General features: G+C 32.2%; 2 protein-coding genes and 2 long non-coding RNA genes across 4 annotated transcripts in view; all 4 read right to left on the reverse strand.

Moving 5' to 3' along the window:
• Positions 1 to 4,002: 4,002 nt before the first annotated feature.
• LOC127736729 (uncharacterized) lies at positions 4,003 to 13,206 on the reverse strand. The gene is made up of 4 exons (XR_007999144.1): positions 13,041 to 13,206; positions 8,272 to 8,449; positions 7,357 to 7,484; positions 4,003 to 4,366 (listed from the first exon to the last, which is right to left on the reverse strand). It is a non-coding gene; the product is annotated as an uncharacterized LOC127736729 (long non-coding RNA).
• Positions 13,207 to 17,860: 4,654 nt separating this feature from the next.
• LOC127739143 (hemicentin-1-like) lies at positions 17,861 to 74,036 on the reverse strand. Its single transcript, XM_052250739.1, has 17 exons — positions 73,746 to 74,036; positions 69,017 to 69,322; positions 68,182 to 68,484; positions 63,323 to 63,625; positions 60,037 to 60,336; positions 59,603 to 59,902; positions 58,658 to 58,954; positions 54,050 to 54,349; positions 53,100 to 53,405; positions 52,030 to 52,329; positions 51,562 to 51,816; positions 42,767 to 43,054; positions 29,772 to 30,023; positions 29,336 to 29,599; positions 23,359 to 23,478; positions 22,621 to 22,771; positions 17,861 to 17,894 (listed from the first exon to the last, which is right to left on the reverse strand). Exons 4-17 carry the CDS (start codon positions 63,561 to 63,563, stop codon positions 17,861 to 17,863), a joined length of 3,408 nt encoding a protein of 1,135 aa, XP_052106699.1. The 5' UTR covers positions 63,564 to 63,625; positions 68,182 to 68,484; positions 69,017 to 69,322; positions 73,746 to 74,036.
• Positions 74,037 to 74,770: 734 nt separating this feature from the next.
• On the reverse strand, positions 74,771 to 81,387 carry LOC127736707 (hemicentin-1-like). Its single transcript, XM_052247297.1, has 4 exons — positions 81,099 to 81,387; positions 80,329 to 80,634; positions 75,469 to 75,765; positions 74,771 to 75,102 (listed from the first exon to the last, which is right to left on the reverse strand). The coding sequence occupies exons 1-4, from the start codon at positions 81,229 to 81,231 to the stop codon at positions 74,786 to 74,788; spliced, it is 1,053 nt and encodes a 350-aa protein (XP_052103257.1). The 5' UTR covers positions 81,232 to 81,387; the 3' UTR covers positions 74,771 to 74,785.
• Positions 81,388 to 143,208: 61,821 nt separating this feature from the next.
• LOC127737041 (uncharacterized) overlaps positions 143,209 to 144,179 on the reverse strand; it is an 8,433-nt gene continuing 7,462 nt past the window's right edge. The window contains exon 2 of the long non-coding RNA XR_007999279.1: positions 143,209 to 143,530. This is a non-coding gene — a long non-coding RNA (uncharacterized LOC127737041). The remainder of the gene's footprint in view (positions 143,531 to 144,179) is intronic.

Below are 144,179 nucleotides of genomic sequence, written 5' to 3' on the forward strand. Positions count from 1 at the left end.
TTTTTGTATTTTTATCCATCTGATGAGTTAAGCCTCTTTCAACTGATTTTTATATTTCGTTCTTATGTTGTACTGTTACACCACTGTCCCAGGTTAGGGGGAGGGTTGGGATCCCTCTAACATGTTTAACCCCGCCACATTCTGTATGTATGTGCCTGTCCCTAGTCAGGAGCCTGTAATTCAGTGGTTGTCGTTTGTTTATGTGTTACATATTTGTTTTTCGTTCATTTTTTGTACATAAATTAGGCCGTTAGTTCTCTAGTTTGAATTGTTTTACATTTTCATTTCGGGGCCTTTGATAGCTGACTGTGCGGTATGGGCTTTGCTCATTGTTGAAGGCCTTACGGTGACATAAAGTTGTTAATTTTTGTGTCATTTGGTCTCTTGTGGAGAGTTGTTTCATTGGCAATCATACCACATCTTCTTTTTTATATTCGTCTATATTTTTGCTGAAGAGGACTTTAAAACATACCAGAAATGACAAAGGCCACATTCATGGTTGATGTAAATCCAAATACTGGAGCAAAGTTCGTTAACAAATCAAAGGATGAGTAAGTAAAACACAAAAGATCCAATAAAAAGGAGAATTTTAGTGGTTTTATGACAGGAAAAAAAGATTCGCCCTGTGTCCTGTGAAATCGTTTGACAGCTTCTATCCAAACTGCATCCTGAAAAAAATCGTCTTTGGCAGCGTCCCAGAGATACGTTTTGTGACAATGACAGTGTGTGGTATACTAAGCAAGGGCTCGGTAAAGAAGGTACAAATTCGTTTATGACAAAACTGAGTAAAGCCTTCTGTTTATCGAGGATCTACACAATCACTCGACTCGAGTCACCAGTACGACAGCTTTATTTAAGAACAAATTTGCTGATTCACAAATCATGGCTGTGACGGGACATACATCTGTTAACTCTTTGGCTGTTTACCATCGTATGTCTGACCAAAAGAAGGAAAACATGGGCCAAGCCATTCAGAATTTAATTCAACATACAAATACATCTCAGCTGCTGTTACCTACTCCAAAAGCTCACGCAATAAGAACACTTCCTACCGTTCTCATTCAAACCGTTTCGAATGAACTAGTACCAGCCTCTAATTTGGATGTAATTAACAAGTTAAATAAGTTTGATATTGATCAACTCTTTTCTAAAGAATGTTTTACTACTATAATTGTAGATCGCCAAGTTGAGTGTACATCCAGTCACAATTTAACAAGTTGTAAACTTCTAACAAGCCATTGGAGGCAATAATTCAGTAACTTTAATATCGGAAAAAGCAATAAAAACACAACGTAATCACATGTGTTTAATGACAAATTCTGATCCTTTAAACTTATTATCTTTTTATTATGTTAATTGTTAAGTTAAAATAAAAATCAAATTGTTAAGTTTCAATATGTATCTTTATTCAAAAACAGTGTTGGATGCACACATATCTCAAAAAGTCTTGATTGCAAACTTTGCTTTCGTCGTCCGTAACCTAAAATGATCTAGCTGCATACTTTACATTGTCGTCTGTAACATAAAATGGTCTTGGCAACACATTTGGCATTCGTCGTCCCTAACCTAAAATGGTCTTGACTGCACACTTTACATTCGTCGTCTGTAATCTGAAATGGTCTTGGCTGCACACTTTGCATTTACCCTCCGTAACCTAAAATGTTCTTGACTGCACACTTTACATTCCTCGTCTATAACCTAAACTAGTCTTGGCAACACACTTTGCTTTCTTCGTCTGTAACATTAAATGGTCTTGGCCGCACATTTTGCTCTCGTCGTCTGTAACCTTAAATGGTCTTGGCTGCACACTTTGCTTTTTTCGTCTATTTATAACCTTAAATGATCTTGGCTTCGAGAGGTGAGCAAACATTATCATCACAATGTCTGGGGAGATGTTATCAGTGACGTCACAATGTATGAGGAGAAGTTTTCAGCGACGTCACAATGTGTGAGGAGACGTTATCAAGCTTACTTTCGTGACACTTTCTAAATGAGGGGAGAAGAACAGTAATAGAACGATAAACAGATTATCGGGTTCTATACGTCTAAATATCGACAAATTCCAGCCATTCGACACAATGTTGTGCTTTTTTGCCCGTTCGCTGCAACCACTTGTCAAAAACGTTCACATTTTGGCTCACGGCTGATATTTTTTTAACGATGTCAATGTGAAAAAACCCGATAAACTATACGTATTGAACTTTCTAGAGCAGCTTAAAGCTAAAATGTTAAATATGTATCTTTTTTTATGTATGGTAATTATCTACTTGATCATACTCGGGTATTAATTACACAAATACCACAGAAAAGTTAATGACGGCATTGACCTTCTTCCCGTACCACATGTATCTCTGTTAACAATATGACATCGAACATAGATAGCATCAGTAGAGGTGTAATACCACCAAATCATAGTACGTCTACGAAAATAGGTCGAAAAAAAATATTCCCTTGAATTTGACAGTTGCAGGTAATTGATCCTACATTTCATTGCAGTAAAACATTTCTGGGTCATAAACATATATCTTGGGTATTTCAAAGTACCATTATTTTTTTTATTTGGGATTTCTATAGAATATTTTGGAAACTTGAGGTTACATGGTTACAAAGCTTGTACACAGGTTAAAAAAGAGGAAAATTTGATTGGTTAACTTCCAGTGATGGTTACTTTCTTATATGCAATGAAATGTTATGTGAATTTTTTTCTATAGTACTGGACAGGATAAAACTTTACTCATGCCAAGTATTTCTTTATTTGAAACAAAGATAAATTCTGCACATTTTTTTGAAAAGTGCAAATTTAACAAAGACTACACAGGCAAATTTTGTTCACGTAAATTTCACGTGAAAATCACGTGAATTTCACATGAAATTTTTCACGTGAGATTCACCTCAAACGAGCTTATACATGAAACTCACGTGAAATTTTTCACGTGAAACTCACGTTAAATTTACGTGAATTTCACGTGAATCGAGCTTTCACGTGATATTCACGTGAAATTTTTCACATGAAATTAACGTGAATCGAGCTTTCACGTGAAATTCACGTTAAATTTTTCACGTGAAATTAATGTGAATCGAGCTTTCACATTATTTTTTTTAAAATGAAATTAAGGTGAATTGAGTCTCAATCACACAAATTTCACAGTATTTGAGCATATTTTAGATAAGTAAATGCTAATCTAGTACACATTCTATTTTGATATATATAAATATTCTTCTTGGTCTTGAGGATGAATTCATACTTCCATTCTATTTTACTTTCTCTTTGTATCTTAAATTTCTTGGTCCTAAACAATACAAATAATATTTATTCATCAACTCCAACTCACAATATCTTCAATGCAGCAGATAGATTCAATAAAACCAAGAAGGCAAGCAAATATCCAGGGCACAATAGTTCACTCCTAGAACATTTTTGGTTGTGTTCAAGTCTCAATATTTTTGTTAATTTGATGTATGGAAGGTGATTTATTTATAGAAGATGTATGCACTGATGTATATTTCATTTTTAATATGTATGTATAAGTCTTTTTGTGTTCATCAGTTTTGAGACATTCCAATCACATTATGGACAAGTTTTACTTGCAAAAGATGCCAATTCTTCTTATGAGAGTTTTGAAGAAAAAAGGTAGTTCACCCTCCCACATACTCATGTAATCTGGTCAATTAAAACAGATCATGACATATTGTTTAGACACCTGTCTATTGTTGAGGACTTTTCAGGTGTTTTTGTTGTTGTGTTACTGTCTGATTGATTTATACCTCAAACCTCATTGTATTAATAAACTAAGATAGAAAGTTCTGTGAAATATATTTGATATACCATATTGAAAGTCTTGCTGTTATTTACAACCATTTCTTTCTTATTTCATATCTGGTTTTCAGTTTTTCATTTTACCACTGATCTTAAGGTTAAGTCAAAAAGAAAATAAATGGTGACAAACAACAGGCATATACCATTAAAAGATCTCAAAGTTTGGCTTCACAATAAGCTAAAAATTCTTGTTATTTATATATTTATAAAAAATTCATTTTAAAACAAGCATTTTCCATTTTTAGACAGTAACTGTCGTGTTGACACAATAATTTGAATTAGAATTGTATGATATACTGAAAGTACTTGTAGTTGAAAAAAAATATATACAATATTTAATTCCTGGTGTTTAGATTTCTAGAATGCACCACGCCCATATCATGACTACATGTTAGTAATGTTTAAGTGTTCTCTCCTGCATATGTAATTGCTACATGTATTTATACACAAGGCTTCCTTCATACATTTGCACTTATCCTTCTAAGATGTTGCTTCCATGATAAAATCCTGTAGTTGCATAATCAGCCATAAACTCTTGGAATACATTTGCTGTAATAAAAAAAAAACCCAGCATATATTATTTTGTAAAATATACATCAAATTAAATATTGTCTTACTATTCAAGCAAAAAAGATAACATCAATTTAATATTTAAAATTACCGGGTACAAGCAAAAAAGATAACATCAATTTAATATTTAAACTTACCGGGTACATATATGTATATACTTTTATAAATTGAGACTTGGATGGAGAGTTGTCTCATTGGCACTCATACAACATCTTCTTATATCTATGTATATAATCATACATGTATATTGTGTGTCGGATTAACTGAAGTGGAATATTAATAGTTGTTGTTTGTTGCTGCACTACTTTTTGATTACCTCTGCTATGGAGCTTGTGGAGGTTTGTAATGGTTGAAATTTGCCATGAAATCTGGAATTTGTAAACATTACAGATGGAAATCAAAATGCTCTGATCATTCTGAAGATATAAACCTATTTAATATTAATTTCATAAAATTCTAGCAAGAATTGTACACAAGAGCCATATCAATGCAATTTTCCAAATAATTAATGTTTCCAAGGGGCATAACTCTTTTAAAAATGAATGATTGGCACTGATTTTAAAACTTGTCAGACATTGTTGATATAACCTATCAAAATAAGTTTCCTAAAAATTTGACAAGAATTGTACAAGACATGCAAGTGAGAGCGCTTATAAGGCCAAAGGGATAGACAGACTCCATGTATGTTTATGTCCCCTCTGTTTTATGGTGCTTGTCCTAAAGATACAAGAATAATTATAAGTTTACGATAAGGACCAAATATACTTAACATTACCAATGATTCATGAAAATATACTGTCAAGCAATTCATATTAAGGTCAAGTTCAGATAAACCAAGCCAGACAGACGTGTGCCCCTTACAACATGTACAATTATTGCATACACCAAACTAGAGGCTCCAAGGACCCTGTGTCGCTCACCTGATATTTTTATTTACAATTGATGCATGAAATAATGTAACTGTTATACTTTTGCTTTAGTTTCAGAGATACAAGTCAAAAACTGCATTTTCCCTTTATGTTCTATTTTTAGCCATGTCTGCCATGTTTTTAAAATCTAGATCCCCTAATGATGATTGTGGCCAAGTTTAGTTTATTTGTCTCTGTTGTTTCAGGAGAAGACTGTTGTGAATTAAAAAAAATTACGAAAAATTGTTAAATTTTACTTTAAAGGACAATAACTCCTTATCAGGTCAATTGACTATTTTGGTCATGATGACTTATTTGTAGATCTTGCTTTGCTGAACATTATTGCCATTTACAGTTTCTCTCTATCTATAATAATATTCAAGATAATAACCAAAAACTACAAAATTTCCTTAAAATTACTAATTCAAAGGCAGCAACCCAACAACAGACAGATATATTATATATCATAATCTGATGAACATATTTTACCCAATGTCAAATTGTCTCTAAATGCTTTACTTTCAGAGATATAATCCAAAAACTGCATTTTACCACTATGTTCCATTTTAAGCAATGTCTGGTAGGCGGGGTCATCAGACACACTTTTTACACTAGATACCCTAATGATGATTGTGGCAAAGTTTGGTTAAATTTGGCCAAGTAGTTCCAGAGGAGAAGATTTTTGAAAAAGTTAACAGACGACGACGCCAAGTGATGAGAAAAGCCCCCCCCCCCCCCCCTTTTTTTTTTACAAAAAACTCAATATCTCTAAAATAAAATTTTGAATCAAAACCAAAAGGTATACAGATCTTTAGATTAATATAACTAAGAAGTGTGTAAAATTTCAAGCAATAATCATAAATCGTTTTTGAGGTACGGAGCGACATGTGAAAACCCCCCTTTTTAAAAAAAAATCAATATCTCTAAAATAAAATTTTGAATCAAAACCAAAAAGTATACAGATCTTAAGATTAGTATAACTAAGAAGTGTGTAAAGTTTTAAGCAATAATAATCAATTGTTTTTGAGATACGGTGCGACATGTGAAAAAAAACCACACACCTGTTTTAGTTACTAAGTCCCGTAACTCAAAAAGCTTTAATCTTATTTTCACCAAAAAGTATACAGATTGTTTGACCATCATAAGAAACAACTATGTTATTTTTCATGAAATTTGGATAAGTCGTTCTCAAGTTACGGTGCGACATGTTTACGCCGGACAGACAGACGACATTTGTATACCACAATACAAAAAATGTACATCCCGTCAAAACTTTGACGGATGTATAAATAGCTGATCTTTTAATTGATTATACATGTAGCATGTATAGTATACACTAAACAGATTAAATTATTAAATCTTAATATTGACCAATGAACCATCCAAATCAGATCATGCATGATGAACTCTGTCCAGACAGACATCATGGACATGTACAACTTTCAATCATTCCATACATCATATATACTTGACATATTGCCTACAAGAAATAAAAGTTAACATTGACCAATGAACCATGGAAATGAGGTCATTGTTTATTCTAAACACCAAATACAGTTGATCTACTCAAGTTCTGCTTACTATATCTGAGAAAAGGACCGACATGTGTTAATCACGTAACTTTTACCTTGACAGCTCCATAAGTAAGGTCAGGTGATCCTGTTTCACAGACATGTACGTGTACATATAAACATTGCAAGGAACCAATATTCCAAATACAGATATCCTAATTTACTCATAATGTAAAAAAAAAAGAAATTCACAAAGCAAAAAAGCCTAAACTTTTTTTCAAGCAGTCGCTGAACCATTAAAATGTGATCCAACATGGCCAACCAACATATGATGGACAGAAACATTGTAAAAAAAGGCATCTGTATACAATTTATGAAACATCCAAGTCTACTACCCTATGAAATATACATTGTAAAGATTAATAATAAAAAATAGTAAAACCCAGCAGCCACTACCATATGCATGAACTTCCCTTTTTTGAAATTGCCTTCAGTATTTTTGTTATTGTTATACCATTTGGACTATTAATACTGTAACAAATATACATACCAGTTACATATACATGTATTGTAGATATAGGATCTCCTCTACGTCTTATCCCATCATTAATCATATTAATTTCATTGAAACATATGATGTGTATTACTTCCATTCCACTGACATCTGAGGAGTTAATTCTGAAAATTTAAATTCCTGTGATTATCACGTAAAACACCTGAAATTGATGCACTGCTACCGATAAAAAATAAATTGGCAATACAGTTCTCTCTTGGTCATGTTGGTGAATATTTCAAAAAAAAAATTTAACGAGAGAGAAAATAAGTGTCAGTTTTTTAAAATTTTATATTACCAATACTGGTAATTAGAATGTCACTAGTTTTCTGATTTGAATTGACATTTATTGTTATTCATTTTTTCAGGATCTTGTACAGCTGACACTACAGTATGGTTTTGTTCATTGTTGTAGGTCATACAGTGACCTAAAAATTCTTACATCCCCTTCATTTCGACTGGCAGAAAGTTTTCTCATTGGCAATCCTACCCATCTCCTTATTTTTAAAATACTAAACATTTTCTATCTGTGACAATAAAATTTTATTGATTTAATATAAAGGTATTCTGATCAACACTATGAGGCAATGTTCAAAACACTCTGTCATTGTCAGCGATCAAATTTATTTTAACTCCAATGGCAATGTATTTGTGCAAGACCCAAAAGTACTACACATGTACATGATATACCCACATACATGTACATATACAATGTACTTAATAAATCAGTGAGACATAAAATGTAGGTCAAAAAGATATCATGCTGCATCATAATTTATACAATGCAAGTCATAATCATGTACATGATATTTGAACTTTATAATAGTAAATGATAGATAGTCTGACCAGTAATAAAGCCACACAACACTGTGTGACAACAGTGAAATATAAGTCACCCATAGATGCACATACCATTATTGCAGGTCTTTTGTATATACAATGTATACGTTTAAGGTTACTTAGAATTGGCTGTCGACATACATGTACACATGCCAGTACTGTCATGCATTTTCAGAGTCATTGGACCCTAGGTTACTCCAGTCCATTATCAGTCAACTCCTCTGACCATTTGTTGTAATACAATGTACTGCTGAAAGGGAGAAAACAGTACTTTATTAACAGCATGTAGATGCAAGACTATAAAAAGTATTCAAAGAGTTTTGCAAACAATTATCTTATATATTTATTGTGTACTAATATTAAACACGTATTATCAAACATCAAAAAGCAATGGATTGAAGTTGCTATTAACATGATTAAGAACAACAAAGAAAAATTAAAGTTAAATTTTTTACCCTTTGGACCTTTATTATGGGCCAATATCAAAAATCTAAATACATGGTTAGATTCAGCATATCAAAGAATCCAAAGAATTCAGTTTTTGATGAAATCAATCAAAGTTTAATTTTGGACCCTTTTGACCTCAATGTGGACCAATTTGATAACGGGGCCCAAAAATCAAAAATCTAAATACATGGTTAGATTCAGCATATCAAAGAACCCCCATACATTCAATTTTTTTTTTTAATCAAACTAAGTTTAATTTTGGACCCCAATTTGGACCAACTTGAAAACTGGGCCCAAAATCAAAACTCTAAATACATGTTTAGATTCAGCATATCAATGAACCCCAAGAATTCAATTTTTGTTAAAATCAAACTAAGTTAAATTTTGGACCGAAAAAAAATCCCCCCCCCCCCAAAAAATTTTTGAACCCCCTTATGATTCATCACCCCCAAACTCAATCCCAGCCTTCCCTTTCTGGTATGGTACCTTGCAGTACAATTTCAGAGAGATCCATACACTTGAACACAAGTTATTATCTGGAAACTAGAAAATGCTTATTTTTGGCCCTTATTCCTAAACGTTTAGGGCAATTACCCCCAAACTCAATTCCAGCTTTCCCATAGTGATATGGAACCTTGTAATACAATTTCAGAAAGATCCATACACTTACACACAAGTTATTGTCATGAAATTAGAAAAATGCTTGTTTTTTTGCCCCTTTTTTGGCCCCTAATTCCTAAAATTTTGAGGCAATTACTCCCAAATTCAATCCCAGCATTCCCTTTGAGATATGGAACCTTGTGGTACAATGTCAAAAAAATGCTTATTTTTGGCCCCTAATTCCTTAACTTTTGGTACCATAACCCCCAAAATCAATCCCAACCTTCCTTTTGTGGTATTGAACGTTATGGTAAAATTTCATAGAGATCCATTCACTTAAACTAAAGTTATTGTGCGAAAAACAACGTGTCTTCGGACGACAACATCGCCAACGTCATACCAATATACGACTGCAAAAATTGTTTGCGGTTGTATAAAAATGTTGCAAATAAGAAATTTTGTCAATTTGTAGTTTTACCAACATTTTAAACATACAGTTTTAGTTTATATCTAATTATTAGTAAAATTGAAATAAATGAACCTTTTGCTTTATTTAAATAGCATGGTTTTTGCCTTTGAGGCAATAATTCAGCTATCAATTTGATTTTTGTTGAAAAAATGCTAAAATAAAGGCTCTAAATAATGAACTTTCCTTTCTTAACAGATAATAAAATTTTACTGTTCACCATCAAAATTTTACTGTTCATGGGTGTTGAAATTAGGGGGGGGGGATTAAAATAATAATACTTAAAGAAGTGATTTTTTAAAATAAATAGAGGTCATGGAGGTATGATAAAACAAGTGATTTTCATGTCAATATCCCAGATTCAGTACAAGGTTATCATTTGACATGACTGGACATGCTATAAACACAGATGTCGGTTCTGGTAATTTTAGCAAAATAATTAGTCCATGTATTATACATTTAAAGCTACAATAAAATTAAATCACTCAGTCTAGTGATTTATTTGTACATGTACTACTTAAATTGGTGATTATTGAAGAATGACAACTCTTACTTCCAACATTTGTGGACACAATGTCATTTGAATCAGTGATTTAGAAAATCACTCCTTTAAGTAAGTCCCCTGAAAGATTAAAAACAGATCCGAAAATACAAGATAAGTTTAATTCAGCATATTAAAGCACCCGAAAAATCCAAGACTTTGCATTAAACTTCATTGAAATTGGTCAAGAAATAGGTAACTTGTACAGTGTATTAGAAAAGTATTGTTTAGGCCCCTTAGGCCAGGGTTTTTTTATTTGTTGGTTAATGGATCCGCTGACCCTATTTTTCTGATTTGCAGAATAAAAATAAAATTGACCATTCATGCTTTTTTATTCCCGCTGACCCTTTGCAATTTTTCCATTTATAAAAGGGCATAACTCTAGAACGGTTAAAGTGACGCCACCAAAATTCAAACTTGATCTGTGTTTTGTGGTAATAAGCATTGTGTATAAGTTTCATAACATTTGGTTGAGACAAACTTAAAGTAAGAGAACGGAAACTAAAAATTTTGCTATAAAGGGGCATAACTCTAGAACGGGTAAAGTGACGCCACCAAATTTCAAACTTGATCTGTGTTTTGTGGTAATAAGCATTGTGTATAAGTTTCATAACATTTGGTTGAGGCAAACTTAAAGTAAGAGAACGGAAACTAAAAATTTTGCAATTTTTCCATTTATAAAGGGGCATAACTCAGTGTTCTAGCCAGGATTTGAAAAGGGCAGGGTGCTAGTCAGAAAAAGGGCAATTTTACACGTAAATGTCATTGAAAAAAGGGCAATTTAAGGTGTAATTTTCATTGAAAGAAGGGCAATTGATTAAGCCTCATAATTAATTAGCATATAACTTAGGCACTATGGTAAAATCAAGTTTCAGTTAAAATGGAGTAATATAATTCAAAACTTTTGGCAAAAATTTTTATGGTTTATTTCAAAGTTCATGATGTTGAGACACTCTTTAGCATCTTTAGTTTAGTATATAGGGAACTTAAACTTATATTTAACACAATATACATTTATTTCCAGTGACAGAGGGAGATATGAAGATTTGTTCACCCAAGAATATTCATATTTCATGAGGGCTCTGCTTTTCGTCCTGTTTCTAAAGCTTATACAAATAAATTATATATTTTCCGACAATGTACATATATTGTATATTTATGTTTATAACAGATGAGCAATAATAATTCATGGAACTAGAATTTAAGCGATGACAAGATAGCAAACCAAACATTTTGTTAGTAAGGTGAAATATATTTTTTCTCTCTTGAAAGATATTTTTTTTCTTTTTATTCTCGACCGACCGACTCGACTTTTTCATGTGTAAAAAAACCCTGGCCTTACCATGCTAACTCCTGAATGGTTAAGGCCATAACCCTCCAAAATCAATCCCAACCTTCCTTTTTTTGGTATGAACCTTGAGGTTCAATTTCATAGAGATCCTTAGAAATGTATGGGATTTGCTCATAATTGAAGGCCGTACCGTGACCTGTAGTTATTTACTTCTATGTCATTTGATCTCGGATGGAGAGTTGTCTAATTGGCAATTATACCACATCTTCTTATTTTTATATTATATTCAAATTAATGTATGGAAACCAGAAAATCCTTGTTTTTGGGCCCTAAATTCATTATTGTATATGCAACTTGTCATGGTAAAACTATACAACAATCATGATTCATGACAATTACCAAATCAATATCTCCAAGTATAACAAACAAAGAAAGTGAAAAACAGATTATTTGCCTGAATTTTCTAAGTCCAAGGACCATAGCTATGCAAAGAAAAACATCTCAACAGAATAAATATTGAACTTGATCTGTAAATTTGTCATGGTAAAACTATATACAATGTATAAATATCAAATCAATATTTTCAAGCATTACTTAAAGTCCCCTTGGCTTTGCTGGTAAGGGACTAATAAACATTTTAATATTTGTTATCATGGTTTTATCTATTTCAATCATGCATGTACATGATGTATGTTTTTCAATTTTCAGAAATAATTGTTTTTTTATAGTTGCATGTAAATTCTCAAAGTATAACCTGTGACGAAAAGTTGGTTATACAACTTCAACTAAAGTGTGTATCCTTGTGTTTGTGCTGTGTTGTTGAGTGTATTAGTTTCAGGTCGTGCCTTTCACTCGTACACAGTGTCACTGATTACAGTGTTACAGGATTACCCTAGAAAAGAACTGGTAGCGTGATTGATGGAATCCTGGTGTAGTCTGAACGAAGTCTTGCCAGTGAACATAAACACACAGTTGATTAAAAGTTCAATTCTCATTACTGAATTATTCAAAATCCAAAGTAACAGTAATATAAGTTTACAACATCTATTAAAACTGCAGGCTCAACAATACAGTGGCATAATCTTAAATCTCTGAAGTACATTTCTCTCGTACACAAAATCGTATCTCCTTCTCTACAGCTATTTCTCTTTTTTATACCTCTATTTGCCCTAGTAACCTGATTACAATATGGTTAGATGACCCTGAACAAAGAAATAATCAACCGGAGCTAGGGCTACAGTACAGGAGCCCGGAGCTGAGGTCAATTCATAGAATCATACATTATTTTTTCAAACCATGAGTTGGATGACGAAGATGGAATTTTTTCTTCGAGTTTTCTTGTTTTGTATCAACTTTTGAGTATACATGTGTGTGTGTCTAATGAGTGTTTATTTTAAACGGAGTTTTACAACTGTGAACTGATCAGGTCAAAAGTTGAAAAACATTCTCACTATTTCTGTTTATTTCTGCACTATTAAATCATTTATTTGAGTTACCTGTTTTATTTCCTCGAGTTTCTATGCGTTCATAACTCCTTGATTGTGTTTGTCTCGTTAAATAAACAGAAACAAGTACTTGTTCAAGTTGTTGTCAGTTGGCTACCGGCGTCTTCAATTTGCATCATTCATCTGAATCATTCAAGCGTTTTAAAAACCGACCTCCGGTCCCGGATATCGTCACGAAGAATAGTTATCCATGTCACATGTGCAAATAGTACATGCTGGTTTCCTCATTCAATAGTCTATTATAGACCAATATCCAGTGTTTCTTAGCATAATCAGCATCCCGACTTTACTGACTCAATTCATTTTTAAAATGATATTTACGGCTTAAAGTCCTGACTAAGTAAGACATATAAATGAACAAATAACAAATTCGTTTGTTTACAAGCATCATTTACATAGGAGCACCCCTTTAGTAGAGCATAAAGTTTAACCCTTAAAACTATTTGATATATTTTAATATAATATAAACTATATTGTTAGATAGAATTTCAATGAAGTTATTTCATTTAGTTGAAGAATATATATGTTTAATCCAATTAACAGCCTGTCTAATTGGCAATCATACCCTCACATTTATTACAGCTAAATAATATTAGAGACATTATTTAAATTAGTATATATGCCTCTGGTAATAATTTAATGTCAATCAATAATTTTCGATAACATACATAGCACATTAATGCATTTGCCTGGGACACTATATAGGACTTAAAATATGTTTATTATCTATAAATTTTAAAAGATAATTAAAAATATTTGAAAATTATACAGCATTTTAGGTGTAAAATTCCTGGTTTTTCATGTTTCAAGACTGTAGTTTTTTTTTTAATAAATAATATCAGATCTATCAAAGTTGTAAATTTAACCAACCATTCGCTATAAATTAACAAATTATTTCAGACAATCCTTAATTTTCTCCTTAAAATATACTTATTAATAAGCCAAATAAAAATATACATTGGCGGATTTAGAACTTTTCATAGGGTGGGAGCACTAACTGACCTAAAACATGGGGGGGGGGGGGGGCTCCAGTCATGCTTCAGTGATTCCCTATATAATCAACCAAAATTTTTCCCACAAAAGGGGGGGGGGCAGATGATATATAAGTCAGAATGTTACTCCCAGAGACTCATTGAATGTAAAAAAAAAACACAACATAAAATTTAAATAAATCCCTACCTAGTTACTACTGAAATTATAAAATTAATATTTAGTTTAAAATTTTTCCCATTGATTGACAAACCCTGACAACTCATTAACTCAAAAGGAAAAATTGAGAAATCTTGATCATTATAAAAAGGTTTATAAAATATTTTGAAGTGTACCAACACATAAATTGCAATCCAGTTGATACACATACAATCCCTGAAAGAAGATATTTTCTTTTTTCTTTCTTTTTTTTAGATGAGGGAGTAGTTAGAATTTACCGCTTTTGTATAATCATATTAAATCAAACATTTTTCATATTTCTGATAGCAAAGCAGTTTTAAAAATATACTGCACTTCCAATATGTATACTTTGACATGTTTGATAAACATTCAATTTAACATTTATTGACAACATTTGGCCCAATAAAATTCTTTTCAGCACACTTACTTATTTTTATTCATATGTCCTATTGTTAATCTTATGTGTGGTTCAAAGCTCAAAATTGCACTTGACTTATAAGTTTGAGGAAAAGTTTAATACACTGCAAAAAAGGGAGATAACTCAGGTTTTGAAGTGATATTCATTATCAATTTTTTTTCTTTGCAATTATGGAAAGTAAAGGATCTTAATTACAGTAACAGGAATCTATTTCATAAGCTGGAGTTACCTCCCATATTTTATAAGAGTACAAAAATAAAGGAAACTTTAAATGTGTGAAAGAAATTAAGTTTACTGATAAATGAAAATAGAAATATTACTGATAAATCAATATTAGCCCATCAATATATTCTAAGTATCTTAGGAATTTGAAATCAAAGATACAAATTCTACCATTATTGCTCTACTAGAGATAAATATAAACAGTGATAGAAAATACAACTCAAAACCAACACTGATCTTTTTGTAGTTGCATCTAATCCACTTTCAAGGGAGATAATTCATGTGAAATAAAAAGATAAATATTAATCATTTGATGGTTATATGTCCCCCTTTTATGTAAATTATATTAAAGTGCTAGTAAAAAATGTTCTCCTGATTATGTTTTTAAAATGTTTATTGTGAAATTTTGTTAGAATTTGTTAATTTTTGTATTTCAAACAAATAAAATATCTATATTCTTATTCTAATTCTTCTTCAATAATTATTTTTACATTTTGGCGATTATGTCAAAATGGCAATAATTAGTGCACACACTTAATTATTTTAAACAGTGATTTTATCTTGTGCAAAACCAACCACGTAAGCACATTATATAAAAAATTAGCCTTGGTCAGATCAAATGAATTTCACGTGAATTTCACGTTAGTCAGATCATGTGAAATTCACCTGAGTCAAATCATGTGAAATTCACGTGAGTCAAATCATGTGAATTTCATGTGAGTGAGATCACGTGAATTTCACGTGGAAAAAAGTTTATGTGAAATTCACATGAATTTCACATGAGTTTCACGTTAACAAGTTCACGTTAAATTCACGTAAGTCAGATCATGTGAGTTTCACATGAAAAATTCACGTGATATTCACGTGAGCAAAAATTCACGTGAAATTCATGTGAAACTCACGTGAATTTTACGTGAAATGAGACTCACGTGAAATTCACGTGAACAAAATTTGCCTGTGTAATAGGGAAAATCAATGGTGGTATTACACCTAATATGGGAAGCTGAACATGCACCTTTGACCTTGTGAGTACTCTCATGTGTTAAAATTTCTTGCTATTTAAAAAAGTGAAATATTACAAATAATGAAATATTCTGAGTGGATTGAGTCTCCAAAACACATTTTATGAGAAAATTTCCTTGAAATAGGACTTTACCATGAATATTAGTTGACAGAACAAGCCATACTTAGAGTTTTGGGGAGCTTTTTCTCCTTATTTCTTATATTCTGCTATACTAGAAAAATTTTCCTAAGAAATACTTTAATAAATAAATAGTTTTAAGTAAATGAAATGATTTTTAAAGCAGTAACAACAAATTATTCACCAAAAGGGAAGCTTTTTATGTCCCTCTCTGGAATGCGGCGTAAATTTAAGTTTTACGTAAGGACTTATTGAAACCTCCTTGGAGACAGTAAACTTTTATACGGATAGTTCATTCAGCTTGAATACTTCAATTAATCATTTATTATAACATTTCTATCATAAATGAGTGAAAGTTACCCCAAATTTTTTATTTATTGGCCTAAAAAGTAGAAATTTTGAGGAAATGAGAGGTATAAATGAACCAAAAGAGACCTTATAAGGAAGACAAAGAGGTCCATTAGTAGTATTTATCATCCTAAAGTCATCTTTTGTATCATATTCAACTGTTTGTAGGCAGATGAGATAAATATTTGATCATTTATTGGTCCACACTATATTCTATCATGATGCGGCTTGGTTTGGATTTTTGGAAGAAATTTTGCTCGAATCGCTGTAGATGTCGTCTTACATTATACTAGATTTTTCTCAAACTATTGAACTGATTATGACAAAACTTGACAAGAATGCTTGAAATACCAGTATTACAAAGGAAAAAAGTCACATTCAGTTTATTTAACAAAAAAGTCTTCTTTAGGTGTAATACCACCAAATCATAGTACGTCTACGAAAATAGGTCGAAAAAAATATTCCCTTGAATTTGACAGTTGCAGGTAATTGATCCTACATTTCATTGCAGTAAAACATTTCTGGGTCATAAACATATATCTTGGTTATTTCAAAGCACCATTATTTTTTTATTTGGGGTTTCTATAGAATATTTTGGAAACTTGAGGTTACATGGTTACTAAAGCTTGTACACAGGTTAAAAAAGAGGAAAATTTGATTGGTTAACTTCCAGTGATGGTTACTTTCTTATATGCAATGAAATGTTATGTGAAATTTTTTCTATAGTACTGGACAGGATAAAACTTTACTCATGCCAAGTATTTCTTTATTTGAAACAAAGATAAATTCTGCACATTTTTTTGAAAAGTGCAAATTTAACAAAGACTAATAGGGGAAAATCAATGGTGGTATTACACCTAGAGGTTACCAGAGATTATAAACACGTAAGAGTCAAACAAGACATGGTGAATAGAATTAAAAAGTAAATAACAACCATAATTCCAATACAATAAAATAAAATAAACAAATATAAATATATATTAATAGTCGAATATTTCTAAGGATTTGTGATTCGTTAAAACCTGATCACATGTACATTTGTACTTACTCAGTATGCACGCCAATACTGTTGTGTTTATGTTTTCGTAGGTCAAAAACAGCATATTGCACAGGGCATACAGCATGTTACTAAAAATACATCCTGGAAATCCCGAATTTTACTTTGTTCATGCAATAGTTGTTGATAAATAATATAACACTTGTAGACTTTGGTTGAGGTCAATACGAAGTTATATCGATTTAGAGAAGCATATCGACTCAGACTTCATACTCAGTCAATATGCTTCTCTTGGGTCAATACAATCTCGTATCGACCTCATACAAAGACTATAATTGAATATCTTAACATATAACAATACCAATAGAGATATATATAATGTAATGACGCACACTAACCACTTTTGTCCAGTTGTGATTTGCCTCATTATCTTTTTAATATTACATCAATTATTGGTACGCTTTAAATAATTACACAAGGAGAGATCACATACATACTATATTCTTGATTTCTACTTACTCTAAAATGTTCCTCTTTTTTTTTGGTGATCTGTTAAAAGAAGTTAATATTCTTTCTATTTGGTAAGTTTTTATAATCATATTAAGTACCGGTAAAAGCTGGCAATGAAGCATTTAAGCATAATGTATAAATGTTATACTTAACCAGAACAGTGAATACATTTAAAGAAACATCCCATAACTGTGACCATAGACGAATATTTAATTCTATAGTCCAATTATATAAAAAAAAGTACTGAAATTTCTATCTATAAATGTGTAACTATAGTACATTCCCAGAAAAGATGACTTATTGTTTCCCTAGTTTCGTAATGGAAACGACATAAATTAGTTTCTGTTAACCCACAGTTATACCATAAATCATTTGTAGCAATAATTCTATGTAAAACATTTGGCTTGAACATACTATTATTTGTTATTTTTGAGTACAACAAAAGGGAAACTATAAATGATATCACACTTTTTCATATGAATCTTCAGTTCTTAATATTTTTTTCTTGTTTCGTAGACCTAGACAAGACTTATATTGTAAAAGAATTAACATGGTTTTTATTGGTTTTTTTTAAATACAATTTTTTTTTATTAAATATGAATGTTATTTTCTTAAAAGTAGTAATAAGATCTTTCCAAGCTTTGGGTATCATATGAAGAACATTAATATTGAGGTTGTGTTGTCCTCAGAATTCATGCAACGTAAAACAATTCACTGCTGTCATTAAGGAAATCACCTATAAAGAAACCTCCTGATACCATCATGGGTCATCAACCACATTTTGCCTGCTCCATATTGTTCATACTTATCTATGAGTAGTGTTTTCAATGGAGATATACTCACGGGGTTTAAAGTTTATTTATCCATGTAATCTTCAAAGAAAAAACCAAAGACAACCCCTGCTTTTTTTCATACTAACCTATCATTACTTTTCTTTTTACCTTATCTCTTTTTCCAGAAAATATAAGAAAATATTTTGATTTTTTTTTTATCTTATTCACAGGATTGTTTGACACAATTGTCGATGACTATAATCGTAATCTCCTGTATAAGTTAGATCTCTATAAACCAATGATTAAGGGGACTGATTTAAAAAAGAAATATTAAATATTAACGTGTATTTCATTTTCACTGAACAGATCACATTTTCTCCTTTAAATTTTCCTCTGTAATTCCAATTCAAGTTTCATGTTGTTTTTTAGAGTAATCCTCGAGCGAATCTTTGAATCAATCCATATAGCTTCCTTTTTATCAAAGGTATCCCTTAGCACACTCCGAGAATTGTTCTAAAGAATATAGGTATTTTTCTATAATAAAAAAAATAGGTAGATGAGGTATGATTGCCAATGAGACAACATCACCAAAGTTCAAATAAAATGGATGTAAGCCACTATAGGCAACCGTACGGCCTTCAAAAATGAGACAAATCCACACCGTATAGTTGGCTATAAAAGGCCCCGACACGAAAAATATGAAACAATTCAATTGAGAAAACTTACGGCCTAATTTATAACAAAACAATTAACGAAAAACAAATATGACTTTTATGCTCATTTCTCATCTAATAAAATACATAAGTCATCTGTATACTGACTAAAAATTATTTCGAGTCATGTTTTTTCATACCATTTATCCTTTGTTATTTTTAGTGCAGCACTCATGATCATACGTTATAGAGATAATATAAAGAAATAAAGGTATAAAGGATCTCCTCGTCTGACACCACGACCAATATTAAAACATTGAGATCATTGTCTAGTGTTTATAATACAGCTCTGATATTCTGAATATATAGGATCACATATGTGACAACATCCTGTCTATACTTATATTTTACAGTAGGTCATGATTTGCGACGTATTCACACTAAATATTTTGCAAGGGTATTGATTGTTATTCTAAGAAAAAATACCAGAGGGATATTCAAACTCATAAGTTGAAAAAAAAACTGACAACGCCATGTCAAAAAGAAAAGGACTAAAAGACACACAGCAGTATACAAACTACAACATAGAAAACTTAAGACAGAACAACACGAACCCCATTGAAAACCGGGTCGATCTTTTTTTTTTTCTTTTCTTTTTGATGTATTCCATAAACATTTCTTTATTTCCATTAATTGCTTGTTACATTGTCTTCAACAAGTTCAAGCTCCTTGTGAAGAATAAATATAATTTACAATTCTATTATGTTAATAAATTATAAAACATCAATCTAATAAATGTTTTTTTACATTAACTAAGAATTTAACTTCTTCCAACTTTTTAGTATAACGCATTCGTTTTGTAAATTCTCTAATGAATATATAAAATACATCAAGTCCTTTCATTTTCTGATCAGATAAATAGTAGGATTTATAAATTGAATGTCATAGTTAAAGCCAAAGTAATATCTATCTGATATGTTATAGCCAACACAAGATCTTTTATTGTAATAGCTTGTTCTATTATAATATATATTATTATAAATTATGAATTTTTCTCCAAAAATTGTTTAAAAAGGAACATGATATAAAATAATGATAATAATCGTCTTCAGTAAAGCATTTGTTACTTAAATCATTGTTTGTTACCTTCCATGTAAACAACAACTTTTTTGTAGGTAATATACTTTGTAAAAGTTTCCTTGGATACATCTTCAATTTATTTTCTTCTAAATAGTAAAAAATAAAGCTGTACAATGATTTCAAATGAAATTCTGTTTGTAATGGTAATACATTCAATCATATATTTATAACAATCGGTTTTACAACTTTTGTCTTTTCTAATTTGTTATATAATAACTTATTTGACAAAAACAAAATGTCAATATAATTACCACTTATTGACAAAACATTGTCGTTTTACATTGACTCTACTTCTCGTGGAATTCTCTGATCTGAGACATTGTACCCAATCCTCTGGGATTGCGTTTTTTAAGGATGTTAACTCAGCTATCCAGTTGGTTTTATATTCTATTGTTTGTAAAATTACATCTTGTAAAATTTTCCAATTTTCATCTAAAAAATCTTTTATATAAATCAAATTTCCGTTTATCCAAATTTTTGAAACATAGACTTTTGTTATCAAATTTAATGTATTTATTTTCCCAAATAATTTGTTTTCTTATTTCGTGAAAGGTTTTTGGTTTATCTGTCTGTCGTTCTTCTGCTTTCATCCAGCTTTTTAATATATTTTTATAAAATTTTGGAATATTTGGTAAATATTGATCAACTTTATTATAATCCATATTCATATAAACTACTAGGCAATTTTGTCCTAAGCCTTTTAAATATTTTAAAGGTATAAGTTGCCATCTGGCAATATCTGTATTTAAGATTCTACTTATCCATGATACTTTTAGTGATTCAAACGTTATCTGGTTTGTCATTCCAGATTAATTTAAAACATTTTCTTTCTATTTCTTTTTCATATTTTTCTGGAAATACAAATGATCTACCTAAAAAGGTGAAGAGTGGTATAATCAAAGAATTGAAGATCAAAGTTTTTCATAACATAGTGAGATTTTGATTTGTCCAAAGAAATAACAATTTGTCAATTTTCTCTATTCTATTTTCAAAATTTAATTTCTCACATTTTTCTTTATCATGTCCAAAATAAATTCCTAAAGCTTTTACAGGTGTATCTGTCCATTTAATATTTGCTATCTTGTCTTTACTGTTTTTGAATTTTCCTATCCATATCCCTTCAGTTTTATTTTTATTTATAATTAATCCCGAATAAGATCCAAAGATTTCAATTGTAATCAATGCTAGTTCGATATCATTTTTGTCATTAAAAAATAAAGTTGTATCATCAGCTAATTGGCTTATTTTAATACAATGTGTTTTCCTATCAAATTGTATCTGAAATCCTTTTATATCTTTGTTATTTCGATGTCTCAGTGCCAATAATTCAACGGATATGGCAAAAAGTAGAGCAGATAAAGGCCACCCTTGCCTAATCCCTCTTGAATTTTTAGACATTTCTGAAATCCACCCATTATTAATAATACATGTTTGAACATCATTATACAAAGATTTAACCCTATGTATGAATGATTCATTGAATCAAAAGTGATATAAAGTATCTAACATAAATTTCCATTCAAGAGTGTCAAAGGATTTTTGAAAATCGACAAAAACAATAGCCCCTTCTATATTATATATGTCTGCATAATCTATAATATCTTGTATTTGCTTTAAATTGAATCCAATGAATCTATTTTTCATATATCCAGATTGATATGTGTTTATGAGTTTTGGTAGACTTATTTTCAGCCGTTGAGCTAGTACATGGGACAGAATTTTTAGATCTACGTTTAATAAGGAAATTGGTCTATAATTTTCTAGTTTTAATGGATCCCCCTTTTTGAATATCAACGACAAATCACTAGACCGTAGCGAGTAGGTAAAAAAAACTTTCTCCATGACCCTCATTATATATTTTAACAAGAATATATTTAAGCCTCTCCCAAAACATTTTGTAAAATTCTGCGGTTAGACCGTCAAGCCCAGGAGACTTATTCAATTTCATATTTTGTATTGCTTCAGAACATTCTTCAAGCGTAACTGAACCATCTTCTTATCTTGACGATCAAATAGCCCTTTCCAACTAATATTTACACTTTGTTTTTATATTGTGCTGATATCATCTGTCCAGTGTTAAGGGTGTATTGAATGCATACAAACATTTTAACAGGAAAATATTCCATTATTCAAAGTTGAAAAATGTTGAAATGTTGATATTAGCTATATTCTTTAATAAATGAAGTTATTTGTACTTACGTAACCTTCTTAAATTTTGGTATTTCTAATTTACGGAATGAAATAACCGATTCGTCTGGTTCTTCATAGTACACAGGTATCTCAACTCTCTTAGGTGCTGGTTGTGGACTGATTTGTTCTTTCTTTCCACCACACAAGGAGGAACATTTATCTGAAATTATTTATTGATGACGTGGCTATTCTTTAAATGTCTTAAATCTGATCAAAACATTACTGGAAACGATTGAAAGGGTCTTGAAATATTATATAGATAAGTATTGTCCACTTTTGACGAATTGTGACATTGATTTGTGTTGAGTCGTTTTGTGTTGTTGGGTTGCTTCTCATTTACGTGACACTCGCATCTTATGTTTATACATATATGTTACAAAGAGAAATTTGAGAAAGAACATAATATAAAAGTTTTAAGATTTAAAAATGATTGCCCCATATGCAATTAATTTTGAGAAAAGTAATTATCTATGATATCAGGTTAAATATCTCTGAATCGTCAAACTTGGTCTTCTGTTTCATGGAGTTATTAACTAATTGATCCTTAACGCACAGGGACGATTGTAACATACAATGTCAGGACGATAACATTAAGATATATAGGAATAATGAGATAGATTTTTGCCGGGGTAGCTCCAAATATTACATCGATATGCATAGCGAGTACACTAAAATGTCACGTCACAATCAAGTTGGATTCAGGCTTTCGTTTCAAGCAAGTGTGATTGACAATAAAGAAACACGTACCTTGACAACAACAGCATACAATGACTCCGATAATCAACAGTACAACAAAGACACAGGCTAAGATGATTGCAGCTATTTCACCAGCAGTTAGTGGATCTGGATCTGGTATAGGGTCAGGATCTACGAAGGTGATAATGCATAATAAACTTTTAATAATTGCTTTGATGGTATCCAATCTTGAAAATTGATGTCCACAAAAATAAATAAATCTACATATATATATATATATATATCACTGAAGAGACGTTAATTGTCGAAATCCGGATATGGCGTACAAATTTTTGCACCTCGTGTTTGCGCAATACCATCTTTTCCGCAAGTTTATTGTTTTCTGTTTGGTAATGAATTAATAAAAAGATCTATTTTGAAACATCTTGTGATCCGTTTATTTGGCAATCGCCAATGGCAATCAGCAGGGTTTAAGAACATCAATTGTTCGACCTGCTAGTCAAATGCGTTTTGTTAAAATATACTTTTTCACTCATTTGGTCTTTTGGAAAATGTTGTTTGTGCTGTATTTAGACCCCTCTACCAAGAAATTTGTTTTGCATGCACACGTATAAAAAATGCGGTTTTTATCCAACGCAATCATAGGTTTGAACGTTGTTTTCAATTTAGACTTGTATATATATATATATATATATAAAGTCTAAATTGAAAACAACGTTCAAACCTATGATTTCGTTGGATAAAAACCGCAATTTTTATACGTGTGCATGCAAAACAAATTTCTTGGTAGAGGGGTCTAAATACAGCACAAACAACAATTTCCAAAAGACCAAAAAAAAGTGAAAAAGTCTATTTTAACAAAACGCATTTGACTAACAGGTCGAACAACTGATGTTCTTAAACCCTGCTGACTGCCATTGGCGATTGCCAAATAAATTGATCACCAGATCTAACAAAATGGATCTTAATATTAATTAAATACCAAACAGAAAACAATAAACTTGTGGAAAAGATGGTATACCACAAACATGAGGTGCAAAAATTTGTACACCATATCCGGATTTCGACAATAAATGTCTCTTCAGTGATGTTAGGGATCGAAACGGTATTTGGAAGGCCATATGATTTACCTCAATTTAGGATAGACTCTTGAATTTTAAAGAGTCGAAATAGGATGAACGGATCATATAAACCCGAAGGAAAATATAATACAAGCCCAAACGAAAAAATATAAAAAGTCTAAATTGAAAACAACGTTCAAACCTATGATTGCGTTGGATAAAAACCGCAATTTTTATACGTGTGCATGCAAATATATATATATAGTGATAGTGATTAAGATTATAACAGAATGTTGACTGCTGTACCCCAATTTTTGACATTTTTACCTATTGTGTCTATTTGTTTTGTTCACACATCGTTGTCAATATATTGGAATTTTAAGTGAGAAAATTAGCTAGCTATAAAACCAGGTTTAATCCACCATTTCTACATAAGAAAATGCCAGTACCAAGTCAGGAATATGACAGTTGTTATCCATTCGTTTGATGTGTTTGGGCATTTGATTTTGCCATCTGATTAGGGACTTTCCTTTTTGATTTTTCCTCGGAGTTCAGTATTTTTGTGATTTTACTTTCTACTTTATATTGACATGATTATTCAAACGTCACCCATGAATACTAAAATTGATGTACAATCCAAGATACACAAGAGAGAATTATATTTGTGTTTCTCAATATAGGATAAATGCGTTTATATTGTTTTTATTGGTACTAACATTGATTTTGTTTCTGAAAAATTATAACATAACTAAATACATATTGCTGTATATAAAAAGAAGATGTGGTATGATTGTCAATGAGACAACTCTCCACAAAAGACCAAATGACACAGAAATTAACAACTATAGGTCACCATACGACCTTCAACAATGAGCAAAGCCCATACCGCATAGTCAGCTATAAAAAGCCCCAAAATGAAAATTGTAAAACAATTCATACGAGAAAATTAACGGCTTATTTATGTACAAAACAATGACCGAAAAACAAATATGCTACACAGCAACAAACGATGCTCGTATTTCGATGATGTGTGTCTATTGTTTTTATATCTTTTGTGTTCGTTCCTCGTACCGATCTTTGTGTTTAGCCAATTGCAACTGATTATTACTGTTTGTTCATATGCTGTGCTGAAACACTTCTATCACAGATTAGGGGATGGTTGAATACTCACAGATACTTTTAACCCCCTCCTCACATTCTTTATGTGCCTGTCCCAAGCCAGGAGCCTGTAGTTCAGTTGTTGTCATTGGTTTATGACTGTCATATTTTTTTTTTTGTAGATTGTTTTGTTATAAATTAGGCCGTAGGTTTTTTCTTTGATTTGTTTCGCCTTTTCCCCATGTCTTCTATGTCCACATCTTATATAGCCGACTATACGGTAGGGGTTTTTCTCATTTTCGAAGGCCGTACGGTTGCCTTCAGATATCATACTATGAAATAGCATTATGATAATTATTCCAGAAGAGCCAAACTATGAAATGACTTAATTCAAAAGTACAAGATATAAGCAGGAAACATAAGAATAAAGAGCACGCCTTGAGCGCATGATACGCCCGTCCCCTTTTGATCTCGTCTTTATGCTTTAAATGAATTTATATGATCAACTAAAATTACTGTCAGCACTACTCAAATAGACCCCCCCCCCCCCTTTCCCCCTTAAAATATAAAACAAAAGACATGCAGTGGAACCCATTGACACAAAACATGATTAATTTGGCACTATTAACGCTACCTCAAGTTTAACTAAGTTTGTGGCCTCGATTTGTGAAGGAATAAAGTTCTATAACCGTCCAAAGTGTTGAAAATGGACAGTTTTCGACGATTTTTTAACAAATAAAGTTCTAAAACTGCGCAATGTCATATCAGAAATTTATAAAAAAAAAAAAAAAAAAAGGAGTTTAATTCCACAGATATATACCAGTCACCTTAGTTTCATGAAGTTTTTTTTAATTACTGTGTTGACGACGGACGGACGGATAGACGAACAACGGTATACCATAATACGTCCCGTAAACGTCCCATAATGGCGTTTAAAAAATAACTATCTTTGGAATGCTACAGGTCCAGGCACTACAAAGATTGATATGCATAGAAAACCTATATCCCGGAAATAAAAAAAAGAGTATGAATTGAGTTAATAGTACCTCAGCGGTGAAAATATACTTACCCTTTAATTGCGCTTGTCCTGTCGGAAGTTCACACTTTCGACATGTATGTTAATTTTCCGACAACATATTATACAATTTTTGTGACATCACCGAATAAGGCTGAATGCCGGAATTTTTACTTAAAAGAGAAACACGACGAGTACAACACCTGTCAAGCAAGATCTCCTTTGCGGATATCCTGAGATCACTGCTGATTTTTATGGGATGTACGTTGCTCAGTTTTTTGTTTCCGTTGTTTATCTTGTGATCGGTTTGCTTTTGATCATTTGATTCTGTATTTAAAAGTTAATTAGTAGCATTAAGTGTTTGAAAATTATACACATTTCTACTTTATAACACATAACCAAGAACAGTTTGATTTATCGGATATATTGGTGAAGAAAAGAGATTAACGACCAATATCTGCTTTTGAATTAATCCCATCGTAAAGACTTAACTTGTGGATCTTTGAACGAATAACTTTTAAAAAATATTTTTGTGTGTGTGTAATACTTACAGAAATTAGTCTGCCTGCAACATTTGAAAATATTTAGTCCTCGAATTATTTAGATTGATTTGTTTGTGTATTTTCAACTTTCGAATATTTCCACTGACAACAAACCAGATAATAGCTTTATTTTGACAACAGTCCTAAAAGTACATTAAATGATGTTTTTTTTTCATATTTATACAACTTTCACGTTAGGATCATAATGCTGCCATGTGGATAAATTTATCGGTTTTCAAGAGCTACATTTACAGCGCGTCATCCCAACAATTTCACAATTAAAAAGAGGGCGTAATGGGGAGACACTTTTGACGAAGTAAAATCCTGACTGAATAGAGGAATTGAATGTTTTCATGTATCTTAATATTTTTCATACTTTTACTCCAAACATGTTGGTGACGGTGATTCTAAAAAGATCATTGTACATTATTATTTCGGTGTGAACCGCTCAATTAAAAAATAAATAAAGGGTGTTATTTCACTATTTTTCCCCTATTCATTTGTGTATATTTAACCTTAGTCGTCTTACAATTTGGCGCCTGTAAAATGTTTATACCAATAATTGTCATAATATAACAACTTCATTCTTAATACTATTATTACATTTCTTTACAGGAGACCCGACAGGTAAGCAGTAAATGATTTCTTCTTGTCTCACTTAGCCATTAACAACCTTTATGGTTTTAATTCGGGCCACACTAGAATCATAGTTGAGCTGCTTCGGATAGAAATCGATCGTAACTTAATGAATATCAATACATCTGTTATCCTATTTCGAATTGAAAAAATCACTTTGCAAAGCCTGTAACTGTTTTTAGATTGATTTTTTATTAGAACCCTACAAAACGGACTAAAGTTTATCTATTACTTCGTATTTGAATGTTCCAAAATTAATCAGAGTGTTATACATGTACATGTTGCAGACCAATTGGTGACCTTGGGCTGTTTTCTGCTCTTTTGTCGGGTTGTTGTCTCTTTCACACATTCCCCATTGCCATTCTCAATTTTACATGTATATGTGCACATACATACTTCTATACGATGCAGTTCATATGTTAAAATGTGTTGTACAGATCCGTTAGTAGTGGTTTGCATGGGGATATATTAAAGGGGTCTAAAAATTGATTTATCAATGTCATCGTCAATTAGAAAAAAACAAAAAACTCTACAGATCCGTTATTTAAGTCGGTCGTCAATGATTTTAGTAACAAAATTTAAGGGGACGCAAGTGAACGGTATGTCCGACTTTTCATTTATTCAATACATTTCGTGAATAAAATGATTAAAATGCCTAAATTTTCATTCGAAAAAGATTGAAAAAAAAAAAATACAAGTAATAAATAACTTAAAGTATCAAAATTTGTAGTATCATGAAGCTTTTATTGTTTGATATTCAAACACATATACTCTGTTGGTATGAATCATTAGAAAGGTATTTCACTTTACCCAACTACTTCATTTTTGGAACTATGAATGTGTAGTGTAATTATATCAACATGTAGCCAAAATGATGATGTATCAAACTTTGTTTTTATTTATACATCATCAAGAAAAAACAAACATATCAAACACACCTGCACGTACAAAAGTGTAGCCGACTTTCTATTTTCGATTAGATACTTTCCATTTTTTAACATGTCCCCAAACAAAATGTTACAACGGCAGAGATGCAAATAAATGCTTTTTAAAGATCGAATCTGTTATCTTTTTTTTGAATTTTTTTCGGTAGAATGTATGGTTATGCATAATAATCCGAATGTATTTGCAACTACCATAATCGAATGTTTTGTAAAAAAAATGTCTTTAATTTAAAAGTTAACACATATCTCGAAGCTGTATGCTATATTTTGAGAATAAAAACGTATATACGATGCATAGAAACATATGTTAACAATTCAAATATACCAGCTTGGTCATATTTACCTTCTCTAATAATGAGTTCAGTTTCAAATATTAGCATGTATAAAAAAAAAAAATCACGGAGTCGGTTTCACGAAAAACTTTACGACTAAGATGACTTAAGATCAATCTTAGTCGTATTTTTTTTTTGTGAAACCGACTCATGATGTCAACGATCAGTACATTTGTTCAAACATTCTATATTTGAAAACATTAATTTCTGCTCAGGAGTTGGTCTCCTTTGGACATATAGCTCCTTGAAAAAATTGTTACGCCTGGTCTTCATCTTTTGGTTTTAGTGTTCCTGATGAAGGTAGATATAAAAAGTGCACTGGACGCACCCCAGTTATTAAGTGTGATGTTCATTAATCAGTATATAAAACAATCTCTTGTATATAGAAAAATAAGCTTACCAGTTGTCGTAACTATACGAATATTGAAAGTAATTTCAGGTGATTTTCCTATAACGTTTGTAGCTTTACAGGTATATGCTCTAGCTGCACTAGCAGCATCCATATCAACATATAGCACCTTGCTGGTATCCGGCATAGGGGCACCATTATTAAACCATTCCCAAACAGTAGCCGATGGATTAGCTCGTGTGTCACAGCTAAGACGGACAGGATTACCAACAGTTTGTGATATGCTTGTCTGTGTAACATTACTCACTGGTACATCTGTCAATTATAAAAATGTTATGTTTATTAACATGTTCGAAGGGTAGTGTTTATACACTGAATTTGCTCAACATAGGTAAAAAAAGGTATTGACTATTTCATCATAAATAGATTATACTGATGACACAATTTTCAATGATTTCATTTTCTATAGGAAAAAAAAATAACTCACGCTGAACATCAACATCTTCCCATGTCTGTCTGCTCCCCATAGTGTTGGTAGCCCTACACAAAATTAAACCATCATGTTCAATCCAATTGGCATTAGGAATGGCATAGACAGCACCTGTTCGTATAATCATGTCATTTTGATACCAGTTGTATGTTGGGGCAGGATCACCATCAGCCTCACAAGTCAGGCTGAAACTGTGACCTTCTTGAACTACAACACCTGCTGGTACTATTCTTATGATTGATGGTGCAGCTGTAAAAAATAACGTGGATATTATATTTAAATATATTATTAATCATGGTTGAAATCGCAGGGCAGTGATTGCATTGCAATAACATCGTATTTTGTAACTATGTACATTGTTTATATCTCCTGCGCCTCTATATCATAACGTTATTCATAGTGACCAATTAGGATGCAGCATAGGTACCGTTGATAAAACAGCCATCCATGTTCCAGGGAAAGAAAAAATAATGGCAGACTTCATATCTAGGTTACATGAGCCTAATGCGTTTTACCAATTTATGAAATTTTATCTTCCCCAACCACTGTTGGTAAGGCATTTGGAATCCCATATGTCTAACCAAGCCATATCCTATCTTTTATGTAGGCATTCCAAGTGCAGGAGATGTTGTAATTTAGAAGTTATGAATCCTTTTGCAGAAGTTTGCTCATTCCTATGGTCCAAATTAGCAAAGACAATTTGGCTAGATATATTGATATACACAGAGGCTTTGTTATAACTCAGTGGTCAATTATTTAAATATTGTGCGCCTCCTGCATGAAGAGGCTGAGTTGCCTTACCCTATTGATACACATTTTGTCAAAGGTGTTTTAAAAGGGTTCAAAAGAGTTCTAGGGGCTGAAAAAACGCCCAAAATTACCCATAACTCCTAAAATACTGTCTGGCATTTTTACCACTATAGACTTAAATGAAAGTTTGGATATAACTTTTTGGGCAGCTTGCTTAGTAGCCTTTTTTTCCTTTTTCAGGAAATCAAACCTTTTTACACCATCTTTAATGGTATTTAATCCTGATCGGTATTTGAATAGGGCATCGGTTAAGTTTTCGAAGGTGGGGGCAACTTTAACACTCAGGAAAACAAAGACCGTACAAAATAGGGAAAGAGCTCTAGAAGTATCTTTACCTATAATTCCAGGTTCCCCTTCTGTCCCTGTCAAGCTTTAAAACTCTCGTTTGATATATGCCCCTCCTCTCATAATTTGGTGTCAGCCTTTATGTTTTCCTTTAAGTCCAAGTTGGTGCCCCTTACGTATAATGGATTTCTAACCAGATTAAAACAGTCTTTAAAATCTCTTGGATATGACAGTTCTAAGTACTCCGGGCACAGTTTTCGTAGAGGCGGGGCAACATTTGCATTAGAATGTGGCACCCCGTCTGAAATTATTCAGACACAGGGGGATTGGAAGAGTGATGCATACAAAAATTATTCAGATCCTTCTTTCACTCACCGACAGACTGTTATGAATGTCTTTGCAAAAGCACTTCCCAAAATGGTATAAAATGGTCTTCTACTCGTGTAATTTTTCAATACATGTATCATTGTAATCTTATTTTTTATTTTTCTATGTACAAATATATATATATATATACATACTATTCCTCTACCACTACATACAGGTTTGGACTTCTATTTTGGAGAACCACAGTTTTTATTACACATCATTTATCTTTTTTATTCATGCATTACTTACATTTTGTATTTGCTTTAATTCATTTAACATTATGTTCAATTATTGTATAATTGAAAAAATTACATGCATACTTAATAAACTGTGGTAAGTTTTCCCAAACCTGTCTTTGTTTGAAATATAACCAACACTGCCTTATATTCTATTTGGCCGCTGAATCCTTCGGGTGTATCCAAACTTGATTTGGGACGTTATAAGTCATACCATATCAAGCGTTGGCAGGGAGGCTGAAAAGAGGCAGTGTTAAGCACATTGGCAAAGGGGGGAAGGGTGGGTCCCTAATTTCATAACATAAGATTAATGTATTTAAAATTCTTTTTCCAAAGTAATTATAGAAACAAGTTTTTTCTCTGAAAAAGCAAATTTGAAGAAATTGGATAAAGCATGTAATAGTTATTTAAGAAGTGTAACAGGTTTTTACACTTTTTGTTAAGGATATTTATTTTTCATTTAAACATTTCCAAGAAGAAAGTGACAGAAAACCGTTCCTACATCGATACATTTTTCACAATGCAATTAAAACGTCACAAATTATGTATATCCGAATTGCTTTGCCAGATATATTAGGATCGCTCAAAATTAAACATAAATTGAAAGCTGGGAATGCATAATATTTGGATGATTTATATGACCAAAATGACATCAAAAAAAAATAGCCAAAACCATATAAGGCCAACTTTGCCCAAGGAATTCCATAGTGAACTTTAGAAATTATCGACGGAAAGTTATGTTATAAATCATTTTAGTACACACAATAAACAAATTAATTCGTTAAAGCACACACATGACACGAGGAGCAGATACTATTAAGCACACACAATGCTTAACGTACAACAATAAAGCACACATGATTCATAACTTAAACATCACAACACATTATATAATTGCAACAAACTTAGTCAAAATGTAACAAATAAGTCAGAGGCAATGTTAGCATACTGAAACACAATTACTTCGCTATTCTGAAGATGGTCTGAGTTCCTGTAGGCGTTGATTGACTTTTCTGTATTTTGTTCTATCTGTTGGACCTACTCCATAATCCTGGTACTGAATGATAGTCATTTCGTTTGCTGCCTGCTCTTCTTTAAGATAGTCCAGTAGCTTGTATACTATGTTTGGGTGTGGTACTTATATCATCTTCTTCTGTGCCGTCCATCGAGGTAGTTTGTCGTCCTTGGTCCTTCGGTTTGGTAATGGTTCCATAGCTGCCTGTTGCTTTGAAACCAGTATGTTGTGACGTTATCCGTAAACGAAGTGGTATTTGATGTTGAGTTCGAATTTTCAAGGTCTTCAAGTGCATGGAACCAGACGTTGTCTATTTCTGCAGGTGGTACCAGAGGAAGAACTGCTGCCGAGCGTATACGTTGATGAATGTCTGGTTCTCCTTTAGACTATTAGACTATTTACCCCTATTTGTGACATTTTTACCTATTGTTTTTGTTTGTTTTTTTCACACATCGTTGTCAATATAATGAAATTTGATGCGACTGTCATACAAGTGAGAGGTTTAGCTAGCTTTAAAACCAGGTTCAATCCACCATTTTCTACATAAGAAAGTCAGGAATATGACAGTTGTTATCCATTCGTTTGATGTGTTTGTTTTTTTTATTTTGCCATTTGATTGGGGACTTTCCTTTTTGAATTTTCCTCGGAGTTCAGTATTTTTGTGATTTTACTTTATAGTTACGAGACGAATCTTGTTTGCTGCACTTTTCACCAAATACACTGAGTATAAATAAAAAATATATCCTTCAATAGTGATTCCTGGAAAGGATGCTCTGGGAATTCTGAGCAGCAGCTCCGTAGTCAATGACGAAAGTAGTTGGGTTCAGGTTAATCTGACGTTGGGTGCAAGTGTCGTACTTAACTTTCAGCCAATGTCGTCTTGACTTTAGCTGGCCTGGTAAAAACGAAGAATTCAAAATAACTTTATTTTATTACGACTGAAATATCATGGCAACTGACGAATAGCCAAAACACTAGCTTTAAACAGGTCTTTGCTCACATTCTAAGAGATCCCAGGTTTTCTTCGTTTTATCAATGAAAAATCCCGTTACTTAATTTCGTAACTGACCACAACATTTTAATTGGTCACTTATAATTTTGTCTTGTCAACCAAGCTGACACTTTAATCTAAATTATTGATTTTCGTATAGCTATGTTCCGACAATCTATATAATTTTGACAATATGCCTGATTGCCTACACTCTTTCTTTAATCCAAAATATAGCATGTATTATTTATGACTGAATAATTATCAAATATTTGTCAAACATATGTCAAACATGTTTTTTTCTAAATTGTCCACCTTTAAAAATTCATTTTGAGAATAAGAAATAAAATACTTAATAAAAGAAAGTTTGCAAAGAGGAAATATAACACAAGCAGTCTATAGGTTGCAATTCTGTAAATATAGACAATGCAATTTCCCATAGGAACTCCCTTTGCGGCTGAAACTGTGACACTTTTACTATGAAGTTTCGTGAAAAATAATATCCCAGAACGGAAAGTTTATATGCACTACTATTTTATTCAAAGGTTAAAATATAGGGCTGTGCGGCATATTTTCAACATTTATATGCCCTGAACTTCTAAGAGTTTAAACTTGTACTAAAATTCTATACTACCCTTAACTCCATATTTGGACCTCCTAAGAATTAAAATTTAGGCGCTACCATGTTTTTCTATACTGGTTACATTCACAAGTGATGTCTCTATGAGATGAAACACAGAGATCATAAATGGGAACCAGTACGTTAACAAATTAACATATCTATGAATATTATATATCTCCCCAAAAGAGGCGTGGTTTGAGAAACAGCTGTATTTACAAAGTGCAACCTTTAGTAGTGTACAGAATCTTAATATGTAAAGAATTTTTTTAATTGCATGTATCATTTTAAAATTTATTTAAAAACTTTACAAAAAAATGTGTAATTAAAAATTATAATACTGATATTTGTTTTACAATTATATTTTATAAATCAGAAATTTTATATTATGAAGGGCTTTAATCTGATGATTTAAAAAAATCATAGTTTATACAGTATTTCAGATTTCAAATGTTTGGCTTTGAGCGTTCCTGATGAATGTAAATCCAGAAGTGCACTTCGGACGCATGAAATTATTAAACGTGTTGTTTTCAATTTTTTATAAGATCGATATCAAATAATTAGTTTGAACATGCAATAATTAATTCTTGTTTATTAAATAAAACAAACAACAACTACCTTGTTTATTTAAGAACATTTAACATAATAAAATAATGTGGGACAATCAGAACTTTTCATGTGGGACAATCAGAACTCTACAATTTTAAAAAGTGGGACAATCGGGAATAAACCGATGATACCCTCTACTTATAACAATCCAACGACAGCAATATCTACCCACTGCTAGAAAAAAAATAACACTTTATGAATTTGGTGTGTCTTAAGAGTTTTCCTCGATAAATATAAACTGAAGAAAAGTGACGTTAGTAACTTTTACAATAATTCAAAAAAGTGCTTTATATGAACATTAATGAGTGTCGTTTTAAATTGAACATTTCTTGTTTTAAATGTTTCTTTATTCATAAATATAATGTTTCTTTATTTCAAATACCTAAAACGATTATAAATTTCAATAATCTACAACTTAATCCGATGGCAGTTAAAAGTGGGAACGATAATACATGCATCTTACACTCTACTACAAAAGAAGCAATTATCGCTATTTTACTAAGTTTAGCCGGAGGACAATAATCCAATTATTTGGTAGTAGAGAATTGATAAGAAGTAGTGGATTCGTAAACGATAATCAACGAGCGACTTTAGTCGCAAGTTGATTACCGTTTCCGAATCCACTATTTCTTATCAATTCTCTAGCTTTACCCATTTCTAGTAAAACGACTGTCTGTTTTACGTTTTGACAATGAATCAACGATATTTCATAAAAATAGTTTCGTATTTTGTCTTTTTTATTCTATAACAGCTGGAAATGTATATATCCACACGGTTCGCATCTATATTTAGACATTTGACAAGTTAACATAAGTTTAATATAACTTAAATGGGGTGTTAGCTCCCCTTTCAACACCAGATTTAATTTTTGTATATACATATTTCATTTAATGTTTAATCATTACAAATTATTTAAATTGAATAGATTTTGGTATATTTAATTTATTCAAAAACACATATATTAATATACAGAATTTATTTATCTTGTTTTGAAAAGTTAAAAAATTTTAATTATTAAAATTTAGAAATCTCAAAATTTATATATATAATATTTAGCAACATGATTTGGTTTATTGAAGACTAAACACTGTCAAGCCGTTCTTCGTTAAATAAATATTAATAGCATAGATGCCATAAATCTGCCATTTTATAATGCTCAAATTAATGTTGCTTTCCTAAAGTATTCAAATTATGAGCTTACGATTTAGATTGAACAATTATATTGAAATTTTGTTTAAACTGTTTCCGTTTCATTAAGTTAAGATTATTTTAACGTTTTTACATTTGGCATATATCGTTCACCGGTCAATAAACTAGTTTTATCTGTGGTAGAACAACCAGGGATTGACAGAACCTACAACAACATTAGATTGAAGTATTATTGGAAGAGAATATACTTTGACATTGAAGAGTATGTCAGGACCTGTATTGACTAATCCGCATTCTATGAGAGCACCCTTAAAGCCTCTACCGGCAACTGGATTTTTTGAAAGAATACACATGGACATTCTTTGCAATATATCATAGTCAGCAGGTGGTTTCAACCAAATTTTACTAGTAGTATGTCCGTTCTCCAAATGGTGTGAAGCTTTTCCATTGAAAACTGGAGGAGCCATAGAAACTTCCAGAGTTCTTTTTAACGAAATAATATGCTAATTTTGGTCCATGTAGAGAAATTCTTACAGATTTAGGAAAAAAACTTCACCCTGTTATGGTATTGTAACTATCATAAAAAATAAGATTGAGAATAGAAATGGGGAATATGTCAAAGAGAGTAAATGCAGACCAGAAATTTGTGATATTAGAGCATTTGAAGTTATCAATGAAATTATTGAAAACTATAAGTATAAAAATATGATCTTATTTTACAGAAGGTATAGAGATGATGTGTTTATAATAGCTCATTCATCACGAGAAGAGGTTGAGGAGTTTTTTAAAATAGCAAATGATCATCACCCTTTATTAAAGTTTACTTAGTAAAATGAAATTTCAAACGAAGAAATTATTTTTCTCGATACAGTCGTACATAAAGGGATGAGGTTCAGGAACACCGGTATCCTTGATATAAAGAGCTACATAAAACCTACTAATACATTTCAATATTTAGATAGGACGTCTATGCATAACCCAACAGTCTTCTCTGGATTTATAAAAGGGGAAGCTATTCGCCGGCACCGAAACAACAGCAACACGCAGAATTTAAAAAATACAATTTGTAAATTCAAAGGCCATCTTAAGCAAAGGGGATATAAGGAGCATGAAATACATCGTAACTGTGAATCGGCTCTCAATATCGAACGATCAGAGTTACTCCGCTTTAAACAAGAATCTGACAAGCAGATACCACTAGTATTTGTAACTAAATATCACTTTTTGTTAGGAAATATAAATAAAGCTTTGCGAAAACATTATAAAAAACTACTTCGCAATGCGAAATGTAAGGAGCTATTTCCAGAACCACCAATGGTGGCGTATAGTAGACATCGGAACTTAAAAGAAATACTGACTAGCTCGGTAGTCAAAGCTTAGTACAACATGAAGGATTGGGTCAGGACCTCTGATGAAGCACCCATCCTTCATATGAGCCACGGAATATTGTAGAGTTTGTCCTATTCTGTACTGCAGAAACACGATGTGTTGGGTCCTGGAGAATAGGCAAACGTGACTGTTAGGTACTTTCAGACATTCAACTTATGTTAACTTTCCAACCACTGACATAAAAGGTCAGCTGAGGTCAACATCATGATTTATTATTAAGTAGATGTACGATAAAATTTGTGCATTCAGTTTCCATTTGTCTGTGATTGCAGACAGCTGGTTTTTCCAATGTGGTTTGTTTTAGGCGTAAAGGTTATACCTGTGATCGCAATTATAACTATCAGAATTGCAATCGTCAATGTTAAGAATGACTCGCAGATTTAAAAAGAAAGTAAAAACTGTTAAACAAAAAATATAAAAACTCGATCGGGTTTCTAGAAAGAAAAGACAAAAAAAAGCACAGGTATATAAAGCTAAGCAATATGTATATAACTTAGCCAACTGTCAATTGACAGACGAACAATACATAGTTCTAGGTAAAAGTTTAAAATTTATACCTATGCCTAAGAAAAGTAATATAGGCAGAACTGTAATGACAGACTTCAATGAATTTGCCAGAAAACTTAGATGTCGTTTTCATTTTGGCAATACAGAAAGTCGGGGAATGCATCCGTTCCGACAGAAATCATTTTATGACCCAACACCTGCTTGCTTTGAACTTGAAAATTATCTAGATCTAACAAAGTTTGAATTATCTTATCTTGATTTACGAACTAACTACTACAATTTCACTAAAAAACAACAGCTAGGATTACGATCTTTGAGAAACATGCATGATATTATTTTCTCTAAGAGCGCCAAAGGAGGCGCAATTGTAATATCTAAAAAGACACACTACATTGAAGAAGGGTTAAGGCAGTTAAACTCTATCCATTACACGGAGATACAAGAACCTAATCTATTACTGATTAAAAATAATATACAAACACAAATCAGCAGGATGTTTGACAATGGTGAGATTGATGGGATAACTCTTGATTTTCTCCGTGGGTCATCGAAAGAGGGACCTAGATTGGGTCGTCTTTTTCTCCTTCCTAAACGTCACAAATCAAGTGAACGTGTTATTCAAAGGAAAAAAAATAAACGATGGCAAGTAAATGAATTGCCCCTATGCAGACCAATTATTTCTCAATGTAACTCTGTCACCGAAAGGGTAAGCAAATTTATTGATTACTTTTTGATACATATAGTTAAAAGACAGACCAGTTACATTAGAGATAGTGGAGATTTCATAAATAAAATAGAAAATTTAAAGCCTGATCGGGATTGCCTGTTAATCTCTTTTGACTGCATCAGCATTTATACCAACACGGAGTTCAATGAACTCATTCAATCTGTTGGACGGGCTTACAGCAATGCAGTAAAAGAAGATTATCCGATAAAATTACCTAGCTGTGAAACAATTAAATCATTAGTAGCCACAGTGTTGAAAACAATTATTTTGAATTTAATGATCGATACTTTGTACAGAAAATAGGTGCTAGTATGGTAAGTAAATGCAGCCCAGAAATTTGTGATATTAGAGCATTTGAAGTTATCAATGAAATTATTGAAATATATAAGTATAAAAATATGATCTTATTTTACGGAAGGTATAGAGATGATGCGTATATAATAGCTCATTCATCACGAGAAGAGGTTGAGGAGTTTTTTAAAATAGCAAATGATCATCACCCTTTATTAAAGTTTACTTATGAAATTTCAAACGAAGAAATTATTTTTCTCGATACAGTCGTACATAAAGGGATGAGGTTCAGGAACACCGGTATCCTTGATATAAAGAGCTACATAAAACCTACTAATACATTTCAATATTTAGATAGGACGTCTATGCATAACCCAACAGTCATCTCTGGATTTATAAAAGGGGAAAATATTCGCCACCACCGAAACAACAGCAACACGCAGAATTTAAAAGATACAATTTGTAAATTCAAAGGCCATCTTAAGCAAAGGGATATAAGGAGCATGAAATACATCGTAACTGTGAATCGGCTCTCAATATCCGCTTTAAACAAGAATCTAAAAAGCAGATACCACTAGTAATTGTAACTAAATATCACTTTTCGTTAGGAAATATAAATAAAGCTTTGCGAAAACATAATAAAAAAACTACTTCGCAATGCGAAATGTAGGGAGCTATTTCCAAAACCACCAATGGTGGCGTATAGTAGACATCGGAACTTAAAAGAAATACTGACTAGCTCGGTAGTCAAAGTATAATAGTAAAAAATAGTGAAGCGCCCACCCTTCATATGAGCCACGGAATATTGTAGAGTTTGTCCTATTCTGTACTGCAGAAACACGTTGTGTTGGGTCCTGGAGAATAGGCAAACGTGGCTGTTAGGTACTTTCAGACATTCAACAAACAGAAAAACAGCTAAGACAAATATTGAAGCTGCACAACAGAAGTATAAAACGCAACACGATAAAAACGTAGACGAACTAATGTTTAATATATTAGATAAAGAATGGCTTTACTGTACACGGACTCCAGTTTGATCGTCGCCCAAACTTCAACAAAAATGAACTGGACCGTATTATATTGCAGAATATGTGAATGAATATACTTACCGTTTGCGCAAATCTTCTGACGATAAACATTGAAGGCTCAAGTTCATGCAAATCGATTGAAGAAGTATCTTGACCCCAAAAATCGCCCCGCGAACCCACCCGATGAAGTTAATGAAGACCACGACCTAAACCCAGAGGAACTGCCTGAAATCCTTGCCACAGTCAACGACACAATTATTAAACATACACAAAATCAAGTGGGGAAAATAATCAAAAGGATCAAGCACACTTACACAAAGATAAGCAACCGTCACAAAATACAAACAATCAACAGGACATATGTGATGTCGAAAGAATAATAAATTGTAGAAAACGAGGCAACATTAAACAATACCTCATTAAATGGCGAGGGTACAGAAGTTCACAAAATACATGGGAACCATCTCACCACATACCGAATCATTTGATTCAACATTTTCATGCTCAGAGTCAAAGTAAAAATAAGCGAAGACGACAATGACAACATTGAAAATAAACAAGGCCAAGCATATTTTCAGTACATGGATTAATCGAGTCTAGCTAGTCAACTCAATGAGAAAAGTTTATTTTCGTTTTTCTATTTCACATTAAGAATTTATTTATTAAGAAAACTTCATTATTCTAAGGTGAATAATAACTTTATTCTGAATATGTCTGAGATATATGCCACTGACATTAAGAAAACAAAGAATAAATCGAGCTAAAGTCTGTGTATTCTTTTGTATCATAGAACCTAGTGTTTTACACAAGGGAAGGTTGTAACTTTGAACAAAGTTGTCGTTATTTTATCATGTCACACAACATGCTGTAAGTAGGTGAATTTACACGTGTAGCTTTCATATACATCGATTATCAGTGGTATTAGAAAATCATTTTATAATATAATTTTGGGCCGAAACAAGAGTACAAGATGGACTCGTCACCTGTCTTGTGGTCTTGTTTCCATTGTACAGGAGTGACGACCTTTGTACTGCATGTCAGAAATAAGCATATGTTTGATCAAAACCTGTTTACAAGGTACAAGTATAGCCACTGATAATCTGATAATCGGTTCATATTCTTGATAGTGTTTTCGAAAACCTTTCAGTAAAGTGTAATCTTTGTTAGAATCATAAACGGATCAATGATCATTACCCCCCCCCCCCCCCCATCCTTCAATACTTAGTCTTAGCTTTATGATTGTGATAAAAGTAGCCCCCGTTGTTGTTTTATATAACTTTACATATAATGGAGTCATGTTATTTTGAATTGTTAAGTGGGAATGAATATTTTTAGTATAATTATATTTGTCCCCTCCTCATACCCCCCTCGCCACCTTTGTATATTTATTTAAAGGTCCAAAATGTGCATTTTCGATGTTCGTGATGTCTTCAGTATGTTTCACGCTTTCAGCAACCAGAAAGAATTACCCATAGAAGGATGATATAGTACTGTTTATGCTCGGGACGAGCACGTCGGGGGAGTAGTGGAGAATATAACCGAAAGAAAAGTGACGTTAAGAACTTTTACAATAATTCAAAAAGTGCTTTATATGAACATTATTGAGTGTCGTTTTAAATTGAACATTTCTTGTTTCAAATGTTTCTTTATTCTTAAATACAATGTTTCTTTATTTCAAATACCTAAATAGATTAAAGATTATAGATTTCAATAATTTACAACTTAATCCGATGGCAGTTAAAAGTGCGAAAGATAATACATGTAACTTACACTCAACTACAAAAGAAACAATTATCGCTATTTTATCAAGTTTAGCCGGAGGACAGTAATCCGATTATTATTGCAGAAGATTTGAGAATAAAAGATATATTTTATCAACCTTTTGTAATGTTTTAAGATCCTTAACTTTGAATGAATGTATAATTGTTTTGTAAAATGTTGCTTGGACAGTCTTCCCCTACCTTTCAAGCTGTAAACTTGTGTGAATAAATGTGTATATATTGTATACGGTCTTGCGTTCAAAGCAGCCACAGTGTCGATGATAGACCAACAAACTGTAATGTAACCCGTAGGGATTTACGGGGTTATATATACCTTAACCTAGACGCTCAAAACAAACAAAAATTGAAAACCAGGAATCCAATTCTTTAAAATGTATTCAATGTTCCCTATCCTAATGAATAGACCAGAATAACTTTCCTTAATTAGTATTCCCTATCCTAATGAATAGACCAGAATAACTATCCCTATCCTAATTAATAGACCAGAATAACTATCCCTATCCTAATGAATAGACCAGAATAACTATCTCTAAATAGTGTTCACTATCCTAATGAATAGACCAGAATAACTATCCCTATCCTAATGAATAGACCAGAATAACTATCTCTAAATAGTGTTCACTATCCTAATGAATAGACCAGAATAACTTTCCCTATCCTAATGAATAGACCAGAATAACTATCTCTATCCTAATGAATAGACCAGAATAACTATCTCTAATTAGTGTTCCCTATCCTAATGAATAGACCAGAATAACTATCCCTGTCCTAATGAATAGACCAGAATAACTATCCCTATCTTAATGAATAGACCAGAAGAAATATCTCTATCCTAATGAATAGACCAGAATAACTATCCCTATCCTAATGAATAGACCAATACAACTATCCCTATCCTAATGAATAGACCAGAACAACTATCCCTAATTAGTGTTCCATATACGACGATTCTTAATGTTTCAATCAAATGTTTGCATCTACAATCAGTCGAAATGACGCATCTGATAAATTGATATTATCCAAGTAAAAAATCAACTTTTTATTTAATACTCTATCCAATATTAATTACTCGATGGCTCCAAATCTGAATAAGAAATGTATCCTCCTATTTAGGATGATAATATACAATCATTCAGAATATACCAAGATTGTTCTATAAATAGTTTTTATCATGACGGATGTCACTTACCTGATAAATCAACCGAAAGAGTGACAGATGATGAATCACCTTGTCCCAGGGCGTTCACTACTGAACATTTGTATGACGCTCGGTCAGAAGCACCCAGATTAGTGATTGTAAGATCAGGATTGGACAAGCTACCGCCTTCGTATTTGTTACCATCAACAGTAATGCCTTGGTTTCCTTTACTCCATATAACATTAGTAGCTGCAGGGTTAGAAACGTAGGAGCATCTTATTGTAATAGCCTGTCCGCGAAAGCCTTGAGACGGCTGTGTGATATTTACATCTGGTACATCTGTGAACATAAAAATAAACTTTCAATTGCATTGTAAGAGTCTTTTTAGAATAATTTCTAAAAAAAAAAAGGGGGGGGGGGTATTTCTTAATGCTTTACTGGTTTGTAATGCTTTGCGCCTATTTGTTTTTAATTTTTGTTCTACTGAATTTTGATTTGAATGTTGATGCATATGTCGTGTGACCTACTGTTTCAACTGTAACGAAAAAGAAAAAAAGGAAAACAACAACTCATTTTTGACGCAAATTATCATAGTTTTCTGAAAAAAAAAATCGAATGAAGAATTTGAAGCCGTCAGACACGAAGATTCTTTAAAAAAATCATATGTTGTTTAAAATGATTGTGGGACATTACAAAATAAGGTGTTCATTGGTAGCTACTTGTTAGTTTTTTGTAACTCCCAACAATCAGCAATTTTTTGATAAAATAATTGCTTTCGGAAATAAGCTGATTTATATAATGCTTACAAATTGTCTCAATTAAAGGAAATTGCAAAGTAAACATTTTAATGGTTGTACACGTGTAATCAGAAGTGATGATTCTTATCTGCTAATCGTCAGAAGATCGAATGTTCAACAAATTAACGATCATCAAAAATGTTAATTGGGCTACAAACATGTCACTTAAAGAAAACAAGTACATAATAAATGCTACAAATGTACTTTGATTCGGTGAATAAAAAAGCAATCCCAATACGAAATGTTTTTTTTTTGTCGTATGAGAGTTATGAGGAGATGAACTGAACACTTCGCCATCGTATATCATCACCGGAAGTCTGATTTTCATCGATCAAAACTAATTTCTCATGAGAATTAAAAGGTTTAAGTCGTACAGTTTAGGTTTTTTAAAGATTAAAAGGGTAAAATCCTGTATGATGTTGTAAATATAGTTCATAGTGCGATTCCTGGTATTCGGTGTTTTCTCTAGATTATATACCCGTATCCATGTAGTCAAACCTGCACTGGGATATATCCATGTCTTGATTTGGAAAACAGTTATAATATTTCGTCGGACCCTTGAATTAGTGTGTAAGCCATCCACGAAAACCATGAAAATTGGTATCCAACGAATAAAAGTACTTTCCAAGTATATTTAAGAGAATGATAATGCTCTTTCTCATTCATAAAAGAGGGAGAATTTCACTCTCTTACAAACTTACAATAAGGTAAAGTTCTCAAGGTTCAAGTGACCCTTTTACTTTTAACCAAGACTTGTTTTGATGGTCAGTGCGATGTTTGAAATCAATGAATGACTTCCTTTTAGGCATTTCATATTTCATATATGAATTAGTCTGAGTGATGTAAGACATTTCTTCTTATAGTGAAATTTGAAGGACGGGAATTGAAACATCATTACTCTGAATTTGGAGAAACTGTATAAGTTTTCTTATTCTGAGAATGAATGTGAATCTTATAATGTTTTACTGAGGAAGTATCTCTGTTTTTATTAACAGTTCAAATAATTTAATTTCTAGATTACAAGATTTGATTCCACAACAATGACATTCTTGGCATCAACTTTTACTTCAGTATGCAAGGTAATTAACTAAAATGGGATTTATATTAGTTGAAATGCTAATCTTACCAACTTCTAGTTATCTGAGTTTAGTGTTCGCGTATTTATTTGGCTGAATATAATGATTTACCTGATTGTTTTTTGTTTTTTGTTTTTTGTTTTTTTGCTTTTTGTGTTTTGACTTCAAACTTTTTAAATTGTGTGCAACTGATGTCTTTTGTAAACGAATGTACGTCTCACCTACCAAATCAAAAGAAAAGTATGTTTGATAAGTATTTACAGTCACAGGGTAATAAAATACAATGCTGTGTTCATTTTCTGTAAATTAATCGTTCATGAAATATTAAATAGTTCTAGGCACTGGGGTTTTTTCCCTAGGCATAAATTGATTGCCCGTATTCTGCACATCTCGGAATCTTTTGGTTTATTTTATGCCCTTCAAATTCGTATTTTATTCGTACCTCCAACTGTTTTGATTCGAGTGCAACACGAGAGTCACAAGCTTTCGTAGCCAAAATGTGTGTCTGGCGTAGCAACTAATAAGTCTGATATCTTTGAAAATGTTTACAACCACAAGGTCGAATCAGACACTAGTGAAGGACTCGTTCCCGAAGATATCAGTAAGTCAGTGATTTTCTGTTGACATGAAATATCAAAGATCTCTTTATTTCTTTGAAGTAATTTTTAATAAAATTTAATTCATTCTAAACAATAACTTTCATCCTCCAAGGTTAGCCGTATTTGGCACAACAGTTCGGATCTTTTTTGTGTTTAGTGCTCTTCAACTTATTATTTAATTTGCAATCAAATTGTTTTTATTTTAGTGAGTCTTTTGTAGACAAAGCGCGCGTTTGTCATACCAAATAAAAAACATGTTATCTTTGATGATTTTTTAAATTTGTTTCGTTTATGAGGAGTTTCTGCCATTAATTAATAATCATAACAGGATTTACCTCCCCTGTAATGGCAGCCTCCATGAAATTTTTGGAAGCTAAGGAAAATCAACAAAATACCCATTTAAATGTAATTGAAAAGGCTATAAAGGTTGCAAAAATCAAAACAAACAATGGTTTAAAGGTTTTGCTCAGTTTATAGACATTTATATGCACTTTTAATCGTTATATTGTGAGATCGTTTCATATTATGTTTACCTGTCTTTACATGTTTACATCATACGTGTACATGAACATTTCATCCGAAAAGGTAACATTGAAATTGACTCACGAAATACTTGTATCATCATGACAAACCTTTCAAATACAACATTAGAAGATTTGAAAACTCTAATTTTGGGAGTAGACACAAAAGTAAATAAATTTTGTGAGAAATTAGATACAATCGAACATAATTTTTCAAGTCTAGTACAGGCGGTAAAACAGGATGTGACACAAGTAAAGTTAGAGGTTTCAAAAACAGGTCAAGAAATAAAAGAATTACGACAAGATCACGATGAGTTAAAAAGAGGGGTTGAAGCTATGGAACTAAATGTGCAATCTCTAGAGGTAGAACAGTTGGAGTCAATGAGACAGAGTTTTGAAACAAAATTGACTAATTTACAAGAACAGCAGTTACTGCTTGAAAAACATGACCGTAAATATAATGTTTTAGTGTATGGCATGCCAGAAAAGAGTGATGAAAACATCTAGGCCGTTCTTGATAACCTTATGATAAATTACTTAAAAAAAGATAAACCTAAAGCAGATAGTTTTCCATTGGCAAATGCTCCTAGAATACCGGCTAGGCAGAATACAGAAGAAAGAAAACGCCAAAACCCTATCATAATAGGATTCATGCATTATGCTGATAAACAATTTTTATTATCGCATGGGTCAAATTTAGCTGGAAAGAATATCCGCATGGTTGATGATTTGCCTCCTTGCATGAAGGAAGCCCGGAATGAACTTGCCAAAATTGGCTATAAGTATAAGATTAGGTCAGAAGAAAAACTCAAAACACGGATTCGCCATTCAGGAGTCACTGTGATCCTTGAAACACGCAATAGTTTAAGAGATCAGTGGCAAGTTCGCAAGGAATTCCGTTGTTGCTAACTTGTACAGAACCTTCCTGTACTCCGTCACATACAAGTGTATCGACTATTATATAATTCATATACATGTATCTGCTTTTTGTCCCCAGCAATATACATATAAAGCTATATACTCTAAAGTGCGATGGGGACGCTAAATCGCGATGGTCACGCTAAAGTGCGATGGTCTACGCTAAAGTGCGATGGTTTGATACGCTAAAGTACGATAGTCTGTGTTATTAAATGGAACACGCTAAAGTCCGATGGCTCAATACGCTAAAGTGCGTTTTCCCGACAACAATGGAAATCAACAAAAATGAATATTTTTCAGTAGTTCGGTAAAATTAATTGATAAAGTAACATAAACTTATTGTTGCTTGTTGAACGTACAGTTGCAAATGTCACATGCATATACAGGACGATCATACGCATGATCATTTGATCATTTATTCTGAAATAATTTTAGTATTTCTACTATTCAAGTTAAGGTTACAAAATATAAGTTAACATAAGAGGAAAAGGAGATTCTGGAGATGGCTCACTTGGATGTTGAGGAATTAAATTCGTCCAATTTTAATTACGCAGCTTCTTCTATGTTTGTAATCAGATGTTATGAACTTGCGTGAAATAAAGTCTTCTTTTTACTTTCTAATGGAATCATTCTACAAAACATTTTTTTTACAATATGGTTCGTTATTTCTGTTAAAGATATGGATATACGTCAACTAGACAGTAACCTAACGACCAGATAGACTAAATGTCATTATTGTAAGCAACAATAGGTTACCGCATGGCCTTTAACGCGGAGCATTGGCTTTCACCGCATAGTATTTTAACTTGAACGTATATACTAGCAACTGCAATGTACCCATTACACTTTTTTGAAAACTATCGTACTTTGAATAAAAAAATGAGACACATATATACCCAAGACCAAATGTCGTTGATATATGCAACTAATAACTACGGCCTTTAACGTGGAGCCTTAGCCTACGCCGCATAGCAATCTATATATTATATATATATATATAGGGCCACACAATGTCCAGTGTAAAACAAATAAGAAGATAAAGACAACGGCTTGATTAATAAACATAATAATAAACGAAAAACTACAATAATAGGAACACAGAAACAAACGAAAACCATTGCCTGAACCCCATTCCTGTTACACCATCGCACTTTAGCATGCTATACCATCGCACTTTAGCGTGTCATACCATCGCACTTTAGCGTTTGACACCATCGCACTTTAGCGTATAACATCGCACTTTAGCGTGGCCATCGCACTTTAGAGTACAATCGCACGTTAGAGTCCTACATATAGATTTGTACATTTTTCCTATTTTCTGATGTATTTACTCTATTCTAATACATTTTAGAATACTACTATGAGTGTAAGTATATGTATGTTCTTACATGTGCTTCTACGTGCTTTTTGTGCTAGCTTTTGTTAATAATACTGCAAATGAGCGATGGATACTATTACTAATATAATCAAACATATATGGAAAATCTCTGTTATATAACTATTTAAAAATGAATCAATGAAAAATAAATTCAGAAATAAATTATTAAATTAGTTCCATATCTGTAATCACCTTACCTTGTATACATGTATATAAACATATTTTTATAGTGTAATATTCTCACACGCTGGAATGTTACCGTTTGATTGATAAGGACTAGTAGAGGATAGTTTACTGTATGATATAGCATATATTGAAACCGTCAAAGCAAAAATAAAACAAGTTAAGGATCAATATGCAACTTTAGTATACAATAGAGATACACTAGATCAGGTGGATTGCTTAGATATTCAATTCACAATAAATGATCAACTGTGCTTGGAAACATTAATGACCGAAATTAGGGGTAAAACAATTTCCTTTGCATCCTATAAAAAGAAAGAAAAAAATAAATTGGAAGATGCTCTGGTAAATGAAATTCAAAAATTGGAAGAAAATATACAAACCACAGAAACTCTAGAAAATCTCAACCAAAAAAAAAAAACTGAATTACAAATTTTAAGACAAGAAAAAATGCGTGGTCATTATGTACGTTCAAAAATGCAACGGGTAGAAGAAGGAGAAAGATCCTCCAAATATTTCCTCAATTTAGAAACTAAGAATTTTGTTAATAAAACAATTCCAAGAATAGTCAATAATGAAGGTCTTTGTATAAACAAACAACAACAGATTTTAATGGAAGCCAAAAATTTCTATAAGGACTTATATTCAAAAAAAGATACAATAGAAAATGTTGATCTCAATAAGGAAATTCCATATTTAGATGTCCCTTAGTTAACAAATGAAATAAGAGATACCCTTGAGGGGGAAATTTCTTATTCAGAATTACCAGCAGCCATTAAAAGAAGGAAAAATAACAAAAGTCCAGGATCGGTCGGATATACCAGTGAGTTCTTTAAATTCTTTTGGATAGATTTGGGCAAATTTGTTCTTCGGTCAATCAACTATGGCTATAATATGGGTGAAATGTCAGTATCTCAAAAAAAGGGAATACATACTTGTATACCAAAGGGGGATAAACCAAGACAATATATGAAAAACTGGCGACCTATAAGTCTTTTAAAGACAATATATAAACTTGGGTCTAGCTGTATTGCAGAGCGATTGAAGTCTATCTTGTCACTTTTAATAAATAATGATCAAACAGGGTTTATTCCTGGAAGATATATTGGTAAAAATACTAGATTAATTGATGATATTTTATTGTATACAGAAGAAAATGACATACCTGGTATTCTCTTCCTTATTGATTTTGAAAAGGCGTTTGACTCAATTTCTTGGAGTTTTATTAAAAGCGTATTGGACTTCTTCAATTTTGGACCATCTATTAAACATTGGATCGTTACTTTTTATACTAAAATTCAATCTGCAGTAACTCAAAATTGCCATCTCTCAGAATTCGTTTCGATTCAGTTAGGCTGTCGACAAGGGGATACCCTGTCATCATATATATTTGTACTGTGTGCAGAGATACTTGGTATACTTATACGAAATAATGACCAAATTAAAGGAATTACTAAAGATGACTCAGAGTATCTCATCTCACAATATGTAGATGATACTTCTCTTATACTTGATGGATCACCAGAATCTTTGGATGCATCTCTCCGTACTCTAGATAAATATGCAGATTTATCAGGCCTTAATTTAAATTTAGACAAGACGAAGATTGTTTGGATTGGGAAGAAAAAGTTTAGCCAAGAAACTATGTGTGTTAAGTGGGGATTGGAATGGGGTTCCAGCAGATTTACACTTCATGGGATAAATTTCTCCGTTAACCTTAATGAAATTGAAAATTTAAACTATGACCCCAGGATGAGAAAAAATCGAAAATACTATAAAAACTTGGACAAACTAAATTCTCTCCCCAATTGGAAAAATAACATTGATAAAAACACTTATAATATCAAAATTAAACCATTTATTCCTATCCATACCTAGTGCAAATAGTACAAAACTTAAATATTTTGCTGACAAAATATTCTCCTTTATCTGGGATAACAAACCAGATAAAGTTAAAAGAGAAACTCTATCCAAACCACACTGTTCAGGAGGTCTCAAAATGATAAAAATTGAAAACTACATAAAAGGTTTAAAATTAACCTGGATAAGAAGAATTAATAAAAATAATTCAAAACTTGTAAAACTATTCCTCTTTTCAGAAAATTTGAATTTTTTGGAAATGCAATTTCTGGGCCCATATAAAAAGCTGAAAATCTATTTTGGAAAGAAGTATTTGATGCTTGGAATGATCTTCAAAATATTCAAGATAAATCTCAAATTAACACATGCAATATATGGAATAATGATGAGATAAAGATTTGTAATCAATCAGTTTTATATAAAGAATGGACTAAAAAAGGGATTTGGCTGATTAATGATTTGTTAGATGAATGTGGAAATTTCATGACGTTTGATAACTTTAAAAATGTATACAATATCAAAACTAGTTTCCTTACATATCAAGGCTTAATTTCTGCAATAAAAAAGTATTTAAAAGAATATAATATATGTCCCAGTGACTTAGTGAGGAAAAATTGTCCAGTTTTGCCCTCAGTTATTAAAATATTTTTTAAATCCCCGAGAGGTTCTAAAGATATGTATAATATTTTAAATAGTAAAAAGTCAAATCTTCAACAGAGTGAACAAAAATGGTCTATACTTCTAAATACAAACTACAATTGGAAAAATATCTATATATTGCCCTTTTATATTACTAAGAATTCTAAACTGCAGGGGTTTCAATACAGAATAATACATCAAATTTAAGCCACGAATGAACTTCTCTTTAAAATAAAAGTGAAAGATACAAATAAATGTAGTTTTGGGTGTGGAGAGGTCGAAACAAAAGAACATATATTCTGGACTTGTCCGTATATATCAAAATTATGGGAGGACCTTAACTCCTGGATATTCGAGAAGATAGAAATAGAACTAACTTTAAATATAGGTTTGGTTTTATTTGGCATTCTAACGAAAACCGATAAAAATGATATAAGAAACTTAATAATTCTGTTAACAAAATTCTATTTTTATAGAAGCAAATTATCATTAGAACAAAATAATATGATAGCACTAAAACATTATTTAAAAGAAAACTTATTAATAGAAAAAAATATATTTTATAATAATAAAAGTCTGAGTAGGGCAGAGAACTGCTGGAACCCCTGGACCCCTTTATTATCATAAAAACAAAGATAAACAACAGACACCATATGTTGTATAAATTAAAAATATTTATTCTTTGTCCAAGCAGCCTCTGTCTACATATTCTACAATGTATTAAACTATTTTACCTGTGTCTACTAATTTAGAATATGTTGTATATCTTCTGTCTATATATTATATTGTGCATAAAATGTGTATAACTTACTATTATGTTCATTTACAAATAAAAAGAAATTCATTATAAAAAAAAATAATCAAAATATATTTACATTTAACTTCCACTGAAACAGTTGCGTTAGCATTACCATAGGTGTTCGAAGCCCTACATTTGTATGTTCCAGCATCCGTCCGTTTTGAGGAAGGTATCTGAAGTATATAACCATCGGAAAACTGTGTAGTGGAATTGCCCTTAAACCAGATGTATGTTATTGTTGGACTGCCCTGAACTGTACAGTAAGCTGTTATAGTCTGGTCTTCATTTACAGATATTGGACTGGGACTTATAGCAATTGATGTAGGTGCATCTAAAAAATAAACATTTAAAACTGTATATACCAAGAAGTTAGGCACTAGAGGCTATTAATATAAGAAATAGCTGCATAATCATATAAAACTTAAATATGTTTTTTTCTCTGAATACAGAAAAGTACTATTTCAATGATTGTGTTTTTGTCTCCTTCTGAATACAGAAAAGTACTTTTGCAATCATTTTATCAAAAGATGATTATAACATTTACCTCCAGTAACAGTTAGATAGACAGTATTACTAGTTCCTGTTCCCTCGCTGTTGGAAGCTTGACAAAAATACTGTCCTTGATCACCTGATTGTACACTGATGATAGTAAGAGACGGGTTAAATGTCGTTCCTCCACTGTATCTGATACTACTTAAATCCATAGTTGTGTCGGCATTATTTACATTTCTCTGCCATAATATCTGAGTAGCTGCTGGTGTTGATATCACGATACATCTAATTGTCACAGGACTTCCCACTTGGACGGAGGAGACAAGTATTGACGCTGTTACATTTGGGATATCTATTTATAAGAACATATCACATAGTTGTACTGTCGAATTACATCATCATTACTTCTTGAAATTGCAATCCGATCAAAAGAATAATAACATTTAAAACCTCAAAACATTATTGTGATTGAAATATTGCTCATCAATGTTATATTGTTATGAACAATGAATAGACGTGTTATGATTAAATCGGTATATAAAAATGGAAAACATATTGCTTGTAGTTGGTTTTTAAGGACGTTTGCTCCTCTTGATTTTGACTTTTTGTAAGATATTCGGAATCCTTTGGTTTTATCCATCTACTGCCATTGCACATTTTGCCAGATAACCCCTACTTTTCTTTTCATAATTTTATCACATATAGTTTAAAAAGCCATATTTGAAGATCTTATAAAATCCTTGTTATTTTTTCATAGTTTTTGAAAGAAAAAAGATGGCAATGTTAAGTGTATGAATACTCTAGAGAGAATCATTTCCCGCAAAATTTTCAATGGCTTATATCTCGAAAACAAGTACACGGGCCCTTCTTTTTTTCTGCGTTTTTAGTTCTATTATTTATATACAATTTATAACAGTCTTTTAAAAAGCTTGTTATTTTAAAACAGAGTAGCGAACATCCTTAATGTTAACTTACTTTCATAGCGTAGTAAAATCAAAATAATCACATAAAGATGCAGTCATTCCGATGCAGAAGTCGTATTGCTCATTTAATCTAGCATTTAGAACTTACTTCTTTGATCTTATACAATTATTTGATGCTCCAGCACCTTTGTATACTTACTTCCAATAACATCTAAGAATGTCTCTGAACTTTGACCTGTGCCAACAATATTAGTTGCATGACATATATATTTGCCTTCATCAGATATGTCTGCATTATTTATAGTCAGTGACGGTGACTGTGTAGTTGATCCGGAATATTTTGAGGAGGAAGCAGGATTTAGAGTTTCAGTATTGCCATTGTTGATCTGACGTGTCCAGTAAACAGCAGTGTGTGCAGGGTTTGCTGACACTACAGACGCAAGTGTGATGGTATTCCCAATGTTTGATGAGTAAGTTGATTGACGTACTGTTACTACAGGGACGTCTAAAATAAAATAGATTGAAAAAAATATAGAGATGCAAAATGTATGGTGAAATTTAAAAGAGGGAGCCACTGGCTACAGATTATCGGAGAAGGTGTAAAAACTGAATTTTTTACATTAAACAGGAAACAAACGGATGAAGCAACTACAATCTATGAGGAAATATAAATTTTAGAATCAGTTTAAGTCAAATATCAGTATTAGATGATGGTATTATTCATATTAACACTTTATGATTTTAAAGCACAATCAGTATGTTGGTTTGAATTTTGTCATAATAAATTATTTGTCGTGTCGGGCTTTTTATAGATGACTATACGATATTGGTTTTTTGTTTACCATTGACGGCCGTAAGGTGATATAAAAATCATATATAGCTGCTTACATTTACGTTGTTTGGACTCAGATATAGTTGTGCCATTGCCAATCTTACCACTTCTCACATTAGTGTAATGACTGGGTTATAGGCGAGCACATTTTAAAACAAAATATTTTTTCCTCGTTGTATGAAATAACTAATACTATATCTTTTGAAAACTCATGGGCTGTTTATTTGGTTTTGAACTATTCTTTTTAGTTTCATAACTAATGCTTACATTGCTTACTAGAACTGAAATGGTGATTTCGTATTGGAATATATACTCACTTCCAATAACCGTTAAAGGTCCTTGTATACTCTGACCAGTTCCAACTGAATTGGCGGCTAGACATATATAATTCCCAGCATCATTACTATTGAGATTGTTTATGGTTAGGGATGGTGTACTGACCGATGATCCAGTATATCTTGAGTTAGACATGTCTACAGTGGAAGTTGTACTTTCCGATACTTTCTGCCAGTAAACAGAGCTAGCAGCAGGATTTGCGGATACAGTACAACCAAGTGTAATTGTATCACCATAATTACCAGTAAAAGATGTCCGTGTAAGACTCACACTAGGAACACCTGATAGGATATAAGTTATTATAAATAATATTTATATCTTCATATATATTATGATATAAACAAGATAAATTGTAGAAGTACTAGTGACAATCATAGTGTCTACGGTATTTTGAAATCTTTTATGTTGTAATTTTCAATCTCTCTGTGGTGCATAAAGCACAAGAAATATACTTGATTTCATCACTTTATATTGTAACAGACTTTATATATATAAAGGCGGGTGACATTTTCAAAAACGACTATTCGGTTTTATTCTTTTAATTCACCTACCCCACAAACAAGGATAGTTAAATATCTCCACTCCATGTTGTGTTACTATATATTAAATCGTACTGTGCAATATTTTGTACAAATTAAATTCAGTCGAAAAATAGTTTTAACCTGAAAATTTACCACTTGTGTTTCAACGTAAATTATTAACAAGTACTTTCTAATTCGTTTAATACAATTCATTTATTTGTGCTTATAAAATGTTTAAGTAAATTAAATAATTTGAATGAATAATATTGTCTGGTTTTCATCATTGTTTCAAAACACGACCCCTTTTTTCAATTTTCTTTTCACATTGTTTTTTTTTAACCAAAATCATATCTAGTAATTATTCTGAGTTCAGATCGCATTTTTTGCATGTTGTTACAAATTAATATATAATTTTAAATGTTTAGCCTTTTCAGCAATCATTAATTCAATCCCAATGACGGAATTCATTTTCTACGTGATCATTTCTTTATCTGTATATTAAAATGTTAAAATTATTCCTTTATGTAAAAGTTTATTTGACAAGTATCATAAACACAATTGATAAATATTTTCACTATAGGTATTCATTAAATGAAAATTCAGAATAAATGCGACTCCTTTATATAATAATCTTTACGGGAATAACTTTTCTTAGGTAATGTCTCAATTGACATGTAGGCCTTTCAAACTAACGATTACTGCTACCTCTAAAAAGGGTAGACTCACTATCAACTTGCAACGATGTGACGTTTGTCAAGTATTTACGGCAGAGCGGTTATGATATCCAGCTGTTGAGGGAAGGCAATTCTTCTTTCTCTCGTGAACTAACCAGAAGGACAAAATATAGAAAGCTTGTTTTATAAAACGATCGAAAAAGTGTCACTTGACAGGGTCAAAAACCATAAAAACTATTATAACACTTTTACTAGAAAACTAAACTTTATCACATTTTTCGATCAAACCTCAGGCCGACAATAAACATCTTCATGTACAAAAAATCCTTGTGCAATGAGGATAGTTTCAAATATTCGTACGATCGAAGTGCACAAAATATATTTACTTCCAGCTATTTTGTTGAATTTCCAAATTTGAAACGCCTGATCATCACATTATTCTTTTTGGACAGGAAATAGTTATATTACTGTAAATCTGTCAGTGAAGTATGATGTAATCTATCGTCGATGCCAAACCAAGCGATATGGCAACTGTGTATACTAACATGAAACGATGAGTTGATATGTGTATGAAAAACGGCCGGCAGTATTCGTCAGTTCAGACTTTTGACCAACTGCTGTATACCATTGCACTGTAGGTAAAATGGTCCAGGCTTCTAATATTCTAGAATCATACCTTTAGTTTTGGAGTGTTCCACATAATATCATGCTTTAGTGCTTCTATCAGAAAACAATGCGGGATGGGGCTCGAGCAGATCTACTCGTTAAATCAGGAGTATACGCATCATGTACCTTTTCTTGAAAAGAAATCAATAGACTAGTTCGAGCTTTTTTTCTTATCTTTGAGGTAATGATGTAGTAGGACATTTTAGTGCAGGAAAGAAAATGAGATAAGATTTAGTAACTTCTGATGATAACACACAGGATGAAAGTTTACCTCCATCTATGAAACGGGATGAACAGCAAGTCATAGACTTAATCAGTCATTAGTAGGAGACAATGGCTAACCTATTTGATATTCGACAGCATCCTTCTGAGTTGCGTCAGAAGAGAAAGTTCAAGCAAACATCCACCCAGAGCTCATACTTCGTCGTGCACCAGCATAGATGAAATGCAGAGACGATGTTTAAATTGAAAAAAAAGGCTTTTGTCCCAATTGGATACACATCATCACCTTTTCGCTATGATAGAAAAAAGTATCAAATCTGATCTTGGGTATGAACTTGAACGTAAGGTATGTACATTTTTTATCCTCCATTATTTCACCAATGACCAACGGTTGTTATCAGACATAATATGGCTCTTATTCACTTGTTGAATGTACCAGATCGATAGATTTTTTATTTCCAATAGAGGACTTAAAAACGTTTTCCTGTTGTGTCGTGTCTGATAGAAATGATATCATATACTCTATTTTACAGCCGAAACGGAACGTCGTTCTTAAACACTGGTGGACACAAGATCAACCAGGTAAATAAAGGAAGCAGTATTCCCAACTGTACAAAACAAAATAGAATAAGCACGATTTGGTCTACATTATGGGAGAATTTAATTAGACATTTTATCGTGCCAAGTTATCCCATGCATGCCTGTTGTACCAACATTATATCTAACAGGGACTTTTCCAAAATTCGTGAAAATAATTACTTTCGATCAAACAACTGAGCTTGTTCAACACCCCCAGCCGAGGAAGCAGACACACGACTCGTTCCATATGCTCTTCATGAAAACGACAATTGAAGGAATGTAATGTCAGAAGGAGAACGACAATCAAATATTCAGAGACTGATGGTTTAGTTCTCTATGTTCATTGCATTCCTCGGATGTTGAACACAGGTCACTAATAACACTTGATGGATTCTGTCAGTAGTGGTTAGGATGGCAGGAGATACAACCAAGTTTATAAACTGAGTGCATGTAGTTCTTTAAATACATTACACGTAAACCTCTACCGGCAGATCATGTTCTGACAGCACATCAGCTCTTTTTATCATTGGGAAAAATCTGTCGTTAAGCTTTTGAAGTCGTCATATGACGGGCCTATCACAATTTCGCAATGCAGATATTGACACCTTCATTTTGGTTGCAAGAAAACTTGTATCAATGTTGTACGACACAACAGACAAATATATGTCCAGACACCACTATTTAAAAAAGCTACGTTTTAGACTTACAATCAGCAAAGACTGTTCTTTTGTTCGCCGTTAACCGAACAAATCATAATTGTAATAACACGTTCTAAGAATCCGCATACAAATAATCATATGGCTGACATGAAATCTGATAAAGCCACCAATACGGTGACCCTATGATCACGGTTGGCAAAAAGGTTGTAATGGTCCAAACACAGTTATGTTTGCTGGTCTTATGTAAAAAGACTTTCCTCAGGATTGGATTTGTACTTGTTGTAGAGAATAGTGTTTGTGTTGAACAAAAATCTTCGTTCCACAGAATTATGTCCTTGTCAGAAAAGTTATATCTCTTCTATTTTATTGACAAGTAAACATAGTCCTGACAATGACGATAAAGAAGTAGCTTTTCATGCTTGATTCTTAATTTTGAAATTTAAATTTAAATTGTATTAAGGTTAATAAATCACAAAATAAATATAGCTTTGTGTGATTATTTTTTAACATTGCGTTCCACTAGATGAAAAATAACGTAGAATCTCCGAATTCAAATTATGAAAAACCCTTTGCTGTTCCCTATAGATTATCTTACAAAATAGGGAAAACCACTACAAGACGATCCGCGACCTTGATGCGGTCGATAGGCTTTACAAAAACTGGAGATCCTCATCACTGTGGATGTGACAAAAATGTCTACTTTTGATCCTGTTTTGTTTTATGTTTTTCGCACTTCTATCATTAAAAACAAAATTTATTTCCTTTATAGATGCATACTAGAACAATGATAATAATACAAAATAGTATACTAAAGGTCAAAATAATTCGAATTGTATTGTAATTTGCCAATAGTACTGTTTTACTCATTTCTGAGTAAAAATGTCAAAATGATGTCAATTATTGCCATACCATGTAGCATATGCAATTGTCAATCAAATACACAATATTACAGTATTATAAGGTGAAGAAAAAAAAAACAATTCTAAAACCCCAGCTTTAAATTAGTTCATAACACTTAATAAGTGTTAATTTTCATGTTTTACAGTAACCCGGATTTAAACAAACTTATATCATATTTCACTTTTACGACCGGACAAACTGAAATCTGCACATTTATTCATTTCCAATGATATATTCAATAGCCAAGTGTTATTAAGGTGTATTAGAAATATATTTAGTTCTGAATGTCATAGGCTAAATAGTCCTGCAAGCAATTTAACTGAATGGTCACTTTCTAAAACTATTATGTTGAATTTATTTTTACTTACTGCCAGTAACAGCCAGTACAACATGTGTACTCTGTCCTGTTCCTACATTGTTGGTAGCATAGCAAACATATGTTCCCCGATCTGATAACTGTGCATTTGATATTGTTAGAGATGGTGAGCTGACTGTTGAGCCACTGAACCTTCCTCCAATGTCCACATTGGTTAATGAACCACTTGATGTAAACTGCCAGTAAACGCTAGTGTGCTGTGGGTTAGCTGTCACGGTACATGTTATGGTAACAGAACCACCAATAATTACTGTATATGCTGATGTAGGCGTTGTAATAACAGGTATGTCTGATAAAAATATAAAATAATTCAAATTTTAGTATGCTTGATTCTGATAATCAACTTGATTTATAATCTATGACGCTTTCTCTGTCCACACAGCCAGGTCCTGCCTTTTATTATTCCAGTGATTCCCTCAATGATACGTAATGATACCCACATCCAGGTTAAATTGTGTTTTTGGTTAAGTGTTGTAATACTTATTGTAAACCCACAACTTATTGTACGACGTCACAAGTAAACCGCTTGTTACGGGGTTACGTTTTATTTTGTATTTTCATGTTTTACGGAAAATGCTGTTGAGTGACTGTCGCAATGAATCAACCCACATTTTCATTTATTCAAATATGGTAACTTATTTCAATGTTGAAAAAGAAACGATGCTGAATCAGATAAATGATTGCAGTAGGGTTGGTACTAAGTCACATAAATATTTGATGATGTTTTTCTTGTCTTATTTCGTAGATGTTTCTAGTAATTGGCGTTCCAAGCATGTAATCAGCATAGAAACGTATAAAGTGCGCAGTGAAATTGTGGTTTAACATGTTTGTAGTTCTAAATAGAACTTTTAAAATGTGACAATATGTGTGTCTCTCTTTCTCTATGTAAATACATGTATGTGATTTGGATGTTATTTCATATTGAATATACACTTACTGCCCAAAACGTCAAGAATTGTAGGAGAGCTGATTCCAGTTCCTATACTGTTGATTACTTTACAAACATAATTGGCCTGGTCAGACTCGTCAGCGTTATTTAATATCAAAGATGGTGACTGTGTGGTAGAACCATCATATTTATTGCTGGCTGTGGATATTACTGTGACCTGATTGGCTATAGTTCTTTCCCACATAACACTGGTAGCTGCTGGGTTGGCAGTATAGATACATTGTAGTGTAACTGATGATCCACTGTTTACTGTGTAGCTAGATTGTGGAACAGTAACAGTGGGAATACCTAAAAAAAAACAATGCATGAATTAATTACTTGCAAATCTAAACTTTTTACTTTTGCCTATTTAAGATCTGATAAACTTACAATCATAACCCGTCATACAAGAAATAAAAAGTTTATAATATGCTTTCACTTACTTCCAATAACATCCAAGAATATTTGTGGACTTTGCCCAGATCCAACACTGTTAGTAGCTGTACAGATATAGAACCCCTCGTCTGAGATAGCCGTATTACTTATGACGAGAGACGGTGAACTCACTGAACTTCCGCCGTAACGTCCGCTAGACATGCTAATATCCGTTGCTACATTATTGATGTAACGCTGCCAGGTGACACTTGTTGCTGTTGGATTGGCAATTACAATACATTGTAATGTAATGAAGTTTCCGACATTGACAGAGTAACTGGTTGATAGTATGGTTACTACAGGAACGCCTAAAGCAAAGAGATAGACACACATATATCAGGATCGAAAGGACAAACATAATTATGTTCTAACGTATCGAATGGACACACGTAATTCATATCAGAATCGAATCACTTCATTTGCATGTAGTGTTTCATCTAGTCGTTCCTAAAATAACCTCTTTGCAGGATGATATTCAGTTAACGTTAAGGCCAAGTTAAAATAAATAGGCTAATGTCACAGATTTTGGTAAAATCATGCATACAACTCTTGCTCGTTAAACTATAGCTGAAAATCGAAAACAAAATACCTTCTTAAATTTGTCTTAAAATCACCAAATCTCAACGATCTGATATATAGATTTTTCTTTATAAAAACTATAAGTTGTTGATACATAAATTACAGTTGTAATGATGTTAAATAATGATAGGGTCACCGACTTCGTTTTTATGGTATACACCATTGAAAGTAGTGTTCTATGTAACAAAATACCACAAAACGTCAAAATAATCGTAACTTCACCGCGTTGCAGGCCGTAAAACGTAAATTTGATGACGATTTTCACTACCAACTAAATAACAGATTGAATATTAGACAAAAAACAAAGTCGGTGACCCTATAAAATCTATACTATTAAATTTGTAGACCGAAATTTTTTAGCCGGTTTGTATCCTAGCCGACCATCATCTGAAGTATAATATATTAATAAATAGTTAGTATATGTTATGTACTTTATAACTTCATAAAGTATCTGCTTTAATAAGCGTAGCTTAATTAAATAATCCCCAAATAAAGTACCGTAGCTAGTTTTACCGTCTATGTTTTCTAATATAAGCTGGCGGAAATGGAATTAATGACAAAACGGCCCACAGCCAACTCGCACCAGTCACTCTCGCACCAATTATTACAACTGTCGTCACTTTATCATCTCGCACCATTAAAAAAAAAAGAAACATTAAAAACTCAAAGAAATGTGTTTAATCATTACAAAATTCTAGATTGTTTTCTTCTTCTCTTAGTTATTTCCTCATTTATCGGAGCACCTGTATCACACATAGACAGATCGTTCACCACTAGAAAAAAAAAGAAATACTACAAACACGCACAACTGAATAAATGTTTTTGATCATCAGACAGTTCTAGATTATTTTCTCTTAGTTATTTCCTCCGTTCTTGGAACACCCGTGTCACACAGAGACAGAACTTGGTTCGCACCACTCGAAACAAAACAAAAATACAATAAGTTGGCACCACTGAAGAAATGTTTTAATCATTAGTTTTCTAGGTTGTCTTCTTCTTCTCAAAGTTATGTCCACCTACCTCGGAGCACCTGTTTAACACAGAGACAGATGCTACCAATTGGACATTCAAACTCCTTATTGAAGAGGAACTGACAAACTAATAAACACGATCAACACCATGCATCAGTGCACAAAAAAGTTTGAGAAACACTAATCAAACTGCACGATGTAGTGCTGTGCAGTGTCTCACCATTAACATTTCAACTAGTCGTCAAGTCGTGCTCGCACGGGTTTCTTCTAGTTATTTTATATCATTAAAACGGAAATTTGTGTATAAACAACATACAGTTTTTTTAAAGAAAAATCTATGCATTAGAAATTAGTGATTTGATGGTTTTAAGACAAATTTAAAAAGGTTTATCGACGATTGTATGTGTTTTCTATACAAATGTTCACCTATTTTGAAGGAATTTGATCAGCAATATTTCAGATAATAAAAAAGATAAATGCATTTTTCGATTTTCAGTTATACTTCAACGAGCCACGGTTGTATGCAAAATGTTTTGCAAATTATGTGACATAACCCATTTACTGTTCCTTGGCCTTAAATAAAAGAAATGGACGCTTTATTAGTGAAGGTACAAATGGCCAAGTTGGTATATTTTGATTATTTATATCTGTTTCTAAGGGCTTTAAAAGTTTAATTTAGATGTATAATTTAGGATTTTTTGCATCTTATACACGTGTTCGTATATTTAGATTATAGTATGGAGCTTCGAGATATTTGAAACATTTAAAATTAAAGACAAATTTACACAACAATCGATGATGGAAGGTGTAAATACATGTGGATCTTTTTTGTGCATAAGCATAAATTAGGTAGAAAAAAAAATCCACAGATAGATAAAAGATTCTTGTTTAAAGCATTAATTTGCATCTCTGCCACAGGCAAAAGATATTGTGAGAAAAAATCGTAGAAATGGGCAATAATCTTATCGAACACGAAAAGACGGTACACCTTTTTTTATGTTCAGGCGTGAAAACGTATACAAAATATTGGCTAAATTATTCCTCTTCAAATTCCATTATTTGAATGTATGTTGACTGCATGTTGATTTAAATAAAACTTCACATTACAAGAGAAATAAGGTATATATTTGTAGCATGAGAGACTGCGATTTTGAAAATTTATATGAATTGAAGTTTATAAATTTTTAATGTGAAATTTTTATAATAGAAGAAAAGTTTGTGATACAGAATACAATTGTGATAATGTATATATATGGAGGATTTGTCCATTATACACTATGATGACTTACACATCTTATTTTATAACGCCTGTGCCGTTGCATGGGTTAAGTGAAACACATTTCGTATTTGTGTTATATTTTATTTTCGTTTAAATTAAAGTTTAGGCATATGAATTATTTTGTTATTAAATGTACTGAAAAAAGAAAAGTCTGACACACCGTTCACTAAAACCTCCCTTACGTCATTCCTACAATGGCGTCCATTTTCACGATTGAATAAGATAAGTGGCCTAATGGGAAGATAAGCTTCACGAGGGAGAATCCTGATTGTTTGTTTAAAATGTAAGGATATCATGAAGGTATGGTAATAGATGTTAGGTGTTTATAAATCACAAAACAGCCTAGTTTAGTATTAATGTCTAATGGATATAAAATTGTTAAGATGTGTTAAACCAATCTTCGTAATATATTTTTCTACTATTGACATTATATTTCCCTCCCCATTACGGATAACCTTTACTTACTCCCCAATACACCCAGAAATGTCTGTGAGCTGCTACCAGTACCGACACTATTGTGTGCATTACAGGTGTAATATCCTTGATCAGCAATTACAGCATTCAGAACAGTCAAAGATGGTGATGTGGTAGTAGATCCTGAGTATTTACTCGTCTGAGAGAGATTGATATTTGTTGCTACTCCATTTACATCTTTTTGCCAATAAACTGATGTATGAACAGGATTTGCTGATACGGAACAAACCATGGTAACGGATGAACCAACATTTACATTATACTGTGATTGGACAATGGTAACCACAGGTATTGCTTTAATGATAACCAGATAAATAAATGAATTATTAGTCAAACAATAAGAAATGATAGATGTTATAAATTTCAAAGTTTATTCTACAAACCTTATTGTCCATGTATACTAACTATATTCAAAAACAAAAATCAATAGACATATAGGTTGGACTCAGGCCTCCGTCCTGTTTCAAATTGACGTTCTGTTCTCAACATCAAAATCAGCGCACTTCATAATATTGTTATTTGCTTAGGATTACAAAAGGGATATTCAACTCTCTTGAATCAACAGCAAATTTTTGGCTCCTCTTATTTAGGTCCCCATTTAATTTGAGTAAGATTTTATATAAATTGCACAATATTCCATCAAATGGTCAAAACGCAGGTAAAGATACATAAGAAGGACAATAAAACGAACAGATAGTCGAACGGATAGTCCAACGTACTCCCATATCACTTTATACCGCCCACTTTAAAAATATAAAAGTAGGCATCGCTGGTACACACATGATTCGAACAATAAAATCAAACTGAACTAAGCGTTTTAAAGTCCCCGAAATATTCAATCGAATAACTATGTGACTATGTATCAAAAGAAGCTGAAGCTGGAGCGAGAGTGGATATAGCGGTCTTCTATCTCTGCTATGGTCAAAATGTTTAAGGAAATTGATGCCAACATGTCTTCCTTAAAGAACTATTGTAATGCATGAAAAAAATTGAAAACAACACGTTTAATAACTTCATGCGTCCGAAGCGCCTCTCTGGACCTACCTTGATCAGGAACGCTCAAAGCCAAACATTTGAAATCCGAGGGATGTATAAGTACCGAAACAGTTGAAGAGCTATATAACAAAAAAACCTAAAATAAATAACCAAATCCATCTGAGGTCAACTTTGCCTGAGGGAGTTGAAACCTTAGTTTCTTTATAATTTCAAAATTTATAAACGGGCAATTTTAGAAAAGTTTGTTATTAATCATGTCAGTACCGAAGTACTGACTACTGAGCTGATGATACCCTCGGGGACTGATAGTCCACCAGCAAAGGTATCGACCCAGTGATGTAAAACATTGAAAACAACACGTTTAATAACTTCATGCGTCCGAAGCGCCTCTCTGGACCTACCTTCATCAGGAACGCTCAAAGCCAAACATTTGAAATCCGAGGGATGTATAAGTACCGAAACAGTTGAAGAGCTATATAACAAAAATACCTAAAACAAATAACCAAATCCATATAAGGTCAAATCAATGAACGGATCTGAATAATTGATTTAAAACATCTTTTTTTAAGCATCATCATCATCATCATCATCATCATCATCATCTGCAGTATGAGTTTTGATTATTGTTCAATGCTGCAGAGTCACATATTGATGATGATGATAATGATCATCATCATCATCATCATCATCATCATCAATATGAGTTTTGATTATTGTTCAATGCTGCGGAGTCACATATTGATGATGATGATGATGATGATGATGATGATGATGATGATGATGTCGATGATGATGATGATGATCATCATCATCATCATCATCATCATCATCATCATCATCATCATCATCATCTTCAATATGTGACTCCGCAGCATTGAACAATAATCAAAACTCATACTGCAGAGCAATCTATTACAGCCCCCGAAATCAGAAATGTTAAATAATGCAAACAAGAAAACTAAAAGCCTGATTTATGTACAAATCAATAGATGAAAAACACATATAATAATAGCAAAAAACGACAACAACTAAATAACAGGCACATACAAAACGTTGCGATGTTCCATATATAAGCGGACGCCAAAACCGCACACTTACCTCTGGTAGTGGCGCAATGAAACAAAACATGAGCAAAATGTACATCACAATTACGTCACGTCAAAAAAATGTTAAACAGCAACAAACGACAATATCCGAATAACAGTCCTTCGACTTGGGACATGCACATATAGAATGTAGTAGGGTTAAACAAACTGTCGGCATTCCTATGGGAACGAGCTGTGCGTCTCTCCTTGTCGAACTCTTCTTATTTTCATATGAGTCGGAGTTCCTTCAGACACATGTCAAAAACAAACAGATCAAAGAAGCCATATCATTTAATTTCACATTCAGATATATTAATGATGTTCTTTCCATCAGGGCTATAAATTAAATAAACAACAGACACGGGTTCTTCCGTCTCATGTTTTACTTATACCTCGAATTTGACATAAGCGGTCATCTCAGTACCAGAATCTATGACAAACGAGAAGATTTTAATTTTGAAATTATAAATTTCTCCCATCTTAGCAGCAAAATATACAAACCTCACCTACATATGGGATTTACATTTCTCAACTCATTCAGTATTCAAGAGCTTGCAGCTGCTACTCAGACTTTGTAAATTCACAAGTGTTTGAGCAGAAAGCTGATGAAACAGGATTATGTCAAAGAACGTCTCGTCCTTTTTCTGAGAAATATACCAACCTTGTTGATAAATATTCCGTATCAACTTCACAAAAAATACATGATGGTCTCTTAGTATAGATCCTAGGTACTGACGTTGTTTATCATCTTTGTTACGTGTTATAGTGTTCTTTTTATTTGTCTTTGTATATTTTAACTTTTCCTGTATAGTCCATTGTTAGTAATATCATTTTGTCGTTTCTCGGTATTTATAAATTCCGCCATTGTGTCATTGTGCTATTGTTATTTTTTAGTTTTTTTGGCTTTAAATTTTGCTCATATGCTTTGTCTCTAGAAAGTCTATATGCCATTTTCTTTTTCTTTGTTGACATAGTTGTTTGTTTTATAGTGATTAAGATTATAACACAATGTTGACTGCTGTACCCACATTTTTGACATTTTTACCTATTATGTCTGTTTGGTTTGCTCACACATTGTTGTCAATATAATGGAAATTTATGCGATTGTCATAGAAGTGAGACGTTTATCTAGCTATAAAACACGGTTTAGGTTTTAGTCTCTGATACATGATTTTTTATTACTGATTGTTTTTGGCTTTTAACTAGCTTTCACTAACTGCGAGTACTCTCAAATCGTACTTTCGTGTTAATTTGACCTGTTGACACGATTTGTAATACGTTTCTGTTATTCAATGTTTACCTATTTTGGGTTATATCTCGTCCCACTATTTTTAATATGTACCCCATTTGATCAGTATTTAGTATGACGATAAATTTTCACTTCTGTACTTGTACTGTGAACAATAAATTTATTTATTTTGTAAAAAATGTTTCCGTACTCATAACAAAAAAAATATTGAATTTGAATTTACCTGTTGTGTACGTTATTTTATTTAACGCCATTTTGTCCCAGGTTAGAGTTGTCTTTTTTGACATTAATCCTATATCTTTTTTTATTATTATTGTATTTATATTGTGTCATAGATCAAACTTATTCGTTCAGTGTTTGTTTAGTTTACCTGTATATGTCTTTTTGATCGAGTTAAGCCATTTCAATTGACATTCTATAGTGTGTTTTTTTAATTTGTAATGTTACACTACTGTTTCAGGTTAGGGTGAAGATTGGCGTTTTTTATATAGATTAGACCGTTGGTTTCCCTGTTTGAATTGTTTTACACAAGTCATTTCGGGGCTCTTTATAGCTTGTTGTTCGGTGAGAGCCGAGGTTCCGTGTTGAAGGCCGTACTTTGACTTATAATTGTTCACTTTTTATACATTGTGACTTGGATGGAGATTGTCTCATTGGCACTCATACTACATCTTCTTATTTACAATAAATTCACCATTTTCCAATTAAGAAAATGCCTGTACCAAGGCAAGGATATGCTAGTTGTTTTTTTTTTTTCGTTTGATGTGTTTGAGCTTTAGATTTGGTATTTGTTCAGGAACTTTTCCGTTTTAAATTTTCTTGTAGTTCGGTAATTTTGTTATTTGACTTTTTTAACATGTTTTCGAGCCCAAACCCTTCCCCTAACATGGGACATTGGTGTAACAGAACACTAAAAAACGCATATAAAAAGTCTATTGAAAAGAGCTTACTCGTTAGTTGTCAGATCGATTCAAAGCGCAAAAACAACTAACAAACCTACTCTAGACACAAAGTACAGATATTAGAGTACCTGAATTACTAAAAGCTTGTTCAACGCCAATAACTAAAAAATTATGTATCTAAGAAAAGTATATCAATCAGAACACATCTAACGTGCAATGCATTTAGTGCAAAATATGTTTAGGGAGCTACCATTTGATTTTTATGGGGGGAGGGGGCTTGGATGATTAATTTTTTCCTGCATTTTTTTAGTTGTAGTCTGTCCTGCATTTTTATTTCTATTATAGGTCCTGCATTTTTATTTCTATTATAGGTCCTGCCTTTTTTTTTTATTAGTTTATCCTGACTTATTTTACATAAATTTTCATCCTGTCTTTTTTGTTTTGCCGAGTTGCTCATCCTGCCTTTTTTCAAATTTCATTCTACCATGTAAGTAATGTTAGTAATCAAAAAATGAAAATATTCCCAAATTAGTGTTGTTGTACCATTACTTTCAAAATAGCGATTAAAACATCATCATTTGTACAGTAATAAAGAAGGGGGAATATTCATTTACTTACTGCCTTGAACGTTTAAGAAGGTCTGGGTACTAATTCCTGTTCCGACGGAGTTTGTTGCTTGACAAGTATAGTACCCTTCATCACCCTCAACACAGTTAGAAATTGTCAAAGATGGTGTAATGACAGTAGCACCTGAATATTTGGTTGGATTGCTGGTAACGTTTATTGCAACAGGTACATTATTTGTTATTCTATTCCATTGAACGTTGGTGGCTGATGGGGTGGCAAATATAGTACAAGTCAAAGTAATCGAGTTTCCAATAGCAATGGTATATCCTTGTCCAACAGTCACTGAGGGTTCATCTACAAAAGATTAAACATACACACAACATACAATATGCATATTAATAAAAGCGTTGTTCCTTTGCTTTTTGTGTTTTTTGCTCTGCTTACCGTGATTTTGTGTCATCGATGGATACGCCATTTTTTTTTCTATTGTCAAACATTTAGTAAAGTAAGAAACATGAGTTTTTGATTTCTGATGAGACGTATTACGAAAGGAGAAGGTATGACAAGGCCACTTTTTGGCCAGGTTGAATTCGAAAATGAAAATATTTAAATTATCTACTGAATAGCATCTTTCAGATTGAATTCATTACTTTGTCGTACCTCAGTCTGTATATTTTATGGTTGTGATGTTTTTTTTTGTGTTTTTTTTTGTTGATCAGTCAAAGTTGCTGATGTAGTATTTTGTAAACTGTTTTTCTTTTCGTTTTTTTGCAATTTGTGTCAATTATATGAAATCGATATCATCAGAATTAAAGTCGTTAATTGACAAAACATATGTAAAGTAAGACAGATTATACGCATCAATGCAAGTTTAAGACATACTTACTGCCAACTACAGAAAGTTGAGTTTGTTGACTCTGTCCAGTTCCAACAGAGTTTGTAGCGTAACATGTGTAGGATCCTACGTCATCACTGTCAGCATTCAGGATGGACAGAGACGAGGTTCCTATTGTAGATCCAGAATATTTGTTCGCGTTAGTGGTAGAATTGATATTTGTCTGAACGCTATTTGTGATCTTTTGCCAGTACACATTTTGTACTGCAGGAGTTCCGGATACAGTACATACCAACTGTACTGATTGACCATAATTCACACTATATGATGATTGTGGTACTGTGACTGTCAATATACCTGAAAAGCGATAAAGCACAATTTAGATAAATATAGATTCTACCACTGCATCGAGATTTGGTATGGAATCTATTTCTCTAATGATCCGTCTAAACGATATGTAGACGTTAATCCCCCCTGTTTCAATGATCTGCAAAATTATGTGTTCTTGCTATCTTGCTACGTGACGTCATCAGATATGATCTGTAATTCTTATCCGACTGTCCTTTTCTTAACCTGTTGATTATATCATTTTAATCAATGATCACAGTCCTTCATTTTCCGAAATTCAATTATTGCATCAAATTTTCTTACGTCTTCAGTGGGTAAAGTGTCTGTAAGGGTTATGTTTTTGGGCCCTACCTTTATATAATATATGTAGAAATAATACTATCTGTAGATTGATACCTTCCCCGTATATTCTAGTAAAAATACAGTCTTAATACAAGAACACAGCCCTTATGCATGTTATGATTTAACTCAACTTAATAACTAGTCGAAATATGGTTAATGTCTTTTGATGCAAAAACGACATAAGTCATATATTTTACAATCATACAACGTCCAAAAGACACTTCATTTCCACTAAAGAATCAAGAATTCCTATAGTACCTAATCACAATCAATTGAGACTAAATTTGAGTGACGATTGTTAATTGAACGATTATGCTTTAATTATTTTTTTTAAATATATCAAAACATCTAGGCGTACAACGAAAGTGAAAATATAAGCCCACATGTTCAATTTAAAACAAAATGTACTTATCTTCAAATTGAGAAAAGAAAACGGTACATAAACTTATATAAGACCATAACCAGTCTTGCATCTAAGCTTCAGAGTGAAAATTTCATATCTTCTCTCAATTATAAAATGGTTAATTAAAGCTGTAAATCTGTCGTCTCATGATTATAAAGTGACAGATACTATTACTTAACAAACAGACGTTTAAAACAAAAAGCTGAGTTTCTTTTCAGTAGAGATAATAATACACAATGTGTCCAGTTTCTGATATTACCACTCTAGGACAGAAACAATGAAATTAATTAAAATTTTGTTTTATTTTAACATTTTTATAACAAATCATGGAAATTAAATATTATAAAAGATGAAGGAAAGTTTATGAAGCAATATTTCCCTACACATTAAAAAAAATTGAATTTTTTTAATTTGACTTCCTATAATTTTCAATTTATATTATATGTTTATATTTGTAATTAACTAAATTTTAATATTCACATTTATAAATATTGATAAGTGTTGCGTATTAACTATGAATTCCTTAAGGAAACAATTACCACCTATTACCAAGAAAACCAAAGATGTGGTATTCATCAACATACAAACTTATAATTGAAGTGACAAATTTATTTGAAAATATTGTGTTTTCTAAATGATGTATCTGATAAGCAAACGATAACCACTGAACATCAGGTTCCTGCCTAGGACAGGTGCAAACACATGCAGCGGGTTTGAACGTTTAAATAGGCGCCAACTTCCACTCTACCTGAAACAATAGTGTAACATCACAACATAGAAGGACACCCTATAAAATATCAATTGAAATGGCTTAACTCAATCAAAAGACATATAAGAAAAAACAAGTGAACATACACTGAACGAATAAATTTGACCTATGACACACTGTAAATACAAAATCAATAAAACAAGGGGATAAGATGTAAAACAATATTAGAAAGACAACCATAACCTTGGACAAAATGCCGCCAAAAAAATTAACGTACACAGGTAAATAAAAATAATTTTGTTGTAAGGTATGCATGGAGTACCGAAAAAGTTTTACAAAATAAATAATTTTGTTGTTCCTAGTACTAGAACAAAATTGAAAATTAACCGTCATACTAAACACGTATCAAAGGTGGTATATATTAAAAATAGTGAGACTAAATAGAACATTAAATAGTAAACATTAAAAAACAAAAATACATTATAAATTGTATCAACAGGTCAAATTAACACGAAAGTACGATTTGAGAATACTTGCAGTTAGTGAAAGCTAGTTAAAATCCATAAACAATTAATATTAAAAAAATAATGCATCAGAGACTAAAATCAACTAAAACACCCCAGGGATTTAGTGTTTTTACGTCATGGACAGTCAAAGAAGACATGGAACCTGATGTTCAGTAGTTGTCATTTGTTGATGTGGTTCATAATTGGTTCTCGTTTCTCGTTTTTTATATAGATTAGACCGTTGGTTTTCCCGTTTGAATGGTTTTACACTAGTAATTTTTGGGGCCCTTTATAGCTTGCTGTTCGGTGTGAGCCAAGGCTCCGTGTTGAAGACCGTACTTTGACCTATAATGGTTTACTTTTATAAATTTTGACTTGGATGGAGAGTTGTCTCATTGGCACTCATACCACATCTTCTTATATCTATGACTAGTGCAATGTCAAAACAAAAGTATCGACAGGCAGTAAGTTTAGTAGTAAATTAGACATGGGCATAATAAATTAAGTTCATCAATTGGTGCATCCAATGTTGCAGGTTTCTGTCATACCAAGTAGAAAAAAGTATATTTGCCATGTTCAGTTTTAAATCCAGTCTAAACAAATATATCCTTCTGTAGAGAGATACTGCTATCCCTCTATAGAAGGGTAATCACTCTATACAGGTATTATCATCATATGAGGTTTGTTCCCAACCTGTGAAATCTAGTGAACGAAGACAAAAGAAAATCCACTCTTCTTATGATAGATTCGAGAAAGTCAATAATAAAACATTGCCGGTGACGATACTGATCAAAAGTTATCTCTTAATAATAATTGTACATTTTAAAGAAATTATTTGTTAAACTGTGTTATTAGAAATATATATGAAAGTACACGATGTTTTATGTTCCGTATTTATCGAGATAATTGCATAAGAAGCTTGTAAAACTGAAATCTAAAAACTTTGCTGCATATTGATAAAACAAAATTGAAAAAAGTTATGTACATACAAAATCTAAAGATCTTTCGCGTCACCAATGTTAGAGTTTTCCACAAAGTCCTTAGCATGTTACAAATCCCCAAAATATACTTATTTTTCACATCTAAGATTTTCAAGTACACCGGTCTGCTCTTATCACATGTACATTTAATAAAGAAATATTGTCTTTTCGTGACTGTAACATTTTAAAATTCTGTCTGTAAAATAAAAGATAGCTATTTTTATAAAGTAGGTATCTTTTTACTATTTTTTAGTTTGTTTGAATTTGTCCGTTATTTAATTTCAAAAGTGATAATCTTTGCTGGATATCTATCGATTCCTTTGGATTCCCCCCCCCCCCTGACTTTCTTTGATCTAGCTGCATATATATACGGATAATCGGCATGTTCCAGACAGGTATACAGCTATTAGAAAAATATATGGAAGTTGGTACTCCAGGAATTTATTCGCATAGCAATATTTTAGACCAATTTTACACCAAGCTTCTACAGCCTGCTATACTCGTCGTTTAATTTGCTATTCAAGGAGGAAAATGTATTTCAACTTTTTTCTATTTTACTTTTTACCAGAATATATTCCCGTGAATTCATAATTGATAGTGTCCTTGCTAAAACAGGACAAACATTGAAAAGATTTAGTTTTCAGTTTTTACAGGGGAGGTAATATTTTTTCACTAGATTTCCCACTGATAGTACCATTTTGTAGATAAGAACTTACAAACATTCATTTTTTCTCCAATACGATAAGGCAATTTACTGAAATCGATAACGCAATAAGCAATGTAAATTCCATCTACAAATTCAAGTATCGCCTACGAAAGAAGTTCCTCAATCAAAAGTCCTTAAACACTATTTTGCTGGGAGAGGTAAGGCAAATACATTATTTACAACACTTCAGAATTGATTTTTTCTTGAAATGTCCTTTTTATGCACAAATCAGAAATCAACTAGATAAAATACTGCTTAATGTCTTTAAATCTTGTTACATTACTAAATGAAAACGAAAATTTCACTCTGAATCAAATTACTTTCATATTTAATGAAGTCATGAGTTTGATTTGAATAAGTGAACGCTTTGATCTGAAGAAAGATATCTTTTTTTCTTTTTTATATGTATAATTTATATAGTTTAGTATGTCGGTGAATAAGCATGGAAGCATGGTGACATAGGACTACTGTCTATTTTTTGGGGAATTTGTGAACTTGAAAATTGTAAAATGCTGGTAGTGCTTATAACTTATTATATTTTGGAGAGGACGATCTCACTTGTGATTACGTGCGGCTGATCCTTTTTGTTATATATAATAGTAATAAAATATGTTTAAATGAACTCACACAACAAGAGAAACAATACCTTTGTATTATGTATATGTAACGGAAGACTTGCCAACCTATTCACATTAAAGTGAAAAGAGCCCTATTTTGATAGAAATATTTTGCTTTATAGAAAATTCATAATATAAGATAAAAGAAGAAAACAAAAATAAAACGTACTTCCGATAACGTCTAAATAGGTTTGTGAACTTTGACCTTCGCCCACTGCATTTACTGCGGTACAAATGTAATATCCTTCATCCGAGTCAACTGCGTTCGAAATGGTCAAAGATGTTGTATTAGTACTTCCTCCTGAATATCTATTGTTTGATCCTATATTAGTTTGCTGTCCGTTTTCTATCTTATTCCATGTCACGTTTGTAAGAGATGGATTAGATGTAACGATGCACTGAAGCGTGACAGAGAGACCAATCACCACTGAGTAATAATTGGATAATACCTGTACGGAAGGAGCAGCTGTAAAAGAAGTAAGATAATGTATAAAACAATTTCTATTGGTCGTTTTCTTTTTTGACCATGGCGTTGAAAGTTTGCATTCAATGTATGAGTTTCAGTGTCCCTTTGGTATATTTCACCTCTCTTAAGTACATATATACGGAGGGAACAGCTGTAAAAAGTAAGATTAAACGACTACACTGAACCTTCCGTGATTTAAAACAAATTGTATTTCAGTTTGGTTACACTTATCGGTTACTACTAATACGAGGAGGTTGAAAGTCAGAAATATTTTGTGTTTCAATCTGCATGAGGAGGTTATGGTGAATGATTTAAATTAGTATTAAAGATATTGCTATGCATTGCATTGATATTTTGGACATTAATGTTAACTATATTGCTATGCATTGTATTGATATTTTGGACATTAATGTTAACTATATTGCTATGCATTGCATTGATATTTTGGACATTAATGTTAACTATATTGCTATGCATTGTATTGATATTTTGGACATTAATGTTAACTATATTGCTATGCATTGCATTGATATTTTGGACATTAATGTTAACTACATTGCTAATCATTGTATTGATATTTTTGACATTAATGTTAACTATATTGCTTGCATTGCATTGATATTTTGGATATTAATGTTAACTATATTGCTATGAATTTTATTGATATTTTGGACATTAATGTTAACTATATTGCTATGCATTATATTGCTATTCATTGTTCATGGTATTGGTATTTTGGATATTTAAACTATGTTATACATACCTCCTTGTACGTCGAGATAGGTCTGAGAACTTTGTCCAATTCCTACAATGTTAGTAGCAAAACACATGTAGAATGCCTCGTCCGTATTTTCCACATCAGTGATAATCAAATGTGGGGAAGATACATTACCACCCTGGTATCGTCCTGATATAACTACTGTCGACGGTATACTATTCTGTATTTTCTGCCACGATATACTTGTTTCTGTTGGTGTAGCAACAACATTGCATTCAATGGTTGCTGTATTTCCGTAGTTAACTGGGTAGTAGTCTGACCCTATAATTACTGTCGGGATACCTATGGAATAGTTGGTTTATACGATTATTTTACAGTCATAATAGGAATAGGACAAATGAGTTGAGATTGTATCATTTATTTGGTCTTATGGTTCCTTATATATAATTAATATTATCGAAGGAAAATTTAATTGTGCTGAAATCTTGTTTTTCTTATAACTTTACTAGAGTCACTTAAGATAGAATTATGATATTGTTTTGTAAATGTAAAAGCTAGCAATGTGTTTACGTGGTTTATAATTTATATTTAAGTTAAAAGGAGACGACAACTATTAGTATGATAATAAGTTTGTGCTCAATGTAATTTTTTTTTTTTATTTTAAGCGATTTTTTTTTTATTTCTTCTTTTCTTTAATAGACTACTTACTTCCAATGACATCTAAAAAACATTGCGGACTTTGACCGTTTCCAACACTATTCGTTGCAAAACATACATAGTATCCTTCATCGTCAAGAATTACATTAGATATTGTAAGAGTTGGACTGTTTACTGTAGCGCCAGAAAACCTCCCAGATATTGTAACCGTGGTCGTAACTCCATTCATAATTTTCTGCCATGTGACTGAGGTATGAGGAGGGTTTGCTTGTATATTACACACGAGATTGATGCTACCTCCGATGTTGACAGAGTACACACTTTCTTGTACTGTCACTACGGGGATATCTGTAAAAAGTTAAAACAAATAGTGTTATGTTATCAAATAATCCATTGTCAAGGTTGAGGTTAGATAATGTACCCATTTAGCTTATAAAAGTAAAGTATTACTTAATCTGGTGATTTCTCTATTAATTTTGTTTACGTAAATGTTAAACAGAATGATCTTGTAAATATCATGGGATTTGATGGTCGAAATATAGCATTGTTCCAGATGTTCTATCAAATGTACATAACAGGTGTTGTTTATGTAAGCAAATAATTGTAGTAAAGTCTGTTGGTACTTGCACAACTGCAGTGAAATAGACGAAAATGGACATTTGAAACGAATGTCCAAAATTTCAGTATATGTCCATTTTAGCACCTTGTTTTTGCAAAGATTCAAAACTTGATTTCCAATTTAAATGCACGTGGCATTTGATAGTATTATATAAACTATAATAAAATTTTCAGAGATACCAGAATTATAATTGTATAAGCTAGACGGGCGTTTCTACTACAAAAGGCACATTAGTGACGATAAATTCAAAAGGCCAAAATTGAAGAGCATTGTTGATCCAAAATTCCGAATTCTTTTTCCAAATACAGCTCAAGTAATCTATTTCTTGGCATATATACATAGATATATAACAACTTCACACGCTTAAGCACATGTATTATGTCTATCTCTAGATACGCCTTACTTGACAAGGTAATACTACGACAATTTAAGTTATATTTTATATAGCGAATGTGGTCGAGTGGTCTAGAGAGCTTGACACGAGGCTAAGCGATTGGTCCTGTAGTGTATCAAAGGTGAGTTCAAATCCCGTTGAAGGACAAAAAACTTGTTAGCATAAAAATATAATTCTAACACTGTTGGGTTTATTTTCAGACTTATATAGATATTTGTATTAACCATGTATCTCAAACACGCTAAGATCCAGTGGGCATATATATTGTATGGTTGGTTGTCACTTGCTTAAACTTGCTTGTATATATATATATATATATATATATATATATATATATATATATATATATATATATATATATATATATACTAGGCTACCGAAAGCTGAATTTTAAGTTCAGTCTAGGTGGCCGAGTGGTCTAGAGCGCTGGACATAGTGCAGGCGGTGTTATCTTGATACCCCAATAGCATGCGTTTGAATCCCGGCGAGGGAAGAACAAAAATTTGCTTCTGCAAATTTGCAGATTTAACATAGTTGTGCTGATATTTAGAGTAATTATGAATATGATATGTGTGTTCAGCCGTGTATCACCTTCACTGTTGATCCAAAGGATGGATACGTCGTAGAGTTGTCACTTGTGTAGACGTACTATATATATAAATATTTGCACAACGGTACTATTATAAGATGGTAATATACGAAGATGATGTTATAAAAAAGTTTTGACAAATATTTCGGCCTAACAAATAGCCTTCGTCAGTGTCAATAATTTTAACAATACTAACGGTGTATAAAATAGCTCAATAATACAGGTAAATTGTGGCCTTGATTTAATCCCAAATCCTGAACATCATAATATAAAACAAAACTCGATATTTAATAGACGTCACTGTGTATATATACATCTCAAATTGAATGAAAAATAAAACTGCTAGTATTTCTTATTGATGCCGTTGGATGTTCAATCATTAGGATTTTCATGCGGTTAAAGTCATCAAGTTTATGACCCGACTGTCTGAAATGCTAACTTACTAGGAGAAGTGGCTTCTTAGAGATATTACTCCTATGGCCATTTAGGCGTTTGTGTAAAGGCTGCTTTGACTCACCAACATATTGGAGGCCACAAACCGAACATTCTAGAATGTAAATAACATTCATAATTTTGCAAGTCCCATTGCAAAATACACTATAGTTATTTTCGGTTGCCTTACTGTGAAAAGTTGATGAGTGATGCATCTGCAGGCAGCATTTGCAGCGTTTTTCATCACAAGAACGACATTCTCCAGAAGTACTTCTGGGATCAAACTCTTCAGCCCGCACCAGCAGGTTACGCAGACTATTGGGTTGCCTAAAAGCTATCATGGGGGGCTCGGGAAAAATCTTGGATAGTTTAGAATTCTTTTGAACTGTATTCCAATGCTCACGAATGACACCGAAGATGTTTTTGAGAGATGGGTGGTAAGTAAGAACACTTGGAGTCCTTTTATTTTTATTTTTATCTTTTTATTCTAACAGTTTACTCCTACGGATAGTTTCCGCTTTCTGAAAACTTTTTTGAAAAGATCTGTGTTTATAGCCCCTTCTCTTCAAGCGGGATTTGAGTTGACTTGGTCGTTTTTTAGTTGTTTCTGTGTTGGAACATATTCGCTTGACTCTGAATGCCTGACTGTACGGGATGCTCTTAGTACAACGGGCAGGATGGCAACTTTTAGAGTACAGATTTTGGTGAGTATCAGTAAGCTTGGGATATAGGTCTGTAGATATAATGCCATCTGTAAGGGAGCTGGAAGTATCGAAAAAGTTGATTTTGGATTTAGATCTCTCATGAGTAAATTTGATACTTTGATGTTTGTTGTTGGCATGAGTGATGAATGTATTTAAATCCTCGTCACTTTTTTTCCATTTCATATTCATCCACATCATCTATAAATCTAAACCAGGAATGCGGTTTTTCGATTGAAGATGCAAGGAGTTGTTTTTCTAATTTGCCCATAAATATGTTGGCATATGATGGAGCCATTTTGGTACCAATAGCAGTTCCATTAAATTGTAGGTAGTGATCTCCATCAAAGGTGAAGTTGTTGTTCTTTAGTACCAGCGTAAGCATTTTGACAAGGCATTCAGTAGGTGGATATTTTACTAGTCGGGACTCCCAAACTTCTTTACATGCATCAATGGAATCCGCATGTGGAATTTTCGTGTAGAGGGAGGTGACATCCATAGAGACATGTGTCGTGTCGGAGGGAAGTAGATTTAAGACCTGCATTTTTCTAAGATAATCGGTTGTGTTTTTGATGTGAGATGGTAAGTCTTCAACATGTTGACGAAGATGGAAGTCAACGAATTCCGAGATTTTTTTCGTCGGATGACCGTTTGCTCAAACAATAGGTCTTCCTGGGTTATTGACCTTATGAATTTTTGGTAAAAGATAAAATCTGCCCGGTTTTGGAGTTTCTGGTTTCAAATATTCAAGATTTTTTCATCGATGAAACCATCGTTGTGCATTTTTACCAAACTATCAGTTAATTCTCTGCTAAAAGATGTTGTAGGATCAGAGTCTATTTTTTGGTAGAACCTTGCATCGCCAAGTTGTCGTTCAGCTTCTTGAATATAGGCAAATGTATCCATGACAACCATTAGCACTGCCTTTGTCTGCAGGTTTAATGACGATATTGTTGTTGGATCGTACAAATTTTAGTGCAGTTCGTTCTTCATGGGTAAGATTGTCAAAAGGTTTATTGTTTTCTCTGGTATTTCTAATAATATATATAAAGTCTTTGATTGATTGTATAATAAAAACTATAACACAAATTTCTATACGTTTCGGCCATTGCGGCCGTCTTCCTTGAAAACCATTCGATGAAATATCTAAAAGTTACTGAAATAGAAAGACTATTTGGCACAGAAATTTACAGACAAACTAAAGAAGCCTTTTGGATTAAAAAATTAAAAACTTTAAAGCCTGATGGACTCAACACTATGTACGAATGATAGAAAAAATATTTATAAAAAGAAAAAAAACAAAAATGCGGCAAATGAACGTCATAGAAGTTATAGTAACGTAATGTATCCAAGCGATGTAATTGTTTTTTTTTCAATGTTGTAATTTATTCCAATGAAGGAGGCCGCAATGGCCGAAACGTATTGAAATGTGTTATATTTTTTATTATATATTTATATTTCAATTTAGACTTGTTTATATTGTTTTCGTTTGGGCTTGTATTATATTTGCCTTCGGGTTTATATGATCCGTTCATCCTATTTTGACTCTTTCAAAATTCAAGAGTCTATCCTAAATTGAGGTAAATTATATGGCCTTCCAAATACCGTTTCGATTCCTAACATTACTGAAGAGACATTAATTGTCGAAATCCGGATAGTGTACAAATTTTTTTGCACCTCGTGTTTGCGGTATACCATCTTTTTCGCAAGTTTATTGTTTTCTGTTTGGTAATAAATAAATAAAAAGATCTATTTTGTTACATCTTGTGATCCGTTTATTTGGCAATCGCCAATAGCAGTCAGCAGGGTTTAAGAACATTAGTTGTTCGACCTGCTAGTCAAATGCGTTTTGTTAAAATATACTTTTTCACTCATTTGGTCTTTTGGAAAATGTTGTTTGTGCTGTATTTAGACCCCTCTACCAAGAAATTTGTTTTGCATGCACACGTATAAAAATTGCGGTTTTTATCCAACGCAATCATAGGTTTGAACGTTGTTTTCAATTTAGACTTGTGTATATATATATATATATATATATAATATCCAAAATCAATATTTCTTACGATTGAAAAATATCGAATTATTACGCAGAATACTTAGTGAATTTTACAAGAAAATCTGGTTTTGAAATTTGATTTATTACAACTTAATATGTTTTGTTTCATACAAAACTTACTCCCAAGGACGTTGAGATAAGTCTGTTGGCTGTTACTAGTTCCAATGCTATTTGTAGCATAACATATATAGTTTCCTTCATCCAATGACTGAGCGTTAGTAATGACAAGTGACGGACTAGAGACAGTAGAACCACTGTACCGTGAGTTGGAGGAGGTTGTATCAATACTTTGTTGTTGATTGTTAATGATACGTTGCCAGTATACATTGGTGGCAGCAGGAGTGGCATCAACAGTACAACCAAGAATCACAGTCCCACCAATGTTAGTGTTATAATTTGACAAGGTAACAGTAACTGTTGGCAAATCTGCAAAACAAATTTTGTTCACTTAAATAATTTCTCACAAAAAATATAGTTCTGTAAACTGAATTATTTGATGCTTTATATCTTTTTGAAATTATTTCAAATTAAGCAATATCAAAGTCTAACAAATTGGTGGCCTTCGGCTGTTATCTGCTGGCCGGGTTGTTGTCTCTTTGACATATTCCCCATTTCCATTCTCAATTTTACAGACAACTGATATATGTTTCTTTTTTTAATAGCAATATGATTCTGGTAATTGTAATATTTCATGTCTCACAAATCTATTAGCTATATTATTTTTAATCATTTCAATTAAAGAAACAACAGATTGTATCAGAAAATCAGTATTATTATTTGTTTTTTGTTTTGTTTTTTTTTATCAAACACAGACCCTGAGGCTTCAAAACTTACAACGTTTCAAGCTTGCTCAGTAGTTGGCCTTTTCGTTTATGCTAGAGCACACTTACTTCCTGTAACAGTCAAATAAGTCTGAGATGAAGCTCCGGTACCGACAATGTTAGTTGCTGTACAAACATAGTAACCAGTATCGCTCTGAGCAGCACTGTTGATAATCAGATTAGGACTGCTGACAGTTGGCATGTTATATTTCCCAGCAGTGGTAGAGAGAGAAGTTTGTACACCATTAATAACTTTATACCACCGTACACTTGTGGCACTTGGGTTAGCGGATATTGTACAGACAAGAGTTACTGTCTGTCCAAGTAGTACACTGTAACTATTGAACTGAATAGAAATTTCAGGCTGACCTGCAAATCAATATATAAGAGAGGCATTATCAAAATAATCATTCATTAATATGAAAACACATTAAAATATTAATATTTGTCTTCAGATATATACAGGCAACAGTAGTATACCTCTGTTTAATAGTCATAAATCGATTAACCGGAAACAAATCCGGGTTACAAACTAAAACCGTGGGAAACACATCAACTATAAGAGGAAAACAACGGAACAACAGAAAAACTGAACTGCAACAAAAACAAACGCCAACATACATAGAAAAGGAATATTTGATAACAACTGCCATATTCCTGACTTAAGAAAAAATTGTGGGTTGAACCTGGTTTTAACCTAACCAAACCTCTCGTTTATATGGCAATGTTAAAAGCAACGCCAAAAAGACAACATTACGTGACAGGAATACAGTGCAAATAAACGCAAGAACACTCAGGACAGAGAAATACATAAATAAATAATATAATAGTGCATTACAACATGTATACCACAGAATAATAACAACGGACACCTCCCATGAATATACGACAGTACACCGGTATACCACACACGAAGTATAAACTGTTCCTTACACAAATGTATCAACACCACGTGTATTTTTGTTACGTTTATATTATCACAGGTAAATTTCTATAAATACAATAGATTTGTTTTATTGTAGACATGTACAAGAATATAAAATTGGGTTTAAGTTTATAATGATGCTATTTAATGTATTTTCTAACCATGACAAAAATATAATAATTGTATTGTGTTTGTAATGGTGTTATTATTTGTATTTTCTAACCATGTCGGTTTTCTTATAAATCAAAACTGTATGAACAAAACAATCCTGTGCATAAAGTAGCTATAAACTTAAAATCATATCAATGAAATTACTGATTTTTTATCTTAACCTTTACATACATATAGAAAATAAAAATAAAATAACTGTAATATAAGGCAATATCATGTAAGACCAAAGAGTAAACACACTTGAAAACAAACAACATAAAACAAAAACACTTTAGACGAACCACGAGTTACTCGAATATACTGACAAATAAGACATATGTGAAATATACCGAAAATACAGAATAAACATATTATGAATAAGTACCCATAGACTACAGTTTACATACAGTAAAAAGATAACAAGCAAACAAAAAAATTAAGTAGTTTCGCTAGAAGTGTCTTGTTTGCAGAAGTTTTGATATTTTTTTCCTAAAATACAAATATCACAGTTTTACGTGACGATCCGTTAATACTGTCTTTTTTTTTTTACTTTATGTTTTTTTTTTTATTTCCTATCATTTTGATTAGTCAAGTTACAAATGCATAAAGATGACTATGAAATGCATCAGCATAAACGTTATGATAACAGATACAATATAATACTTGATACATACTTCCGACAACATCTACATAGATCTGTTGACGACTCTGTCCAGTTCCCACTGTATTTGCTGCATAACAAATATAATAAGTTTCATCATTTTGATCAACGTTATTGATAGTAAGAGATGGATTACTGACGATAGAACCACTATATTTAGCTGTGTTTGTCAAAGAAATCGTCACTGGCAGTCCGTTCTGGACTCTAGTCCAGTACACCTGTGTGTGGGTTGGTGCGGCGCTGACAGTACATACAAGCTGGACAGACTGTCCGTAATTAACAAGGTAATAAGTTTGAGCAACAGTCACTGTTGGTATATCTGCATTAAAGAAAAATGAAATTATATATATATACATCAAAATGTAAAAAACAAAACATGTTGTACAATGTGTCATAACAACAAATTATTCTAAACAAAGGCCATACGGTGACTTATAGTTGTTAACGTCTACGTCATTTAGTCTCTGGTGGAGAGCTGTCTTATTTGCAATCATACCAAATCTTCTTATTTTCATATAAAAAAAACTTCCCTAGATGTTTTCTGTCAATAGTTCGACAAACATAATTTAACGTAGAAAATCTAAATAATATAGCTATACTTGATTAGAACTTCTATTTGATATCTGCTTCCCAATTGTGAACCTCCCATTTCTATGAGGCAATATTCCAGCAGCGTCTGCATACGGAATATATATCTCCCAGTTGATACGATATGCCCAGTACATTTTATTACCTTTCATGATTGCCTTGTTAGAGGGTTGCTGCTCACAAGGAAGCTATTGTTCAGGAGTTCGAAGTGGTGAAGTTGAAGTCATCCCGTCGTAAATTCTACGGACGCCTTCACGAGTTGATTGACCGTTATTTTAATATCTGTTTCACAGATGACGACGGATGTGTTCCAGTTGTCGTTACTACAATCTTATCCCTTTTCCCAGAATGTGACTTAACAAATTAAACTTATCACCAGGTTTGTACTTACATGAGCAACACGTTTGTTTTGCTAAGTCTGTAGTTTTCTTTGTTGTGTTTTGTGTACTGCAGTTTGTTTTGTTTATAAAAATAAGAAGATTTGGTATGATTGTCAATGAGACAACTCTCCACAAGAGACCAAATGACACAGAAATTAACCGCTTTAGGTCACCGTATGGCATTCAAACGAGAAACATTTTGTCATTTCTATTTCAGCCATGGCGTTGTCAGTTTATTTTCGACTTATGAGTTTGAATGTCCATTTGGGGTTATTTTTCGCCTCTCTTTTTTAAGTCATATGATACGGGTTTATTGAAATTACAATATTAAGGAATTTATTGAACCAATGCATGTATAATATGTACTAAACTAAGTCCTGTATGCACAAATGTTTGAATTTAGTACTTATCCATAACACATAATTGACGAAACATATTTCATTCAGTGAAAATTTTGTTTGGTAATTAACTTTCGTGTTTCATTGCCGCATTTTATCGAATGGTACTTTAGTAAACAATCAATACGGAATCGTAGAACACGTTAAAACTAAGACATACAATAGAGCTAATCTTTTTTTCTTTTTATATTTTCCATGTGTATTTTTTTTAATTTTTCAATTAAACTTTGTCATAACAGTTTTTAATGATTTGGTGTATTACATCTGTTCTCTTAGAACCAATTAACACTATTTAACTGTGCGGTTGTCGAAGTAATAAAAAAAGCGAGGGCTCGTGGTTACTGCATATGGAAAAATTATCGGCGAATAAGATACGTGAAGACAATAATTCAAAAGCAATCATTTCTGACGATTTTGATAGGATAAAAGGTTTTCTTTTAAAAGAAAGTCCACGTAAATGTGTTTTATAGTAACACCGTTCGAGTACATATAAACATATTCAACTTTTAATTAATTTTTTTTCTAAGTATCATACGACTTTTTAAGAAAAGCATCCATCTTTAACCGTTAACTTCAAATGGACTGTACTTACTTCTCACAACATAAATTAAGGTTAAAATGGCCTGTACTTACTTCCAACAACATTAAGTGTGGTAGGATTACTGTGTCCAGTACCAACATTATTTGTTGCATGACATCTATAAACCCCAGAGTCACTCTGAGTCGTACTGAGAATGATCAGTGAAGGTGAGTTTACAGAAGATCCTTGATATTTCTGGGTATTCGTCATGGAGATTGTCTGTGCTGTGTTGCTGCCGACTGTCGTGGTCCAGTAGATATTTGTCTCTGTGGGTGTGGCTGACACAGTACAAGGAACTGTAATTTGACTACCAACGTTTACACTGTACTCACTCTGAGGTATGCTTACTGCGGGTATGTCTACAAAAAATTTAATTATGTACATATCATACAGTTTTGCACTAGTATTACTTAATAGTCCAATAACCATATGACTTGTCCCTAGCTGACTATAACATTGCGCAACCGTGACAAGAGTACAATAGTTACTAAACAATTGACAAGCTAGTTTTTCATATAAAAAAAATGCATGTTTGATCTAGTCATGTAGAACACAATATTATACATAAACTTTGGGAGAGGATTTAATGAGAATTTTACGTTTTTATACAATAAAGCGTTACTGTAAGTGCAAGAAAAATGGCTGCAATGTTTTAAGTTAATTGACGTAAGGAAAATATAGCCCCCACTTTAAGAGCTGGAGTTTAACATTAAGCGAATTGAACTACTGCCTATATATAAGTGGTGTATTCCTTTGTCTAGCACATACATTGGAAGTAATAATTAATCCATCAACTGTGTCTATCATGTATTGTATTTTGCTTTCACTTATATATGTAGGTAAGGTTTTTTTACACTTTTCTGTAGGAACAGTACTGTGTTTTGAAAAATAATATTTTGTGAATTTATGCGAAAAAATATTTTTCACAACCTATACTTATAACATAACGTACTGCCTACAACATCCAGAAATGTCTGACTGCTGGAAACTGTCCCTACTGGATTAGTAGCAAAACAGACGTAATTCCCTTTATCCGCATCTGTAGTACCAATGATAGTTAGAGATGGAGATTGTACTGTAGATCCACTGTACTTGTTAAAGTTATTTGTACTCATATCAATTGTTTCATTAAGCCTTTGCCAAAAAACGTTAGTGGCCGATGGATTGGCAATTACTTGACAACCAAGGACCACAGTGCCTCCAAAAATCACTGAATAGGTGTTAGACAATACTTGTACAATTGGGACATCTGAAAAACAATATGGTTTATTGATCGTTTATTTTTATAGACATTTCAACATCGAACTTGATATAAAGGATACCACAGATGCAGTTAAGTCTGCCTCATGTTTTAACTTTCATCTAGAGTAATACACGTTGACGGTCGTTTGAAAACAAAACTTAACGACAAAGAGATGAAAACAGTTTATCAAGTGTGAACTTTCCAAATATATAGAGCACCATTCACGTCTGCATATGGAGTATATATCAATCAGTTGATACGATATGCTAGAGTGTGATAATATGATTTCTTTGAAAGTGGGTGCAAGAAATGTATTGAAACAAAGATTCAAATTGGTAAAGTTGAAGTCATTCCTCCGACTGTTATGCGGACACCCTCACCAGTTAGTTGACCGTTACGGAAATTTTGTGTCACAAATGAACAACAAAATGTTCCAATTGTCGACGCGGCTGCGACAATCGTGTACTGTTTTACTTGATTATGAATTCATCGAATGTATAGTGGTCATCAGTTATAAAACGGATGCCACGAGTGGAGCAGGATTTTCTTACCCTTTTATAGCATCTGATGTCATGACGAGTTATTGGTGTGACTTCGTTATGCTCAATCCTTAGTGTTTTGCTTACAGTTTTGTAAACTATTTTGTCTTTTGGTCGTTGTTCGTCTTTATCGATAGCGTTTTCAGTTTCTCTCGATTTCTTAAGGTTCACTTTATATCTTCCGCTCCTTTTTAAAAGACAATATTATAACCGATGCGACTATGATCTACGATAGATAGAGAAAGTGTAGTCTCCGTATTTGTTATTTCTTTCTTGTTTAGATTAGTGCCGATGCCAAATATTTGCCCGTTGAGTTCTTTCATATTGTGGCTACCTATAGAGCTATGTAAAGCTTGCCATATAATTTAATAGTCACGAATCAATTTAATGCTGGCCTTATTGTGTTTATAGATATGAAACCGTTTGAAGCTTGGCATATTGATTGAACAGTTTGCTACTGTTAAATGTCGTATGGTAACCTCAGTATGTCTATTTCTGTTAAAGTTGTTGCCACATATATTATTTCGTCTGATTCGGGAATACAATGAGCAATAATAAAGGGAACTTAACTTATATAACTTTAGAAATTAAAACAAACAAAAATAATTCATAAAAAAACACAAAAAGAATCTACACTACGAAAAAGGTGCAAGTTCTTAAAAAAAATATATACATAAATGTCTACATAAATTCAACAATTTTTTACTTTGTTTACTTACTTCCAATCACATCTAAATATGTCTGTTGACTATATCCAGTACCCACACTATTCTGTGCAGAACATTGATAGTATCCTTCATCAGATAACTCCAAGGCAGTGATGGTTAGTGAGGGTGAACCTACAGTAGAACCGGTGAACCGCACATTGTTCATATTTATGCTTGTTGCATTTCCATTTACTATTTTTCTCCAGTTAACACTTGTTTCAATTGGGTTAGCTTGTACTGTACAAACCATTGTTACAGTTTGCCCGTAGTTACCAGAGTACTGATTCTGAGCGATAGTAACTGAAGGAATATCTTTTAAAAAAATACAAATATTGTGTTTCTATTAATATTCTTTGGTGAAATAAAGATAAAAATTGAAATAAAATCTTATTAATTGGAAAAGAAGAGAATTTGTATTGAAAAAAGAGAAACAACAAATTCCCGCTAACACCAAAAACCCACAAATTATAACATGTGATAGAAGTAAAAAAAAACATCGAATTAGCAAGTTTATCCATTTTAACATAATTACCTATACTTTTTTTAAAGTATGCGGAAAATGTAATATTCAGAATAACTGTCCATTCCTGGGAAATAATGTAGCGGAGGCCCGTAGGGTCGACCCCATTATCTCATAGGAATGGAATCTAAAATGGACTTTCGCTAACTTGAAAAACACTTTAAATATCAAAAATGAATTTTCAGAGTATAACATTTTAAAGAATTGTATTTCATTTTGTAATGGTTTTCTTTCCATTTTCCCCCGTGTTGTTTCCAATAATCCGCAAGCAAAATTTTATAATCAAGCTGACCATCAACTCACTTTAAGAATTATTTATGAACAGCAAAATAAATACTATAGAACGATCTTGAATACAGTTCATCCAGATTTATGTTAAAGTCATTGGATACGCACGTCTTTCTTGTAATGATATTGAAAGGATATTCATTTATAATTTAAGTTTGGATGTAACGCGTCTTCTGATTAGATGACGTTGTTTTGTATATCAGCTCATAGACATAATTTTGTCATGTGACCGTGATGACATCAACGTTTTTTCGTGGTTTACTCAGGTTTAAAATGGAATCTAGAATTAAATTATAAGAAATGACTGTAATATTTTTTCTGTCTATTCGAAATTACATAAAAAATGTGGTGCACACTTTAAACTAACCCGCTACACGGGTTATTCAGTGTACACCACATTTTGATGTTATTTCTTCATAGACAGAAAAAATATTACAGTCATTCCTTAAGTGTCTTTAAATGGTATTTCGGGAGAGAAAACACCTCATGTTTATAAATATATGTTAATGGATTATGTGCAATTTCGTTTGATAAATATAGGATGTAGAATTGTCTGGAATCGTCTAGAATAAACTTTCAGGCATGAAACACTTTAGTCTAGGTTATATAACGTATAAAGTTGTGCTCGATTACAACAAACAAAATTTGATTCTATATCCCAAAACATTCTATTAGAAGAAATAAAATTATACAAGAAAATAGTGTTTTATGCATAATCCAACATTTTTTGTTTACCTTTGCTCATCACAACAAACAAACATTTTATGCATTTTTTTAGGACAGTCTTAAATAGCAATCCACGCAAACTGAAATAATTTTTAATTCTTCCCTTTTATTAGATAGGAAACAGAAAAGTGAAAAAAAACAAAATCAGCATGATAATCATGGTGTATAAAAATCTTTTTGGATTACGTTTTGTATGTACTTAACATAAGTGAACAACTACTTTTTAATTTCCTTTAAACATATCAAGATATTCTCCGTCAATTGGAATGCTGATTTAACTGAAATATGTACCACTGCTGATATAACTGTAATATTTGCCACTAGACATATAACAGCAACAGTGAATAAATTTGATTATATTACGCGTTTTGTCGAAAATTGAATATACCGCTCCCATATATTTAACAGAAGCTTTATTCAAATTTTATCCTTACCCCCTCAAATTCTATCTATTAGTACTATATACAAATTATTACAACGGACATTTGAATAATATACCGAATATGCCATTTTGACCATTTCAGTTTCCAAAACTTTTTTTTTTTCAAACCACAATATTATTGTAGAAAATATCCCAGTAACTCATCTGTTTTAATGTATATATCAAAATGAAACAAACGAATTTTGTTTGCAAAATCAAAATTCAACATCTTAAATTTCAAGAAGATGGATATTTAAGCGGCAAAATTAAAAGCATATCTTTAAGTGAAAACCATTTTTTTTATCTAGTTTTCATTTCAAAACAATTCAACTAAGTTACAATTACTATTATGTTGATACATAGAAGAGGAAATGGATACTATTCGTTTTTACCTACTTGGATACTATCTGTGACAGAAATTCAGCCAAAATTTTCATCGGAAAAAACTGCGGATATTGTTGTTAAATTTTAGTGAATACGTTACTATGCTTTATACGATGGAATTACAACTCGCAAATAAAAGCTTTTTGCATTTGCTTATACTGAGATATTTTGTGTTCATTGCATTACTACGATTCTACCTAAAAAAAAAACAGTATCGGCCGTTTTACTAAGTTTTCATCTTCATTCAATATCGCGTTACGTCCTTAAGAATTGTTGTCATGGGTGAACACTTTTTAAGAAAGCGCCCATTGAAATATTCAAAGAGCAAAACGTTCAGATGAATGAAGATGAACTATAGAAAATAAATCTCCACTCCTGAAAAATAATGGAGAGTTTCAACAAAAAAATTACGTCACAGGTGTATTTTAATACCTGATCAAACCTTAATTTACATTATGAACAATTTAATTACAAAATGTTTATCATTAAATACAAACATGTCATACAAATAGAACAAAATACCTAAATAATATGATATCGTTATATGAAAAAAAAAAAACTTACTTCCTGTGACGTCTAAGAATGTCTGTGGACTGGTTCCGGTTCCAACAACATTGGTTGCAGTACAGATATAATTTCCTTCGTCACCATATACAGCATTACTGATGGTGAGAGATGGTGCACTGACAGTGCTGCCATCTATTCTAGATCCATCAACTGTTACTGTAGTTAGTACACCGTTAACGATTCTTTGCCACGTGACTGATGTATGAGCTGGGTTAGAGGAAACTGTACATTGCAATGAAACGGTACCGCTGATTAATACCGAATATATGTTGGAAGATATAGTAACCACTGGAATATCTGCCAAATAAAAGGTATTATGTCTCTATAGAAAATGGCTGTAAATACTATTTTTTTTAAATAAACTTTAACTGTTAAAAATTATGAAGATTGTCACCAATGAAAATATTGAGATAATACGTATGGTTTCCAAACATGATGGTAATATTTTAAAACTGAGAAAACGATCTTATACACAAAGACACAAATAAGTATAATATTGCATTAATGCATTGTTAATTTACCTCCAGTGACATCTAGAAACGTCTGTGTACTTTGTCCTGAACCAACACTATTGGACGCAAAGCAAACATAATATGCTTCATCGTTTAGATCAACGTTATTTATTTGTAGAGACGGGTTACTGACTGTGGAACCACTGTACTTGTTGTTACTGTTTACTACATCTATATCTGTAGTAACGCCATTCTTTATCATTCGCCAGTAAACGGTAATATGAGTTGGATTTGCTGTGACGACACATACCAGAACAGCAGTACTACCATAGTTAACATTATATATCGATTGTGGTATATTAACACTTGGTATATCTGAAATTCATCAAACTTTATATTTTACCTAGTCGTAGTTTTATAGATCTATCTTTCTACAAGATATGGAAGAAATTAGATTATTTACGATTTGTTTTTTTTTGGTTTGCAATGCTATTAAAAACAGTCTTCTCATGGTATATTAATATCTTGATTATAAAAGGTATATATTAAAGTATTCTGATGATGAAAAGCAATATGTGAGAAAATATGTTCTTAAACAATAACTCGTTGTAATACGTTTAATTCTAATTAGGTGAAAATAAATAAATTTTCAATTCAACGGAATTATATTGATTCGACAAATAACACCTACAAGTTATATTTTTTTAGAACACAGTTAACGAATTAAAGATTTTCAATGCACGAGCATAAAGTTTTAGTAGGATTTTTGTATTTCAGATGCATGTAAATTGACATGTTGCAATGAGATTTACAATGAAGTTTACAGAACCGACAACGTTTATGTAATCAAAACGTGTTTCCTCTCCGGATATTTTAGGCGGCTAGATGCAATAACGTGTTCAATTTATACCATGTTGCATGTTTTCAGAGCAAATTACGTTCAATTTCAAAGTACAAGGTACAAGAAAAGTTTTTAAAACCTATACAGAAGGTATTCTTCCTTAGCCTACAGTAGAAATATCAAATAATTGATTGGGCATACGATACAGTTTTCATACAAGCTTTTTTGCACCTAGTCAATTCAAATATGTAATAAAAAAAATATAACTTCATGTGCTACTTTTAGAAATGAATGGAGTCGAAATTTTAGATATTTACTGGACATTTCGGTTTCTTGGACATTTCTATGCAACGGAAAGTCATACATAACTTCTATGTTTCAAAAGATAAACGCTTGCGGCGTTTTGTGAAAATCATCTGGAATATCTCCTCTACATACCGGTGTTTTGAGTTTGTGTAACAATTCTTTGGAAATAATTCATTTTTATCATATTTTCATGATTTATAAAAAAAGAAAACAGCATTTTTTGGCTGTATCTTTACCTGAATAAAAAAACTGCCATCGATGATATGTTCATAACAATTGGCACACATATTCTTCATAAATGGTCAAGTCAATGTCAGTTTTAAAAAGAGGGGTCCATGAACTCGTTTTCCAAATAAATCAGTCTGAATGATAAAAATCAGTTGAAAAATGCATCTTTTCTCGATATGTCACAGTTTTTACAGTTTTATGATTTAACTTTTTTTTTTTGACGTCGCGAAAAATTACGTTAGCAACTTCATTACTTCCCCTGTAACTGTATCGTATGCCATTCATGATTGTATAGTGATCTAGTGGGAGGAATCGCTCGGAAATGCAGAAAAAAGAGGACTTGGTCCCCTTTAACCAATATGTTTAGGTACGTACACTTATATGTCTGTATCTGCCATTTAGTATTTTCTTAAAACTTTAAAGTATAAGACAACTGTATTGTCTTTTCGTTTATATTCAGTTGTACGTTATGGGATTCTGTTGTTTCAGGTTAAGGTTTGGTTTCAATCTAAACATTAGTCAGTTAAAGGTGTTCTAATTTATGGTTAGGTGAGGAAACTAGTTCGGTTGATAGGGATAATGTAAATTTAGGAAAATCCCGTATAGTTCGGATTCCCGAAATGTGACCGAAAATATAATTAACAAAGGTGCACATTTCTTCTTATTCAAAAATAGGGATGCAAACATAAGGTTTTATTTCACAAAACCATTGACTACGATAAATTACTCAATGCGGACAATAAAAGAAACCAGCTTTGAATCTTTTGTAGACAAAACGCGCTTATGACGTACAAAATTATAATCCTGATATCTTATATGCGACTGTCTTACAAGAGAAAGATTCAGTTAGATATAAAACCAGGTTTGATCCACCATTTTCTACATGAGGAAATCCCTGTACCAAGTCAGGAATATGACTGTTGTTGTCCATTTGTTTGAGCTTTTGGTTTTGCCATTCGTTGAGGGACTTTCCGTTTCGAATTTTCCTTGGCTTTCGTTATTTTTGTTATTTTGCTTTTTAATGAGTTTTTTAATATCTGATTGTTACTTTACATATTCTGTAATCTAAGTGCTCATTTACAAGAGTAAATACTTATATTTTATGTTTAACTTAACGATTGAACATTGTAATGTTATATCAAACATTCATGTACATTATATAAAGAATAATAAAAATAAAGAATATCAATAATTTAACCCAGAATTTCTTCGAAAAATGCCTGTACAAAGTCAGGATTTGACAACTGTTTTCCAGTTGTTAGTTGGTTGATATAGACGAGGGTTTGGTTTTGTCAGTTTAATAGATTTCCTCGTTTTGAATTTATATTGAAGTTCGGTATTTGTGTTGTTACGTTTGTGTCAATTTCATGATATGAACATTAAAAATGAATTCTAGAATGACATATCAGGCTTTGATATTTTTATTAAGAGTATAACAAAAATACTGAACTAGACAAATTTAAAATAGGGATGTCCATACAAACAGACAAAATCAAACGCTTTCAATCATCGGAACAAGTAAAAACAAATGTCATATTCCTGACTTAGTACACGCATTTTTCAAAGAAAACGGAGGATTCAACCTGGTTTTATAGCTAGCTAAGCCTCACACTTGTGTGATAATTGTTAGCTAAGCCTCACACTTGTGTGATAATTGTTAGCTAAGCCTCACACTTGTGTGATACTTGTAACCTAAGCGTCACGCTTGTGTGATAACTGTTTATAGTTCTGTTATATTGACAAAATTGGGTAGAATAGATATAAGAAGATGTGGTATGAGTGCCAATGAGACAACTCTCCATCCAAGTCAAAATTTATAAAAGTAAACCATTATAGGTCAAAGTACGGTCTTCACCATTGATTACGTTCGTTAAAACCTATGACATCACTACACACACGGGCATAACGAACGAGTTGGGATATATAAACACCGTATGATGGAGCCAAAGGAACATCGCCGTCTAAAAAAGAAAAATTAACAATAGGGAATGAAAAGTCGTCTCTTTTGTCGTAAATTTTCGTATGGAGTTTTCCTTTAGAGATTGAAATGTCCAAATCTAGAAAAGGCCAACTACTGCTGTTTATGTTAGATTTAGTTAAAGTAAGTTCTATTGGGTAAATGTCGGTAGTATATTTCGAGAACTCTGGATTATTTAACGAAAAAATATCATCTAGATAACGGAAGGTATTGTTGAATGTATCAACCAAATGTAACAATGACGTGTCTTTACTGAGTTTGGTCATAAACTGAGATTCATAGCAATACAGGAATAAATCTGCTATTAAAGGGGCGCAGTTAGTGCCCATAGGAATACCTACTACTTGTCGATACACTTTATCGCAGAAACGTACATATAAGTTGTCCAGGAGAAAATTTAAAGCTTCAATCACATCTTCACATTTCCAGTAAATGTATCTAGCATACTTTCCTTTTTCGTTACAGAAAAAGGCTTTAAACGAGTTACAGCAAATACATTTGTAATGAGATTTTTCAAAAGACCATTTAATTAAATATGAAAACTTTTTCTTGATAAGATTGTGTGGAAGTGTAGTATAGAAAGTAAAAAATCATAACTGTCAACAGAACTAAAAGGACCATCAAAAGCATGTATTTTATCTAAAATCTAAAGAATTTTTAAAACTCCAAAAATAATTAATACCATTATTTTTATAAGCTTTATTACAAAAGTTCTTTGATAGTAGTAAGGGAGGTAGTTAGAAGCACTGATAGATTGGTAGTAGAACACTTACTAGATGCGGAGATGAAACGGAATTTAAATGGTTTTTTGTGCAATTTAGATAACCAGTACATAGTAGGGACTTTCTAATGTTCGGAAGAGGCTTTAAGCTGGGTAGTGGCAGTGATATGTTTGTTTACAATTTGACTCTCTGTGGAGCGTACGGACCTGAATGTAGATGAATTTGTAATTTCGTTTTGGAGAACTTCCGTGTAGTATATGCGTCCCACCACCACTACATTATTTGCTGCTTTGTCTGCCGGTAAGAACACAAACCGCTTTGCGAGTAATTGGAGTTTATTTTATATTCTAGAAATGGGAATATCATGGACCCTATTACTAATTTCAGAATTGTTTTCAAAATGAGATATACGAAAATTAACAGTATTCATAATTTTATTCAAATAACTGTCTAGAGATTTTTTATCAGATTTTTCACGTTTACACCAATTTTTACAGTAGACAGACAGAGCGTCTTTAATGACCTGACGACACTGTTTCCAATCTATTTTAGATAGAGGACGATATTTCGGTCCTTTCTGAAGAAAAGTTATGACCTCACGGTCTTAGTCGATGTTGAGGTCTCCTGTAAGAACATGACCATAGGGAACATATCTAAAACTAGATGTTTCACAGTCTCAAGTGGAAGGAACATTATTTTCTATATTGACATCTGATGTAACTGACGTACAATTAAAAATCAACCTTCTGCTGGTTTTTTTTATAAGAATACGAAATAATAGGTGGTTCTATATTATCAAAATATGGAGGTATTTGGCTTTGGATGGTAGAATCATTGAATATAGTATATCTTTAATGGTGTATGGTTAATGAATCAGTAAAGAAATCGAAATAGAGTTCTATCAAGAAAAATGAATTTGTTACAAAATTACATTTTTCTATTTTTTTAAACAAAGCGGAAACAGCCATAGCTACTTAGTTATTACAAGAATGAACTAAATAAAATAAATCTATATTCAATTCAAATGCTAATGCGAACAAATGTAATCTCCAATACTTACTGCCGATAACATATAATGAGATAGATGTACTCTGTCCAGTTCCAACACTGTTTGTGGCATAACAGGTGTAGTTTGCCTCATCACTTGATGCAGCATTGATAATAGTCAGGGATGGAGTAGAAATAGTGGAACCGGAATATTTCCCTCCACTATTAGTGACATCGATATTTGTTGTTATTTCACCCAAAGTCTTCCGCCAGTAAACTTGTAATGGAGCAGGTTGCGAAACAACGGAACATATAAGAGTTATCAAGCTAAAATAGTTTACATTGTAGCTTGGAAAGCTCACCTGTACTGTTGGGATCTCTAGAAAAGAAATATATTCAATAAATTGTCATCATTTATAAAAAAAAAAAAAAGGTTCGATAGAACATAGAAATCAACCACTTTATTAACATAGAAAAAAGCAATAATGGCCAGGATAACCATACAATGACTTTATTTAAAATGAGAAATGATTGCAAGTTCCAGTTCATGCAAAGAACACGTGACAAGGAATAGTTGTCTTACCTCCTTGGACATCAAGTGATGTATCTTGACTTGAACCAATTCCAATAGAATTGGTGGCGAAACACTGATAATTTCCTTCGTCACTAAAGTCAGCGTTGAGAATAGTTAGAGATGGTGTTACGGTAGTAGATCCGCCATATTTACTAGGATTGGATGAGGGCCCTATATTGGTTATCTGACCGTTCACATCACGGGTCCAATACACACTAGTCGCAACAGGATTGGCGGTGACACTACATCCTATTGTTATGGAATTGCTCACTTGAACCTGAAAACTAGATCCTCCAATTGTCACATTGGGGACGCCTGGCAAAGAAAGAGGATTTTTGTATAAGAATTGAATGGACATTACATTAAACATGTAAATACATCGATTATTGGTCTTCTAACCAAATCAGAATCTTCTGATGTTGTTTTATTCTTCATATTGAAATAAAAAAGAAAAAAGAAAATTGTACTACATGTGATCGTGTTTAACTAAGTAAAACATTAAGAAAAAAAATATTCACAAAAATGGAAATTGTTTTCGAAATCCATGAATAAGTTTGTTAAATTTATAATTAATTTACCCTTAACTTATTAATTACCTACCACCAATAACGTCTAAAAATGTATTTTGACTGTTAGATGTACCAACAATGTTTGTAGCATAGCACACGTATGTTCCTTCATCAGAACTCTGAGCGTTGGTTATTGTCAATGATGGAGTTGCGGTGGTACCTCCAGTATATCTACTATTACCATTTATAACTACGTTTGTTTGAACACCATTGACCACTTTTATCCAGAACACGTTAGTCTGAGTAGGAGTTCCGGTAACAGTGCAAGGTATGGTTAGCTGTTGACCAATCAAAACACTGTAGGATGACTGAGGAATGGTAACAGTTAGAAAGCCTGAAAAATATCATTCATTTTTATTAACATACTTCGACAGCTATAATGAAACAAAATATTTAGCATAGTTTGAAAGAGCTTGATTGACACGAAGCAAAAACAAATAGCTGTCAAAAAGACACAAATTCCGATCGAAGAGTACTCGCAGTAACTTAAATTTAGTTTAACCGAAAAGTAATCATATGCATTAAGAATCAAATGTCAATCAGAATACATCCAGTGAATTTACTGGAAAGATTCTGGATATGCATAGAGTAACTGTCACTGGACGTTTCACAATAAATGCAACAGTAGTATGCCGCTGTTCAAAAAGTCATAAATCGATTGAGAGAAAATAAATTTGGGTTACAAACTAAATCCAAGTGAAACACATCAACTATAAGAGGAAAACAAAGGAACAACAGAAACACTGAAGTGCAACAAAAAGAAACGCCAAAATACATAGAAAAGAACTATTTGATAACAACTGCCATATTCCTGACTTGGTACAGGAAAGGAGTAGGTCCGGTAAGGGCTGATTTTGGCCTCAAATTTCAGATTCATCTGATGAAAGATTTTGGACACTTTTTAAACACTTAATGGTCTACTTCAGTCGATTCAATTAGTTTATGTGAAAGATTTGAACTGAATTAGTCATTAAAGACGCTCAAATTCAAGCTTAAATATGAAAAATCTATCAAATATGCCATAATATGTCACTTTTCAGATGGTTTTTGTCAAATATGAAAGTGGCCGCATCCTTGTTCACTCTCAACCTTTATATATGTTATGTATTATCATCAAATACAACTTACATTTAAATATTAAGAATGAACACAAATGCGGCCACTTCCATTTAAGACGGAAACCGTCTAAAATTTGACTCACATGCTAAAATTGTGAAGATTTCAGTAATTTATCATGATTTAATGATGCTAGTACCCGATATATGTGCATTGTATTGTCAAAAATAGCCCATATTTATGTAGCAGAAGTATTCTTCTTTCCAATTAATAGTTCTAAGTTTACATTTTAACAATTTTGTAAAAATGCTATATTTTGGGGCCATAATGGGGTCTTTTTGGACCTACTCCTTTTAGATGGTGGATTGAACCTGGTTTTATGGCTAGCCAAACCTCCTGCTTATATGGCAATGTTAAAAAATATCGCTTAAATGACAACACTACGTGACAGAAATACAGCACAACCTCTCCAATCAATAATTGTTTAATTACGTCATGAACAGAGTGAGAAAATCACCACTTTGTGCATGTCAAATATGCAATTTTAAATAATCACTTTTACAAGGCAATTGTCCATCACTTTTTCCAACATCCTTGTGAGGCCTCTACATCACTTACCTCCTGTGACGCTGAGTGAGATTACATTACTATTTCCGGTGCCGACAGTGTTCGTAGCTGTACATGTATAGGTTCCGACGTCAGTTGATGACAAATTAAATATGGTAAGAGACGGCATGGTAGTTGTTATTCCTCTATATTTTGTTGTATTGCTAGACTGTGTAATGTTATTTGTAGATGCACCATTATTAAAAATCCACGACACAGACTGAAGAGTGCTATCTGGTGAGGAGACTGTACATTGTAAAGTTACAGACTGTCCCGTGGTTTCTGAGTATGTGGACTGGAAAACTGTTACTACTGGTATAGATCCTTTAATAAATAGATAACAATCAAAATTAATAAGACAAAGGAAAGAAAAGGAAAGTCAATGTTCCGGGTACAATTGTTCGTAAAATATTGACAATGAATCCATCAGATTAATTATTCATATCATATCATTAAGCGAACGCAAATAAAGTTTAGGGTATATGTTTTCAACAATTGTAAGAGTACATATATATATATACAAGTCTAAATTGAAAACAACGTTCACACCTATATATATATATATAATTCGCCTAAACAACAGCCCAACAATGTTAGATCTGTAAATTTACACAAGCAATGTTTTTGTTCTTCCCTGGCCGGGATTCGAACTCATGATATATATATATATATTTGCATCTTATTTTACATTGTGCTTAATAGATTTAAACAAATAATTGTGTTTAGTTAAATAGTATGAGTTTCAAGATTTACTACTTTGGTTTTTGATAAAACTGTTTTTTATCTCTTTAATTCAGTCCATCGGGTTCAAGAGTATGTAGCTGATGTATCCAAAATTTCTCTCTCTCTCTCTCTCTCTCTCTCTCTCTCTCTCTCTCTCTCTCTCTCTCTCTCTCTCTCTCTCTGTTTTCTACTTTGGGTGTCCCAATTTTAGTTTACCTCTATTATTTGAAAGGTGGTAAATGTCAAAAATTTGTCTTGTTCTTATGAGGTGTCTAGTGATTCGGCAATTTCTTCCTTTGGTATAAAATGACCGATTATTATTAAGTCTGATATTGAATATAGTTTCTGCTTCTCCAATATATTGCAGCTTACAAGTTCCACAAGTAATAAAATACATATCAATTTCCGTTTTACAATTAGACGTACATAGATTTTGTATCGGGTTAGTAGTAACGCAGTAACGCTGCTTTGTTACTGTGCTGGTGAAAGAGTTTTCAGTGTTTGCAACTTTACAGCACTTACAATTGCTTCTTCCGCATTGTTTGTAACACCCGATTTTAAAGGTGTACTAGAACACACCCGCAAGTCTGTGACTGAATTGAAGTACCTTTTCCTTATTTTCAGCCTGGATTTTTAGAATTCGTATTGTCATTTGATAGAGTCATGCTGATTATAAAGTGCACAGTTTTCTCTGATTTTAAAATCTGTCTGTTTGAATCCGTCCTGGTTTTTTTACTACAACCGGAAGCTAATTGTAGACATATTTATGAATGATCGAATTTAGTATTTTCAATGCCTTTAGTATGACGAAGTTCATGTCTGATTATTACCCGTGTATATAGCGAATCCCAAAAAAACCTTTTGGTGGAGCGCCTAACAGAGTCGGAACGTACAGATTAATTAACAGGTAACAGGTACTATTGGTTTCAGTATTTGATTCAACCAGGAACTTGTCAATTATTGGTAATTTTAATTATGTAGATAAATGGGATCTGGAATGGTGTAAATTTTAATCAACACTATTGTCCTATATCTGTTATATATAAAGTTGAATTCTTTGATTCGTTGCTTAACGTCATGCCGGCTAACAAATTGGATCTCGAAATATTTAACATTCAAGCCGACCATACCACGATCTCACAGCGATTTTATTTTTTTATAGATCATAGTAGGATCTTCATGGTCTTGGTCTAGATTGACGAGGGCTTAAGAGACATTTTTCCATCACCTCCTGTTATTACTTATCGCTGACCCAAAAATCTCAATGATATACTTGTTACGCCTAAATTGAACAAAAAATAAAAAAAAGATCTATACTACTAAAATAACATAGTTTCACGTTCGTACCACGACCTTGCTTTGATCCTGATAAGATCCTGCTACGATTTCGCTACGATAGTAACACGTTCTAGTTATGACCTTGTTAAGCTCTTGCTACGTCTAATGAGACCTTAACACGACTTACACGATCTATGTACCCTACGGAATTGTATATTTGAAAAGGAATGGAAACGCAGCCGACTTCGAAGAAAATTACATGAAATCTCTGTTTCGGCCGATGCGTTAACTACACCCCGTAGCTCTAACTGGCTAAATATTTGTCTTGCAGCAGTTACCGAACTTGGTCATTTGATCTGACACCAGTTGTTGAACTTTGTTGTAAATCAATGGTACTTAAATTGTGCAGACCGAAATAAGTATATTGGGTGATATAATCATGAAACCAAAAATAAATGAAATACAAGTACAAAAAAAAAAAAAAAACCAACAATGCAACAACATGCAAATTCACTTATGAAAAAGCCATTATCTTTGTTATTCATCTTGATATTTCATGAAAGTATGATGGGATGAAATCGGACATTATACAAGTTTCTATAATAGTTTTCATCCAAATCAAAGGTAACTAACTGGAAGTGTTTAACGACCTTGACTGGATGTACATCCCTCGCACGGTCGGCTCGGTGCCCGAAGGCGTTTGGTGAGCATTAAAATATTTTCTGCAGTGGGTCAGGAACAGGTGGAAGACGCCATTTTGATAGGTCGCCATCTTGGTTTTGCTGAGTTGTTTTTGGTTTGTTTACTATTTTGTTGTTTTCTTTACAGTCGAAACTCTACAACGGCTGTTTTCAGGGCCAGGTTGATCAGCTGGGCAGCCCACTAACCACGACGATGTGTTGTTGGTAGATGAATCATTGACTCTGTAGTAGATGACTGCAACCCGCACAAAGCTAAATACACATAGCCCTCGGACGTCTGGGCAGCATGTGACACTCACCCATCCACAATGGGTCTCAAAGTGTCGCTAACGCGGGTCTACTTGTAAGGTAACATCATAAGCTAGTTTGTCGTTGAACCATCTGGGCAGCGTAACATGTTGTAGCCAACGGGTAATCAGGAGCTGATCCAGCACGTCCTTTCAGCTGTAAGGACTGAGATGTGACTGAGGATTGATTGATATCAAAGGTAATGCAAAAAGTGAAAAAAATTACTTTTTTAAAAATTTGTTTTATTTTGGCATATTACTGCGTGGTATAGAAAAGTAGTTAATCAGTTTAAAGGAAGGTGATCGTAACATATGCAGTATTCTAGATAAAAAAAATTAAGATTACAGGTGTTATAATAAACACTGGAATGGGTTACTTCAATTTGCAGGTACAAACTTAAATTTATACGAAAAACGGGACACGGGAATCATTGATATGCTGAATCGTGTCGTATATTTAAGATTTGAATAACAAATCACGCCGAGCACACCTGTGAATTAATGCCTAGATGCAATAAACTTTTTCATCAGAAACAGTTTAAAATATCCCACATTCACATATTTGACGTTTTTATAACCCGGAAGATTTGGACAAAAATGAATTAGAAATACATCAAGTTTAGACTATGTATTTTAAGTGATATAGTGACAATTTGTTAATCCGTCTATCTAACCTTTTACATTTCTTTGTGTTAAATTAATTCTATTGTTAAATATATGTTTGTCGTAATGAAAACCACCTTGACGATAATAGGTTAATCCGTTAGACACTTATCTTTTTCTATAGAAATTGTTTGTATATATACTTTTGTACGTTATTTTGAAGTCAGTTTAGGTCTTAGGTCTGGTACTGTCCGGACCTTGCTTATAAAGTTTAAAGTATTGGTATTCCATCTTTGAGTTATTAAAGCCGGTAAACCCCCGGATATATTTCTTGACACCTAGGACTTAATTTTCGGACCTGGTCTGCCAGAAAATAGAAAACATCTGTCAGAGACATGTATAAATAAATAAATAATAAATAATAAAATTCTTTATTTAACGAAGGTAACACATTTAACAATGACATGTTAATCTTCCATGAGGCCTTCAAAAACATTTAATACAAATAGAAAAGACAAAAAACAAACAAAATAAAATACATAATACAGTTATATATAGCAGCTTAAATATTGAATAAGTACATATGCATTCAATAGAAGAAGAAAAAATACATTAGAATCGGGCATCTGCATTCTGTACAGTTAGAAAATAGTTTGAACATTTGATCTTAAATGTATCTAAATTATTTATTTCTTTAATATCATTTGGTAAATTATTCCAGGTAATAAGACCAGAAAATTTAAATGTTCTTTTTAAAAATTCAGAACTAGGTCTTGGTACATGAAGAAATCTTGATGTTGTCGACCTGAGACAATAATTATAAAGATCAGTACAAGCAGTAAATTTAATAGATAGATAATCAGGTGCTAGACCATTCAAAGGAAGATGATCGTAAACATATGCAGTATTATAGATAAAAGAATTAAGATTACTGGTGTTATAATAAACACTGGAATGGGTTACTTCAATTTGCAACAACAAAATAGTTATTCGAAAAGCAGATAAAAATAACACCACAGTGATCTGGGATAAAACAGAATATATAAATGAAGGACTGAGGAAATTTAGTAGTGCTTCTCACTTCGTAGAAATTGCAAAATTAAATATAATAGAGACCAACCAGAAAATCAATAATATTATCTTTGAAATGCATAGGAAAGGGGTCATGGGTGAAATCACATTTAAATATCTTTCTGTTAAGAGAGATCTTAAACCAGGAAGGTTGTATCTTCTGCCTAAATTGCACAAACTGGATCCTGGACAAATAGAAAGGGTTCAACAGAATCCTACGCTGTATAAAAATGTCAGAATTCAAAGGAGGCCTATTGTTTCATTATCTGGTACTGTTTTAGAGAGAATAGGGAAGTATTTGGATAAATGCATGCTTCCAGCAGTAGTACAACAAGAAACACATTTAAAGGACTATTTAGACTTTATAAATATTATTGAGAAATTGCAGGTAAAACCTGACGCCTACTTAGTCAGTTTTGACATAAAAGAAATGTACAACAATATGTCCCATGCAGAAATGATTGACTCAGTCAAACATGTTTGGCCTACGATAATTAAATGTAAACATGTGATACCACTGCCTCCCCTGCGATATGTATTGTAACTTCTAAAGATAGATCTTGAAAGTAATGAATTTATGTTCAATGCTAAATTTTACAAAACTTCAACTGGAGTTCCAATGGGAAATAGTTTATCACCTGAAATTACCGATCTGAGAGTTCATGAAGTCTTAGGTTGTATTTTAAGGACTTTCTAAAAAAAACAGAAAATATCGAGCCTCTATAGGTTTAGGGACGATGGCTTTTTTATCTACAATGAAGGTACAGATGATGAAATAGCACATTTATTTTTAACATGCTAACAGACACCATGCACTACTAAAATGTACATACGAGAAATCATAAACTAAAATGCAGTTTTTAGATGTATTGGTATTCAAAGGCCCAAGATTTAGAGAAAGAGAAATCTTAGACCTCACGACATTCCGGAAAAAGACTGAAAATTATTAGTACCTAGAGGGGTCCTCATGCCATCCATCCTCTACTTTCAGAGGCATAATTAAAGGAGAAATGCTTCGCTTTAAGAGATGTACGAATGATCCAGTAGATTTGCAAACACATATGCGTTATTTTCTGAACGCCTTATTAAAAGGGGATATAAAGAAAATGAAATTAAAACTGTTATGCAGGAAGTGACTACAAAACAAAGAAATGACACATTAATGGTAAAACCTAAATATGTATTACAGTCGCCTCCCTTGGTATTCTCCACAGTGTTTTCAAGACAGAAATCACACATAAAGAACAATATTTTAAAACACTGGGATAAATTAAAAGATATAGAAGAGGCAAACCTTTTATTTGATAAAAGACCTCTTTTCGCTTTCCGTAGGCATAAAAACTTGAAAGACACAGTAACATCAGCAACTCTGGGTAATTAACATGTTGCAAATTATGAAAATAGATTCTATACTATGTTTGTTAAATTGATAAACATGGTAAAAAAAAGAAAAAAGAGTACAGAAAAGTATTAGTCAAACAGATCACGAGGTGTCGAGCCCCTTATAAAAATTACAGTATTTATATAATAAGTGTCACCATGCAATGGCTTGGGCTCCTGACGATGAACATGGTCAATTAGCTTATTCTAATTGGTCTAAATAGATGTTCGAAACACCTTGTGATCTATGGTGTTGGGGTGCTGGGATAGGATTTGACAACGATTTATTTAAATAGTATATATGTTTCTGGGTCTGTTTTGCTGCCATGCGGTAATATTTTACAGGAACGCCTAACTATGGCATAAACTGCTATATCAAACAATGATTAACTTCTTTAAATCGTATTTGAAAAAAAGAATGAATTAAATCGTGTATAAAATTCCAAATAGGAAGTCTTTTATATTAATATATTCTGTCTGTATTTTCAGACTTCGTCGGTATAGAACTTGACTGAAAAAAATTGCGTCAATGTAAACTATAAACATGGTATTTTAAAAACAATCATAGAGAATTCATTTGTATTACAAATTTCATAAAACCAACACCATGTTATAGAAAAAAGTTAAGCTTTTGAATTTTATTCATTCATATGTCTAGTTTAAGTTGTTATTTCATTTTACTAGAATATAACATGTATAATGTGTGGGTGTATATGTTTACGCATTACTTAAAATTTTAAGCATGTTTTGAAATAAAATCATTTTCAATATACCAATAACATCTAAAATTCGTATTTTTCACCAAATTGTAGGAAATATTCCTTCTTCAAAATTTTTTACACTTGGTTTTTTTCTACTTTTCAAAAAATCGTATTACACGGCCAGACTGAAATATACGTTTTGATATAATAATGAAATTTCAAACTGAAATTTTGGAAAATCGTAGAAAATTCAGAAAATATACCAAAAATATAAATATGAGTCTAAGTTCTAGAATAATATTTTAGCTTCATAATGATATCAACTATTTTCTTTTGACTTTCATGGTTGTCGAGACAAAAAAAATAAAAACACTGTATTTCTTGTTTTGGAATCCTCGCAAATTTGACGACCCATGTCTAATTTAATCAGACTTTTTATTAAAAGTTTATTGCAAACATAGGTCGAAAAGGCTTTACAATGATATATAAGGGGTTACCTTTTACATGGAAGAATAGTCTACACTTGTCTTGGTTTTTATCCTCCTTAATATCTTCTCAAGCAAAATGACCCACTGAATTCTGATGACCGATATATATTACCGAAAATGAACCTCGTTATGATTCTTTATATTATTTCTCATATTTCCGACCGAAACATTGATCATCGCTCCGCGGTATTCCCGATTGATCTCGAGCCGCGTTTCCATTCCTTTTAAATATACAATTCCTTGCTGCTACCAAGACCTTCCTGATCGCATTACGATCTCAATACGAGTCTACTACGATCCAACCACGACTCCACTACGATGTCACTACGCTCTTCGTCCCTATAAATATCTTGACTTTCCCATTGTACACAACAGTTTCCTTGAGGACACATGCTACCAAAGGTATCAAAAACACATTGCATCCATTTTTTTTTATATATATATATATCAACAGAATGAGGTCGAGCAGGTATCGTAGCTTGGATGTAGCAGTATCGTAGTAAGGTCGTACTAAAGACGGCAAGCGCGTAGTAGCAGCGTACTATTGTCTTTCTCATCGTAGTATAATCGTATCAATATCGTAGTAGGAGCGTAATAAAGTCGTAGTGAAATCGGGATAGTCGCAGTGAAATCGTAGTAAGGTCGCACCGAAATCTTATCCATTAGGCTTCCCGATTGCACAACGTTTACAATACGATGCTTCTACGCTAATCCTGATCTTACTACGTCCTTACTACGACATACCTATGCTTCTACTACGACTAGTTTTGGCCACGACTGCACTACGAATGTTTTGAGCATGTTCAAAGTTGTTCGTGATCCTCCACGATCATGCAGACCTTGGCACGTCCTTACTACGACTACTACGATCTTACAATGACTTCCAAAATTTTTCATAATTTCTAAGGTCGTAGCGGGATCGTGGTCCTAGTGTGATGGAGGTATTAAGGAAGAGTCATTTACAATAAGACGCCAGTGCTTGCGGACATTAGATGAAATATTTATCAGACCAGGAAGGAAGGTAACACCGAACGGAATGTTTTATTTGCAGGTCGGCTAATCTTTGTATTCCATGCAAAGCATATTTAGGGTCTCTTTGTTGCATTCCCCCTCCTGTTCAGAGAAAACAGGCGAGATAAATGTCCACTTTACTTATAACATTACATGTTGTAGCTTTCTTACACTTTAACTATACAACAAGTATAGCAAAAATACCAAACTCCAAGGTATATTCAATAAACAGCTGCGCCATGATTGCATGATACGCCCGTCAAATTTTCAAAAGATATGAACCAGTCACCAAAGTTTCATGAAAACTGCTCAAAGCATTTTTGAGTAATTGTCTGAATAACTGGAAAATCCCCCTTTTTTAATGAATAAAACCCCATAACTCAGAAACCTAAAATCTAAAACTTATAAAAATCGAAAGGGAACTCACATCAATAGACATAAAAAATTCACCAAAGTGTCATGAAAAATGTTCAAAGCATTTTGAGTTATTGTCCGAAAACTGGAAAATCCCTTTTTTTAATGAATAAAACCCCATAACTCGGAAACGTAAAATCTAAAATTTATAAAAATCGAAAGGGAGCTCACATCAATAGATATAAACCAGTCACCAAAGTGTCATGAAAAATGTTCAAACAATTTTGAGTTATTGTACGAAAACTTAAATAATCCTCCTTTTTCAATGAATAAAACCCCATAACTCGGAAACGTAAATTCCAAAATGTATAAAAATCAAAAGGAAGCTCACGTCAATAGATATTAACAATTCACCAAAGTTTCATGCAAATTGGTTAAAGCGTTTTTGAGTTATTGTCCGAAATGTTGACGACGGACGGACAACGGTATACCATAATACGTCCCGTAAACGGGCGTATAAAAACGGGAAGTCCATAATAGCTGACAAATTAAAACGTTATAAAAAACGGAATGAGTGAAAAACAACTATCATATTCCTGAAAAGGTACAGTCATTTTTCAAAGAAAATGATGGGTTTAACCAAGTTGTAAAGCTGACTTAACATCCCACTTGTATGACAGTTTACTGTTTATACAACTTAAACACATTTAATATGTACAAGCATTAACTGATGAACAAAATTGAATATAAAACAAATATATTTCCATTGAAATACAAGAACGCTCTTATCCATTAAATGAAAAGGGTTCTGCAATTCAACAAACAGCTTTTCCAGTACAAATAACGACGGTTCCTCGTTAAATTTTTGTTTAAACTGTTTTCGTCAATTTTCCATTTGCCCTTCCTTGTCATTTTAGTTCACCTTTGTTTTAGTACTCATGTCAAACAGACTATTCGAAAATGGCACACTTATGAATTAAACAATAAATGACACATATTGATTGGTTGATGATACTATAAGCCACATCAGCGCAAAAAGTGATATCGTGGCGGGTAAATATGTCAATTCACTTGTTGATCAGTCGATGCCTTTGCAATTATAAGAAGGAATTGTCTGTTTGTTTTGGTCACACATTGTTGTCAATATAATGGAATTTTAAGCAACTGACATACAAGTGAGAGGTTTAGCTAGCTATAAAACCAGGTTTAATCCACCATTTTCTACATAAGTAAATGCCTGCACCAAGTCAGGAATATGACAGTTGTTTTATATCGATTGATGTGTTTGAGCTTGTGATCTTGCCCTTTGATAATGAACTTTCCGTATTGAATTTTCCTAGGAGTTTTGTATATTTGTTATTTTACTTTTGACTATCTACTGCATAAAAAAAAATCCACGTTTAATATTTTTTATTTCCAAAAAAAAAACTAATTGGTTTCAAGAATTAGAAAAACAGTATAATAACATATGTAGAACTTAGTACACAGTATCTTGTTTTTCGATCAATATATATATTAGCTTCCTGTTACTATCAAAATACCATGCAACGAAAAGTATCTTACAAAATTCGTGCAGTTTGGTGATTACTGTTAATAGTTAGAAAAAATAAATAACATCCACGAAGTTTCGACAAATAATGTTAAATATTAAAAAAGTATAGAAAAAGGAATATGAAATTAAAGTTATGAATTAACATACACACTTGAAATGATATTGTTACTAAGTCATTTTTATAGTATCTAAAATATAATTAAGCATACCAATAACTATTAACTGAAGACTGGCTGTCTGGACGTCTTCGCCACGTGTCTCTTTGTGCTTTACATCACAATAAAGTGTCAGACCATTGTAAGCGATGTTTGGTGCCCACGATAGTACGACAGTAACAGTGAGGGTGTTATCTGACTGCTGTTCTGATGTTTGCTCGATACCAGTACTAAACTGACTGTTACCAATTCTCATGGTCATTTTCGGTGGGGGATTCCCTCCCGTGCTGATACACGTCCAATTGTGTTTAGTGCCAGATATTGCAGTTGGAGATGATCCAGTCAACGTTGGTTGATCTGGTTCCTCTGTAAGAAGTTAAAGGCAAATAAAACATTATCATTTGCAATAACTAGAAAGTCATTCTAAAACAAGAACATATTTTTTTTCAATTATGGAAACACACACACGCAACGAATTACAGAAATCTGCATACACTAATCCATTCAACGTTTTGCTTTGCACCGAAATGGAACAGAGTTATGTTCTGTATAGTTAATGAAAGAAGTCAAATGCAATAATCAAATATATATATATGCGGTAAACCATCTTTTCCGCAAGTTTATTGTTTTCTGTTTAGTATTAAATTTATAATTAAGATCCATTTATTACATCGGTGATCCGTTCATTTGGCAATCGCCAATAGCAGTCAGCAGGGTTTAAGAACATTTGTTGTTCGACCTGTTAGTCAAATGCGTTTTGTTAAAATATACTTTTTCACTTTTTTGGTCTTTTGGAAAATGTTGTTTGTGCTGTATTTAGACCCCTCTAACAAGATATTTGTTTTGCATGCACACGCATAAAAATTGCGGTTTTTATCCAACGCAATCATAGGTTTGAACGTTGTTTTCAATTTAGACTTGTTTATATTTTTTCGTTTGGGCTTGTATTATATTTGCCTTCGGGTTCATATGATCCGTTCATCCTTTTTTGACTCCTCAAAATTCAAGAGTCTATCCTAAATTGAGGTAAATTGTATGGCTTTCCAAATACCGTTTCGATTCCTTACATCACTGAAGAGACATTAATTGTCGAAATCCGGATATGGTGTACAAAAACCTTTGCACCTTTTGTTTGCGGTAAACCATCTTTTCCGCAAGTTTATTGTTTTCTGTTTAGTATTAAATTTATAATTAAGATCCATTTATTACATCGGTGATCCGTTTATTTGGCAATCGCCAATGGCAGTCAGCAGGGTTTAAGAACATTTGTTGTTCGACCTGTTAGTCAAATGCGTTTTGTTAAAATATACTTTTTCACTTTTTTGGTCTTTTGGAAAATGTTGTTTGTGCTGTATTTAGACCCCTCTAACAAGATATTTGTTTTGCATGCACACGCATAAAAATTGCGGTTTTTATCCAACGCAATCATAGGTTTGAACGTTGTTTTCAATTTAGACTTGTATATATATATATATATATATATATATAAACAAGTCTAAATTGAACGGTTTTTATCCAACGCAATCATAGGTTTGAACGTTGTTTTCAATTTAGACTTGTATATATATATATATATATATATAAACAAGTCTAAATTGAAAACAACGTTCAAACCTATGATTGCGTTGGATAAAAACCGCAATTTTTATACGTGTGCATACAAAATAAGTTTCTTTGTAGAGGGGTCTAAATACAGCACAAACAACATTTTCCAAAAGACCAAAAAAGTGAAAAAGTATATTTTAACAAAACGCATTTGACTAGCAGGTCGAACAACGGATGTTCTTATATATATATATCACAGATATTATTTCATAAAAAATGTTGTTTTTTTTTTGGCAAAACTTGAAGATTTGTTATGATAATTGCAGATAAAAGCTGACACCCAGGAGATTTTCGTTATAATCGTAATCTCAGTCTGAATTAGATTTTCTGTTGAAACCTTTATCCTAATCAACCTGTATAACAAAATATCGTGAAAACAAATTTTCTATATAGTAACACTATAATGTCTGTATAACCATAAGTAATATTCAAATATTCAGCTGTTGTTCATTCCGATGAAAGATTATTGTCAAATCGATTCACATTGATAGTTTTTTATAATGAAATTGATTTTATCTTATAATTGCACTGTACACTTAATAACTGCCTTGATTATATAAATTTATTATAAGGATTTAATTAATCGCTGTGAAGTTTTCATTAACTCTGACAAAAATGGGTACATACTATATACTTGTAAGAAGATTGTTGCACTCAAATAGCTCTCTAAAACACCATTTTCAACCCGACATTCAAACACAGCAAAATGGTAACTAATATCAGCTGTATAGCTATATGTGTTTCTTGTAATGTTTGGTACTATTGTTGTGTCCATGGTATCATCTATCATAGTGATGTTACGGTACCATTTCACTGTTGGTGCAGGTTTACCACCAACTGATGTACACGTCAATGATCCATTATGTCCTTGAAATGTCAAATTCCGTCCAGTGATCATTGGAGTACCAGGAGCTAAAACAAATACAATACATCAATATGTGTCTGTAATCAAAATAGTGTTAATAACCCAAGTCACCTGTTTTCGGAAAACATTCTAAGTATATATATATATATATATCCCTTTTCATGATATTTAGGGTGCAGGAAAACTATTTAAATCTCGAAAGGTCAGATGTATTCAAACAATTGAATTGGAATTTCAACTCAGGATTATCAATTGAAAATATTTATGCTTTATATAAAATATCAGTTTTTCATTTGATAGCACGAGGATGGCATTCCACTCTTAAAATTGTTGAGTGGGTAACAATTTTATTAAACATCAATGAGTAAAAGACAATAATGCAAAAGGGGGAAATTTAAATATTCAATAAAACAAATGGAAAGCCAAAAATAAAAGAACATTTAGTTTAGTGTGATTTGTTATGTTTTTATGAACTTAACCCGATTTAAATTCACCTTGGAGTTTGGAATTTTTGTTTATACTCATTAACACAAAGCTGATATGGTGATACTGCATATTATTATACCTTACATATATTATAAACAATTCTATTGGGTAACACGTTATCACGTGACATGGAATAATTTCATTTCATTTTCATTTAATTGCAGGGAAGGATGAATTCCCCTTAAAATTTACGACAGTGGTTTATAACCCCATTATTCTCCGGCGAATAACCTTTTGAGTTTCTTGATTTGTACACGAGTTATCCCCCAGGAAAATGACGTCACAGACGTTGGCAAACAAAATGGCAACGTTCACGTTACAGGAAGCCCATGAGTAACGAGGAAACAAGGCTTTGGACATGCATCTGGTGCCGAGAATATCACTTATAAACGGTCCTTCTAAGTGTCATCAATATTTTACAAAAAGATTCTACCTTTGTTGTACATACGAGAAATTCTAAGACACAAATTTATTTTCGAAAGTTAACTTTTGTTTGTTACTATACAGTAAGGTTAGTGTTTTTTCAATGGTTTAAAAGGCCTTTCCTATGTTAGTTGGGTATAATAAAACAATTGTGGCCCCTTAGAAGCGATGAATATCCAAAATTGTTAACCTTAAAAATATATTTTACTTCGAGCTGCGCCCTCAGTGAAATAACCTTGACAATTTTGGATATCCATTTTTTCTACCGGCCATAATTGTATATTGTTTCCCTGGAAAAACATTGACAAACTTTGTCTTTATTTTGTAACTTTGACTTTTTTAATTCCACCTCGGCAATGGTATATACACTCTTATTATTCAATAATGAATATTATTCAAAATTAATAGCAATAATTGATTTTTAGTTTACAATTAAGTTAGTGTTAGCTATTAAACGGAAAGGTCAGATGGTCAACTCCTTCTTTATTTACCTATTTATCATGACTTGTTGAGTTACATTCTTTTATTTTGAAGATTCATATAAAATGACTACCTTTGATTCATATTTGATCGATCGATATGTAAAGATTTAATGACACAAGCATTATAGAGAGGAACTTATATTTTGAATTTTTCATGAGTAACAAATTGGTCAAACTTGTAAAAATGAGGAAATGTAGTTGCATTAAATGTTGAAAATTACCTCTTTACTTTATGTTGTTGGAAGCATCTTATTAAAGGGGCATTAGCTGTCAAATTCATATTCACCGATTTTACTCATATTCTTATATTTTATTTGTAGTCTAGACGCCATCTAATTAACCATCGAGGTGGCCTCTGAAGACTGTCGACGGTCATTTAACCCGATGTAAACATAAATATATATATATAAAGAGATGGTGAACTCGTGCAATTGGATTTTTCTAGGTCTGTTTGATTTCATATTATAGGTCAAAAATATATGTTAATCATCACTTTTACCTGTATAAAAATGAGTTTTTATAGATCGAATTAGTCAATCAAATGGTTTACCTTTGTTTCACGTTCAATGTTGACATAATTTTTCCTTTAAAAAACTGAAAACGCATAATTTATGCGTAACCCATCTCTAGCTCAGGGGTTAAATTGAAGGTTACATGAATACGGATTCAATGAGGTCGAATTATTCACTTGCAAGTGAATAATTCATCAGCGATGGTTCTTAGCTTATTTCGACAAAATTTAACCAAACTGGCCTCCAAAAGCGAATTATTATTTCACTATTTCACTTTCATTAATGATTGAACAAAAAAAACATATTTTAATTTTTTTTATATCTCGTACCTAATGCCCCTTTTATGTCTTTCAGTCAACTTTTGATCATCATCATGATCATAAAACAAAACAAATTTACACCAATGGTATCCCATTCCGTGAGACAAACATTAAGACCAATTTGTGTCTACATTCTCAACATATATACAACAGGAGAATGGTAAAACAGTTTTCAATTGATCTCTTATAAACCTTTCACAGTTTACCTTTGATGGAATTGGTTATTATTTTAGGTTCAGTTTTGTCATTTACCTCTTCCAATTGTTTCGGTTCTTATACATCCTTGGCTTTCAAATACAGACAGGAGGGGTTTCGACTCTAAGTGAAGGCAGATAGATAGTTCATAAGTTAATGGTCAGGTTTTAAATTAATTCCATTGCTGAACAGAAATCAGTATACTAGTATTAGCAAATTCATTTTTAATCAAATTAAGAACACAAAAGAGACACTTAAATATAATTTGGTGAGTCCATTTAAGTGACATATTACGGAAGCGTTGATTCTAGAAAACCACAGTTTATGAACAGGCTGACATCATGGCAATGGTTTTATGTGATAAAAATGTCATAGCATGAGATGAAACATGCGAAAAAACATGATAACGGTCATGTGTACCAAACAAAAACTGCAGCCAGATTCCAAAGAAAATAGGATTTTTTTCTATTAAATAAAATCAAGTGCATAGACGTTAACAGTTACTAATTATCACAACAAATAAAAAACACCAGTTAGATACTCATTAGTATAAAATAAATGTTTGTAAATGTTATAAAAGTGTCAAAGCAAAAAGTCATGATTGGATGACATGATACCAAAGTAACCCCATACGTAAACATTTGGATTCTCCACCCATGTCCGAGGAATATCCCGGCAATCCTACGTTCTGTCCCTAGTTAATTCTGGCTACCTATTCATCCTGTCCCGTTATATTCTTGCTATCTGTCCCCTGCACCTTGTCTATTTTAGCTATTCATACCCTTGACCCCTTGAGTATCCTAGCTATTCTTCCCCTTGTCCCTAATCTGTTATGATCATCCACCCCCGTCCTCGTTTCTATACTGAAAATCCATCCCTGTCCCCGGTCTATCGCAACTATCGACCATCTTGTCCCGGTCCTTTAATAGCTTTCGATCCCAGTTGTCCTAAGTCTATCTTAGCTATTAAAAATTCTATGTATCAATTCCTTGCTATTTCCGGTGTATCCTTACCATTAGTGTGTCTGCAGACACAATAAAAGCAAGTAAAAATATATTTACCAATGGTGTCATTTGTTGCTAGAGAAATAAACAGCATAAATAGAAATAGAAACTACTAAAGACATTATTTTTACATAATTGTTTAGATGAACGTTATTTAGATATATATATGGTTTGAACGTTGTTTTCAATTTAAACTTTTATATATATATATATATATTTATATATATATATATATATATATACATATATATATATGTAGTTAAGGTGAAATAAAAGTAATAGAAAATAAAAATTTAAAATTATCAATAAAGCACATAGGTCTGTGTTCAATTTTTTCTGTCATTAAGTATTATATAACATACTACACGATGAAGCCGATCTTTAATCATATAGATTGTTTTATGTATCACTGAAGTTGGAGAAAATGAGAGCTATATCAATTTACCGTCTGTTATTATGATTATAATGTTATAGGGATTCAATGGCATCTGGTGAGACAGATTTTAAAATCCGTTTGTATCTATGAGCTTTTATTTTGAAAGGAAAATCTATGACATACGCAAGGGTTTCAACTATCCATTTGCCAACTTCTCATTTCTCAGCATTTTATATATTCTTATTTACACATCTCAGTTCATATGTTACGCCTCTGCATGTTCAATATTATCATAATTTTCTTGATAGAGGATTGCTGCTCACAAGGAAGCTATTAAAGCAAGAGTTCCAAATGGTGAAGTTGAAATCATCCCTTCGTAAATTTTACGGACGCCATCACGAGTTGGTTAACCGTTATGGAATAACCGTTTCACATATGATATCGGATATGTTCCTTATGTCGTAACTACAATACCCTTCCCTTTTCACGAATGCGACCTACCGAACTAGACTATTTACCGGATTTTTAATATCATAAGCAACACGACGGGTGCCACATGTGGAGCAGGATCTGCTTACCCTTCAGGAGCACCTGAGATCACCCCAGTTTTTGGTGGGGTTCGTGTTGCTTAGTCTTTAGTGTTCTATGTTGTATAATCTGTACTATTATTTGTCTGTTTGTCTTTTTATTTTTGGTCATGGCGTTGTCAGTTTGTTTTCGATCTATGAGTTTGACTGTCCCTCTGGTATCTTTCGTCCCTCTTTTACACAAAAACCTCTTCTACAGAGCTATAAGGAAGAAAGACTGAAATCGTCATTACATACATTAAACGGTCACCATCACGAATTGGTTAACTAATACGATATATCGGTATCTCAACTCACTAGTTCAAGATGTCAATATCGTTAAAACACTGTCGCCTTGATTTATTTGTTATGTTTGATTGACACTTACATTGACCAAAAGATATTGCTGTCAGTGATAAAAACACCAGTATAAGTAGAACACATCGTTGAGTGGTCCTCTGACGTTTCATCATTTGTGGCCAAATGGTGACAGCCACCTTGTTTTAGTAATGTCCTTTAATGAATACTGTGAAGAGAAAAGAGTAAAAACAATGCATGAATAGCAAGATATTTAAAAACGATTAAAATAAACTGTCAGAACCGTCTAAGCTTTTGTTGGAAAAAGGGAACTCTTTGGTCATAGATAATTTGTACTGATTAAGATAGAGACGTAAATGTGGACATGAGTAAATGTCTATGACAACAAGAATATTAATCAAAGTGTATTGCGTACTTTTCGTTTTCTTTAACAGTGTGTTTGTCTTTATTAATATTACTTTTACTGTTAAGTCTGTTTTTTGTGATATCCATTTGACGTGACTCTGTACTTATGTATCCCGTCATACTTTGAAGGACAAAATTATTTTATTTTATTAATATTACTTATACTGTTAAGTCTGTTTTTTGTGATATCCATTTCACGTGACTCTGTACTTATGTATCCCACCATACTTTGAACGACAAAATTATTTTATATCTACCTGTGTGACGTCAAACGGGCGATACTACGTTAGTACTTAAAACCTTCCATCCTTTATGGGTGGATTTTACATAGATAAATAAAATCGTATAATAAAAAAGCAAAATGAGGATGTTAAATTCGATGTCTGCCTTTTTGTGCTTCTTTGTTACATTTGTTTGTTTTATAGTGATTAAGATGATAACACAATGTTGACTGTTGTACCCCTATTTTTTACATTTTTACCTATTGTGTCTGTTTGTTTTGTTCACGCATCGTTGTCAATATAATGGAATTTGATTCGACTGTCATACAAGTGAGAGGTTTAGCTAGCTATAAAACCAGGTTCAATCCACCATTTTCTACATAAGAAAATGCCTGTACCAAGTCAGGAATATGACAGTTGTTATCCATTTGTTTGATGTGTTTGAGCTTTTGATTTTGCCATTTGATTAGGGACTTTCCTTTGAATTTTCCTAGGAGTTCAGTATTTTTGTGATTTTACTTTTTTTGTATATATTGATAAGGCTCAAGATTGTCATGTATAGCATCAAAAAACACAATGTTTACATATACTCAGATGAATTGAATGGATTATGATTCATACCAGAAGTTATATGATGTCATGTGTCTTTACAGTTCATTCAAATATCATATAGTGAACATTATTCACTTACATTACAAAACTGAATGACAAATATAAATAATATGTATGCAACAGTTAAAAGATATTCTCAAAACACAACCATAACAACTTGGCAAGTCGTATGGTATTATTAAGTTAAAGACCTGCAGAAAAAAAACATACTGAGATATATACGATAAAACACACTGAAATGAAAAACACAGTTACATAAAATTAAGAATTAATAACCCAGTTACTACACGCTGAGATTAAAACACATTACAAACTGAGACTACAAAACAATGAAGAATACAAAATGATCTGAGACAGAGTAATCAGATTACATTTTTGTTATCTCATCTTAAAGCTTGAACAGCATTCTGACCAAACTAAATAAAATTGAAGTGCACGGATAAGCACGGATAAGCATGTATCTTCTCTGAAAGGGTGGAGGCTTATTTTTTTCTTCATAAATATACAACATGAAATTTGATACTCGTTGCTGCAACCGAACAACTCAGTTTCTACTCACCAATTCCTTGTACAAATTCATAAAACTCAAACATAAACTTTTTCACTTAAACTTATTCTTATGTTTTTATTCAATTTTAGCGCATAATTACTTTGAGAAGAGAGGCAAATGGTACCAAAGGGATAATCAAACTTATAAATTGACAACAAACTGACAACGCCATTGCCAATAACGAAAAAGACAAAAGGACAAACAGCAGTTTACAAAACACAAAGGGTAAACAGATTCTTCTCCACATGTGACACCTGTCGTGTTGCTCGTGTAAATAAATAGCTGGTGATAAGTCTAATGTGGTAGAATACATTCAAGAAAAAGAGATATATACCTATCGTGTACTTCCGAAACAAAATATTGCGGAAAGACCACGTCCCTCATTGGGGACAAAAAGAAGACCGTTCTCCATTTCTACTCCATAGAAATTCTATCTAACATAAACATCATGTACCAAAGATTATTATATCAAATGTAACACAAATAAAGGCGAATAGCAGACCAATAGACATAATAGAAAAAGGAAAAAAATATTGTGTTTTTACTTTTTGAAAAAGATCTATAGCATTACAATTTATTAACACGCATTGTCTTTTTTCAAGGGATGAACAACCAATGATTCACCTTTTTATGCTACTGGAATTAATTCAAACATTTTATACACGAATTCTTAAAAGTTTATAAACTTCTGCACATGCAATAAAAAAATTAGACCCCTACTTTAAAACGAATACACATGTTTGCCTGTCTTGAACACTTGTGTTATTTAACAATTCCACTGTCAAATACTAGCGAGCATAGCTTGTTAAAAAGTGAAAATCAAAGGAAATGTTGTATTTTTGTACCTATTTTTAATATCACCATTTACTTTTAAGTGCTGAAAAACAATATCTTAAATTCTATCTTTATACATAATAAATAAAGGCGACAGTAGTATACCGCTGTTCAATAGTCATAAATTGATTAAGCGAAAACAAACCTGGGTTACAAACTAAAACCGTGGGAAACACATCAACAATAAGAGGAAAACAATGGAACAACAAAGTAACTGAATCAAACTGTATCAAACATAAACGCCAACAGACAAAGCAACGGACTATTTGATAACAACTGCCATATTCCTGACTTGGTATAGGACATTTTAAGAAAAAGTGGTGGGTTGAACCTGGTTTTATGGCTAGCCAAACCTCTCGCTTATATGCAATGTTAAAAATACCACTAAAATGACAACACTACGTGGCAGGAATACAGTACAAAACAAACTCAAGACCACTCAGCACAGAGAAATACATAAATAAACAATATAATAGCTCAATACAACAAAACATTATAATAAAAGCTTTCATGTAATTGAAGAATATAATATTGACAAAAAAAAGTGTTTTCATATTTTTTTTCTTTCATATCCGTGTACATCTTTGGAGTATGAAATTTATCATCCCTACAACTATTGATTGAGAGGCATATACCAAACTATGCTCGGAAGTAAAAGGGTTTTTAAAAAATGGCTAATACGCCGATGCAACAGGACAATTTTAATGCCTTGGATGAACAAAACTTCGTATCTCTCATACAAGGCATAAATGTATAACGTCTGTATGAATTTTTTTTACCAATTGTGATAACCAGTTTTATGTATTTCAATGTGTACTCATTGCGCACCACTCATGACCAACTTGTTTTTGAATTCATTTGAAGCAGATGTAATACAGAACCCTTTCGAAAACAAACAAAAAGCGTCTTGCAAAATTTTTTAATTTCACTTTCAGATATATGAATAATTTTCAAAATTTCAAGTGGTTGCATCTCATATACTAGTATCACAGTGAACTTGATACATGTATAATGGATACTACCAAATGTAGAAGATCTGCTTTATTTATTGATATTTTCCTCGATATGGAAAAAGATGGCCGACTTCATACTAGAATAATATAATAAACTTGATGATTTGAACTTTGTCATCATCTCATTTCCCGGCAGTAATAAATCTTCTGCTCCGTCGTATGTCGTAAACATATGTCAGTTTAAACGTTACAATCGTTTATTTTACACTATAAGGGTTTCATTAACAGGGATGTGCTCCTTAAACAAACTGTGCTCCAACAGTGATATGATTTAGAACAACCGAAATGATTGACTCGATGTACTGTAAATGTATTCAATTGCACGAATTTCGCGATAGGTAGAATTTCGCAAAATTAAATACACGCAAATACGAATGCAGTTAACATGCATATAAAAACCATTGAATAAATATCACCGAATGTACAACTGTACATGCATGTTCTCATTGTTTACCTTCCATAACCTCAATTGAATTGAAACTGTTCAAACAATAACAGTGATCCCAACAGAAAACTAAATAAGGATAAAAAGACAAAAGGTAATAAAAAATGCCCCAAGCCAAATGAGGCAACTTTATTGTGTTACTACCAATTTAATCCGATAATAACCCCTATCTGTCAACTCACTACTTAGCTTGTCGTGCAATATGAGGTCTGTTCTCTTTTATGTGCTTGTGTTGTATGATTAAGCCTCATTTATTTATTTTTTGGGATGTTATATTTGGAGAGAAAACACTCAGCTTAATATAAAATTGGTAACTCCGGGATAAAATTCGACCCAAAGACATTGTTAAAAATAGAAGGAACCCGACTCACTTATCATCACTTGACATGGCCCTCTGATGTTGCAGACTTTCACTTCTTTCTGTAAATTTATCTTCATGTTTCCAGATAGATTTTAGCTAACGTTCATGAACAAAAAAACATTAGTCTATGTCTCTACTCACTAGCGACATCTTTCCATAATTAGTTCTTTAGATACGTGAAAAGTGTATGTAACTGTGACGAGTGTGACATTTTGACAGAACATGCATTGCAAGGGATGCATACATAACAGGAGAGACGCAACTGTCGGAAAAACCTGTCTCACTTCTTTTACAGTTCAAGCGAGATTCTCAATGTGTATATTAACTTGATTTGTTTTTTAAATTAATTCATTAGCTTTGAATATTGGTAGACTCCTGTGATATAAAAATAAGATGATGTGTTATAATTGCCATTGAGACAATTCTCAACCAGACACTAAATGACGTCGAACGTTAGCAACTATAAATCCCCGTAAGGCCTTCAACAATGAGAAACTCCGATATCGTATAGCAAGCCTTCATATACAGATAATCGTATTTACAGTTTCATATTTATGTAAAATCACTGCAATATAAAATTTTAAAAAATCTTGTTATCAATTAAATATTGATAGCCGGAAACCAAATTCAAATTGTTTGTTGAAGTACATCCGTTAACGACGATTAAAAGGACAGTTACAATGATAGTTATAAGTCTGTACATGCTCAGATTAATATTTCTTGACGTCTTTTATTTATGAATGTTTTATGGATAGGGTCAATGTGTTATTTCCGGTTCCATCCAGACCATTCAAACATTCAAAATATTTAAAGTAGCTCAATACATAACTAGAATATGGCTTTTGAATTGTTCTTAAATAGTTTTGTGTTGATACAAATATCTGAAGTAATTCCAAAAACCAGTCCGGGGATATATAAGTTTTAAACTTGATCGTTTGGATTCAAATCCATTTTTTTATTTTGTGTTTGGATACACATAATTGTTATTATTCAAAATCCAATTGTTTCGGATATCTATATGAGTGCAAAATATTTAAATTGCGTTTAATCTGATTTGACGGTTATTACAGAGGGTATACAGATATAACAAAAAATGATAATGCAATAAGACAATTGACAATGAAAAGAAAATAATAAAATAGTAGAGATATGAAAGATGGTATACACATCTAATCACAAATTACAATATGCATTTAGATGTTACCAGTTAATTTCAAATTATTAGTTGTTAACCAAGGGAACCCAATCTTTCATTTTTAATACGTATATTTACAAAGTTTTCTTAGTTTTGACTTTTAAAGTCATATGATCCCTTAACGTCAAAGCATTGCCAAGGTTAAGATGTATAAATACCGTGCCACGCCAAAAGGATATTACCAAAATTGGACTAACCAGTCTTATGGAAAAAAGGACGAGACGTTCTTTGACATGACCCTGGTTCAATAACTTTCTGCTCAGACACTAGTTTTATAAGTAGCGTGTTGTTTATAATTGTATCATGCAATGTTTGAAAACAGTTATTTTACATCTGAAATCACAGGGCTTGAATGGCCTGTTTCTACAGTTGTTAACAAACTGTTCCATAGCATGTCTTGTAAATGACATGAAAGAAAGATTGTAATCGTATTAAATAATTTCTAAGTTCAACAGTAAAGTCCACATAGAACGGACATGATTTGGCTGAGCTAGTTGGATTATTAATTTAAACTTTACAGACCACAATTTAGTGACCGTGCTCTTTAAAATGTGAGCCCAGTTTGATACCATCCTGACATTATATATTTAATGTGCAAAAGATATTGTCACAGTTCAACTTAAACGGATTTGGGGTCGACGAAGTATAATAAAATTACCGAACTCCAACCAAATTCAAAAAGGGGAAGTCCATAAAAACTGACAAAATCAAACGCTATCAATCAACGAAACAAGTGAAAAACAACTACCGTATTCTTGATTTGCTACAAACTATTTCCGATGATAATTGTGGATTAAACCTGGATTTATAGCTAACTAAACCTCCCACTTGTATGACAGTTGTTTTGGGTCCGTAAAAGAGAGACGAAAGATACGAAAGGAACATCAATATTTAACATACGGAATAAGTTTGCAAAATTTCAAATGAACTTTTTCCGTAATTCCCCAATCCCCGTATAATTATTTCACAGGGTATAGTAAAACAGGTTTTATATTATCTAATAGTTCGAGCTGACTTTTCATTGGCTTCTATTGCCTTTTCTGCTAGATGTTTTTTTTTCCATTTATTGAAGTTACCAGTTTATGAGCATATACTCAAAAGTATTCGAATCTGGTATCGACTTCAATGTCATTTTCGTATTATTTAAAACTGAGATTACGCGGTAATCATCCTATAAAAAAAACAAGTCTAGTTTTCAACATTTTGTTTCAAGGTATTGCAGAACGTCTAAAATTAGTCAAAAAACGTTATATCATCTGCATAAAGCTAAGTAAAGAGGATATGAGATTTTGCTGGTGATTGTCTTATACAGGACACATTTTCTAATTCAAGATATTCTTTTCAATCATTCAAACTTATTGAAAATAAAAACATTGATAGATTTTTTCCCTTGCCAAATATATAATTTTGATATATATAATTTATACTTGATGGCATAAAACAGTATTAAAAGCTTTTTCTTTTTTATACTTCAAGACTTTAAACTAAGAGTGAAAAATGACTTTAGAATCAACAGTTGAATAAGCTATCCGAAAACTCCATTGGTTTTCTTTAATCAAAGATTTTCATCGAGTCTATTTACAATCATCTTAAATAATATATCTAAACATGTGACAATAATGATAGGACGATATGTTTTCGGTTGATATTTATCCTTTTGTTTTATAAAATGACTTGATAGTCTCAAAGAGCCAAGTCAAGAATCAAATACTTTGTTTAATGACTCTGAACAAATACATCAATAAATGGATCTACTGTTGATTGTATATTCATACATATTTTTTCTCATTGTTAACGGACTTTATTTTTACTGACATCATCTAGCTCTCTTTGTATATCTCCCTTTAACATGTTCAATTCTTTTTTGTTATAAATCTGTTTTGCTGGCTCTAATACTCATGCTTATTCAATATTTTCCAACATTCTTTCCAATCAACTTGCTTAAACTCATCAAACTGTTTTCTTAAATCATTTCTATTGTTCATACACGTTTTGCTCATATCATTTTAAAAATATCTTTTCCGCTGCTTCGGCAAAACAATTCATGGCATCGGAGTCTTTTTCTGCCATAATATTTTCGATTTATTTTCGACTAGCAATTTTGCAATCAGCATTAAATCAAAGCTCGGTTTGTGTCTTTAGTTGTGTTTATTATAAGTACTTTAATTGAATGTTCTCTTTGCGAACGTTTTTGAAGCAGATTCAATGTAAATATTTCACATTTCATCAGCACTAGTCAATAACGCTTCAAACAACTCTCTTGATGTTTTTTCGAGTATATTAGCACGTTGACAAATCTTTTTAATGTGAATATCATTTTTAGAAATAGCAATTTTTCAGAGTCCCGTTTATTTTTTTTTTCTAATGTGTTTTCCCTGGCTTATATCATCAATTTGTATTACATGATACAGAGCATTTATGCATTTGAAAAAGCGAGGAATGAACGTCCGAATACAGACCTGAAAATTCCAGAATTTTTAAATCAATAAAATCAAGTAAAAAAATCGACTCATTATGGAGTAAACTGTGTAATCGTATTAAACCCCGCCACATTATGTATGTGCCTCTCCCATGTAAGATAACAGGATTAGTTTTCTTATATAAGTGTGTGTGAGTGTGTGTTTGTTTTTTATATGAATAACCTAAGAAGAATAGTGGATATGTTGTGAAAAATCATCCATTTACATGTGCACTGTATATGTCCTTTATTTGGAAATACAGGTGTATTGTTTATATTTAGTAATCGATTTCCAGAAAATCAGTATTTCTAATTTTAACTACTGTTTAAATAGAATATTAAATTTCTTGCAAATACAGTGAGTCGTGATCTAACAGTTTAGAGTTACCTTCTCCAAATGGCCCGTTATTCATGTTTTAACTATTTATTTTTCATATTTTTTTATACATAAATATGTCTTTACTGCATCAATGATTCATGTTCAATTTATATTACATTGATACATAAATATATATATATATATATGCGCGTAAAGTAGTGTGCAAAACAACACCAATACTAAAACAGAAAACATTAAATTCAAGTATCAATAAATACTTCGGATAAATGATATCCTTCATCAGTATGATGTAAAATGAATCTTGGCAATGTATTCTTATATTGCTAAAGACAATCTTGACAATAATACAAATTAAAAACCGAACCACGCTTGTATAACTCTAAATTTTCACAAAGTTGGTGCAGGTTAAATATTTACAACATAGACTACATAGATATGCAATACAAAAGAATAGTAATGTGCGATATGAGCTATTACAATTCTAAAATTTCACAGGGGACAAAAGTAACGTTATTACAACAGAGACTGCTTAGACATACATCCTCAATGAAAAACACTGTATGATTTGAACTGGTTTAGTTCTAAAATGTCAAAGTTGCCGAAGATTAAGTAGAAGTTAGTTTTTCCATTGACATACTTTGAGTTGTAGTTATTTCCCTTTGGAGTCCATGTTGTAGAAGAAAAGAATTAGTGTTCATATTTGACAAACTAAGCTTGAACATATGGTACAAGCAAGTCTGATAAAAGATCCTCACTAGACCATAGTGATGAAGTAAACAAGGGTTAAACAAATAAAAATAAATATGAAAACAAATTTTTTTCTTAATTTTAGTGTTCAATATTACTATAACTATATAGTTGAATTTCGTTGAATAATAAAGGAATTTATGTACATTGCCCTACAACATGGCAACAAAAGGAAACAACTCAGGCTCAAATTATGTCTATGGAAATATCAATTGCAACAGAAACGGTTAAATGTGCATCCAAAATGAATAGCATTGCGCGATATGAACTTGTAAAATTCTAAAATTTCAACGTTGACAAAGCTTAGCTATTTACAATAGATACTGCGTAATTGTGCATTCAAAATTAATAGCACTGTGTGATCGATTTCCAGAAAATCAGTATTTCTAATGGTAACTACTGTTTAAACAAAATATTAAATTTCTTGCAAATAAAGTGAGTTGTGATCTAACAGTTTAGAACTACCTTTTCCAAATGGCCCGGTATACACATTTTAACTATTATTTTTCGTATTTTTTATTTATATATTTCTTGTCTGCATCAATGATTTATGTACCATTTATATTACATTGATGAGTCTTATGTAGACGAAACGCGCGTCTGGCGTATTAAATTATAATCCTGGTACCTTTGATAACTATATATATACGCCTTAAAAAGTGTACAAAACAACACCAATATTAAAAAAGAAAACATCAGATACAAGTAGCAATAAATATTTCTGATACCAGATATCCTTCATCAGTATCAGTAAAATGAATCTTGTCAATTTATTATGATATTACTAAAGACATTATTGACAATAATACAAATTAAAAACCGAACCACGCTTGTATAATTCTAAAGTTTCAAAGTTAACGCAGGTTAAATATTCACAACAGATAGTGCATAGATATGCAAAATACAAAAGAATAGTAATGTGCGATATGAGCTGTTACAAATCTAAAATTTCACAGGGGACAAAAGTTAAGTTATTACAACAAAAAATGCTTAGATATACATATTTATTGAAAAACACAGTTTGATTTGAACTGGTATAGCTAAAATGTCAAAGTTGTCGAAGGTATAGTGATTACAACAGAGGATACGTATGTATACATCCTTAATGAATAGCACTCTTCGATTTGAACTGGTATAATTATAAATTTTCAAAGTTGATGAAGGTTAAGAAATTACAACAGAGGCTGCGTATTTATACATCCTAAATGGATAGCACTGTGCGATTTGAACTGATATTAATTTAGAATTTCATAGTTGACGAAGGTAATGCGCGATTAGATTAGAACTACACCTTTTTATTGATCACATTTGGTGCAAACGTTTATACTTTTCTTATCTAAAATCTTTCCCGAGTGATTCTCCTCTCCCTAGACCAAGCAGTGTTGTGGTCAATGATGGTAATTGCGATCTGCTTTAGTGTGGCCAGGGGATCTCAAATGTCGACTGAGAGCAATGTCTGGCTTAAATATATAGTTGTCACAAACATTTGTAATTTGTTTCTATGACAATAAAGAAAATCTATCAATGACAAAAGAGAATGAAAACTATGATTGTAACAATTGCATACTTTTAAATTCCGTTTTTTAAACGGAAAGGTCTATTTTCATTCACATGTTTTGTTTTCATACTAAAATATTCACAGAACTTTCAAAACGAGACAAACTTATCAATTCGTGTAATACACTGAGATAGTTTCCTTAGAATCATTTATTGAAATTAATTAATGACATGAATTGTCCGCCATGCTTTCGTTACGAGAAAGTTATTAATAGCAATATTTTTTTGTATCATCAGAGGTTTTTCATATTTGCAAATTCTTCATTTTTTAAATTCCTGTCCATACCCTCTGATGTTCTACATGTCATTAGCTATTGCGTTATATCTTGTCACTTTCACAATACAATCTGAAATTGATATAGGAATTAAACCAAATATATCAGGTAAATTTCTAAAAAAGTATTTTACAAACCTTAATATTATGGACACTTTATCCCGTATTGAAAAACGATAACTAAATTTTGACGAACTGTTAAATCATTATGGAAGCATAAAAGACTACATATCTAGAGATCAATTTGAGTATTACAATGGATATTCCAGTAAACCAAATTTAAATGTCCATTCGTCGTTACTATAGCATGCAGACACAGCCGAACGCACAGTGAAATTAAAGATGCAAACACACAACGAAAGCATAAATTTAATAAGAAGTTATTTTATCATAATTAGACATCTTTTTACATTCTGAAATAAACGATTAATATAATAACTGCGAAAACGAGCTCAATCTTTTCTCAAAGTCTTTGATATTGAAAAATTTATATGTATATATTTGATTTATAATGTTGGATTAATGGATTAATTATTCATACAAACTATCATATTTGTTCAACCACACATCATCATTGGCTTCAGAATGATAAACTGTAAAAAATTTCACCTCCTTATGACTGAAAAAGAGATAGGAATGTATTTATTAAAAGAAAGCCATCTTTTAATTGTTTTTTAGAAACGCAAAGAGGATGCAGGAGCCTTATAGCTTTCACTTCGTCGGTCATGCTGTCTGTCTGACTTTATAATTTTTATGAACGCAAAATATTATCAAAAAGTCACTGATAGGCGCAATTAAAGTGTTGTGCAATTGTTATGCATGCTATGTACATATGCACATTATTTTTGTGTTAACTTAAACTTTTTTGGTGCAAAAAACACTTTGAATGTCCAAAAGTATGAGAACGACAGGAACACAGTTTTGTACGGTTCAGTACAGTGTTTCATATGTAGGCTTGCATATTCTGATTCATATGTAGATGTGCATATTGTGCTTCATATCAATAAATGAATATTCTGGTTCATAAATAAACGTGCTTCATATGACGACGTGTATATTATCTTATAATGAATATGAGAAAATAATTTTTTCTGAACTAATTTTGAGAAAAAACTTTGTGATGGTAAAATTTCTGAAATCGTTAGTAGAACTGGAACACAATTATGTTTGTCTTATATAAAGGAATGCATACAATTATTTGTATTTGACAGACAAAACACATTACTTTTCTTCAGATAAAATCGTTTGAATAATTTCTTAAATAACGGCAACAGTAGTATACCGGTGTTCAAAAGTCATAAATCGATTGAGGAAAAACAAATCCGGGTTACAAACTAAAACCGAGGGAAATACATCAACTATAAGAGGAAAACAAAGGAACAACAGGAACACTGAAGTGCAACAAAAACAAACGCACACATACATAGAAACGAACTATTTGATAGCAACTGCCATATTCCTGACTTGGTACAGGACATTTTAAGAAAAAGTGGTGGGTTGAACCTGGTGTCATGGCTAGCCAAACCTCCCGCTTTATGACAATGTTAAAAAATAAAATGTGGCTAAAATGACAACACTACGCGACAGATATACAGCACAAACACACGCAAGAACATTCATCACAGAGAAACTCGCAAACAAATAATATGATAGTCGACACAACATGCAAACCGCTGAACAACAACGAACATATTCAATCAACGACAAACACCACAGGATACCACAAACAATGACGCGCTTATGTAACTAACTTGCAATCTCGAACTTTATACAATTATTTTCACAATACTCGTCCAAACAATTTCCATGACAATGATGGTATTGAGATGCAATTTTATAATTACTTGGACTACAAACGATGAGACATAACACATTATCCAACCGAAACCATCAAACATCAAAAATAAATACATGAATGTTGAAGGTACATTATACCGAGACACGTCGTACAGCAATGCAAATTCACACTCGGTATAACAGTCATATTCTGGAATATGACAATGATGGTATTGAAAGGCAATTTTATAATTATTTGGACAACAAACGATAAGACATAAAACATTATTCAACCGAAACCATAACAAAGACTTCAAAAATAAATACATGAATGTTGGATGTACAAAATACCGAGACACGTCGTATAGCAATGCCAATTCTCACTCGGTATAACAGTCATGTTCGGGAATAGGTCACGTTCGGTACTTAGCAGACAGACGACATAGATGTTAAACCACAATCTAAGACGTGGTAAAAAATGTCATTAGTTAGTTTAGACACAGACACATCGTATAAATCAACCAATTTGTGATGGTGTCCATAAAATTTACGGAGTGTCATTTTTAATCTTTCCTCCTCATAACTCTGTTGGAGCAGTTTCTGCGTAAGGAGCACACTCCTGTATATGAAGTCAGTATAGTGTGAACATGCTCGAGCATAACGTATCAATTGAGATATGTAAACACCATATGACGGAGCAGAAAGTGTGTTACTCCTGAGAAATGGGAAATTGATAATTGGGAAGTTGAAATCATCCCGTTTGTCATAGATTTAGTGTGAAGTCGTCCATCTGTGTCAATATTGAGGAAAAGATCAAGGTATGAAGCAGTCCTTCTTGTATCAGTAGTATTCTTAATTTCAAGTATACTGGGATATATGAGATGCAAGTACTGACTGAAATATGGGTTATTCAGTGATAGTGACATCATCAATATACCTGAAAGTAAAATTAAAGAATTTTGCAAGGTGCTTTTTCTTTTTGTCTTTTAGAAGGTTCTGAATGAATTCTGCTTCATACGAGTACAAAAACAAGTCGGCCAGTACCAAATTCTATGTAAATGCATTTGAAATTATCTAACGGCATTTGGCAATATGTTACCTTTTACTTATGTACTCACAATTTGTCAATTTAAAATTAGCTTGATCTATTCGATTCTATTTTACTATACGGCTGTAAAGTATAGGGATAATTGAATAACAACGTACCAAGTTTTTTTTCACCCGCCACATTCTATATGTGCGTGTCCTACGGCAGGAGCCTATAATTCCGTTGCTGTCGTTGGTTTCTGTCTTTTACTGTTGGTTTTGTTTATTGATTTGACAAAAATCAGACCGTTGGTTTTTCTTGTTTGAATTTTTTAACATCTTGCCATGTCAAGGTCTTTTAAACTTTTATACAATATATTAGCTTTGCTTATTATTGGTGGCCGTCTGTGAAAAATATAGTTGGTTATATCTACGTCATTTTGACTATGGTGGATAGTTGTTTCATTGGCAATATTACCACATCACCTTTTTTCAATTACAAGAATAAGGTCATTTGAAATTTTACAACCTAATCCAGAATATTGATTTATCTACACAAACATGATCAGATAACTAAACTTTATCCTTTAAACATAATAAATGAACAATATTGAAAACAAATATTGTATTGCTCATTCTTTAGTTTTCCATCTAGTCTTGTGCGGACTGTTGTTTGTCTTGTCATCTGTTTTTTTTTTTTTTTTTTTTTCAAAAGCGTTTTCAGTTTTTCTTTGACATATGAGTACTAAATGTCCTCTTAATATCTTCGGCCTTTCTTTCACTACCGTCTTGAATGTTAACTTTTCATTGCTGATAGGGAAGCTTGTATTGATAGGAAATCATTGTAATGCTTTAAAGTTTAGAAATCTTATCTTTATAAAGGTTCCAAATAAGAAAACTTTGCAAATGTATACGAATTATAAATAAAAGAATGGGTTCCCTTTCTTAACTTCCACGATTCTGACGTTACTAGTAATGTATTAATGTATATTGTAATTTGTAATATAGTTGGAATATCATCTTTCATTTTTCTAGCATTAATTTTTTTATTCCACAAACCATTACACAGAAAAATCTGATCAACATAAACCCTACTAGTAAAAAGAGGGGTTTTGTATTTTAAGTACAACTGCTCAGCTGTTTTTCTGTTTCGTAGTGAGTACAAATAAAATGATGAAATCAGTATATAAAACAAAAAGTCCCTCATTTTTTTTTCGATATAAAAAGTGAAAGAAGGTGAACATTACTTAGAAATAAAGAAAATAACAAACGAACTACTTCATTGCATCGAATCACGACAAACAACACAAAAAGTGTTGCATTGTGTCCTTAGGTTGCAGTGAAGTACACATGGAAAATTTATAATATTCTTTGATACGCTTAATAATTTCTGCTTTGAACATGCTTATAAAAGAATCAATGGTTATATATCGAAAAGTTAAAGTCTTTATTTCTAAATATTTGTTTTTCCACAAATGTTAGATATTATTCATGAATCAGTTTTTAAAAACATCACTTTAAAAAATTTGTCTTTGTTAAAGTATTATTGATCAGTACTGCAATTGATTTAAAATCTTTTTCATACTTGATTTTAAACGACGATGGATACTCTGTTCAAAACATATATACTCAGTGGCAAATAGTTCATGCTGAAAACGATCAAATGTTTTCTAAGAAAGAACTTTGTAAAATAAAGCATACAAATCAGTCTATTCGCATAAGTTGATTGATATTTGAACGGACTTCCGAAAATCGTAAGTATTTCGCATGTTGTGACATCACTTGCATGTTTTGATTTATAAAGAATATTCCGTTCTGTGTTAACCTGCAGACTGTATTTGGTCGATTCAAGCAAGGTAAAGACTTAAAATTTAAAAAAAATCTATCTACCTCAATACTTTTTATCCAAAGCTTTAATCCCAAATCCAAGTATCGTCTGATTCCTACAAGTTCAACAAAAAGTAGATCAAATTGAGAATGGAAATTGGGAATATGTCAAAGAAACAACAATCCGACTAGAGAAGTTCTCGCTCGGACACACACTCCATTATCGTGTATATTATAATAGCATAAACCTGAAGCACGGAGAGGCACTCTACTGTCTCCACGCGGCACTAAAGACAAACTCTGTAAAAAATAAAATTGTGAATGGAAATGATAACTGGATATATTTTAAAATCTAGTATGAAAAAAACATAGTCTATTTTATAGTTTTTTTTTTAAATAGTTTGTGTATAACAACATTTTTAGTATTCATCATTTATATTTTACAGGAGGTTCAACTTAAACGACAAAATATAAGTCATATTCTCCAACAAAGCTTACAATCTCGATACTACTGACAACAAACTGAGTGCTGCTAAGGCTGCTTGGAAGTATAAGTCAGACACTGAGAGATCGTGTATTGGACCACATCTCAATATACAACGGAACTCTAGACCACCACAAGAGTTTAATTTTAAACTAAACAGGATAAAAGACTTATCAGCACTGTTCCAGTTTGCATTTCAGTGTTTTGATCTTTTCGTCGATATTGACAAAGATGGACGACTTCTAACTAGAATCTTTGACTATCGTGATAATTTCAACTTTCCAATTGTCAACTTTCTATTTCTCAGGAGTAGCATATAGTCTGCGAAATCGTATGGTGTTTACATATATCAGTAAATGAGTCACGATCGCGCATGTTCACACTATGTGGAAATCATAAACAAGGGTGTGCTTCTTACACAAAAACTGCTTCAACAGAGTTATGAGGAAGAACGACTGAAATCGACACAACATAATTTTTAAGGTCACCTCCACAAATTAGTTGACCGATAAGATGTATCGGTGTTTTAACTCACTTACAACATATTTTCATGGTTTTAAAACTTTAGATGCCAGTATAGTTAGATCTGTATTTTTACCGATTGCGTCCTATTCCTGATGGTGACATTTTGACTATGTGTGAATTCGCATGGCGGGTGATGCAAGCATAATAGGAAACGCTTACCCTGTCGACTCACCCCGTCTTGTTCCTTTAAGATTATATGTGATTTCCTCCGTTTTGTATTTGTTACAGAGATTTAAACATCGGTAAACTACAGTCGCCTTTAAGTTTGGTATCCTGACTGTCATGAATGGGTACATTTTTGCAAGTTACACAGGTGGAAAAGTTTATAGCAGGGTCTGTATATATAAATACAGTGTAAGATTATTTGAACTTTCATCAAAATATCATTCAATTACCATAAAGTAATGATCCCAACAGGTTTACAACGGATTACAGAACATATATATAAAATCATTTGAACATCAATTTAGCAACAATAATGGCGTTTTCATATTCTAACCAAAAATAGTTACACCATTATATTTTATTTGTCTTACATAGTATTTCCAAAAAATGATTGTTACAATATTTTTTGTTTAATTCTACATTACGAGATTCTGTCTTGTGATTGATAAATAATTCCATACGTTCATTGCAGAATAATCAAAAGTTTTCTTATAAAAATGTAAGTAGGTCTAAGTAAAAGTAAATTGGTATTTCAGACAGAATCGTTAGTTAGTGTTGTACATCAGTATATATTGGTATTGATAAGTAATCCAGTGTCAATCTGTTTACAATTTTTTACATTAGGACATAATATTTGTACTTTATTCATTCTGTAAGGATAACAATTTTAACGAAGAAACAAGACAAACGTGACGGAACAGAAATATCACATTAAAGTATAATTCTGACATTTTCTGTGGTTTAAATTCTATCAGAGTCTTTTTTTTTAAATGTAGTTGCCCGTTGACGGAAAATCAAAAGTCTATGAATTGTCAAAAAAATCATTATAAAAGAGTTGTCCTATATGTATAGGCAAATACTATTTGAGTTCATACAAAAGTGATATTTTTTATGAAATAATCTCACATTTACTATCAACATGTATGTTTCCAGCTTATATTTTCACACTTTCAAAACTTTTCAGTTTATGTTCATACATAATTCTGATAGTTGTGTACGTTTGTGTCTCGAACTTAGTTACAAACACTTTATTTTCTTTGTCTTAATGTTCATGTTGTTACACCATGATTGTACAATCTTCAAATCATTTTACAAAGTGTTGTATATATTTTCTAATGTCTTATCATGAAAATGCAAGGTTGAATCATCAGCACTGAAGTCTATGTTGAAATATTTTACATGATGTGATCAATCAATGATATACTATACATTGAAATAATAGATGACATGAAAAAGAACCTTGAGGCACTCCATATTATAGAAACATTCAATTATATTTCATTTGCGTATTGAGCTTCGTGCTGTCTGGTGATTTTATAGAATTTATCATGTTTTATCAGATATGATAAAATATTAGCTTTTTCAAAAAAGTAAGGAATGGTTAATACGGTACCAACTATTTCTCCTTTAACTAAATATTTAATCATTCGTCAATTAGGTTAGTTAGGGTGGTTTGACAATTCAAGAACTCATATGGGTCATTTTCAAAAAATGTCGAATATTGAAATTGCAAAATTGAATTAAAGTTACTAATTCAAAAAAACCCTCTTCATAAGCAAATCAAAACAAAAAGTGCTTATGGAACAACATATAAAAAGATGCAATCTTGATAATGTCATACAAGAATATATTGACACATTTTTTGATAGGTGGTACAATATTTTATCTCTCCTGTTACGATGTTCAAAAGAAATTTCGGGTTATTTAGAAAAAGGATTCGATAAAATTTTAAGCTTGTTTTTCATGTCCAATAGGATATTCATTCTGTGTAATGATAGATTAATTGTTGATTTTCCATGTTGTACTGAAAAATACCTCTAAAAAATTTCTTTTCAAAGGTTATAAAAATAACAACCAGCAATGCAAGTCTAAGATAACAATTCACAATGTTCAGCATTTGATTCTCTTTCTAAGAAACCCAACATCAAGTAATTTCCTCGCATGTTGGTTTACTTTTGTCTTTTTGTTTTGGTAAAAGGAACGTACGTTAACGATATATCACCATATTAAGTTCTATCCTGTTACCATTTTTATCTATCCTGTTACCGATAGGAGCATTTTATCTGTAAATGCTAAATTGCGAAGATTCAGATGTTGTAACCTTAAAAAGAGTGCAAACAACCAAACATTTCATTATGTGTAAAACTATATGTAATTATAAACTTTTTATAGACGTTTCTGTCTAATATTTTCTATCCTTTACTGTAAACATAGTAAAAGGATAGACAAATTTCTTCATTTATGAATGCTGTTATGAAATAACTACTCCCTTTGATGAATTGATAATGTTTTTTCTGATGTGATTTTTTGGTTTCCAACACTTAGTTGCACTTTTTATTAGTATAATGTTGATGTAATTAATAAATATGTTGGTAACAGCAAAGACATGACAAAAGAGTACCCACATTTTTTTTTTTTTTTTTCACTAAATGTCTTGAAGTTTCTTTTCTCTACACTGTTATGCAAGAAACGTGCTGTGTTAAATATTTAGGATGCTATGTGCTTTTAAAATCATCACTGAACAGTTCTATATTCATAGGGAGAAACAATTTAACGGTTGATTCAGTAGCGGTAACAGGATAGACATGCATTTCATGAACGCCGATCGTTAGAGTTATTATTAACATTCTAAAATATTCCGTTTGCAGATATCAAGCCAATCAGAAAAAAGGATAACAATCATTTGAAATGTTTTACCCTGACAATGTTTGCACAAACATTACGCAAAAATCTGACTTAAATATATTCTAATCTTATCTATATCTAAATCGTGTTTATTATTGAGGTTCCGACTCATAAATCCTACAAAATTTCATTTGAACACTTACAACTGCACTTTCCTTTAAAAATAAACATTTTAGCATAGGTGTACTGAAAATTCGACATTTTTTTTTAAATGAGCCATATAATTGTGAACATAGATGCTTTTCAAAAAATCGAAGTTAGGTACTCAAAATAGAAATTTGACGATAGTTGCAGGGGGTATCTGTCGGTACTCCATTATGTTAGGCGGTTAACCTTACAATTTTTTAAAGAATTAATTGTGTAACAAATGACCAGAGGAACACATAAAACATAAAACATAAAAGCTTATACTGCATAAGGCCATAGTAATATTTGGTATAAATTTTTAATTAAACTTCTAATGTATTTATTTATTTTAAACTTGAGGTGTGGCAAAATTAAGAACTAAGAGTATTTTACCTATGACGTCATAATAAATGCAGTTTAACGTCACGTCTGTTATCAAAGATGTTGGTCATTGTAACAATGCCCTGCAAATATAAAAACAATGCAAGTACCAACTAAATAATTTACCACAAAGATGAATTTTTATCGTTTATCTAAATTTTTGATAGGAAAGAAAGTTAATTTACTAGCAGATATTGAAGTCAATGATAAACATATAATATTCCAAGCAACTACACATGCAGTATACGTTAATCAGACAACGATCCGACACACACACACACAACACAGATATGCACTGAAAGTTGTAAAACATTGCATGTTCAGTGTAGGATCCGACAGAGCTTGTGTAAGAATCAATAGTTCATAAAAACATTTGCTTGTCTTTTTGGGATAAATTTAATACAATTTCTTCTTTTACGATCTATACTAAAAAAATAACCGAAGTGAGACAATCATTGGTGTGTGAAGTATGTGGTATAAAGATATAAAATTAAACATTCAGTGCAAATAATAAATTAAAAAAAAATCAATTCCTGTACTCAAGCGTCTGTAGACAACAATAGTCATATCCCTTAACGGAGATATTGTAAGATTAGACATACAAGATAATGGAGTGTGTGTCCGAGCGAGAACATTACTTTAGGTATTTTATCTAAAACTCATATTTCACTATTCAGTCCCATTCTACTATTTAGTCAGACGTCAGGTGCTACCCTGATATACCCTGTCTTTTGTTTTTGTCCTTTGGTTTTGTAGTTTACGTATTTTGTCGGGTACTTGATGACGGATAGCGTTTCACGTCTTTAGCCGAACAGTTTTATCTTTTTACTTTATTCAATTCATGTGTACTGGTTCATATTCTGGACGCCAGTCTTTGCTTCTTTCAATTGGAAATATGGATAACAAAAAACAAAAATTTAAACTCAGAAATGGAAAAATACAAAATACCAAACTCGTTCAAAGGGTATCTACACGTCTCAATCTTCAAAATCGCTTATCTAAAAATACTACAATCGCTAACATTTCTAACAAAATAAAAATCGTGGTTACCCTTCTATCGATAAGTGTCATGCCAAAAAATGACTTACATGTACCCGTCTTTCCACCAACAATACAGTAAGGTCCACGTTTAATGGTCGCACATTTTCCTTAAATTTTGAAACTGATATAAATTGAAAAACTAACAGTATTATCTATTTACTCATATGAAACAAACCGGGATGCGGTAGTCAGTATGTAGGTAAAACTGGACGCTATTTATCTAAACGCACGCAAGAACACCTTTATCGTTTTAAAAGACCCCATAAATTCAAAAGTATAATTTATCAACACCTTAAGAAGCACAATCATCCTAGTAAATATTTAACAGTTCAACCTTTAGAAGTAGTAAATAAGCAGCCTGGGGAATCTCATTCAAAGTTTGTACGATCACGGAAAATAATTGAATTAAATTGGATTAAAAAAATTACAGACAGTCTATCCTTTCGGTCTTAATGATAATATCATTGGAATTGGTATTATATCAAGAACCGATTCTGTTAACATTTTGGATATAGTTTCTAAAACTGTTCGTAAAAACCGTTCTCATGGGCGTAGAATAATTCGCAATCAGAGAAAATTTCGTATCAACAAAACAAATATTTCGGACCTAATTACTATTTCAAAAAAACAACGGCAGACATTATCTGTTAACCAAGCTCTGTTCTTTACCTGTTAATAAATAACATCAAATTTTAGAGGATTGCAACACAATTCCATATTGCAGTCCTAAGTATGAAATCGTCCAAATTACAATTGCATATTGTTAATCTAAACTGTCGCCTTGAAGATCATAAAAACATTTTATTAAAATCAAATATGTCAATAAATGTTTTGATTTTGTAAATATTGCCGGTATTTTTAATGATCGTTCTGTTAAAGAACAATTCCTGGCTATTTTGATAATACTGAACTCCCTCTTATTTCTTATGTTTACACAAAATCTATCCAGAAATAAGGATTTAATTATAGCGAAGTGTGTAAAGATGTTAATATCAGTGACAATACGCCTACGTCATGAAATTGCAGTAATTCCGAATACATTTATGGCCCCAGTTCCCATGTTATAACAGTAGACCTTAACATCGTTCAAGACCGAGAGTTGATATCATTCCTCAGTAAAGGACCTAAATATCGTCCCCTTTCAATTATTAATTGGAATGCGTGTCGTAACATCATCCACGACTCACACCGTACTTACTGCTCGAAATGAATAAAACGAAAAAAAGCTGACAAAAAATCCTTAGATTCTTTTTTTAATTCAGTAATGAACATAGTTGATATTCGTATTAAACATTTTAAAGAACATTTTACTCCTAACAACAACCATAATAGCCCTATTTCTCGTATCAAACATAAGCTAAAAGAACTCGCCAAACAATTTGTTTTTGTCCCGGCTGATAAGGCTGCTAACAATATCATTATTGTTTGACGTAAATTTTACATTGAGGTTCTGCAAAAGGAAATCACGAATTCACCAACATTCAAACTGACTCCATTTGCGGAAAATTACATCTGTAACAAACATAAACTTTTAGCTACTTCTTTACAAGCAGAACCAAATACAATGAAAGTTCCAACTATGTACTGGCTTCCCAAGCTGCGCAAAACACCTTACAAATATAGATTTATTTCGTCTTCAAGCCATTGTTCCACTACTAAACTGTCTATTTTACTTACTAGTACACTTGGTACAATCAAAAATCTGGTAAAAAAATGTTCAAATAAGGTCTTTGAAAATAGTGGAATTAATTACTTTTAGAGTGTTAAAAATTTGTTGGAATTACTTGATAAATTGCATGCTTGTATTGGTGATTTCGAATCTGTTCAAAGTTTTGATTTTTCTACCCTATATACCACTTTACCTCATAATCTTATTAAGAAAAAATTCACAAACCTAATTAAACAGGCATTTAAAAAGTCAGAATGCGAGTATATATGTTCTAACTCTTTTTGGTCATTTTTTGTAACAACAGACAAAAGAACTATGTCAATTGTACCTGCTTTGATACGATTACTGCCCTTGAATTTTTACTAGATAACATTTTTGTTCGCTATGGAGATTCCGTATATCGTCCAATGGAGACTAACTCTGCACCACTTATTGCGGACCTATTTCTGTATTGTTACAATGTATGACTAAAATCAGCAAAGACCCATCGAAACAACATCTGATACAAACATTTAATAACACTTTTAGATATTTGGATGATATATATTTGCTCTCAATAATGACGACTTCAGTATGTACACTAAAGATATTTATCGTGCTGAGCTGAATTTAAATAAAGCTAATACTAACAATGAACACTCACCTTTCCTGGATCTTGATATCTATATTTTTAACGGGAAGCTTAATACCAAAATTTATTATAAAAGAGATGATTTTTCATTTCCTATTGTTAATTATCCATTTTTAGATGGTGACGTTCCCTTGTAACCATCTTATGGTGTTTATTTATCTCAACTTGTTCGATTCGCTCGTGTATGTAACAACGTATTTGATTTTAACGAAAGAAACCTCTGTATTACTGAAAAAATTTTACACCAGGGTTTTCGATATCACAAACTAGTCAAAACATTTACTAAATTTTATCATCGGTACAAGGACATCATTCGTAAATATAAATCAACATGCAGACATCTTATACGTTCAGGTATTTCACATCCAGTCTTTTATGGTAATATTCTATATAAAGCATAAAAATGTCGACATTCAACTCAAAAGCTAACCAAACCTTTAAACAGACTTATTCAGAAGGGATATAGTTACGATACTGTTGTCAGGTCATTTAAGATGGGATATAGTTACGATACTGTTGTCAGGTCATTTAAGATGACATAGTTAGATAATACTATTAATTATCTAATTACTACCACATTTTATATTAATTAGTATTGTAATTTTCATTGTTATTAATTAATGTTATATGACTATATAAACCAAATCTTGAATTCTATCCTTATTCTATCCTATTTTGGGGAAATTTCAGAAATTCAAATGTGACGTCACTTTGTTTGCGTTGATCTCTTTGGCTAACTCGGCTGTGAATTTTTATGCTCTGGTTTATGTTGTTTTATGTATCCGTTTTTATTCTGTAGTTATGCACCACTTCGGTGTTATCATGCATATCTATTATATAGTTATTTTTATACATTTACTGTTTGCAAAAGTATAAATTATTCTAAATACTAAGGATTTTCTTATCCCAGACATATAACCTTAGCCGTATTTGGCACAACTTTTTGGAACTTTTGGTCATCAATGCTCTTCAACTTTGTACTTGTTTTGGTTTTCGAACTTTTTTGATCTGAGCGTCACTGGTTAGTCTTGTGTGGACGAAACGCGCGTTTTGCGTATTAAATTTTAAACCTGGTACCTTTTGTTAGATATTATCCGTATGTTTCTCTGTCCTATATGATCTCCCATTTATTTGTATTGTAGTCCTGTCATGTAATGTTGTCATTTTAATGTCATATTTGACATTGCCATAAAAGCGGGAGGTTTGGCTAGCCACAAAACCAGGTTCAACCTACCATTTTGTTTCTTAAAATTTCGAAAATGGCCATTGTTATTTTATAGTTATTTTTTGTGTGTCTTACATTTTAATGTTGTGTTTCTGTTATGTCGTAGTTCTCCTCTTATATTTGATGTGTTTCCCTCAGTTTTAGTTTGTAACCCGGATTTGTTTTTTTCTCAATCGATTGATGAATTTCGAACAGCGGTATACTACTTTTGCCTTTATTTGGTATTAATATTGATTCACTCATAGGGTCTTTGCATCGGAAATAAACACATTTATTCTAAAACCAGTTGTTGGCATGATACGGGCTATGTTCTTCTCATATATTTTATGATGGTATGACATTAAACCCCTAACGGGATGGATTGTGCTTGATTTTCATATGACGAAGACATAATCTTTCAATCAGTTTAATTAAGGTCTGGAGCTGGCATGTCAGTAACTGCTTGTAGTCCTTTGTTAGTTTATGTATCGTTGTCATTTTACTTAGTTTCTTTTGTTACCTATTCTGACAACTGACTCGGACTTCTTTTAAACTGAGTTTAACTGTGCGTATTGCTGTGTGTTTGTTTATTCTACATTGGCTAGAGGTATAGGGGAGGGGGAGATCTCACAAAACATGTTTAACCCTGCCGCATTTTTCCCACGTCAGGAGCCTCTTGTTAGTCTTGTGTGTTTTTTAATTTTAGTTCATTAATATGTTTTGGAGTTTAGTGTGACGTCCATTTTCATTGAACTAGTACACATTTTTGTTTAGGGGCCAGCTGAAGCCCGCCTACGGGTGCGGGATTTTTCTCGCTGTGTTGAAGACCCATTGGTGGCCTTCGGCTGTTATCTGCTCTTTGGCACATTCCCCATTTCCATTCTCAATTTTACAAAAGTGGTTAAACTATGGCAAAACTTAATAAAAAAGTGGAAGGCTTTCTCTTCCTTTTAATTGCAGAAACAACAAAATAAGAGCAACATGAGTTACCAGAAAATTCGATGCTTCCACGGACTTCTTGTTGACCTTCAATAATTTGCGAAAATTGTGCATCTTCATTAGGGACTTTTTAAAATTAGTATTGTACTTATTTTTAGACTCTCACTGATAAACCGGATGGCCATAGGTTGTCATTACTGCATTGCTAAACTAATTATTATTCTATTGAAATCATATGTTATGCAATATTTGTCCATGAATGTAATATTATTCACTTTAAACTTGGAAAAGATTTCTTTTAAAAACGTGTATAACAAATAGTTTAATTATAAGCATTCTTATTGTCAAATTATTTCTATTCATTATGTAAGAATTACTTAGTACAAACACATTTGTACTCTGTCATCCATTATCTTCTTTTGTTAATCTTTAAGTGCTAATTGTGTGTTTTTAATTGTTAATCAATTAACTCGTTTCTATTATGAAATTCTGACCTAACAAAAGTCTTTTTTGTTTTTATTCAACAACAATATTGCACACGCTGTTAACAAAATTCTTTATTTAAATATGTTTCTTAAGTCCTTGTTTCAGTGAGAGTCATGAAACGAAGCCGGGGTACTGTCTATGAACCCTTAACAGGACTTTTTATCTATTAGACAGCAACCCAACAACATTTCTTTTAGTTTAAATATAGGGTAGGGTTCGGTCCATGCTTTCGCTTTAGGACTTTACAAATATAATAATGCCCGTCTTTAGAATATTTTAACTTTTTATAGGTATATAATTCACCGGTTTATGCCACCAGTTTATAAATGTTTTAAACCTGTGTGATCAAGATATAATATATCTGATGGTTATTATACCCAGACCTCCACTGTCATAAGTAGCTTCTAGGACCTTATTCAAACAGTTGATAAATAGTGACTAGTCTGCTCTTATGACTAACTAGATGCTAACCTTTAACTTTGACTACAGTACAGTCAGACTTTCATAGAATCCGGCTGTTTAAACCAGAATGTGAACAAGTCTGGTTCACGTCTATCACGAGAAAGGATATGACCTGGCGGTGTACTAATAAAAAGTTGTCGATGGTATTCAATGAATTTACAGGAGGATTCACAAATTCATGTGTTCTGGCAGAAGTTCAGTAAATTACTTATCTCATCAGTATCATACCTCAAGCATCAAGCTGCATCTCGAATGTAATATTTCTCAGTATATTTAATATTAACCCAATTATGAAGAACAATCTCAATCCAACTCTGAAGTCAATTTCAGAGTGACCGCTACTATATGTGATTAAGTCTGGGGTCAAACAATGAATAAAGGTTCAACAGACAAACAAAATGTAGCCCGACCTGATAAGAGTGGTCGTTTCAAGCACGGGACAACAAACGTAAAGTCAGATTTTTCGAAAACTAATTCTCAGTTTCAATAGATATAAGAAGATGCGATATGAGTGCCAATGAGACAACTCTCCATCCAAGTGACAATATGTAAAAATAAACCATTACATCAAGACCAGTAAATTAACAAGAATACCAAATATTCAAATAATAATAAGCAGCTTGTAAATCAGTGAAGGATTAACTAAAGTAGTCTTGTTCTGTCCTGAAAAATGCTTAAACGCAAACTATCTGTGACAGCAACTCAAACTGACCTACCAAAAGTTCAGAATAGACGGGTACCAAATATCAAACCATGAAAGTTGATTCAAGGGGAACGGGATATAATTAAAGCAATTTCCTGTACCAAGGGGGTAAGAAGGGGTAATTTTAATCACAAAAGTTAGCTCAGGGCAGGGACAAGGATTTTATCTGTAATAAAATAATTCAGTAAAGTACAACTTTTATTAAACAACACACAATCGTTATTAGACAATATTATTCAACTGCGTGTCAAGTATATGTATGATTTTGTAATTCAATGGTCTCTAATTCAGCAATGTCTCTTTATTTCTTGGACCACAAAGTGGTTTTACAACTATAATTTTCTCTAACGACTCATTCTGCCATTCTGCCCAGGGTTTGCATTTTAATCTCGCTTTACGTTTTAACACTTTAAGTTCAAGTCATAGATTTGAGACACGTACGAAAATGTCAACAAATAATGACCCCGAACCTTAATCTTTTTCAAGCAATCTATAAATAGCTTTAACCTCAACAACTGATGAATCTCGATATTCTCAAACTGAAAACTTTTATTCAGTTCAAAGAACTCTTCAAAACTCAGCTTAAAAATTTAACTCAATTAACCCGCGAATCGCTTTCTAAATAAACTACGTCTCAATACGTAAATATTCAAAGTCTTCGCTAAAATATTTTAAGCAAACCCTGACCTAAACTAGCCAGTTTTAGTCAATTCAAAATATACATCAAATTGGAGGGGGGAATTCTTACCTAGAAAATGTCGAAATACACGTTATCTTAAATACCCTTGATAAAACACAAAAACAGCGCCGAGACCACTTCAAGAAAATCGCGCACATGGTGGAAAGTTCCCTTTTTACCTATACGTCCACACCTGAGCATCTGAGCTGTGAATGATTTCCGGAAGACAATCACTGCACGAGCTAAATTTCCCCGGGAACTTATTCAAGCTCAATGATTGGTTGAGAAGGGGGAAATATTTTGAATATAATGACTAATGCGAGTTTTGTTACGTCATCAAAATTCATGAATGAAAATTTCAGAAAGTAATAAAATAATAATGATCAATCTTTCTGAGAAAACAATTAAAATTACTAATAATGAAAGAAATAAATGAACCAAATAAAGTGACCCACAAACGTTACAGTCAATCAGTAG

The sequence above is a fragment of the Mytilus californianus genome, unplaced genomic scaffold, assembly GCF_021869535.1.
Source record: "Mytilus californianus isolate M0D057914Y unplaced genomic scaffold, xbMytCali1.0.p SCAF_1, whole genome shotgun sequence".
Lineage (NCBI taxonomy): Eukaryota > Metazoa > Mollusca > Bivalvia > Mytilida > Mytilidae > Mytilus > Mytilus californianus.

Excerpts from the sequence above, each read along its gene's own strand:
- LOC127736707 (XM_052247297.1), bottom strand. The coding sequence starts at position 81,231 with ATGCCAACTGTCAGCAGTCCTAATCTGATTATCAACAGTGCTGCTCAG. Across the intron at positions 80,635-81,098 it reads TTATTTGACTGTTACAGGAA|ATTTGCCAACAGTTACTGTT; the intron begins GTAAGTGTGCTC and ends TTTGTTTTGCAG. Across the intron at positions 75,766-80,328 it reads TTATCTCAACGTCCTTGGGA|ATATCCCCGTAGTGACAGTA; the intron begins GTAAGTTTTGTA and ends AACTTTTTACAG.
- LOC127739143 (XM_052250739.1), bottom strand. The coding sequence starts at position 63,563 with ATGGTTTGTTCCGTATCAGCAAATCCTGTTCATACATCAGTTTATTGG. Across the intron at positions 53,406-54,049 it reads ACCTTTAACGGTTATTGGAA|ACGTCCCTGTAGTAACAGTA; the intron begins GTGAGTATATAT and ends ATTTTATTTTAG. Across the intron at positions 29,600-29,771 it reads GGAAGATGTTGATGTTCAGC|ATGTACCAGTGAGTAATGTT; the intron begins GTGAGTTATTTT and ends TATAATTGACAG.